A 144,179-nucleotide genomic window follows, 5' to 3' on the forward strand; every position below is an offset into this window, starting at 1 on the left:
TGTCACCGGCTTTCTCCGTAGCTTCTGTAGCTCTGTCCCAGTGCTACAGAGGCTGAGAGCGTGATTGGCTGAGCTACAGTATGCGTCTCCATGGAGACGCATAGCTCAGCCAATCAGGACTGAGCTATGCGTCTCCATGGAGACGCATACTGTAGCTCAGCCAATCACGCTCTCAGCCTCTGTAGCACTGGGACAGAGCTACAGAAGCTACGGAGAAAGCCGGTGACAGGCAACGGAGAAAGCGGTTCTCCCCGCTGCCTGTCAGTGCGGGGGGAGCCGGCTGTAAAGCAGCCAGACCAGCGCTGGATCCAGGAATGGTAAGTAACGCTGGTGTAAAAGTGAGGTGTGTGTGTGTAATAAACTTGTACTTCTCTGTGTGTGTGTTTTTTATAAACATTCTTTTTACAGGTGGACTACAAGTCCCAGCGGGCCCATTAATGCCCTGCATGCTGGGACTTGTGGTTCTCCAAGTCCCAGCATGCGGGGGAGGTCTGCTGGCACTTGTAGTTCGCCGGTAAAAAGCAATGTAATGATATGTATGATGGATTTAACCCTATCAGGCCGGCGTCCACTGGCCACGGACGCCGGTGACAGCCCCGGGCTTCAGCCCTGGACGGGTGAAGCCTGGGGGGGGGGGACCCCTTTATTGGGGGGGTCCCCACTCCTCCAGGTACCCCGTCCAAGGCTGACCAGCCACGGTGCTCATGTTTTGGCCGGGGGACCTTGTATAAAAAGTGTCCCCCGGCTGTGGCATGACACCGCGGGCTGTTGGAGCCCGGTGCTGGTTTCAAAATACGGGGGACCCCCAGATTTTTTGTCCCCCGTATTTTTGGAACCAGGACCGGTCCAAGAGTCCGGGGCTGGTTTCAGAAATACGGGGGACCCCTATGCTTTTTGTCCCCCCGTATTTTTGGAACCAGGTCCGGCTCAATGAGCCCGGGGCTGGTTATGCTTAGGAGGGGGGACCCCACGCCATTTTTTTTTTTACTTTTTTTTTTTAGCACAAAATCGCATTTATGAAAATGCGCACATTTTCATGACTGAAAATGCGCACATTTTCATGACTAAAAATCGCGGCAAAACGCGGCAAATCGCATTTTTTGCCGCTAATTCGCATCTCATTACATATGCGAATTCGCGGCAAAAAACGCGATTTTTAAAGGTGCGATTTGGTGCGATTTTTTTTTAGTCTAAAAAAACGCACCCTATTACATTTCGCCCCTGGAGATTTCTTACCAAATCTCTCACTTTCTGAATCTCTCATCCTATTAAATTTCCCTCATAGAGTCTGTTTACAATTCATATCCCACAAATGACAACAAGGGTATGCAGAAGTATAATTACTATAGAAGTATACACTGGGGTAAAGAAGTATCATTCTCAGCACTGCTTATACTGTATATTTCTGTTTTATCAGGTGCATCCAATTGATCTAGCTCACAAAAGTGACATCACATTAGTTGGATATATGGCTTAATTACTAGGTTGCACACACTGCTGTTTAAATACTGTATCTAAGGTTACAGTAACCATAGTATCCTGTAAACACCAGAGATGCATGCATCAGGACAGGGACATCATCTACATTATATACACATTCATTGAGGAAGCTGGTCTAATACCAGGTGAGTTTGCTTTGCTGATAGTTTTACATTATCTAAAACAATGTTTTATGTTTTATTAATTTGTTATCTCCAGTTAGCTGTCATAGGTAGGAATGGGTATGAATTATAGTGAGGACATTAGTGATTTAATGTAATTTAGCGAAGGAGAAAATATGTATATAAGGAGATGCTACAATGTTCAGAATCTAATATGTTAGAGAACCTCTCTACCAAACAGTGGTAGATGATGGTGAATGGATATGCTGTATTGTGAAAAGGACCGTTTCAAGTACAGTAAGTTCCTTTGGTGTAATACTGTTTGGTTCAGTAAATATGTAGATCAGAACATGATTGCAGAATACTATGAATCAACTGTCTATTCAGTAAAACCTGCTCACAATTTATATACACTTACAACTAAAGAGTTATTATGAATGGGTTGTTATGAGGAGTTCAGTAAGAGATGCTAAGATTTATGCAAGCGTAAATACTGCCGGATACATCCAGTAAAGGGCAGGTCCAAGTGCACCCTGATGATATTGTTACAAACCAAGAGTACACATAGGGATCGGGTGCACCACAGGATGTGTATAACTTTACATAGACATTTTTGTTCCGTGCACATAGGACGGGAGCATCAAACACCTGTCCAACACAGCACCAAAAAATGTTACATAAAGATGAAAAGGGAAATATGTGATAATCTATGGAAGGCATTACCTATGGGCTTCTTACCCAGAGTTCCCCTGAGAGGCATCTGATGGATCTCTTTCTGATCTCGTCGTGGTTTACACCGGCTGACTGATGCATATTTGGGGCTTGATGACTCATTGAACTGGATGTGGGCTAGGGTTAAGCACATGCCCTTTCAGAGCAAAAACACTGCAGGCAATGTAAAATGCAATACATGCCTCCCAACAAGACCTTTTCCAGGAGGGACACAATGCTCTGGTCCTGGACTTTTATCTTAGGACCTTATTCTTGTTAACCTGCAAAGCTTTGCAAGTCCACCAAACGCCACCCGCCCCCCCTTGCACGCCGCGATCTCCCGCAGGAATGTGAATGGATGTTTTACAAAATAATTCAATGGTCGCCAACCATTGAATGATTTTGCGAGCACTTGCAAATCTAATACCCCTTTCACACTGCACTTGTAAAATGGTATATTGACGTTTTTTTCACATTTCAACACGTTTAAGGCTGCAGTGGGAAAGCGCCAGAGTTGATTTACCGGTTAAAGATAACCGGTATTTCAACACGTTTAAAAAGCAGAGTCCTACACGTTTCAGAGCCGTTTTTTATGCAGTGAGAATGGCTCTGAAACGGTATTTAGCAAAAAACAACAGATTACAGACCTGTGATACGCTGTCCCCTGCATTCTGCCTTGAAACGTGTTGAGGGGATTAAAACGGGTTGACTGATGTGAATGGTATTTAAATGGTATTTAAAACGGTAATCTACTGCAATGTCAAAGCTAAGACCCGTTTTAAATACCGTTTTAAAATACCGTTTTTTAAAACGTTTAGGCAGTGTGAAAGTGGTATAAAACACCTCTGTGGTGTCTTAGATCTGCGGGCACCCTGTGCCCATCAAAGGCGCATTAACATATGAACACCCAGCATTTTCAAGGGAATGTCCATGAAATGCTGGGCGTTCCCATGGGTGCAGCCCGTCACCACCGCCCCACGCACAGATAGGTGCGAACGGGGCGGTAAACTAGCAGTTCACCGCACCCGCTCGCACCAAGCGTCTGCACATGTGCAGATGGCAAACATCGCTCCCCGTACGAATTAACTAGAATATGATTGTTCAACACAGGTGATGGTAATCATACATTAAGAAAGACGTCCAGGAACAGAGCATTGTGTCCCTGCTGGAATGGGTCATGAACACTGAACGCTTATAGCATGCACAAATGGGTTGTGTCTGTACAGGACGGTGGTGATTGGGCTGCCAGCAGTTGTAAGACCAACAGCGGCGACAAATCTGATGTAAGTAGGCTAACCCTTTTCTGCTACCCCCCTAACCCTCCTTATATGCAGCCTAACCATAAACTGCCCCCTCTGCAGCCTAACACGCACTACCCCTATTGTAACCGGCCTTGATGCCAACCCTATGGTCCTAGGAGCGTTTCATGGAGCAGCATGGGTCCACATGTTTATTAATGTTTTTCCACTCCCCACTTACCCATATCTATGTAATCTTTCACCTCTGCTCCATCATATTCTGCAAAATACCTGAATATTACATATGGCACCATTCTGCTCCTCTTTTGCAGTTGATTGAAGTTATTTTTCCTCTCACAGTACTATCATGTTTTTTTATCTGCAATTTTTATTATACATTGGGGCTTATTCAGAGTTGCATGCAAGTCATCAACACGCTCTTATACCAGCTTTACACCTGTGCAGTTGCTTCATTTGAAGTCCAGTGGATCTCTACTTGCATAGAGCGCAGCACAGCCCCCAGTCCTCACTAAACTTAGGGCTTGACTCACAGGGTAGCCGAGAGGTATGACGGGCCCCGGTAAAAAGAATTGGGGGCATGGCCTAATTGCGGGAGGGACGGCCACCTCCATGATTAGGCCACGCCCCAAAATGTTTAGGGGGTAAAACACACTTTAAAGTCAAGGGGGAGTGCTATTGTCGCCCCCCTCTAAGCAGCAGCACATACCTACAGCATGTGCTGTGCTGACAGCAGGCTCAGCATGAAGTCTCACACTGTCAGTGAGATGCTCATGCTGAGCCTGCTGTCAGCACAGCACATGCTGTACATGTGTGCTGCTGCTGCTGCCTGGGAGAGATGGAGGGGGCAGGGAGTGTTCGGACAAGGGCCGCCGCCGGGCCCCTCCAGCAAGCCTGGGCCCTGGTAATTAGTACCTGCTTCCCCTCTCTCTCAGCAGCCCTGTTGACTCAGGTTCACTCGCAAAGCACATTTGGTTTGCTAACGGACAAATCCATGTGGGGCAGATGTAACATGTGCAGAGAGAGTTAGATTTGGGTGGGGTTTGTACTTCAAACTGAGATCTATTTACCCTGCACAGAAACAAAATAACTCACCCAAATCTATCTCTCTCTGCACATATTACATCAGCCCCACCTGCAGTGCAGTGATTTTGTCCATTACCAAACCAAATGCGCTTTGTGAGTGAACCTGAATCACCCCCTTAGACTCACGTTTGCAACTAAGACTTGAACATCTCTGAATGAATGTGTTCGACTACAGAGCATGCACAGTCAGGAACATTGCAAGGGCTGTCTGCAAAATGGTCTTACATGCAACACTGCATCAGCCTTTTTTTTTATAAAAAAAAAAAAGTTTTAAAAATTTCCTGCTGATGTGTACATTTATCACCATTAGTGCAAATGCTCAGAAATGTTATCAGGTGCGCTAGTTTTCTAAGAGTACTTGATTTGTGAGTGGTCATGTACGTAAACTAGTAATTCAAATTATTTGCACCAATTGAAATTCCTCACAGGAACTATATTTTTATTTTGTTTTAGAATGAAGAAGTCATTGCTCCCAACCATAGCCGAAACACCAAATGTGGATCTACAGAATGACGATGATAAAAATGACCAAATAACTCAAATTAATGATGGATGGCTTATTTGTTCTACATGTCATCAAGGCATTGATCCGTGTTCACTTTTTAACCACAAACATCACCACAATGCAAATGCTTTAATGGGCTACAAGACAGGGGACAATCCACCAAATCTTCATGGCCTTACGGTTCAAAGACAGAAAATGATATCTCAGGCTGAGAGCGTTTCTGATTATAAAGAAAGACAACGCCAGAAAATTGATTATTCTTATGAAACACTAAAGGGCAGGTTGCTTTCTTTGTCACCATACGCTAGCAGAATGAACACACCCCATAATGATAGCTGCAACGTTTATAACATGGATATAAACAATAATCTGGTGAAAGCTATAGTCATCGCTTCTAACAGAAATCCCACCTGGAAAAGTGACATGGAAGATGGTTTTACAGTCCTTAATAACTATGGGCAACGGGAAAACACATGTTTTGCTGGTATTTTTGATGGATACCATGGCAAAGCAGCAGCATGTACCACCACACTGGAGCTTCCGATTTTATTTCTAGACCAAATTTCACATGTGGATCCATCGTATCGGTTGACTGAGGAGGAAAGGCTCTTTATTAATTCCTTACATACAGTTTTCCAAGAACATTACGAGGAAGCAGAGAATACTTTCTCTATTGAGAATAGGAAGACAGCTAGAGGGGTTGATGTTGAAGGAGTACATATAGCATATGCTAAAGCCTTCTGGCGCATGGATAGAATGTTGAAACTAGGAAGGAGGGAGAACTCAAAGTCGAGATGGAGCGGGTGCTCTGCTGTGACCTGTCTAATAGATGGACATACAAGGGCAGACCTATGTCAGAAGACAGGAACCCTACTTGAGTCAACCTATGGAAAGAAAATAAGACTTGGTATGCTACACCTAGCCAATGCTGGTAAGCATGTTCTCCATTCAGTTCCATATATTGCAGATATGATCAAATATAATAATATTTATGCATATCTACTACTCATTTCAGAAATGATTATTTTGTGAAACGTTGCTGCTTTAAGTGGATATGGTTTACAAAAATGTCTATTACGTGTTTTGTAAGCCATATCCACACATCTGTTTCTCACGCTGGTAGGGAAGGAGGATGTTGTCCAAAATAGACTTTCCCTTTAAGGGTTGGGTACAAGATCGGAATTGGAATCTGACAGTCAAGCTCCTGACAATCTTAAATAGGTATTTAAAACCTCCCTCTTGCCTCTTCCTCCCACAGCCTAACCCTAACCATCCACTCCTGTAGCCAATTACTAATCATCTCCAACCCCATAGCCTAACCCTTCCTCTAGTGCCTAACTCTTAACCCCCTTCTTACTGTCTGAATCATTTGGGATTCTGACCACAATCCAACTTTATCATTATTAGCATTTTTTATGCTTTCCTTGCATACCATTTCCCAAAACTGTTTACTTGTACTTAAGGGCCTTATTTTGGTTCATTCTTTCTGACAAAATCCTTCTTAGATGGACAAAACCATGTGCACTGCAGGGGGGGCAGATGTAACATGTGCAGAGAGAATTAGATTTGGGTGGGGTTTTACTTCAAAGTGAGATCTATATTGCAGTGTAAAAATAAAGCAGTCAGTATTTTCCCTGCACAGAAACAAAATTACTCACCCAAATCTAATTCTTTCTGCACATGTTACATCTGCCCCCCCTGCAGTGCACATGGTTTTGTCCATCTAAGAAGGATTTTGTCAGAAAGAATGAACAAAAATAAGGCCCTAAGTATTATCTAACCAATGATTTATATAATTAGATACAATGGGGGAAATTTAATAGGATGAGAGATTCAGAAAGTGAGAGATTTGGTATGAAATCTCCAGGTTTTTTAAAGCGGCAATCATTTACACTGCAAATACAGTGTAAATGATTGCCGCTTTAAAAAAACTGGAGATTTCTTACCAAATCTCTCACTTTCTAAATCTCTCATCTTATTAAATTTCGCCCGCAGTCTCTATCTATTTTAATGCATCCCATAAATGTGTTAGCTCTTAAAGCAGCTGTCTGAAACTCTTAGAGCAGTGCTGTTACTCATATTTCAGGCTCGGTATATTTGCATTCCTATAAATCCCTTTCCATCTCTGATTTCTCCAGTTGCAATGATACTACAACTTAGATGCATTACTTTATATTTATTTGTTAAAACTTATTTGTCATATCATCCACATATTTTAGTGAATAACTGTTATCTGTGTCAATAACCTTATGAATATGTTTTGCCTTGGTCTTTGTCTATCCTTAAGCTGGCCATATGTTACAAGACAATCATGTAAACCACACAACAAAACAACTGGTTTCAATGATTATTTGTTCAGAGAATGGACTTAAACTGTAATTGTTCACTAGCTCAAAATGCATGAAAATATGGTCAGGTCATTTGGGCTCGTTATCCAACCCGTCTGATCCAACCGCTGTGAATGGACATGTAGTGTGTGGAGGTGCTCTCATTGTTCTATTGCTTTTTCCCTACTTTGTGTTGTCTGGTTGTCTGCACTACTGTGCAGTCTATGGCCAGCTTTACAATACTGATATTGTCATTACCAAATCTGATTCATAAGTTTCACTCCCTGTACTAATACTTCCTTATGAGTCAACACTCATATGACCTCAAAACTGCAAGATTGCAAAATAAAAGCCCTCTCTAATGTCTGTCTCATGTCTGTTCTGGTCTCATTAGATTCAAAAGTTATTTTTACTGGTTTATGTTTGTTTGATTTGTTGTCCTTGTTTTTAAGTGTTATTGTTCTTGAGAAGATCCAGGGAAGGGAGGGCCAGTGTGCAGCCTACGGTTGTGGCTCCCCATTCTTTAACACTGTTTTTCTCCAATATACATTATAAAAGTGGGATCCACATCCACAATACAAAGCATAAGAATACAATCATGTATAATACAAAAATAAATCATTTATCTGTTCACGTTTTCACCACAAGCTCTATAGAGTCCACCTGAGACAACGCGTTTCGACACTTCCTGGGTTTCTCAAGGCAAGATGTGTCTCATGTGGATGTGGATCCCACTTGCATCTATTGTTTTATCCTTGTATTAAAACATATTAAACCATATATTATTTTTCTCTTCCCATACATGGTTCATATTGCTCTCCATGTAAGAATCTCTAGAGAAACTGGTACTTGTGTAGTTTCACGGCGCCCGATATATCGGACGCGATATCGGCCGATATATCGGATGTGATATCGGCCGATATATCGATGTTATTTTTGACCTGTTCATAACCCCACTATCCACTACGCATGAAGTTGATTTTATATAGTGTGGCGAGCATAGCGAGCCACAGAGCCCGAAGCGGGGCGAGCGGACACGAGGGGACGCGAATTACTGCTACTATATTTTATTTACAAACATTTTGACAGCTTTGTCTTCATGTCTATGAGAGAGAGAAAGAGAGAGAGAGAGAGAGAGAGAGAGAGAGAGAGAGAGAGAGAGAGAGAGAGAGATATGTCACATAAATTGCATTTCCAGTCTCCTTCCTACACTACAGTACATACAATTTCATTTGATTAGTGTGGCAGGGCCAGTCTTTCATAAAGCCATGCTGATTCTATTATCTGCTCATTTATTATAATAGAGTTCTAGATCACATCTTATTATCTATTCAGATATTTCACTCATGACTGAGGACAGGCTCAGCTGTCTGTAATTTCTTAGCTATTATTCTGTTTTCCTGTAATATATGTGTCCATGTGTACTTTGTGCTAGAGTCACTGACCCAAATTAGGTTGTCTATCACAGTATGTGAGCAAGAGCATTTCTTGCTTCTCTGTAATTGACACTAATCCACCAAACTCAAATGCTGGCTAGAAAAGAACTATGGACAACAGATGCCACAATGATCCCGGATGCTGCACAGGGGTTTGCGAAAATTGCCTTTCCCTCCTCCCTTGTCCCCTCATCTAAACAATAGTCCCACTTTCCAAATGATTGACATAAATGATGCGCAACAAACAGTACAAGAAAAAAGAATACTATGCAGGACTTTGAGGTTTTACATTTGCCAGCATTTGGAAATTAGGAATGGAGGTGAGCAATCATATATGCAGGGTCAGGTTAAGAATGGGGCAGATGGAGCTCCAGCCCCAGGCCTTCACATAAACATAAGGCCACCATCATGACAGCATGTTGCCCTCGTGGTCTGCCATAAATAGGGCCGGTGCTAGGGTGTCTGGCGCCCTCCTGCAAACCATACATTTTGCACTCTTTCACATTGCCATTGCAACAAGCTGCAGCCCGATTGTGGGAGTGTATGCAACATGCGATCCTATGGAGGATCTCGGGTGCATGTACATGTATGCATACACCATCTCAGTGCTGTGTCCGCAAAATGTTGCAGGCACTAAAGGTGCCCATACACGCTGTTAGAATCTGGGCTAGATCGCATCACACGGCATGCATGCAATGTGTGTGCGATGTGATCCGAAAGCAGTATGTGCAGCACTCGTGACTGAGGAGGGAAAGGAGAGGAGAGAAGGAGGAGATGGAAGAAGAGGGGAGGAGATAGAGGGGGCGGAGTGTTGAGGACTGGCAGAGGCACTGGCATAGCACACTGAGAAGAGGGAAGGAAGGGGAGGCGGCGCTGCTGCCTGTTCATCATTTGATTGACAGCTGACAAGTGCAGGGAGCAATGTGTAGGGGGCAGATCCGGACATGACATGTCATCCAGGCATTCACAGACAGCGCTACATGCCTCAGTGCAAGTGTCCGTGAGGAAGATGGGGCAGGTCGCAGGAGGAGGACAGTGTGTGTGCGGTGCAGGGAGCTGCTCAGCCTCTCCATACTGACAGTGAGGGCTGAGGCAGCTTTAGCAGAGCAGGGAGGGAGACAGCGCCTTTTCAGCATGGCGCCTCCCTGCTTTGCAGGAGCTGCTGAGTGGGTAGCGCCGGCCCTGGCCATAAATTAGAAAATAAATATTCAAATGGTACAGTACTTCTATTTTAGTCACAAGCTGATGCAAATGTTATACTTTTATATATTTAGGGAGGCATTATGGATGATAGTCTAGGAGTGTACACTCCCACATGGCGTTAGGCATACCAACATGGGTCCATGCCGACTCTTTGCTTGTCAGCTTGCAGCCAGCTGGGCTACAAGTATCTGGGGAGGCTGCTGCGGCTGCACTAATCCAGTCCTCCTACTGCGAGAGTGAAGGTGGGGGAATGCCCCATTGAAGATTCATTATTATTGGTCTGCGACTGATGGGGAGAACCTGTACTTCAATGGTTGTCATTCAGTGTATGGAAGCTTGTAGAGAGGTGGCACTGTACCTCTTGATGGGTGTTATTTCTTTTAAAATATATTTATTCCCTTTAATGGGTGGGTAGAGGTCCCAGTGCATTGCTTTGCACAAGGCCTACAATAAAGTTAAGATAGCCCTAGGGCCGACCCCATATACCAGTTACAATGCAGAAAAGTGTGCAGAATGCTGACAATTAAGTTTAGGTTTCACAGGGATGGTTAGGCTGTGGGGATAGGGTATGTCATTTGTGTAGGCATTATGAATGTCAACCTGGCCACTAATGGTTGGTGCTTCTGGAAAGAGGATTTAAGAGGACGTAATATTAAATGCAATCCACTCCTTACATTTAATATTAGATCTTGCAGATAGAATGGTGTCCACTTAGCAAATACACCCCAGGTAATTGATTGAAAGGAAAGCCAGCAATTATAGTTATTGTTTCTCTGCTAGTTTCCTTCCGTTTTTTTTATTGTACTTCTTTGTACTTTTAGATTTTATTATATATATTCTATACGAACTTTGAATATAAGGGATTCATAGAAAAATTTGCCAAGATACAGGGCCAAATGTAATAGGGTGTGAGAATCAGAAAGTGAGAGATTTGGGTGAGTTTTCGCATTTTTTTTAAAGCGGCAACCAATTACATGGCAAAATCAATCTGGTTTTTAAGTGTACATGATTGTCTCTTTAAAAAAAAATGACCCAAAACTTTCCCAAAATCTCTCACTTTCGGATTCTGACACCCTATTACATTTGGCCCAAAGTCCCTTTCCTAATTCTTCTGTGATGTACAGTATTGCACGAAGCTCTCACTTCTCATTCACCAGATTAAGTTGTAACAAGCAAAGTTTCCTATGTACTAAGCCTTGGAGAGACAAAGTGGATAGAGATAAAGTATCAACTAATCAGTTCCTAACTGCCATGTTACAGGTTATGCTTGAAAAATGACATTTAGAGCTGGTTAGTTGATTCGGTACTTGTTTCCTAGCACGGCGCCCATCGCATCGCATCGCGTACCATAAGGCATACAATGGTATGCGATGCGATGTTACGCGATGGCAGCCGATGTTATTTTTTTTTTTTCTCAAAACTTTTTTATTAGGACATTCTGTGCATTTTACAAAGTGCTTCTGTTTTTTACAATCAATTACATGTTCTCAGTGTTCACATATATTAATAAACATTTTTCATTTGCAATAATAAGCATTCGTGTGGTTTCTATTTCCTTTTGTTGTTATTTCCATATTCTGACATGTTATTATATTTAGTTATCAATGGTCATTCAGTGGAACCGGGGGATCTTGTGCGGCTACTCGGCCTAGGAACCATGTAGTCGACTGTAAGCTGTCATGTATCATCTTCCTGGTATTTAATGGGAGTGTCGGTATATATGAATCCCAGAGCATAAAAAACTTCTCCACTTTTTTGCCTCTATCTATTATGGCCTCTACCCAGTCCATTCTGAATATAAAGTGTAGTTTAGATCGAAATAGAGTAAATTGTGGGGGGTTGGGGTCAATCCAGCCTTGGAGAATGGTTTTCCTGCCAGCTGCACTCAAGGCCAGTAGTATTTTTTTGCATTCTTTGGTCATACGAGTGTTTGGGTCAAATATTCCCAGAATTGCCCATTCTGGGGTAAAGGGAACGAAGTTGACTAGGTTTGCCTCTGCGTATTGTTTTACCAATAGCCAGAAGTAGCGGGTAATGGGACATGCCCACAGACAATGGTAAGTGTCTGCGTTGTCTGTATGACATTTAGGGCAGGTATGGGTATCTGAGGTTCCCATATGGAAACGTCGGACAGGGGATAGGTATGAGTTGTGATAGGTATTTAGAAATAGTTCGGTGTACATACTGGCCTTGAGTGTTTGCCTGGAATATGAGAGGCCCTTTTGTAATTGTGGAATTGAAAGTGTGGGGAAGTGATCCAACCAAGTAGCCATACCCCCTTTAATCTTGGTATAGTCCAGGATTTGTCTTAGAAATGTGTAATGGATGGATATGGCTCTTGAAGTCGGAACCGCATAGGTGAGCATTGTATCTAGGGTGTTATTCCAGTCCTTATTGGAGAAATGCCTTATCACATGTAGTACATAGAAATTGGTCTGCAGAAAAGCCAGTGGATATGGACTGATCATAGGAAATTTTTCGGATAATTCCGAGAAACGCATAGCTCGCTTCTCTTCCTTCACCACTAGGGAGTCAATTGTTTTTATCCCCGTTGCCGCCCATGCGGTGTATGGGTGAGCAGCCATGCCGTCCAGGAACGCTGGGTTCTTAAGAAGGGGTAGGAACAGGGAGTGGTATTGGTTTAGTCCTGCCTTATGTCTTAATATATGCCAGATCCTTTTGGTTGACCATAGCAGAGGATTGTTTTTGATTTGTTCAGGTACCTCCTGATTGTGAAGGTGTAGGAAACTGGTAAGGTTTATGTTGTTTAAGAAGCCCTGTTCTAAGGGTGTGTTTGTGTATACTGTACTTGAGTGGAGCCAGTCTCTTAGGTGTCTAAATATGGCTGCGTGATTGTATGTTAATATGTCCGGAAAGTTGATGCCTCCATTGAAGACTGGTTGTGTTAGTTTTTTCATGGCGATGCGTGGACGGCCTCCCGCCCATATGAATTTGCGGGTGATATGAGTAATCTGTTGGGTATCTTTCTGGGTTAATAGAATTGGGAGCATTTGTAAGGGGTAAAGTAGTTTTGGGATTGCAACCATTTTTAGTAGGTTAGCCCGACCTAAGTAGGATAGTGAGAGGCGTTCCCATTTGGTTATATCATTTGAAAGGGTAGTGATGGCTTTAGTTATGTTTATGGCATATAAAGTGGATGGGTTCCGTGGGATTTGAATACCTAGATAAGGGATCTGTGTGGTTTGCCATTTTAATTTGTATTGCTGTGCCCACGGGGGGGGGGGGGGGGTGTTCTTGGTCCATATAAGGGTAGGGCTGCTGATTTATCTGTGTTTATGCTAAAGCCAGTCACCTGTCCTAGGGAGGATAATTTGTCTAAGATTATAGGTAGGGTGTGTTCGGGGTCGGCTATGTAAAGAAGTATATCATCTGCGAAAGCTGATAATTTCAATTCTTGGTTGCCTATTTTTATTCCTCTGAATTCTGGACAATTTTCTAATGTTCTTAAGATGGGGTCTAGCGCTATATTAAATAAAAGTGGCGATAAGGGGCATCCTTGTCTAGTTCCTTTTTCTAGGTAGAAGCGTGGGCCTTTTGATCCGTTTACTAATAGTGAAGCTGAGGGGTTGTGGTATATTGTCCGAATGAGTTTAATGAAGTCCGGGTCGAATGCTCTTTTCTCTAGGACATTAAACAAGTGTGGCCAAAGGATCATATCGAATGCCTTGTTCGCATCCAAACTTAGAAGCATGTTTTGGGTGTTGGGTGAGTTGTGTGATGCTATGACCGCTGCCAAGGCTGCACGCACCGCTCTGACAGAATGTCTATTTCTTACAAAGCCTGTTTGTGAAGAAGTGAGGATGTCCGGGAGGATATTTTGTAGGCGTATTGCTATTATCTTTGTCAAGATTTTATAATCTACATTTAGTAGACTTATGGGTCTATGGCCCTTATTCTGATCGGTGCGGCCCGATCAGAATATGCGGCCGCAACCGTGCAGGCGAATCCCCGCCTTCCATACGGATCGCCACCTGCCGTCCGTATGCGGATATGTGGCGATCCGCATGAAATTGTACGGGGATACGCCTCCTCCATGGTGGGAGCAGCCCCTGCATTCGATGGTCGCCGAACATCGAATGCAGGGCCGCACGCTCCACCAGGTCCCGCAACACAAGACCACACGGACACTTGTCCGTGTGAAATCATGTATGGGGGCGGGCAGCTGACATCCGGCGATGTCAGATGCCCGCCCCGTACCCACGCGTCACGGCCTCATTACCATGCATACGCCCCGCGTTTGCATGGGAACGCCCATGAAACGGGGGGCGTATGCATAGGGTAATGAGGCTAAGTAGCCCCTCACGCCCCTCTACGCCCCCTGTGCGGCGTATAAAGAATCCGTGCGGCGAAATCGCCTGCACATGCGCAGAGTGACCTCTGCACATGCGCAGACGATCAACATCGGCGGTCCGTCCGCATGCGGGAATTTCCGCACCGATCAGAATAAGGGCCTATATGAGGATGTTAGGGTAGGGTCTCTGTCTGGTTTGGGGAGTAGTGTGATGAAAGCTTCATTAAAGATAGGGGATGCGATCCCATCCTTATATATTTTTTGGTATAGTTCTAGAAGGGATGGTGTGATGTGGGTTTGTAGTATGCGATAATAGTCTCCCGTAAAGCCATCAGGCCCTGGGGACTTACCATGTGGGAGTTTGGAAATTACTGTGTTGATTTCTTCAGGAGTTATGTTTCCTGTTAGGGCTGATTGTTGCTCTGGGGTAATTGGGGGTAGAGCTTCGTTTGAAAAGGGTGTTTCTTGTGTGGTTGTACTTTCAGATGGTGAGGCAAAGAGTTTTTCAAAATATATTTGAAATTGTGAGGCGATCTCAGTTGATTTTGTTATGTTTGCTTTGGTAATTGGATGCTTTAGCATGGTAATAATATTGCGTTTTTTGGGAGGTTTTGAGATCATTGCCAATAGTTTTCCAGCTTTGCCTCCCCATCTGTAGTATCTGTGTCTGGTGTAGTCTAACGCATGTTTTGCTTGGGTAGCTAGATATGTCTCGAATAGTTGCCTCGCTGTTTTATATGTTTGAAGGGTGGTATCTGAGGGGTTAGTGGTATAGGCTTGGAACGCCTCTTTCATAGTATTATTTAATTGGTTATGTTTTAATCTGGCTTCTTTTTTCTTTTTAGAAACATGATATCCTATGATATGGCCTCGCATTACGGCCTTAGATGCATCCCAAAAGAGTTCTGGTTTATCCCAGTAGTCAAGGTTTTCGTCTATGTAATTGGTCCAGTTATAGATCAGATATGATTTGAAATCCTCAGAGGCCGACAAGTAGGATGGGAATCGCCATATATAGTCGGTTTGGTGCATAAATGCGTGGTTAAGGGCTATCATGACTGGGGCGTGATCCGATATTAAAATATCGTAAATGTCGGCCCTGGTGATCTCGGTCATTAGTTCGTCTGCTACTAGGAGTCTATCTATACGTGATGATGATCTATGGACCATTGAGAGGTGTGTGTGCGTCCTGTCCGTGGGGTTCAACAGTCTCCATGGGTCGGTGAGGCCTAAGGTAGCTCTTAGTGATATTAGGTATCTACTCTGGTAATCAGAGGTTCTAGGTGTGGTGGGAGATCTGTCTATTAGGGGGTATTCTACCATATTAAAGTCCCCTCCTATTATCAGTGGGTAATTTGTTCTAGATTGTATTAAGTGTTTCAGGTCTTGGATGTATGTGTGTGTGTTAGTGTTCGGGGCATATATGTTCACTAGTGTGTATTTGGTGTTGTATATTTCAATGTCCAGGATTATGTAGCGGCCCTCAGGATCTAGGGTTTCTGAAAGAATGGATACTGGGAGATTTTTTTGGAATAGTATCGCCACGCCTCTTGTTTTTCTGTGAAAGGAGGCTGAGTGGCATTGGCCTAGCCACGGGGCTTTTAGGGTATTTGTTTCATCTGAGGCCCAGTGTGTTTCCTGTAGGAATATCACATCTGGGTTGAGGCGTTTGAGCCGCGTTAAGACTCTTTTTCTTTTAACAGGGTTGTGTAGTCCGTTTACATTCCAGGAAATTATGGTCAGTGGTTTAGGTGGCAATTTTGGCTGGCAATCAATGGACGGCATGGCTACTCACCCACTTTGAGGATATTCCGCCGAGCCTTTTCAAAGCAATACATGCGGCTAAGGACAGATCTCGGGGTCTCTCGTTCAGATATGGAGGACCATATTCACTGAGAACACTACTACAAAAATAAGTAGAAAGATACAGTGTTAATTTTTCTTTTTGCGTTAGTATTAAACTTATATGGTAATTGCAAACGAAATGAACATTAATGCACATTGAATGTCCTAATTCAACATTTTCAAACATTTTCCAAAACCAATAAAATTCAGGTGTGGGCGCCTCCTGTTTGTGGGGGCACGCACTTGAATTCTTCCAACAATAATCTAACAACTTAATAACAATTAGAAGGAACAATGTGTGTAATAACATTATACTATTATGTCACTCCCGCCCGGGAACGTATCATTATAGTGTTTAAGTGCTTGTGGTAAGCGGATGCGTCATCTATTGGGTGACCTCCTTGGTGAGGTATCAGACATGAAGTGTCTCTTTGCTTCCTCGGGGTCTGTGAAGAATAGTGGAGTGCCGTTCTCCATTACCCGTAATTTAGATGGATATAGGAGGGCAAACCGCACTCCCTGCTTGTGCAGGTGGGTGCATATACCAGAGAACTCTTTTCTCTTTTGTGAGACCGCCACCGAGAAATCCTGAAAAATTAGGATCTTGTCATCTCCTACCCTTAGCTCCCTAGCTCGTCTGTATGCTGCCAGGATGGCCTCCTTTGCTCTATAGTCTAAGTATCGGGCTATGACCGGTCGGGCTCGAGTGGGTTGGCCGTCCCTTGCTACGCCTAACCTGTGTGCTCTCTCTATATGTGGCAATTCAATGCTTTCTAGAATACCTAGGGCTCTAGGCAGTTCCTCGCTGAGGTAGGTGAGGAGGGTTGCCCCTGTTACAGATTCAGGGATACCTACAAAGCGGAGATTATTTCTGCGTGATCTGTTTTCTAATTCTTCAAGTTTTTCCTGCAATTGCTGGATGGCCCCCTCTTGGGTGGTCGTCTCATCACAGCATTTTTGTAGTTCATCCTCTACATCACTAACCCTAGATTCCAGGGCAACAATACGGGAGGCATTAGCTTCAATTCGTGCCAGCCCTGCATCCACACTAGACTGCAGGCTACTAAATCTCTGGTCGATGAGAGGCATCATAAAGTCAGATATGTCTCTGGCCGTCAAACCAGATGGTCTGTCCTCGAGTATTTCAAGGTTATCACCTGCAACACTACTAGGGGATGAGGGGTCTGATCTTTGAGGCATGGTTTTGTTTTTCCCTGCTTTGGTGGTTGTGTTTGCGTTTTTAGGAGGCATGTTTTTCCCAATAAATTTATCCATGCCCTGTATGCATGGATTGTATGGGAATGTGGTACCTGTGTCACACTGAATGGGCTTTGTTTTACTAAGCGACAAGGGTAGGAGGTTAGCTAAGCACGGTGTAAGTTCGGGCTAGAGTGACATTAATGAGCCAGAATCATTCTCGCTTTTCCAGCATTTTAAATTCTGAGTAAAAGATGTGTGGAGTCATTGATGCGGACTATTGTAACATCATATCTGGTTAACATATGATTTTTTGCTTCTTCAGCAATTAAATTCTGAGTGAAGTTCTGAGTGTGATGTTAAATCTTGCTATTCCTTGTCTAAAAGAAACCAGTTCTTGCAATAAACTTCCTCTCCACTAGGTGTCACTCAAACCTTATAATATTGTTTAGAGCAATGTGTTGTAGCTTAGAAGTGTATGGAATATTTGCTCTAGGCATATATATGAGACAATGAACCTGAAAATAGAGCAATAAAGATTGTAACATATATAGCTACACAATGCTGAAATATGTCATGCAGTCGGCAATTATTATCCAGCTATATTACAAATATCAGGTGTGGTTCGTGGGAGAATTCACAGGCTGAAGTAGCTCTTGGATAGCAGATTATATATCCTCAGGATCCAGCCGTGTGTCAGGGGAACACAGTTGGTATGGGGGAGTGTGGTCCACAGGCGTCACCAGGGGGCAGTGTAAGTCTCTGAGTTCGTGTATCAGCCTGTTATGGATCTGTATTGCCTTAAAGATGTAAATCTTGTAGAGAAATGTCCAACACCGACGGTGTATTGAGTTTTAGATGTGTCTAGAGGTTAACTCAGTCAGTCAGATGTATTTGGGGAGCATCAGTGGGGCGGATATGTTACATGGGCTCTTCCCAGATAGAGTGGGATCAGTGTTCAGGAACTGGGCAGTTTATATCACTTGTAAAAGTTGGTGATAACAGAGAGTCTAGGAATACGCCCAGGGGGGGTGAGAGGCAGGTAGTTGTAGTTTAACCAGGGTGTGGAGGCTTGGGGTCCAAGGATGTATGCTCCAAGTAGCCTCCACGTATGTCTTTGCCTGGGGGGAGAAGGATAGCAACTGCTGGGGGGAGGGTGGGGTATGGTTTGGCGATATTCCTGGCAGGGTGGGGGCAGGAGCAGGCTTCCCCGGTGTTTTAACCCCAGGATGGGGTGGCAGTCTCACCTCAGGGCGCAGGTGTTGTCAGCCAGCCAGTCTCCCAGGGGGATCCAACTCACCGCCGGTTTGAAGCTAGGCAGGTCTCCTCACCGGATCTCCTCCGCGCTGGGCACACACCGCTTCTCCCCTGCGTCATCCCGTGTGTCCCTCTCTCAGCGCCGTCGGCGGTCGCGTAGGTCAGAAGAGCCTCTGGTCTGCGGGCGTCTTCCGAGTCTCCCTCTGCTTGGGATGTAGTTGTCTTCCCGCCTGGTCCTCTGAGCGGTCGCGCGGTCGTCACTCACCCTCTTCCGTCGTGGGCTCCGGACACCGCTGCACACGCTGTGTCTCCCGTCAAGCCGGATAGCGGGTCTCCAGCTTCGTCTCTCCGCTCTCCGTCCGCTCTGTCCTGCGGACGTCACTGTCGGCGCCGGGTTCGTTTGGGCGCTTGTTCCCGCCAATCGGCGTCTCGCCGTCTGGTGCAGCCGCGGGTCAGGTCTCCTGGACCTCCGATCCTTCGTTCACCCAGGTAGGGTCTTCTGCAGTATTGGTAGCAGGGGTAGAGGATGGATAGCCGCTGTTCAGGCTCCTTTTCCCTCTGTGTTGGTGTGGCGTCTGCTTCACGTTGGTTTGGGCGCCATGCAGGCCATCCGTGTCGATGGCCGGACCCCGGTGATATAATCTGTCCTCCGGCCCAGAAAGGTCTCAAAAGAATCCCCTTGGTGTTCTGCAGGTGGTAGATGCAATATAAGCCCTGTTTGGGGGTTGTAAATCAGTGGATGTCGTTGGATTCAGGGACCTCTGGCCGGAGCTCTGCTAAAAAGCGGCCATGCTAGATGCCCCGCCCACCGGAAGTTCGGCAGCCGATGTTATACAATTTTAAATTTACATTAAATATGCCATATACAATGGTATACGAATTAAAATTGTATAAGCACCATAATGGGTGTTTTTAAATGTGCCCCCTATAAGATAAATAATTGTAAAAAGCACCCCCACGCCACCCGTACTATCAACGCCAACCCGAAGCGGTACGCCAACCGAGGGTCGGCAGTACGCGTGCTACGACCTTTTCATACCCCCACTATCCACATCGGCGTGGAGTTGATTCTATATAGTGTGGCAAGCGCAGCGAGCCACCGAGCCCGAAGCGTGGCGAGCGCAGCGTGCCCCGCGAGGGGACGCGGAATACATGTAAAGTGATATGCGTCCCCTTGCGGGGCTCACCACGCTTTTGGGCTCGGTGGCTCGCCACACTATATAAAATCAACTCCACGCCAACGTGGATAGTGGGTGTATGAAAAGGTTGGAGGACGCGTACCGCCCCCCCTTCGCGGGCTCGCATTGCTCGCCACACTTCGGGTTAGCATTGATAGTGGGGGTGCATTTAACATTGTAAGCACCCATTAGGGTGCTTATACAATTAAAAATTGTATAGGGTGCTTATACAATTTAAAATTGCATCACATGCCGGCATATGGCACACGATGCGATGCCGTACGACTTCCGTACGACTGAATATCGTGGGGCGGTGCTAGGAAACAAGTACCGTTAATTCTTTATCTCCCTCCTCTTTGTCGATACCAAGTCTTAGTAGATAGACCCCAACATTTGTTGAAGAATGTGTCTCTGCAAAGCATAATCAGGAAGTGACAACTCTGTACCGCAGTGGATGCAAGTTCTGTTGCAGCCACTGTATGGAGATGTATAGATAGCTCTAGACTGAAGATATCACTACAGGAGTGTTCTCACTTAAGCAAAATTCAGTGTGAGCACATCGATAGTATAGTATCAAGTGGATGAATCCCAAAAAGGTAAAACACCCAACAAGAAAAAGTAAGCACTGTTATGGTGCACAGAGAACCAATGGTCCTCAGTGCACTCACAAAGGTACTTCCTTTTTCTTGTTGGGTGTTTTAGGTCAGTTTATAAGTAGTGGGTAGCACTTCCATTCGAGAATCATAGAGGAGTATGGGTCCATGCCCACTCTTTGCTTGTCAGCTTGCAGCCAGCTGGGCTACAAGTATCTGGGGAGGCTGCTGCGGCTGCACTAATCCAGTCCTCCTACTGCGAGAGTGAAGGTGGGGGAATGCCCCATTGAAGATTCATTATTATTGGTCTGTGACTGATGGGGAGAACCTGTACTTCAATGGTTGTCATTCAGTGTATGGAAGCTTGTAGAGAGGTGGCACTGTACCTCTTGATGGGTGTTATTTCTTTTAAAATGTATTTATTCCCTTTAATGGGTGGGTAGAGGCCCCAGTGCATTGCTTTGCCCAAGGCCTACAATAAAGTTAAGATAGCCCTAGGGCCGACCCCATATACCAGTTACAATGCAGAAAAGTGTGCAGAATGCTGACAATTAAGTTTAGGTTTCACAGGGATGGTTAGGCTGTGGGGATAGGGTATGTCATTTGTGTAGGCATTATGAATGTCAACCTGGCCACTAATGGCTGGTGCTTCTGGAAAGAGGATTTAAGAGGACGTAATATTAAATGCAATCCACTCCTTACATTTAATATTAGATCTTGCAGATAGAAAGGTGTCCACTTAGCAAATACACCACAGGTAATTGATTGAAAGGAAAGCCAGCAATTGTAGTTATTGTTTCTCTGCTAGTTTCCTTCTGTTTTTTTTTTATTGTACTTCTTTGTACTTTTAGATTTTATTATATATTTTCTATACGAACTTTGAATATAGGGAATTTTTTTTCTAAGGGATTCATAGAAAAATTAGCCAAGATACAGGGCCAAATGTAATAGGGTGTGATAATCAGAAAGTGAGAGATTTTGGGTGAGTTTTCGCATTTTTTTTTAAAGCGGCAACCAATTACATGGCAAAATCAATCTGGTTTTTCAGTGTACATGATTGTCTCTTTAAAAAAAAATGACCCAAAACTTTCCCAAAATCTCTCACTTTCGGATTCTGACACCCTATTACATTTGGCCCAAAGTCCCTTTCCTAATTCTTCTGTGATGTACAGTATTGCACGAAGCTCTCACTTCTCATTCACCAGATTAAGTTGTAACAAGCAAAGTTTCCTATGTACTAAGCCTTGGAGAGACAAAGTGGATAGAGATAAAGTATCAACTAATCAGTTCCTAACTGCCATGTTACAGGTTATGCTTGAAAAATGACATTTAGAGCTGGTTAGTTGATTCGGTACTTGTTTCCTAGCACGGCGCCCATCGCATCGCATTGCGTACCATAAGGCATACAATGGTATGCGATGCGATGTTACGCGATGGCAGCCGATGTTATACAATTTTAAATTTACATTAAATATGCCATATACAATGGTATACGAATTAAAATTGTATAAGCACCATAATGGGTGTTTTCAATTTTAAATGTGCCCCCTATAAGATAAATAATTGTAAAAAGCACCCCCACGCCACCCGTACTATCAACGCCAACCCGAAGCGGTACACCAACCGAGGGTCGGCAGTACGCGTCCTACGACCTTTTCATACCCCCACTATCCACATCGGCGTGGAGATGATTCTATATAGTGTGGCGAGCGCAGCGAGCCACCGAGCCCGAAGCGTGGCGTGCGCAGCGTGCGCAGCGTGCCCCGCGAGGGGACGCGGAATACATGTAAAGTGATACGCGTACCCTTGCAGGGCTCGCCACGCTTTGGGCTCGGTGGCTCGCCACACTATATAAAATCAACTCCACGCCAACGTGGATAGTGGGTGTATGAAAAGGTCGGAGGACGCGTACCGCCGCCCCTCACGGGCTCGCATCGCTCGCCACGCTTCGGGTTGGTGTTGATAGTGGGGTGCATTTAACATTGTAAGCACCCATTAGGGTACTTATACAATTAAAAATTGTATAGGGTGCTTATACAATTTAAAATTGCATCACATGCCGGCATATGGCACACGATGCGATGCCGTACGACTTCCGTACGACTGAATATCGTGGGGCGGTGCTAGGAAACAAGTACCGTTAATTCTTTATCTCCCTCCTCTTTGTCGATACCAAGTCTTAGTAGATAGACCCCAACATTTGTTGAAGAATGTGTCTCTGCAAAGCATAATCAGGAAGTGACAACTCTGTACCGCAGTGGATGCAAGTTCTGTTGCAGCCACTGTATGGAGATGTATAGATAGCTCTAGACTGAAGATATCACTACAGGAGTGTTCTCACTTAAGCAAAATTCAGTGTGAGCACATCGATAGTATAGTATCAAGTGGATGAATGCCAAAAAGGTAAAACACCCAACAAGAAAAAGTAAGCACTGTTATGGGTGCACAGAGAACCAATGGTCCTCAGTGCTCTCACAAAGGTACTTCCTTTTTCTTGTTGGGTGTTTTAGGTCAGTTTATAAGTAGTGGGTAGCACTTCCATTCGAGAATCATAGAGGAGTATTTCTTCTGAGTATATTACTGTACATAAGGTGAAGAGGGTCTTAAAATGAATATTGTGAAGCTGGTGCAGGTTAATTTTGTGAGTTTGCGGATACCAAAGAGATGTCTTACTCCTTCTCTTGGTACTGTAGCGTCCAACTTAACTATGACCCACACAGCAGCAATGATCTCCTCGGTGATTGCCGACACAGGTTGGCCAAAGAAACAGCTTGCAGATGGTCAAAACTGTCCTGCTGTTGCAGACCATTCTTGTAGTTCTAGATAAACATGGCTCTTCACTGTCCTCTTTTGAGCTTTATAGCAAAGGAACTTACTGTATATGCAGACTTGTTCAGTGTGCAGTGCTGCTTATATACAGTCAGAGCCGACCTTAGGCATAGGCAAACTAGGGGCATCAGCAGCTTCTACTGATTAAAATGATATGCAACATGCCTATATTCTGTGTGTGAGTGAGGCTGTATCTGCATATGAAATAGTGTATTCATGGAAATCACTGTAAAGTAGCATTCCGTATGCAGGTACAGCCACAGTCGCACACATAATATAGGCATGCCGCATATCATTTTAATCACTGGAAGCTCCTTGTGTGTGGTGGTCATAACAATGCAAATAAGACGAATTTTCAGCAAAAAAGGCACCCAACATTAGCAGTGGCCAGGAGCTGCATGACCTATTGAGTCAAGACCTCAATAGGTTGAATACTCAACCTATTGAGTATGAGGAAACATCTGTATCCAAGCGGAGGCAGAGGTCACAGTGTTAGCAGCTGTGCGAGTGCTGTCTGCGGGTGGGTTGGTTGTGCAATAGTGTTCGGCATATGTGTAAGGGGCATTATGTGTGTCGTGTATAAATGCATTAAAAATGTGTGACACATGTGTAACAGGCATTATGTGTGTCATGTGTATAAGGGCATTAACAATGTGCAACATATGTGTAAGGGGCATTATGTGTGTCATTATGTGTATGAAGGGCATTAATAAAGGTTGGCATAATGTGTAAGGGGCATTATGGTTATAAGGACATTAATAATGTGTGTCATGTATAAGGGGCATTACTGTGTGGTATTAATAATACCACACAGTAATGCCCCTTACACATGACACACATTATTAATGTCCTTATAACCATAATGGGCAGGGGTGCCGAGAGAAAGGGGTAGGGGGTACAAATTACCCAGGCCAAAGTCTGATGGAAGGGCCCCTTAAGTGACAGCAGCAGCTGCAGCTCTTCTCCTCCTTCACACTGCTTTGTGCTGGGTTGCAGTGTGGCCATGGAGGTGCTTAAAATACAATATTTTCTCAGGATTTTTTTCTAAGGGTATAATGTGAATAATGTGAGGCGTAATGTATATAAGGTAAAGTGGTACTACTGTGTGATGTAACGTGTATATGGGACACCATTGCATGATTAAATGTGAATAAAGTTGCACTACTGTGTGGCATAATTTGAATTCGGGGTACTATTGTGTGGCCATGCCCCTTCCCAGCAAGAACACACCCCTGTTTGGGCTGCGCACCGAATGTGTGCGCTGTTTCTATTTAAAATATTGCGGGGTAGGGGCACCGAAATGTTGACTGCTATGATGAGGGTTGATGGTGCTGGGAAAGGGGATCAGGGTCAGAGGCGGAACTAGTGGTGGTGCTAGGGGGCATCAGCCAAAATCTTGCTTAGGGTGTCATTTAGGCTAGGGCCGGCTCTGTATACAGTTCTGTGTCAGAACAACCAGTTCACAACCAGTCAGATTAAGGGCAGTATGCAATCCCGAATTCCAACTGTTGAAACATCCCGACATTTGGAATCCCAGGTCGTTTTCGCTCATCTTCACTGTAACTCGACAGCCGGAATTCAATGTTCTGGCTGTCAAGTGTTGGAAAGTGGGCGTGTCAGCAAAAACAGCTGCGGAGTGTCGAAATACGGGCGTGAATTCAACAATCCTCAGCCGTTTCCGTCAAAACAGATATAACTTGTTTTAAAGTCGGATCCGTTTTGTCAAAATCTGCCTTCAATGCTGTTGGAAACGGTAGCATTGAATTTGCCCGAGTGGAAATAGCGGTTGGAAATGAATACCCCCTCCCCCGCCCCCTATGTCTACTATACCTATGCACTGCACATCCAGAAACATATTGCACACACCCTTGTACACATATAGAAAAAAATGTATACTATAAATAATTGGGGAACGTAATGAACATGTGATTTTACTGGTTGATAGGCATTATGTAGAAATACTGAAGAAAATGGAATATAGTCTATTAGGTGGAGAGCAAGAATAATATGCTGACATATGTAAGATTATTCCATTAACTGAGTTTTCACAGTGAAGAATTTTCTAATATTCATTACTTGCAGAACTGTTCACTGGAGCCCAGGCAAATCCACATTCCATTCTCTGGAAACACTTTGATCTTGAACACTTATGATATGTTTAATGTGTGGAAAAAAAAGGCAGAGAAAACTGTTCAATGTTTTTGTACATTTTTATTTGTTTTCAATTAAGATGTGTTAAGTGTTATTTGTTTCCATTAAATAATGGTTATAAAGATAGTAATGAACAGTATATACATTTACAAATAGAAATATTAAAATGTAAGCATTCTATTTATTTATTCTTCTGTCATAACGAAGTATCTAATTAAACTAATGTGAGTTTGTTAAAAACAAACACCAAAACAAGTATTTTGTATAAAAGACCAGTTCATTTATAGGTACACCTGCAAAATTATCTTTACCATAAAATTATATTTGAATATTTCACATGGTATTTACCCACCATTTTAGGCTGGCTACCAAAAGGAGAACGCCTGCTGTGTATAGGACAAGCTGTATCTCCAATGTTACTATCTTTCTTACATATACCATCAGCTCGGTCATAATGAGTGTCACACATGCTGCAATTTCCTGGCTGATCTGCTGATATCCAGGGGACCGGACAGATTTTTTTAGCATGCATGCCCAGTATAAAAAAGCAACATTCATATTTATATTTATATATAATATATATATATATATATATATATATATATATATATATATATAAAGTCACTATTATGAAAGAAATTAAGAAAACATCAATACGGACTTTATTTATTTACATGGCAACATCCCATATTCAATATAACTTCCATCTTAGTAAACAAACCCCATAATGTGTATGCACCCTTTGTAGAAGAGACTGTAGCTCTGGGTAAGTTTGCCAAGTGGCGGCATTGCTTCTTCAGATATTTCAACAGGAAACTGAATTGGCTTTGAATAAGATTACAGTTTCCAATTTCCTGCTTAAAGATGCCGGGAACAGCGGCTTTTGGAAGCGGCCACATGGAGCCAATGCAGTTTATTTTGTGTACAAATTGTGAGTGTTTTGATTTGTGCATGCTGTAGAATTAAGTACACAACTACAGGAAATGCAGAGTTGTATATTGTAGGTAAAAGGATATACCTGAGTGGGAACAGATTTTTGGCACACAGACAATACTTATGTCAGCAGAATGACATACTGTGCAGAGTTCTGCATACACAAATTAAGTCTGCTTTCATAGTGATATTTTGCAATAAGGATGGTTGATGGTTAAAGTGCTCACTGATAATGAAACTGCTATGTACCAGGTGTGTGTGTGTACATGGGTGGTGTGACTGCACAAATACATACATACATACATATGCTGTATGATCCATTCACACAAAGCAGCTGCAAACATGGCTGACTTGTTTTCAACTTTGCTTTAGCCCAAGTTTACTTGTAAGCTTTGTCTTTTATTAATGGTTTAATAATCAGTAGTTTATACCAGCACAATGACAATGTGTATATTGTAGTGTGGACATCCATTGCTATTTAGCATATTCACCAATTAATGCACACCATGGGACAAATGTAATAGGGTGAGAGTTTCAGAAAGTGAGAGATTTTGGTTTTACCGTTTTTTTAAAGCAGCAATCAATTACATGGCAGAATCCACCTGGTTTTGCAGTGTAAGTGATAAAAAAAAAAAAAAAAAATGAAAACTCTCCCAAAATCTCTCACTTTCTGAAACTCTCATCCTATTACATTTCACCCATGGGGCTAAATGTAATAGGGTGAAAGTTTCAGAAAGTGAGAGATTTGGTAAGAAATCTCCAGGTTTTTATAAAGCACCAATCATTTACACTGCAAAACCAGTCTGATTTTGAAGTGTAAATGATTGCCGCTTTAAAAAACCTGGAGATTTCTTACCAAATCTCTCACTTTCTGAATCTCTCATTCTATTACATTTCACCCCATTTCTTTCTTCTGAGGTGGGGTGGTGTGAGGAGCAACTATAAAACAATTTTTCTCCCCATTTAACAATAATGTGGGGGAGGAGGGGTCTATATAAAAATATTCCATAAATAGACTTACCAATTGATAGACAATTGTTTAAGCCAGTGGTTCCTAAACTGCTACCAGACTACTTGCAGGGGGTGCCTTGGATTGATGGTCCAGGACCAATTCAAATTATTTATGGTCAATCTAACAGGCAAAATCAGTGTTTGTGGCTGCAAATCATAAAATATGCTGACAAACAGAAATGAATCCTGTCCATCACCACATAATTGAACCTCAGGATGATATATAAGCACAATTCACTTAATTTTATATTTTTCTCTAAATTTCTTAGTTGAAAACTGTTGGCCTAGGGGTGCTGTGATAAAAAAAGTTGTGAAACGCTAGGGCGCTGTAATTCAAAAAAGTTTGGCAACCACTGGTTTAAACTTCTAGTGCTAGCTCTTCGTTACAGAAGCCAGTAAAGAAGCTATCCGGACGGATCATAGGATGACTCAAGATAGACAGTCATATGGTCGACCGTAAAAAGGTCAAAATGTCGACAGACAATAGGTCAACAGGGGTTAAAGGTCGACAAGCAATAGATCGACAGGGTTAAAAGGTCAACATGGATAAGAGGTCGACATGCATTTTTTTACAAAATTTTCAGCCGACATGTGCCGACAGGCGGTATTTCATGCCCTACCATCCACTAGGGCGTGGAGGTAGTATAAAATAGTGTCCCAAGCCCGAAGCATGGCCAGCACAGCGAGCCATGCGAGGGGACGCGGTACACTTAGACAGTGTCCCGGTCGACAAAGACACCCTAAAAACATGTCAACCTTTTTCCATGTCGACTTTTTGAATATCGACCTTTAGACCCTGGCGACCTTGTGACTGTCAACCATTAGTGGTCGACCTTATGATTGTAGACCTAGACACTGTAGATGTTTTATACCATAACCCAGGGTTGGGCAACACCGGCCCTCCAGATGTTGGTGAACTACACATCCCAGGATGCTTTGCATTAGTTTTGCTATGTGGTCATGCTGAAACTGATGCAAGGCATGCTGGGATGTGTAGTTCATCAACATCTGGAGGGCCGGTGTTGCCCAGCCCTGCCATAACCGTTAAGAAAAGCCCGATATTTACACTGTACCAAAAGCAGCACACTAGTGCATTTATATCATTTTTGTTTAGTTAGCATTAAATAAGTGGTTATTTATGTCTGGAAACTAAAGCAAATTTGGTTAACACTTTATACTGGTCACTTTGCAGGAAACTGTAAGGCAGTCTTGTGCAGAAATGGAAAAAGTTACTGTCTCACTAAAGATCATAGCACAGCGAACTACCGCGAAAGACAACGTGTGATAGAATCCGGTGGATCAGTTGCAGCAAACGAAGGCTGTGGTTTAATTGAAGGATTCAGCAGAACAACAAGAGGACTTGGTTTCCATGGCGACCCAAAACTTAAGACTTCAGTCATCCCTGCACCTTATACCATTTCCATTTCAATATATCATACGTGCCAATTCCTTATTCTCGCTTCAAGTGGCTTGTGGGAAGTCCTGAGCACAAATGAAGTTGTTGGAATGGCCCAGGAACTATTAACATCTTTCTTAGCATGTTCCTATAATGTAAAACCAGAAGATAACAGCACACAAGACAAAACCCAAGAAAGTCATACAAACAATGTTCATTTGTTAAAATATGATAATCCAGAGACACAGTGTAATCTCGGGGAAGATGGTGCAAAGCTAGAAATGATGGAAAGCCTTACACATTATGACAATGCAGCAAAGTCTCCAAGTGCTAACCTAGACATTGCAAATGAGACGTACAGTGCTGCTGCAGCTCATGTTTGCAAGCAGATAATAAAGACAGCAATACTGGCAGGATCTCAACAAAATATTACAGTGTGCATCATACTTCTGCCTGGGTGCCACACACTTTAAATACCCGATAACCCAGAAGGTGGATTCTGTAAGCACATGTTCGGAATGTAAACGGAGATCAGATCAACTATAGTAGGACAACATTCCATGTTCTAAGCTTATTTTTTTCATACTGTACGTGGAAATTCTCTACATTATTATATTAAACGGTTTCTATACTTCTTTTATGTTTGCCCTGTTTAGTCCATTTGCAGACTACTACACAAAAATCAGTTATATTTACCTTATATCTGCTATCCAACAAAGGTGGTCCCAGTTTTCTTGCGCTGCCCAGAAACCTACTACTCTTTGTAATCACCTACTTATCATAGTACATTGTGTGACAATACTTCTGTTAGAGGGCAGCATAGAGTGGTGGTGGGTGGCAGGGTTATCGTTTAATATTTACATAAAGCTCCTTTACTGGTGGGTGGCTCTTAAAAATCAACAAATCATTGTTAGGTGCTACAATGATGCTACATTTGTGACCTTCCAATAACGTCAAACATTTATGACCGATGGACACGAGCTGCAGCTGTCAGATTTACTACCTTATACTAATGTGAGTATTCCTGTGGCTTCTTGCATAGAACCATACTGCACATTATCACATATTGTCCCTTATTCAGATCTGATCGCAGTACAAATTTGTTTGGCAAATGGGCAAAACCATGTGCACTGCAGGTGGGGCAGATGTAACATGTGCAGAGAGAGTTACATTTGGGTGGGGTGTGTTGAAACTGAAATCTAAATTGCAGTGAGAAAATAATGCAGCCAGTATTTACCCTGCACAGAAACAAAATAATTAACACAAATCTAACTCTCTCAGCACAGGTTACATCTGCCCCACCTGCAGTGCACATGGTTTTTCCTATTATCCAAACAAATTTGTACTGCGATCAGATCTGAATAAAGGCCATTATTAGTATGAGCACTTACACCTGACCTTTGCTTACTATAAATAATGCAGGCACACAGAAATCTGGTTACACACCCATGACGCTGCGAACAGATCTCTCCCTGAGATCACTTGGTAGCTTGATACCCAGTTCCACCAATCTCATGCAGACACACAAATGGTTGCACACAGAGGCTCTGATAAGTTGTGTAGACATGTGGCTGTACAGGCTAAAGGTGCGTTCACACTGGCCGATATATTGGGCGTTCAATTGAAAGGCCGATATTGGTATATTTGTGAATGGTGTCCTTCAAAGATATATCGCGTTGGCTGTGCAACACAGCCGGTGCCCAATATATCTAGAGATATACAGTATCAGTGCATTGTGCTGTGTCTACGGACAATCCCCCAACCGCCTATACAGCCACACTGGGAGCCGCTGGAGACTTACAGCTCAGTGGGTAGGCAAATGCACCCGTCCATTTGTGATGCTATTCCCAACGGATCAGGCAGCGTGTATGGAGAACATGCTGCCTGATCCATCTGTAGATATATCTGCAGATCGATTGATCTGCAGATATATCTACTAGTTTATACCCAGCTTTAGAGGTTTATTTAGAGCTGATCGCAGTCATGGGAATATGCAAGGCAATCAATTATCTAACAACTGCGCATGCGTATAGATCCTAGTGCACATGCTCAAGGCCAAACAGTGACAAAAATCAGGGATTACTTTTTGCAGCCACCTCACAACTTGACTGACAGAAACCTTGCATTTGTGGGTGGTAACCTGCAGTTTTCTGGGAGGGTCCAGATGCATACCAGTGATATTTTCGTGAACCTTCAGGCATATTGCATTGGCCCTTCAGTACAACCGACTGCATCTGGCTGTGTATATGAGCGGTCTGCACACTTGCTGCAAAGGACATCAGTGACTTATCATAACTGTGTAGGTACATAAATGCCTGCCCAGTTGAGACATAGGGCACGACACATTGGGCCAATGATCGGCAAGTGTGTATGCACTTACAATCATTGGATAGGTCAGCTGATCAGACAGACAGCCAATCCATCACCCTAGTGTGTACACCCAGCATTAGAGTCCGTTCCTTAAAATGTAATCTGTTAAAATACAAAACCAACAAAAATACAATTTAACTTAAACATACTTAAGATTGAAAAAAATACATATATACATGGTAATAAAAAAAAAAAAATCCAGGAGCTTATCAGAGTTGCAAATATAAAGGAACATTTTGTTATGGTTTCACAGGAAGTCTGACACGCAGATCATTCAAGGTAGAATAGTAGTATAGAAATCCTATATAATATAAGGCTAACACTGCTCCTCACCACTACGGAGGGAATTCAAGTGTTGTGCGCGCAGGTGGCCCCTAGATGTCGCCTGAAGGAGTAATTGTTATTCCGTCATTTTGACGGGTTGGTAAGTAGTTTTCCATAAAAGATAAAAGCATGTATAGAGATAATAAGAATGAAGGTCATTTGGATACACATTTGTAAATGTCCTAAAGATTCTTTTTATCTTTATGTTTTTAAAGTATCACATGGATAACTATGACATTACAGTAAATCTTTATAGCAGACAATGAGACATAAATACCATTAGCTTTTTAATTTTTTTTTATTTCATCATTTTAGTAACTGTACAATTTTAAACTAAATCAAACAACAGAACATATTAAACATAAATGAAGACTACAATCCAGTACCCTATTTACAATACAATTTTACCATCCAATTTTAAGAGAACTAAATGGAGTACACATAATTGTTAACCATTGTACTTGTATTGGGCAGAGAAACAAAAAATAAACCCCATAAAAGCAGATTTAATGGATACAAGAGTGTCTGGTGTTCCATAAGGGAGAATGAATTTAAGGAAAAAAAAATACATCTCAAATGAATCACCCTGAATAATATAAGCTCACAGGATTTAACATGATTTTAATGCGTTATTTGAAAAAAATAAATAAATCCCAAACAACATTGGTGTAAGCGAACCGTATTTTGTTTTCTATGTAAGAAGCAATACAATTAGTGGCCGATAAGTTATACATTAAGAAGCGAGGAATGTACACTAAATGTAGAGGAGGTGATTTGCAATGAATACTGTGACAAAGCTGAAACAAACAAGTTGTTATACTTTAGCTTTGCTTCTATTTAAAAATTTTGTTTTAGAAAAAAAAAAAAAAAGGCTAAAATTTTTGGGTTAATAATCATCATTATTATCATCATCATCATCATGATGGACCTGCGCTGCATTTCATCACAGACAAAAGTCTGACTTTTGGTGACAGTTTTTTTTTTGTCTCAGGTCTTACTGATATTATCATTATTATGAGTATCTGCTACACAAAAACAAATGTAATTGCTTTTAGAAAATAATGCATGCATGTTAAAAATCAGATGCTGCACTTAAAAGGACGCTGTATTACGAGTGAGACAACACTGAAAAGTCTCTCGCTCTTTAAAACTTTTTACTGGGCATATTATTGTAATTACTGCCAGGAGGGACTTGTAACGCATTGCGTTGAAGGGTCAGCACCGAGGCTGACAGGGTTAAACACTCAATTGTTATTTTAACAATTAGGAAGCAAGAGAATATGAATACAGTTTAAAAGTACATGAAGGCTTAGTTACTACAGCATTGACTTTTGCTAGGTTGTGCAGTTTCGGTAAGGTCTACCCCTCTTCCTCTGACAGTGTTGCCTCCACCAGTCTGTGGTTCAGTCTTGGGAAGCTTCTTGGCTTTAGGGAAATTAGGGTGGGTGGAGAGAGGGAGAAAGAAAAAGTAGGACTTATTTTTTTGAATTTGCCACTTTTGTACAATAATAAATCAAATACACATATGTAATATGACCGCGTGCTATCTGGAATACATTAAATGTAATTTGTTAAACACACATCTCATTTTTACAATACTAGTAAACCCGCTTGAAGCGAATGCTTTGAAAGCTAGTCTGCTACCTTGTGATTGCCTCTGCATTTGTGCATGTGTGTGAGAGAAAGTTGTAGTTTCACTCTGAGAGAGAGAGAGAGAGGAGAAAAAGGCTGGCACGCTGGGGACTTAGAAAACGTGCTGTATTGAATCAAGTAAACGACCAACGTTTCTGGGGTGGTCCCCCTTTGTCAAGGTGCGTGGTGATAACAACCTTGACAAAGGGGGACCACCCCAGAAACGTTGGTCGTTTACTTGATTCAATACAGCACGTTTTCTAAGTCCCCGGAGTGCCAGCCTTTTTCTTTCCTCTAAACCATTTTGCGGAAGGGCACCAGGGCAGTTGAGCAGCGGCGGAGAGTGCCGGGCCGCACAAACCTCTTTGGGGCAGATGTATTACGCCTGGTGAAGTGATCAAGTGTAAGGTGATAATGCACCAGCCAATTAGCTCTTTTTTCAAACCCAGCCTGTAACTTGACAGTTAGAAGCATTATCACATTCCACTTTAAAACCAAGCTATCACTTTACCAGGCTTTATACATCTGCCCCATTATGTGAACATGAACACAAGAGAATGAGGGGTGGATGTATGAATCAGTGATAAGGGAGGAGATGTGATAAAGTGCCTGGTACTTTATCACCGGCCAATCAGCTCCTGACTGTTAAGTTACAGGCTGGGTTTAAAAAGGGACAGTTAGTAGCAGATTGGCCGGTGATAAAGTACCACGCACTTTATCACTTCTCCTCCCTTATCAATGCTTCATACATCTACCCCTCAATCCCCGTTCAGGAGGACCACATCTAGATCCAAACATTTGTCTCCCTTCAGTGGTCCCAAAGGACCCCACACAGTTCACATTTTCCAGGTCACCCAGTAGATACTCAAGTGCAGTCATTACTCAAGATGCACGGGTGGAGTAACTTCACTTGTGATTCTGTGAGGAGACCTGCAAACATACACTGCTTGAGGTCCGGAGGAGTTTGAGAACTAGTAGTCTATAGAGTCAATCCAAAAAACATATTTCAGGCATAGAGGACTAGTTTAATTACTGGTGCAATTAAGGAAAGAGAAAGTGTGGAGGGAACTTATTTGGTTTACAGTATTTAAGTTAGCGCCTTTAAAAGAAAATATTTAAAAGCATTATGCACCAGTAAAATAAAGTTCTCGTTACTTCAAAACACTAAATGAATACTAAGTAGCCAATTTGCTATACATAGCTGTTGTCATACAGTACAACTGTATCATAATCATCATCCACTGCAACAAAGACAAATTCTCTTACTTATTACACTTACCTATTGCCATGAATATTTCATTCACATTTGCGGATGTTTTGGCAGAAGTCTCCATAAACAACAAGCTATTATCATCTGCATAAGCCTGAGCCTCCTGCAAAATAGGTTACAGCTTAGTCACTGAGAACTTGCAAATGTTATGTTTTAATGGGCTCCTAAATGTACACTATAAATAAATTAAATGAAATGCACATGGTATCATTACAAATACATATAAAAAAATGTTCTGCCATTCAAAAAAAAAAAAAATGCAACGTGGTTGCTGTAGATGCTGAACAGAGTTTTAAATAAAAGCAGGATAGATCTTATATGGAAATCTAATTTGCTAAAATCAAAGACATTATTAAAATCTAAAATTATATTATGTCATGAGTTCTGGCAACATAAAGATCAGCATTCTGTAAAGACACAACATACGAGAAAACGATCCACTAACACAGTGTATGTGGTGTCATTCAACAACATAAGGGTTAATTATAATGCCTTCAAACAAAATAAATTGCTAGTTTAACACACACATGCAATTATATCTATCCATCCGCCTCTATATCCATCCGCCTCTATATCCATCCGCCTCTATATCATATAGCTATCATACGAGAAAACAGACAGCGGCACTCGGAGGAACTTTTTCAAAGTGTATTAAAAAAATACAAATCCAATGTTTCGGGGCTAGCACGCCCCTTTGTCAAGGTGTGGGTGAACGTTGACCCACACCTTGACAAAGGGGCGTGCTAGCCCCAAAACATTGGACTTGTATTTGGGCCTTCATGGCTCAGACTTTTTTCCAGCCCATCCAAGAGATCCTCAATCGGATTGAGATCTGTGGAATTTGGAGCAATTCACCACCTTGGACTGTATCATGTTCCTCAAAATATTCCTGAACAATGTTTGTCATGTAGCAAGATGCATTATACTGCTGAAAGAGGCCACTGCTGTCAGGGAATTTGTTGAATGGGTGTACATGGTCTGCAAAAATATTTAGCTAAAACATCCTTGTGAATGGCAGGACCCAAGGTTTCCCAGCAGAACATTGACCAAAGCATCACAGATTCCGCAAACTTGCCTTATTCCCACAGTGCATTCTGTTGCCATCTCTTCATCAAGTAAGTGACACACACAAAAACACACACACACACAAACAAACATCTAGCCATCCACATGGTGTCAAAGAAATCGGGATTCATAAGACCAGGCCACCTTTTCTTCATTGCTGCATGCATGCACCAGTCATAATCAACTGTGGGCATTTTTTGTGGTGGATCCAAGGAGGCCCCACCTTGCAACTTAAAGGATCACTTCATGGTGCCAGATCAGACAGGACACCGTAAGTGGTCTTTTGGAATACTATATTACAATAGAATATGTTTCAGGGTATACAAGCCCCTTTATCAAGGTAATACGGCATCACCTTGATAAAGGGGCTTGTATGCCCGAAATGTTGGCAGATGTATCTGAGTAATTCACTAGAAGTTGGATGAATCAGTCTCAGAGTGCTGCTGCTTGTGTTATAGGGATTTTGTTATGTTATTCAGTCCAGAGTGCACCGAAGCCATGGAGACCCTGTAGAGTGCAGATCTATTCTTTGTGAATAGTTAGATAGGACACCTTACCTGAAAGTCCACTGCTCGCTTGGAAGCCAGATCTGCTTTGTTACCAGACAAAGCTATTACAATATTAGGGCTTGCTTGTCTCTGAAGCTCCTTCACCCAATTCTTTGCTCTTGCAAATGATTCCTGCAATACAGTAAATGTTATACTTTAATATACTTCATCATTTTGCCTCACATAGGTTACCTCCTAGGCCAGGGGTCAGGGAACTTTACCTTTTACCCAAAAATATATTTAGATAGACCGATGTTGCCCCCTTGATTTGAAAGGAAATCAGATATAATTGTAATACAAGAAGAAGAAAAATCGGGCGCACTATGTGGGTCTGTTAGTTGATATCTATGGACAATATCATTAACAACGGCCGATTAAATTAATTAATGTTTGTTTTAATTGTAATACACACTGTACCCCCAGATATTGATGATATGTCTAGCTAGTACAGTACACAGCCTGGCAGCAATTGATGAGGATAATGATGATTACCAGGTTTGGCTGTGTGTGGTACAAAAGGTGTGCCATACATGGTAATTATCATCATCAATGGCTGCCAGGCTGTGTGTGGTATAGGCGCTGATAATGTGACGTCCAGGCAACTATTAGTGTCAGTATTACAAGAGGACATAGTGACAGTCTGAATTTTTTCCCCCTAGACTAGAGTCAGGAGCCTAGAACCAGGCAAAGAAACTCGGTGCCGCAGCGGCAGTACAGACTGCACGCTGCTGAAATGGCGCAGCAACTAGTCGACTCTACTGAAGAGGAGGGTGGACTTAAAGGTGGGGTCTGGTGCGTCACGCAGGGAAGCATGTTATACACAAAGGCCTGATGCACTGTGTCAGGGTCCTTGTACACTACAGTACTGTAACACACACAGCAGGCCATACATAAATAATCTATATATAGATTCTATATGCAATGAAGTGAAATTCCTGGGGGTAATGGACGGTCGTGCTGCCAAGACACAGCCGGGCATGCATATAGATTCATATATTACCCCCAGGATTTTCATTTTTACCCACTTTTGGGTAATTTACCCCTGTTCCTTGACCACTGTCCTAGGCTATGCTTTTCTGATCTCATGCAAAAGCTCCACTAAACAGTATTTGTGCCAATGAGCCAATGCTTCTCCTGGTTAAAACCAGAAAAATATTAAGTGAAATAAGGTAACAAATGACCACTGCAGTTTCTTAAACTCATCTACAGATTTGAAGACTTTAATCACAATCACTATGTCTTGAAGGCAGAAAAAAAACTTGTATTTTAGGAACCATATGGATGCAATACTATTTCATTAATATATTAGTAGAAAAAAAATTAGATTAATAGCACAGGATTACTTATATTAAGCTGCCAATATTAATTTATTGCTAAAAAAATATATGTTATGATGTGGGTACCATGTATGATGCTATAAAACCATTTGTTTCATAAATACATTTTATTGGCCCTATTAGTAATTGTTTAACATCAGCACAAATACAAATAATAAGTATAACAACATTTTTATTGGCCTTATTAGCAATAATTTGTATTGAAAAACAAATATAATGTTGGTCTATTAATCTAATCACTTTGTTTCTCCCTAATATATGCATATAATTATATTGCACACCATAAAATAGTATATTGCACCACCTGCCCCCATTCACAGTCTTGCCTCTAATTTCACTACTCCACCACACATGTCTTTATCTCCCAAACCCCCCCCCCCCCAAGCGGTCACCGCTCTTGTGTAGTCAAACAGCAGCTTTTTACAGTCTGGTTTGTAATACCTTTTAGTTGAATTGGGTTTTATTATAAAATTTGGCCATCAGAAAATTGGGATCAACACCCCTCTGTGGGCAAGATGTACCAAGCTTTGAAAAATGATAAAATGGAGAGTGATAAACCAACAACCAATAAGCTCCTACCTGTCATTTTTCAAACAAAGCCTGTGACAAGGCAGTTAGGAGCTGATTGGCTGGTGGTTTATCACTCTCCAATTTATAATTTTTAAGATTCAGTACATCTGGTTCTAAGTACTCAAAAGTTTTTTTTTTTTAACAACTTTTTATTAAGTCAAAGCATCTAATCAATACAGAAGACATTACTGTATATTCAAACATGTAAATCAAGCATCAAACATTAATATATATGAAATGGGGTCACACAGTGACTATGAGGTTACATTGTTGCGTTATACGAGTACAAAATAGTGAACTTAACAAAGAAAGGGGGGAGCAGGTTAGATTATTCCAGGACTAGCGGAGGGTCATTGAGTACCATTTGTTCTTCGTACCAGCGGGTATTTTGGAAACATTGGTGTAAGGTTTGTTTAGTCGACATAGGTAAGGTTTCCATATAGCTGTTCCAGGTGGCAAAGAACTGCTTGGCACGGGAATCCTTTTGGAGAGAGGCCTCCAACCAGTCCATGTGGAAAATGAAAAACAATTTGTCCCTGAACATTGCCAAGGCTGGAGGGGAGTTTTGGATCCATACTTGGAGGATCGTTTTGCGGGCAGCGGATGATATTGCCAGCATTAACCCCTTCCCGACATTGCCTTTTATGGTAATTTTTTTTTTTTTTTTCCTCCTTGCGTTCAAATAAGCGTAACTTTTTTAATTTTCCGGCTATATAGACACATGAGGGCTTTTTTTTTGCGGGACAAGTTGTACTTTTTAATGGTACCATTTACTATACCGTATAATATTCTGGGGAATCAGGAAATAATTCAATGTGGGGTAAAAAGAAAAAAAAACGCAATTCCACAATTTTGCGCTGGTTACGTTTTTTTTGGAGTTCATAGTTCGTTTAAAATGATGGGTTATCTTTATTCTATGGGTCGTTACGATTCCGGTGATACCAAACTTATATAGTTTTCGTTACATTTTACCACTAAAAAAAAAAAATAGAAAATGTTACGGTTTTTCGAATTTGCGTCGCGTCGCCATGTTCTGCGGCTTATAACTTTTTTATTTTTCCACCTACGGACCTGGGTGAGGGCTCATTTTTTGCGGGCTGAAGTGTACTTTTTAATTAATACCATTATGGGATATGGGCGACTTTCTGATCTCTTTTAGCTATTTTTTTTTGGGTAGGCGATGCGACCAAAAAACGTAGTTTTGGCGTTGGGGATTATTTTCCGTTTACGCCTTTAACCGTGCGGGATAACTAATGTTATATTTTAATAGATCGGACTTTTAGGAACGCGGCGATACCAAATATGTTTATTTTTTTTATTTTTTATTTATTTTTATTTGGGAAATGGGGAAAGGGGGGTGATTTGAACTTTTAATATTTTTTTTTTTTTTTATTATTTTTACTTTTACTACAAGGCCCCCTAGTGTACTTGACCACTAGGGGGCGCGATCGCCTGTACTAGGTTCAGCCATAGAGCTCTATGGCTGAACGTAGTGATTTTATGCACTTCCTATTACATCCTGCCTCAGGCAGGATATGATAGGTATGCAGACACGGCCAGCACAGGGGTCTACATTAGACCCCTGGCTACCATGGCAACCGATCGGCACCCTCCGATCTCGCTGCGGGGGGCCCCGATCGGCGCCGGAGGGGGGCACCCCCCCTCCGATCAGCTATTTAAGCACTGCGGTCGCTTTGCCCGCGGTGCTTAAAGGGTTAAACGGCCACGATCGGCGAACTCGCCGCTCGTGGCCGTGAGAGCAGGGACCTGGCTGTAATATACAGCCATTACCTGCTCTCTTTCAAGCCAGCTCACTCCGTGAGCTGGCTTGATTCCCCCGCAACCGACATATGACGTAAATGTACGTCATATGTCGGGAAGGGGTTAATTTTTTAATGGGTTTGGGGGCTCTAGTCTCCTCCGGGAGGATACCAAATATGGCCCACTCTGGGGTGAGTGGAGTAAAATTTACCAGATTTTCATTGGCAAAGTCTCGGACCTCCGTCCAGAATTCCTTGACCAACGGGCAAGCCCAAAAGCAATGGTATAAGTCTGCTTGGGGATGGTCACACTTGGGGCACTTTGGAGAGTCTAGAATTTGCATCTGAAACCCTCGTGAGGGAGATATGTATGATCGGTGAAAAATATTTAAATACATTTCCGTGAATTTGGCCATTGGAAAAATAGTGGTTGATGTCTGTAAAGTTTTTAATAATATGTCTGTTGTTAAGGAGGGAAAGTGTTCCAGCCATTGGTTGAGGCCCGTTCGTTGCGATGAGTAATCTATGGGCTTTCGGAGGAATTTGTAGTAAATAGAGATCGCTTTTTTAGGCAGGGGGGGAGCTAAGAGTACGTTATCAAGGTCATTATTCCAGTCTCTTTCCGGAATAAGTTTAGAGATTTTGTCAGTGTAAGATTGGGCTTGGATAAAATTTAAGTTAAGAGTAGTTATTATTGGATAGTCCTTAGAGGCCTCTAAAAAAGTAAGTGGTTTGTGAAGTACTCAAAAGTTAAAGTAGATATCATTGTGTGCAGTAAAATGGTTTTCCTTCAGCAAAGTGACAAGCTGACTAGGGTTAGTCACAACAATCTTTTTATCTTCACATACATCACAGGTGGCTCAGTACTAGTGACACACTCCAGATTTCCCTGGGTGGTATCTTGCAGGCCTAAAAGTTAGTTTGCATAAAAAAAATGTAAAAAGAAAAAATATATACTTGTTTATGAATTAAACTAGTAGCTAAAGAAAGTAGGGTCAGTTTTTGCCTTTCCACTTTACGCAAATAAAGGACTGCACTAGAAAAGAAGACTCAATATGTACTTAGGCTTCAATCCCAGTCAGCCGAGACAGCACAGTGCAGAGTAATGGTTTACTGTAGAACTATGTACACAGTAGCAAAAAACTTGTTAAAGTGATGAACAATTACTATACTAATGTAAAAATAAGGCTGCATTAAACTACAAGTCTTGGAATTTCATATCATCCAGATACTTTTTTTTTTTTACTGACAGCCCAGCACAACACAGACCCTGCTGCCCACCAGCTCCCTGACAATATACATGCAATAAATTGCATGCGATTAATTACATGTAAATTGGCACATCAAGTGCCAAAACGTAAGTGAGCCTCCCAGGGAGCTGCTGGGGGGCTCTCAAGGGCAAACTGGTCCAAGTTGGACAAGTGTATGAGGACCTTAAGTCAGCCCAGACTGACTTAGATTTGCGAGCAAAGTAGAAATCATTCAATGTTAGCTTACCATCGAATGATTTCGGCCCCACGCGCAACCCTGCAATTGGATGTTTATGCAAAAGTCCATTTGCAAAGTGGCTAGGAGCGGGTGTTAGCCCAGCAGGCGGTGTTACAAAACTTGCTAAGCAGCGAAATATCGCTGCTTAGCGAGCCAACCAGAATGACTCCGCAATATGCTTAAAATCTAAACTTAACTACATAAATAAGTTACCTCATTATCTTTCTGCACACAGGCCCCTATTCAGATCTGATCGCAGTGCAAATTTGTTCTCAAAATGGTCAAAACCATGTGCACTGCGGATAGGGCCTGGTGTAACATGTATAGAGAGTTAGATTTGTGTGAGTTATTTGTTTCTTCTGTGCAGGGTAAATACTGGCTGCAATATTTTTACATTGCAATTTAGATTTAAGTTTTAACACACCCCACCCAAATGTAATTCTCTCTGCACATGTTACATCTGCCCCACCTGCAGTGCACATGGTTTTGCCCATTTTGAGAACAAATCTGTATTGTGATCAGATCTGAATAAGGGCCACTGTCTCTAGAATTTACTTCTTATGGGCTCTTAGACAATAATGAAGAAATTGGTCTGAGTAGTAGAGTCACATATAAAAACAAGGACTTTTTTTCATTTTGCAAAATAATAGTCTCCAACAATTATTTCAACTGAAAATCACAGAAGAAACTTACGGTACCTCGTTTGTGATGTCATATACAACTATTGCAGCTTGGGCTCCTCTGTAGTACATTGGAGCTAGGCTGTGGTATCTTTCCTGACCAGCTGTATCCCAAATTTCAAACTTCACTGTTGTATCGTCAAGGCAGACCGTCTGGGTGAGAAATGCGGCTATATACAAAAGTAGAGAAGGTTGAGAGACGGGAGATGGGTCAAGAAAGAAAAATGGAAAATTATTGAATACCAACCTAAGACGATGTAACACCTAAGAGGAGAATAACACTATTCATCAATTATGATTTTTTTTTTTGTGCAGGAAAAAAAAAGCCTTTCATATGCATCCCAGATGACTGGTCGATGGTCGAGATCCAGATGGTCAGGATACCGATGTCGAAATCCTGACTGTTCAACTGCCTAACAGACGGGATCCCGATCAACAGGGGCTATTCTTCCATGTGGGTGTCCATGACACCCTTAGAGGGAGAATAGAACCTGTGGTAAGCACAGGGAGCCACTGAGCCCGCAAGGGGTCTTTTTGCACTGTCGGAGTACTGGCAGTGGGGATTTCGATGTAGGTATACAGACCGTCAGGCAGCCATAACACACCCCTTTCATATAGCATCAACTTATGCATAAAGAAACATATCTGCCTTACACACACACATAAAGTCACATACATATTGTTTAAGATAAAACAAAAAAGGTGTTTGTGCATCAAGGCAGAATAAAAAAATATTGGTTATTCTTCAATTCCATGCAGCTTTATGTGGTGCAGATAATTATTGTGAACATCTATATAATACCAGGAAGTGAAAAAAGAAAAAGAAAAAGCACTGGTCTAGGAAAGTAAAGCCTCATACACACTAGATCAGTGGTAGCCAACCCTAGCCCTCGAGAGCTACCAACAGTTCACATTTTCTAGACAACCTAGCTGCTGCACAGCTGCACTCATTAATCACTGACACATTTGAAAAGATCCACAGATGGAGCTAATTAGCTGACTTGTGATTCTGTGAGAACTGCAAAACATGCACTCGACGACTAGGGTTGGCTACCCCAGCACTAGATGATTCGTTCCAAGAGCAATATCATCAATGATTTCCACAGATCTCGGGGGCAAATAGTGCATACACATTAAACAACATCGTTAAAGATCATTTAGTGATGTCACCCTGTTGTCGCTCCATACATGCAGTTATCAACGACATAGCAAAATTGACCAGATGACAGAGGACCTCATTAACGGCCTGTAGGAGCAGGCTTCATTAGCAATCTTCAGTACACACAATAAATGAGAATATAAATGAAATTGTTCAGAAGGGCCTAAACGAGCTATATTGTTTGCAATATCACATAGTATGTATGGAGCTTAACTTTTTTGGGTCTGTAGAAAACAGAATCTCAGCTTACACATGGTCTTTCAATTCAACCATAGCTTAACAATATCTCTTTCACACCAAACAGGGAACCTGGGTCCAGGTTTGGTGTGAAAGGGTCTATCGGGATTGTGTTACCTAGGAATCCAACCTTGGAAGCTACCAGGGTTGAACCAGGCACCAATTTAGGTGGCCTGCAGTGTGACCTGGGTCATTTGGCCCACGTCACACTTAAAGCAGAACACCAGTACTCAGGGAATAGGTCAATAACAAAGGTCCAGGCTTCGGTGTGAAAATGGTTTTGAACCACTATGACATGGCTTCGAACCGTGTTCAACCGTTGTACTGGGGTTGTTTGGTGTGAAGGGGTATAACAGTACAGTGTTAAACCAGGAATTCAAAAAAATGGCTAGGCAATGCTTCATATCACTGGAACCAAGGACAGCTGTATGTGAGGAGAACTGCTCTGAGATTCTGCATCTATTCTCTGGGGAATTACCTAGCAGCTACTGGATTTTAAAATTGCTTCAAGGACTACTCCTATTATGGGTTAACACTGTGGTCCATAAACTCTATTTAGAGGACTCAATAGGAACAGACACTCAGAGCTACTCTGAACGTTCAATCATTTGGGGGGAATATTTTATTATGCATATTTGATTAAACAGTACCGTCTTATATTTCTGACACTCTGATCAAATGTACTTAGTAATAACAGCACAGTCACGCCCTTTTCATTCTATGAATGTATGGGAGTGAATTCCCTTTATTTGAGACAGCAGCTTGGTACAAATACCTCACCCTGGAGTGCAAATTCAGTATATAATATTTTAAAATATTTTTATATCCTTTTTCCCATTTGTAGATCAAGTAAACACAAGTCCTTTATTTGAATGACATATTATACCTGAAGTAACTGTAGTGCGGTTTCGTGAATTCACAGATAACGGACAGGTTATAACTTGTCATTTGAATGTTCTTGTATTACAATAACATTTCTGTTTAAATTAAATGTAATGAGTTTGCAAACGATTTAATTTTGTAAACCGAATACCCACCTATCGTATTTCATCAACACTTGCGTAGGTGTTCGATCCGGTGCCCTGCACTAAACAGTCCCCATTGGCCAAACCATATTCTCCACCCCGACCTAGTACAAATTGCTTTCTGCACTGAGGATTTCAAAATCCCTTATGTCAGCAGAAAAATGTATGTGCGGTTTTCAAAACAATAGCAATATTTTGTCAGTAATATACCACTGTAAAATGATAAGTGCAACAGTAATGAAAATCATGTATGCATCTTTTATTTTCTAACCTCCAATTGTGCTTTCTTGGAATTCGTGAAACTGTCCCTTTACAAAACGTAGCACTAGGCTGGACTTTCCCACCGCTGACTCTCCTAGAAGGACGAGCTTGAACTGACAGATTTTATTCCCAGCGTTTGGTCCATTGGGTCTGGTGGCTCCTCCTCGATTAGCCATATTTAAATTTCAAAAGGCAAGTCTTTGTATTTATATACAACAGTCCGTGAAGCAAAGAGGTTCTGCAGTCGCTTATCTTTCTTGTAATCTATTAATAAAAAATAAAATAGAAAATACTGTAAATGTATGCTACTGTACTACAATATAGGACTATTTCTTGTTATGTATGTGAGGCCTGAGCAACTGTTTGTAAACATTTAAATGTGATCAAAAGCCAAGTTCCTGTGTAAATGTATTATCCTTTTCATGGGCTACACACAGTATTCATTTACCAACAAGGATTTCGTAATTAGCGACAGACTGTGCCAGCAGAAAATGAAATCTGCTCACTGGTGTAGGAGGACCTCACTTAATACCATTGATTTGGCCCAAGTAAAACAATTCTGCCCACACGCCAGACATTAACTGGACAATAACTGTGTTGTGCATACACATTGCTAATACTATTAAAACTATGCATGCTATTTCACATGAAAAGAAAGTGCCATGCAATAAATATTTAGTAGGAGCCAACCAGAATGTTACAATAAACATTAAGGGGGGTATGCAATGTCATTCGAGCTCCCGCAGCCGTCTCCCGACGGGGGAGATGGCTGCGGGGCCCTATTCAATGCTGTCTGCGCAGAACGAGCCCGCACAAGCTGTTGGGCTCGGTCTGCCGAGAAAAGCCGGAAATAGGCGAGCTCCCGGCCGGAGCTCGTCTATTTCCATCATCAACTCGCGGCCACGCCCCCTTCTCGCCGCTCGGGACATTGAATCCCGACTGCCGAGCTCCAGGCGAGCTGACCGAGAACGGGACAGGGGCACGGTTGTCGCGCAAGCTCGACAGCTGTGCCCCTGACATTGAATACCCCCCTTAATCACATTTCCCACTAAAAGCTTGAAAAGGTATGCCACAATGAAGTCTCGTGTTTCCCTTTGGTCAGAATTAACCTTTAAGAGCAGCAGACTTTGAACATTTCGGTGAATAAAAACCCACAACATAATCACTAGAAATTATGCAAATTTGTGGGATCTGTAAGCAAGAATTAAAACAAAGCACAATATATTTTCAATGCATCTTAACATAACCTCCTGTAAATAGAAGACGGGTGTAGAAGAATGGGAAATATTTCTTAACACATTTCTGACCATGGCCCTTATTCAGATCTGATCACAGTAAAAAAAATTTTTCAAAATGGGCAAAACCATGTGCACTTCAGTTGGGGCAGATGTAACATGTGCAGAGAGAGTTAGATTTGGGTGGGGTTTATTGAAACTGAAATCTTACTTGTAGTGTAAACATAATGCAGCCAGTATTTACCCTGCACAGAAACAAAATAACACCTCCAAATCTAACTCTCTCTGCACATGTTACATCTGCCCCACCTGCAGTGCACATGGTTTTGCCCAACAAATTTGTACTGCAATCAGATCTGAATAAGGGCCCATATCTGTCTACCTGCTGTAGTATTTCAAGTAGACCAAGACCTATGTCCTCTTACTGGTGACTGCATGCCAACACCTTTGGTCATGAACCACCCCTTCTGGTAAAGTGAAAAGCAGGATTGGAGGAAAAAAAAAAATCTCAAACTCTTTTCTTGGTTTAAACCACTTTTGTTCATTGACCTTTAATGACTAAAAAATGAATCCTGTTTGTTATAATAATACTGTGAAACATTGCTATGTATTAGAAACCTTGATCAAACATGTTTTAATTCTTTCTAGCATTAACCAATACACATTTATTAGGCTTTTATAGGATTTATTTGAAATATTTCAATAAAATGAATTTTAGACTAAACATAATTAAAACATGCAAAAGTACTATTCAGAGAAACGCACAAACACAAAAAGGCGTTAAGCATTAGCTCTGGACATGTCACAAGGTTTTGAGCTGAAGAAAGCATGAAGATATATAAATGCCAAGTGAATTTGTTGAAATAGGTGTGAAAAGTGTCAAGAAAACATTTGTATTCATCAGAACGACCTGTATTGTTTACATTATATAGGACATTTTGGTACTCTTTACCTAGCACGGCGCCCATCGCGACCATCGCATGCACTAAAAAACGGGTGCGATGCGATGCCCGCGATTTCCCATAGGGACCAATGTTAAAAATCAGATTGGTCGCGATTTTAGTGTTAAAAGTCAGATTGGTCGCGATTTTTACATAGGAATCAATGTTAAATGGGCCACAGAGCCCTAATAGTCCCCCTGAAGTGTGAAATGGCCCCCACAATTTTTAACGCCACCCCACGATCAACGTGAACCCGAAGCGTGGCGAGCGCAGCGAGCCCGCGAGGGGCGGCGGTACGCGTCCTCCGACCTTTTCATACCCCCACTATCCACGTCGGCGTGGAGTTGAGAATAGAATAGTGTGGCGAGCGCAGCGAGCCACCGAGCCCGAAGCGTGGCGAGCGCAGCGAGCCCCGCGAGGGGACGCGGATACCTTCACAGTTATACGCGTCCCCTCACGGGCTTCACAGGTGTCGGCGGCGACGCGGACACCTGTGAAGCCCGCGAGGGGACGCGTTTACCTGTGAAGGTATCCGCGTCCGCTCGCCACGCTTCGGGCTCGGTGGCTCGCTGCGCTCGCCACACTATTCTATTCTCAACTCCACGCCGACGTGGATAGTGGGGGTATGAAAAGGTCGGAGGACGCGTACCGCCGCCCCTCGCGGGCTCGCTGCGCTCGCCACGCTTCGGGTTCACGTTGATCGTGGGGTGGCGTTAAAAATTGTGGGGGCCATTTCACACTTCAGGGGGACTATTAGGGCTCTGTGGCCCATTTAACATTGTTTCCTATGTAAAAATCGCGGGCATTGAGCCAATTAACGCTAAAATCGCGACCAATCTGACTTTTAACATTGATCCCTATGGGAAAATCGCGGGCATCGCGTCGCACCCGTTTTTGATTTACCCGCGATGCCCGCGATTTTTTACCCCCGACGCCCGCGATTGTAATCGCGGGCGCCGTGCTAGGTAAAGAGTACCGACATTTTTTTTTTTTTAAACAACTTTTGTTATTTGAATTTATATACAAAGTGAGTGATGCTGGATATTTTTCACATCTCTCACAGATGTTGCCACTCAAAAGGATTTAACCATAAGGTGTTTCTCTGTGTATTGCCTGTTTATCATGTTGTTGTTTACTTTAAGATTGTGAGTGTTAACTGTGGGGTTTTTCTCCTGTCCTTTGGGAATGTTAGGGGAGAAACTTGATGCTAGGCATATTTAGCACCTCTCTTATTTGATTCACCTCCTTAGTGTACATTCTAGCACCCGCCATCTTTGAAAACCCATGCAGTTCCTGTTCCCTGCCTGGGGTGTCGCTGTCTGCTGTGGTGTTTCTAGCACAGTGTGGCGGGTGCTAGAATGAACACTATGTCCCATTGTCTTTTACGCGATAAATGGCCTTCCTGACTACTAGCACTGCCCTGCAACTTAAGGACATCGACTTCTACTTCTTATCTTGGAACATCACATCTTCCAAGTTGTCTATCCTCATCCATGTTTGTACAGTATCTGTGCACTTTATCCAGCTAGCAACTATCTGGTCTATACAGACCACACTGTGCTAGAAGCACTACAGCAGAAAGCGACACCCCAGGCAGGGAAGAGGAACTGCATGGATTTTCAAATATGGTGGGAGCTAGAATGAACACTACCTCCTCATATCTTTGTTGAGTGCATAAATTACTGCATTGGTTCAGCTTACTAACACCCCTTTCACACTGGAATGCTCTTGCAAGCCGGGTCCAAAATCCCAGCTGCGAACTTGCTTGCAAACGCTTTCACACTAGCTAGGCGGGTGATGCAATCGGGAGGTGGGGCTGGGGTGTCTTTACAGTGCAGGGATACCCGTTCACACTGCCCCTGGACCTGCGACCATCCCGAGCTCAACCCTGGTCAAGACCCAGGATGAAATCCAAGAACGTTTGATCCAGGAAAATCTTCCAGAGCCCTTTCACACTGACCAGACTGATCAATGGGCACCCATTACTTTTTAAGATTTCAAAAAGACAGGTGTTTAGCTATGAATAGCAGCTAATCCTCACCTAAAGTAGTCCCTGCAATACAAAAAGTCACACTTTTTTGGCACATTTTCTTTTTACCGCCTCTTGAATCTGCGAGCAGAAATATCGGAGCTGGTGATGCTAGCACCCAAACAGCAGAACAATTGAATTGTTGCAATTGAGTGCCACCTAGTGGCCATCACCTAAATAACTATTTAATTGCCCCATATAATGACACCTAAAACCTGCTAAAGAGTAGAGATGTTACCCATAACAATCAATTAAATCCTAGCTTGCATCTAGTACATTCTAATGGGTTGATTCAATTTAGCACGATGTGCCGACGAGCATTACAGCAATGCTCGGCTGCAAACATATTAGCCATACGTGGTAGTCTCAACATTGCAAGTTTTCACTCACATCTATATGGGAGAGCACATCATGTCCAAAATACTAAATTGAGTTCCCAATTATAAAATAATAGTTAGATGGAAGGTTTTATGCACCCCATACACCAAATAATTTATGGAGGCACATGAGAGCAGGAAACAATCTTTAGTTACCCTGAATTGATTAGTAGATTTGATGCATGAATCTCAAAAATGTGTTTGTAGATTTTAAAAACAAATAAGGAACATAAAAATGGGTACTTGTTTCCTAGCACGGCCACAATCGCATTGATCTTGTGCCCTTAATAGTGGTATGCGATGGCCCCCGACGCGATGGACCCGATTTCCCATTGAAATGCATTGAAAAGTTAAAAAATCGCGTCGGTCGCATCGCATGCGGCTAAATAAGCATTAAATGGTCCCGACGCGATGCCCCCGATTTCCCATAGGGAACAATGTTAAATGGCTCAATTTACCCAAATCAACAGGGAACAATGTTAAATGGTCCAGAAACCCCCCAAAACCCCCCTGAACAGTGAAATGGCCCCCCAAAATTAGTTAACGCCACCCCACGATCAACGTGAACCCGAAGCGTGGCGAGCGCAGCGAGCCCGCGAGGGGCGGCGGTACGCGTCCTCCGACCTTTTCATACCCCCACTATCCACGTCGGCGTGGAGTTGAGAATAGAATAGTGTGGCGAGCGCAGCGAGCCCGAAGCGTGGCGAGCGGACGCGAGCGGACGCGGATAGAATAGTGTGGCGAGCGCAGCGAGGCGAGCGCAGCGAGCCCCGCGAAGGGACGCAGATACCTTCACAGGTAAACGCGTCCCCTCGCGGGCTTCACAGGTGTCCGCGTCGCCACGGACACCTGTGAAGCCCGTGAGGGGACGCGTATAACTGTGAAGGTATCTGCGTCCCTTCGCGGGGCTCGCTGCGCTCGCCACACTATTCTATTCTCAACTCCACGCCGACGTGGATAGTGGGGGTATGAAAAGGTCGGAGTACGCGTACCGCCGCCCCTCGCGGGCTCACGTTGATCGTGGGGTGGCGTTAACTAATTTTGGGGGGCCATTTCACTGTTTTGGGGGGTTTCTGGACCATTTAACATTGTTCCCTGTTCATTTGGGTAAATTGAGGCATTTAACATTGTTCCCTATGGGAAATCGGGGGCATCGCGTCGGGACCATCGCATGCGATTTTTTAGCACGCATGCGATGCGACCGATTAGATTTTTTTACCTGCGATGCCCCAGATTAGAATCGGTGTGGCCGTGCTAGGAAACAAGTACCTAAAAATGTACTTCGCAAAACCTCTTGGGGTTGTGTTCTCTAAAATGAGGAAGCAGTTTCTGCATGTTTAAAGAAAAAAGATAAATTCCTACGAAACACCAAATGGAGTTTACCATTAACCTCCAGCGATCTAAACATACCGAAGCCGACTTGTCATTTTTCACCCCTACCCCAAAAATATATTTTCAGGCTACAACACATGATCTGAGATAAATACCTGGAAATGTGTGTTAAGGTGCCCACACACTAGAAAGATGTGCGATCATAAGATGTGCGCATAAATTAGCCTTCAAATCTTTTTTCTGTCCTGGACAAAAGATTTCAGGCAAGCGCACATATTTACCAAAGAATTTTCTTAAGATCCCGTGTGTGTTCCTATGGATCTTTAGTTAAACCTTCTGATCTTTCATTCAGCATGTAAGATCAGAACGTTTAGCAAAAGATCCACGGGAGCGCGCATCGCCGTATCGGTAAATATCGCACAATATATCAGCCGATTTATTGGAAATCGGCCAAAAAATCATTCTAGTGTGTGGGCACCTTTACTGTGTTCATGGAAAAGAAAGGTCTTATCTGTTATTTTGTTTCGGCTGTCTCCAGAAAGGCAAGCGAAAAAAAGGACCTGAAGCTTTAAGGGACGACTGAATAATCCTTAGAGAGGATCAATTTACTGCGGCTAATTGAATTCCCCAAATAAGAATTTTCAGTAATGCTTTTAAATAGTAAGTAATTTTAAAATGAAAGTAAACTGTACTACAGACTGTCAATATGTAAAACCTATCCTTTTAAGGCATAGTATTACATTTACAGTAAGGCTACCTAAAAGCCTCCTATAACTAGCAAATTTGCAGTGTGCCTATAGGCCGAATGCAGTGTCAGACAGCATCTGGCTTCACTGACACGGAGCTGTGTGGTGCCTGCAGCCCATTGGTAAGATCCGCCACTGGTCATAAACAGTCCAGTATAGTAGACAGGGGCAGAATGTAATATATAAAAATATGGCAAAAAGAGCACACTTTCTGTAATTTTGCCATGTAATTTAGATTTTTATCTTTTTCTGAATCTGCTTTTAATAAAATTGCTACTTTAAATCCTGATGCAGAAAAAAAAAAATGGCCCTATATCTACATGGTTGAGCCACAAAAGACTTTTCCCTTAACAGACATAAAGGGCTGTAATACTTTCACATTCCAGTATGTTATGTATGACCTGTTTGCACTTGGCAGGTGATATACACTGAAATACTAATAAGGGCTCGAAGAAATTCAACACCGTGTGGACACACCTCTAGCTGCCAAGGGTGATGTAACCTTCAGGCAGAATGGGGAGGTAAGCTCATACTTTACACATTTACTATACTTACAAAGAGAAAGAAATGGAGACAAGCTACAAGCAAGTCAACGCAGATTGAATATAACTATACATAACACCACAAATAATCGCAAGACACACTCCTCGTTTAGTCATTAATAAGAACTAAAGTACAATAAGATTTCAAACCACTGTACAGAAAGAATAATTGCTATGGTGTACCAGGAGAACAATGTCCCCATTTACTTTCATGACACACTAAGCTTATCACGTCTCTGGAATGCTGCAATTCCCTGGCGTTCTAAAGCATTACCCTTTTTTATGATATTCTATCAAGAACACAGATGAATTAATTACCTGAACACTCATGTGGGTAATTCATGTAACTCTATAAGCGGACAGGAGGATAAAATACAAAAGCAATTTTCACTTGCTCCCCTAATGTGGCTGATTAATTGCTTACTAGCGATCATCCCACTGACATGAGCAATTTTGAGATTAAAGAGTTTAAATCTTACTTCTATGAAAATGTATGGAGGAGCTGCACTGTGACAATACTTGGATAATAACTACTCCTGACTGTTCAGATCGCCTCTGCAAACCGGCAATATTGCCGGTTCACTGCTGTCATGTGGGGGCGCGGTGGAGCATCATTGGGGGGTTAGAGCTGGCGCTCTAGTGTGAACGGGAAACAAGTCACTCGAGCAGTTTACCCGTTCACACTGCACAGCAAAGAACCGTTAAGAACTCAGCTTTTTACCTGGTTCAGATTGCCGTGTTGGTACCGGTTAGCTGTAACAGGTAACCCCATCGCACTAACTACTGGGTTGAACCAACAAGAAACCGGCCTGTACCCGGTAATTAGGTGTGATGTGAAAGGCGACTTACTAAAGCTTCCAAAAATGAAAAGCATTGCCCATAGCAAGCAGATTTTGTCTATCATTTCCTTATTGCATCCTAGAAAATGATGGACAGAACCGGATTGGTTGCTATGGTCAACATCACCTCTTCATCTTTAGAAGCTTTTGTAAGTTTACCCCTAAAAGTCACTTCCCCCATACAACACAATCCAGTCCATTTGCATATGGTTATAAATGGTTTCTGGTTTCACTAGGTGGAGGATACCATGGGTATCCTTGAGTGGTGGGTTTTGTCCTGCCCCAGCAAAACCCACCACAGAGCGTGGGCCCCCCTGTCACCCCTCCCCCATCCGGTCATTCCCCCTCCCCTCCGGAGCTCCTGGGCCCTGCCGCAGCCCCCATTCACAACAGGTAGCAGGCTTGGGGGGGGCAGTGGCAGGGGAGCTCTAGTGTACAATCGCCGGAGAGGTGAGGAGGAGTGACAGGAGAGCGGTCACTGTGGGGGGCGCGCGGACTGGTGATGTGCCAGTGGTGAACAGCTACAGGCACCACTGGTGCACACCTTCATATTGGTGTTACGCACATACATTTTCCGGGACAGCCACTCAAGTGGTAAATATACTTTGCTGCACCCCAAAATACTGTACAGCCTTTAAACTTTATGAAAATCACTTGCTGCTTATTTCTTAGCTGCCACCATACACACTAGACAAGTTTTTAAGAGATATCGCTCAGAAGGGCCCTTCTGCTTGCGATTGTTTAAAAAAAAAACTTGTCTGGTGTGTATGCTCAATATCATCAATGATGTGGATCCCGCACATCTTTTCAACCCTCCTATCCTCTGTGAATGCAGCTGACAATATTGTCAGCGACTGCAGGCACAGCCATGGACCCAGTGACATCACTGAACGATATCGCTCCGTGTGCACACAGTATTGTGCGGCCAGGCTTACTGCCGATATCATTAACGATATCAGCAGTAGAGCCCGTCGCCTAGTGTGTACAGGGCTTTACACGGATTATATAGACAGAAGATACATTTTGTCAGGAAGAATTCAGAGATCTTGTCTTGCTAATAACATTGCAAAAATTAAACATGCATACAACCTTAGTCTTCCCTTACTCACTTTAGTGGTCATATCTATTCCATGGAGTCATTGATGGGGTTTAGGGTGTAGAATCTGAGTTTATCTTTTTCTCTGCTGTAAACATGTATTTCTTAATTCCTTATGACATAGTAATCCTTCTAAATATTTTTCAGTCCCAATATCAATATTTTTGATTAAGTTCAAGAGCAAATATAGGTCTTCAGTTTCATGCCAGCTACAAATAAATACAACTAAAGATAAGCTCTCTTGACTAATTGTAGTGTTCATTCTAACACTCGCCATCTATGAAAACCCATGCAGTTCCTATTTCCTGTCTGGGGTGTTGCTGTCTGCTGTAGCACTTCTAGCACAGTGTGGTCTGTATATCAGCACTGATATGCAAACCAGACCTGTGCTAGAAACACCACAGCAGACAGCGACAACCCAGGCAGGGAAGAGGAACTGCATGGGTTTTCAAAGATGGCGGGTGCTAGAATGAACACTATGTCCCATTGTTTTTAACGCGATAACTGGCCTTCCTGACTACTAGCACTGCCCTGCAACTTAAGGACATAAACTTCTACTTCTTATCTTGGAACATCACACCTTCCAAGTGGTCTATCCTCATCCATGCTTGTACAGTATCTGTGCACTTTATCCAGATAGCAACTATCTGGTCTAAACTAGCTGCACAATGTTGAACATGGACAAAGGAGTAGGAACTGTATAGAGCGCTTATCAAGGCTGATTTCTCAAACAGAGCAGCTGCAAGATGGACTAGTCAGGTCCGTAATAGATAACATAAAACAAAGAGAAAAGTGCAGCGCTCAATTTTTAATGATTGTACCCAATGAAATATTAAAAATAAATGTAATGAATGAATAGATAGTAATGATAAAGGTACAATAAATCACTGATTAAAAAGAAAATCGGTTAAAAACAATGTAACATGGGAGACCTGTCAATGGTAAGTGTTGTTAACCTGCTCTGGTAGTCTGTTTCCAAAAGCTCCCTTGGGGATGGGGGGGGGTTTATCCAGGGGATAACTGGATTCCAATTGATAATCCGAGGAGTTGCTGGAGGTGTCCCAGTCCTATGGTGGACTGCTGGTCTATGGGGATCCTCTTTAAAGTGCTTTATGCTTGGAAGAAATGGATGAATGCTCCAATTATTTCAGGAGTGTATTCATTATATTCTAATTTATCACATTACGCATAAACTTATTTATAGCCACGAGTATCCACATTGAGGTCCCACATCAAAGATACAAAACATTTTTTGAATTTGATTTAATCTATTGAATGGTCTGAGGATTTTGGATTTTTAACATTGGATGTACAGAGGCTGTACTCCAACATTTCCCATGATCTAGGCATACGGGCTATTGGCAAACGCTTGGAGAGAGATGGGGACCTCAGTGGGGATTACATTGATTTTTTACATAAATCCATTTTGTTTATCCTTCGGCACAATTATTTTACTTTCTCCAACACCTTTTACCTACAGCAGATGGGGACGGCCATGGGGACCAGGTATGCGCCCAGTTATGCCAGCCTCTACATTGGGGAGGTCGTGAACCTGGTCCTCTATGGCCGTTACATTGATATGATCTATTTATTATTTGGAAAGGGAATCACATTTCAGCACGTTCTTTTGTTTCTCACCTTAACACTAATTATTTTAAATTTAAAGTTCACCCATACCTACCATAAAATGAAGATCGGCTTTCTTGATATTATTTTGTCTATACAAGATAATCACATTCAAACAAGTACATTCCGTAAAGAAGTTAGTACCAACTCATATCTGAGATATGATAGTGCCCATCACCCTGCATGACTCAGGAATATTCCAAAAGGCCAAATGCTACGAATTAGACGTAATTGCTCTGATGTATCAACCTTTGACTAACAATCCTCAAAACTATCCTCTGCTTTTCACGAACGGGGCGATCCATGCTAGAACCACCACTAGGGAGGATCTTTTAAAATATACAAAAAAGAAGGGTGATAATGGACAATAATCAATCCAATGAAATCAGAAGAATAATTCAAAAATGTTTTAATATTCTGAGACAGGACCCTATTTTATACCTTTTGCCCCACAGACCATCGTTTATTTTTAGAAAAAATAAATCTCTAAAATCTTTACTAGCCCCCAGTGCTCTAAGAGAAGAACCCTGGGATATTAGCCAGACATCTCCCATCACCTGGTTCCCCCCAAAACCCAAGGTTGCTTTAGCTGTTGTCGGGGTTCTTGCATTACCTGTGAATTCATTCTGAATAGGACATTAGAGATCTCACTAGACTGTTTCTCTAAACCAATTAAAGGTTTTATAAATTGTGACACAAATTATGTCATCTACGTGTTAACCTATAATTGTGGCCTTAGATATGTAGGCTGAACCACTAGGCCCCTTCGTGTTCGGTTCCTCGAACATCGAAGGAACATTATGAAGAAAAATCCCCTACATAGTGTTTCAAGTCATTATCTAGAACACCATGAGAGTAACCCTAGAGATCTAACAGTGGTTGGCCTGGAACACATTGAGGTTACTAAACGTGGTGGTGATAGGTTCAAAATGTTAGGTCGACAGGAGATTTATTGGATTTTTAAACTAGATTGCTTTTTTCCCAGAGGTCTAAATGAATCACTTGAGTTGAATACAGTATTGCGATTTTATTTCCTTCTTTTTGTCAAATGTTTATATTCTCTCTCTACTAGTAATGGATTACCAGATGTAAGATTCTTTATGCCATCTATTTATAATTTTTTTTATGCATGTTACCCAACACTTTGCAATGTGCTCATCAATACGTTCCGGTCCTCTAGCTACACTCCCGTAACCTATGAACTACAGCCGATATACTCCCCAACCGAATTCAGTGACGGACAGTCCACACTGTTACTTCGGCGTATTGGCGGAAGTGGTGCGACATTATCCATTCCTTACCCAGGTCACGTGTAGTCAATTAAATGTCTGGATAAAATATTGCCTAGACATGAGTTTAACTAAATCACTGTTATAAAATCCCCCCGGGATCGTTATACAAACAGCGATTTTGGGCTTTAGCTGTCACTTCCGTCTTTGCGTTTCAGAGGGCGGAAGTGTCCAGCTCTGACTTTACAAGCTGAGACTTCCGCATTATGCGTTCCAATGAGTCTGCCATTTGATTGGTCGGATAACGGAGCACACTGTGAGTAATACAAAGTGACTATGTGTTTTACATTGCCTATTATCTTTAATGAGTTGATCGCTTTTGTGGCGACTAGATATTATCCCTCTCTCATATTATATGAACTTAGACCTTTATATTATCTAAACTATGTTTACTTATGTTGATCACATGACCCGGAAGTGAATACCCAATTCCGGGCACAAAGGTTAAAGTGTGGGGTACTTTTTACTTATCACGGCGCCCATCGCGGCCATTGAATGCACTAAAAAAATCGGGTGCGACGCGACCGACGCAATGCCCGCGATTTCCCATAGGGAACAATGTTAAATGTCTCAATTGACCCGATTTTCCTGTTCAATGCCTCAATTGACCCGATTTTTCCATAGGAAACAATGTTAAATGGCCCACAGAGGCCAAATAGGCACCCTGAAGTGTGAAATGGCCCCCACAATTGTTAACGCCACCCCACGATCAACGTGAACCCGAAGCGTGGCGAGCGGCGGCGGTACGCGTCCTACGACCTTTTCATACCCCCACTATCCACGACGGCGTGGAGTTGAGAATAGAATAGTGTGGCGAGCGCAGCGAGCCACCGAGCCCGAAGCGTGGCGAGCGCAGCGAGCCCCGCGAGGGGATGCGGATACCTGTGAAGCCCGCGAACGGACGCGTTTACCTGTGAAGGTATCCGCGTGCGCTCGCCACGCTTCGGGCTCGCTGCGCTCGCCACACTATTCTATTCTCAACTCCACGCCGACGTGGATAGTGGGGGTATGAAAAGGTCGTAGGTTGCATTAATCATTGTACGAAAGACCACCTCTCTTTTTCAATATGGAGTTTTCAAGAGCCACACAAATTGAAGCGAGGAAGGTCCTGGTGAAGAAAAAGGACCTTGTTTGAGAAGATCTGGACGGAGTGGTAGTCTCCACGATTGTGTCGATAATTTCAGAACGCTGGAATACCAGGATCTCTTTGACCAGTCCGGAGCAATCAGAATGACACATACCCCTTGTTCTTTCACTCTCTTGAGCACCCGTCCTATCATAGGAAACAGTGGGAACACATATGCTATCTTGAACAGCCATGGAATAGTCATGGCGTCCACTGTCCACGCTAAGGGGTCCCTGGCCCAAAATTTGGGTACCTGACAATTTTGTCTGGACACCATCAAATCCACATCCGGCATTCCCCAGCGAGATACTATTTCCTGAAACACCTCTGGATGTAAGGCCTATTCTCCTTCCAGGAGATCCTCTCTGCTGAGAAGATCCGCTTCCACATTCTTCACTCCCGGAATGAATATCGCAGACAAGGCCAGAACACTTCCGCCCACTGGAATATCTTTGCGACTTCCATTATAGCCATCCTGCTGCGAGTTCCTCCTTGATGGTTCACCGTTGTGGCATTGTCCGATTGAATGCGGATGGAAAGACCTTTCAACATATTCTTTACTTGTAACAGGGCTTTCCAAACTGCCCTTAGTTCCAGAACATTGATCTGCAGGGAAGATTACTCCCTGGACCATATGCCCTGTAACCTTGAGTTCAGGACAACCGCTCCCCAACCTCAGAGACCGGCATCGGTGGTAACCACCAGCCACTCCCACGACTGGAGAGAGCATCCCATCTGAAGGGACTCCATATCGGTCCACCACAACAATGAAGTCCTTATCTCCCTGGTCAGCAAAACATCTTCATGGTTTTGGGATTTCCTGACCAACACAGCAGAATGTGAATCCATTGGAACAGTGAGCACCCAGGGATCCTGACACGACCGTGCCCAAGCGTCCCTGTACAACAACAGGCGACCCCCCACTCGGTTTCCAGAGCAGGGAGCCTCCAGCCCGTCATGCGGAGGGCTTTTGCTCACCTTTGGAAGCGTGCTTTTTTGAAAAGGCGCCAAACCAGGATCTGGGACCTCTCCCCTTTCCAGCGGAAAATCTGCCCCTACCTGAGGCACCTCTGGTCGACGCACCTCCTCTAAAAAGGAGGAACAACAGGACTGCCGAAAGGCAGAAAACCTAGAAGAGTTCTGCTTGCTCGAAGACAATGGTAAAAGGGTACTTTTACCCCACGTGACCTGTTCATAAGATTTTCCAGTTCAGAACCAAACAGTAATTCCCCTTTAAAGGGAAGGGACTCTAAAGATTTTTTAGAATCATTATCAGCGTCCCACGCCTTAAGCCACAAGGCTCTCCTGGCTGTAACAGAAACCTTGACTCCCTCCTCTCCTGCTTCGCATGTGTACTCAGCTGCCACTCTAAATTTCTCAGCCAATGCCAATTCCTCAGAATCAGGCTGCAAAAGCGAACACAAGGTGGAGGCCCAAGCAATCATAGCTTTGACACCCAGGCTGAAACTATTACCAGTAAAGCCTACACCTTCAAAAATGGCTTTTAAACAGCCCTCCAATTTTTTGTAGCCTTAGAGAGCCTTGCTACAGGAGCATCCACCAAAGGCACAGTTTCCCACACTTTTACGTGGCCCTCTGGTAATGGATATAAAGTAAGAATTTTTTTTGGCAGAATAGGCTTTTTATCCGGAGTTTTCCATGCTCTGCATAATAATTCCTGCATACAGGGCGCCATCGCGGGGTGCCGGTTTCCCAAGACCCCCCCCCCCCATGCAGGGAGCCGGCTTCGGGGTCCCCCAGGGCAACCCCATTAGACCGGAGGTAAAAGCGCTACACAGAGAGCAGACAGCATCTCTCACTGCACAGGGAGCTGACCGGACGCGCTTCTGTCAGCTCCTGCTGCGCTGCCAGTGTGAGGATTCTTAAAGAATCTAAACTAAAGTATAAAATTAATTTAAAAAAAAAAACAAACACCCTAGCTAGCTCTCTTTGTGGCTGCTCCCGCAGCCCTTCAGCATAGCACCTGCTCCGGTGGGCACCTAAAACTAAACTGAAGATATTTGGGAAGCAGGAGGGAGGAGCCTGCCTCTCAAGTCTTTAGCATAGGTGCCTGGCTCCTTCAGACCCTCCTACATCCCAATAGTGAGCCGTTTCACCGGGATGAGTGAAGAGAAAGATAAAAATGGCAAAAAGTTCTTTGACATATGGCTACTACATGTTAAAACATTGTCCAATCAGGTTAAACATATTTTTCAAAGTTGCTAGAGCTTTAAACAAATTAAAAAGATATATACAACATGCTGAGAAAAACGAAATTACCAAACGATAATAAAGCTGAAAAAGTGACTGAGAGGCCTGCATTACTTTGTGCGATCACCAGGTACAAGCAGAAATAATAGATGCCTGTGGCGCTTCTGCCTATTGGCAAAACAATTGAATTGTAACAGAAAAGGCATCATTATTTAGAGTAGTGCCACTGTTCTCCCAAGAGATCCCCCAATGCGGATAGTTAAACAGCAGCCCACTGCGCACCATTTCCACCACCTATGCCAGCACTGGGTGGTGTAATAATAAATGCTATACATTTATAGTGTATATACATTTGCTCCATTCCTGTCGCCGCTGCTCCATCTAGGCCTTCCTGCTGCTGCACAGACAGTCCCCAGCAGTTCTGAGGCAGCTTCACCACATGGAGCCGACTGAGCTCCTTACAAGCGGCGCACAGGTGCGCGATGATGTCACCCACCGCAATGCAATCCTGGGACCGCTGCAGTTTCAGGAGTGTGTAGGCGGTCTGCATATCTGTCCTTTGTGGTCAGGAGATGGACCCCGGTCCGCCAGTTGCCTACCGCTGCTATAGAGTGTAGCTGAGGCAAACCGAGTGTACAGATATGGAAGGGTGAACAACACCACAAATAGCTGTATACTGTATGTAGTGTTCACGCTAGGCTGTTTTAGCAGGGCGCCGTACCTTGCCCGATTTTTAAAGGGCAAAACATGTCCTTCCCATTTTGCGGCGCACTGCTAAAAGAACCTAGCCTGTCCATCCCCGCTGTGGGCTTCTGCACGCCCCACAAGAGACTTCAGCGGGCAGGTCCGCCCACATTCGTGACACTGCCGGGCAGGCCCACCCATATTCGTGAAGTTGCTGGGTGGGCCTGCCCACATTTCTGCCAATCGGCGGACAGACACGCCCACATTTGTGACGTCGCCAGGCGGATTTGTGACGTCACCAGGTGGGCCCGCCCCCATTTGTGACGTCAGCGGGCCTGCCCCGCTGTGTTCAATATGCCCCTTTTCCTCTAGCACCCTGCCCTCCTGGGATGCTGGAGGGAACACTAGTATGTATATTTATGGCAAATTTGTTTTTAACTGCATTAGGCCCTGTATTTTCAGTTGTACAGTGAAACTCTTGGCTAAAAACTTTAAAACACAGTACAATATCTGTCACCTGTGTGAGTTTAGATCTTGATGGAAAATGTGAATGCCTACTTCTGAGAATGCAAACAAGACCTATCCAACTTGTAGTCTAAATGTAAATAGGTGAACTGGTCTTTTCACTCAGTCTTGCAGGGCTCAATTTACTTAAGCTTACAAAACAGTTTGGAAATACCCTGTTTGGTCTGCATCCTGAAGTGGCAATTGGTGTTTAAAGGCTCATACACACGGGGCAATTTTGCCAGGCCTACACTCTGAGTGATGCAGGTTAGGAAAATCACCTTTGAACTTCGAGCTGGCTAGATCGCCCATACATACGTAGAGATGTGTGCTAAGCAATTGTGCTAAGCTATTTAGGGTAGGCGATTTTCTGGTGTTCAAATCTCCCATGGAGAGAACATACGCATGCAGTGATGTTGCTAAGTGATTTTACTAAGCAAAAAAAAAAAAAAAGGGAGGGTAGTGGTTCAGAATGAGAGATCTCGATCACTATCTCTCATTCTGTACACACAGAGAGATTTGCAGTCACTTGCTAAGCAATTTGACTAGATTATGACTACATGCACTGACTTAGCAGGAGAATACACACAGAGAGATCTGTGCTTACTTTGTAAGCAATCTAGTCAGATTACTTCGAAAATAACCCGCTAAAACAGCCTGGTGCCGGCCCCGATGTTTTGCATGGGGAAGCCCAGCGCCGCCGTAGACAGCGATGGCGGCGCTTCACCAGCAGCTCAGCAACTTCGGCGGGGCTGGGCCCACCCCCTTTAGTGACAGCGGCGGATGGGACCGCCCCTTTTCATGACATCGTGGCCCAGGCACGCCCACAACTGTGATTACGCTATCTCCTGCTAACTAAATCTAGTCAAATTGCTTAGCAGGTGATTACAAATCTGTGTGTGTGTGTGTGTACAGAATGAGAAATACTGATTGCAATATCTACTGGGCCTTTTTGTTTTGTTTGCTGAAGCAAAATTGCCTAGCACAGGGGTTCCCAAACTTTTTTGAATCACGGCTCCCTAGAGCATCAAAATGTTTTCAAGGCACCCCTAGGTCACGTTTCAGAAATTCAGGAAAAAAATATTAAATTATGTACTGTACATTGTGTTTATGTCACAGTTATCTGGTGAGGGACAGGATTTGATCCTGTTTGTTCACATATATTATGATTGGCAGCCACAAACATTGGTTTTGCCTGGTACATTGACCATAACTAAAATGAATTGATCCTGGTCCACCAACCCAAGGCACCCCTGTAAGTGTCCTGAGGCACCCCAGGGTGCCTAGGCACACAGTTTGGGAACCACTGGCCTAGCACAAATCTCTGCATGTGTATGTGCTCCCCATGGGAGATATGGACACCATGAAATCACTTAACCTAAATAGCTTAGCACAAATCTCTACGTGTTTATGCCCTTTTAGAACACTGGCGATTTGACTAGATCTTCACTACATGTAGTCATGATATGAGTCGGCGATGGCGACGCTGTGTATCGTTATCAATTTCTGAACTTTCACCAATAAGAAGAAAGAAAAAAAAAAAAAAAGCAGCTAGGCAAGAACAAAGATCAATACTGGCCTGCTGTAAATACTGTGTTGTAATCTGCAACAGACTTAATGTATATGAAGCGCATCAATGAACTTTCTTTAACACTGCACACTATTTACACATATTTTCAGTCATCTGAAGGTATTTCAAGATAAATGTACTTTACTGCAAGTTCCTTATTCAGTAAAACATCAGCAAAAATGTACATTTTAACTCCCTATAACCCCCAAAGTTAAATATTTTGTTGCCATTACATTATTTTCTATTAAACTTATACAACTTGGCATCACTATATACATACCTTGTCCGAGGTGTTTTGCTGGATTTTGTGCGAAGGCAGCCTGACAGGTTTTGCCCACCCAGTGCCAATGTAGCAGCTATATCCCCTCCAATTAATGTACACTTTCACATCATCATCTATTGGGACTCGGAACCTGTAGCGAGCGAAGCAAACGTGTGAGATTACGCTTTTCCACTGCTGGTGGCCAAATAACATGGGAAAAAAAAAACTAGATTTAGGACAAAATAACAGCGCTTTAAGGGCATGGAACTGCAATTCTGCCCCCACTCAACATCACATCAGAGTACATTAACTGAAGGGGTATAGACAACCACAGTGCCCAGGTACCGTCGCTACCACCCAATGCCCTGGCATAGCACTATATTAGCGGAAAGTGGTGTTACAGCAAGTGTGGTATTATACAGAGATGAATGAGATGAGAGACCCCTACAATAACCACATGCAGCAACTGTGTGGCTGCTGCTGCAGCTCCTCCTATACACACACACTGTCTGCGGAGGCCTGGAGGCCCTACCCCAGCCAGCTCAAAAGCCGACAGGCTGCTCAGTGAACTGAAAGCAGGGACACCGGTGCCATGTGACGGCTGAAGCCCCCTCACCTCAGTGTACGCCTGACTGGCGACATGTAAACAACAACACGCACATCCATGTAACTCCCCTCTCCCCGTCATCCTCCACCCCACTCCCCGGCACTGACAACGTCTACTGTTACCGGAAAAACGGGTGGACGCTCACGGCAGCCGCATATCAGGCAAACGGCCTCCAGTACTGCCTCTCCCAGCTCTCTGCCAGCTTCCTGCCGGGCTGCAGCTCGGTGACTCCGGTCTGGCCCAATCACATGATCTCCATGACATCATCATCATGGGTACGGCAAGCTGCTGGGAAAAACTTATTTTACACAACGATGAGGTTGCTGCTGTGGTTGTGGTGGTTGGGTGTCTGTCACTTTGACAGTGTCACACTCTGGTTAGTGACTGTACTCGGTCAACTGACAATAATCTGCTTTTACATCTATCTGTTAACACGGTTTAAACATATAGTATAGTATTAAGCATCTGTCGTGTGTGTATACATATATATATATATATTTTATATATATATATATATATATATATATATATATATATATATATATATATATGGAGGGGCGGATTTAGGGGTGAGGGCGCCCATAGGCACAAAAATAATGGCTGTCCCCTGCCTAATTGTATTATTTGTATTGATTAGTTACAAGTCCTCATTTGATGATTGGCAATTTAATAGAATAATAAAAAAGCCACCAACTGTAACATATTTCTTATTTTAATTATGTATACATATTTACTAAGTAGGACAACTTACAGGGGCAGTATATGCATGTCCTATCCATTTACACTCTATTCAAGATGGAACCTGGTGCAGTGCAGTGGAAACATTTTGCAGTTGCTGGTACATTTCAGGCTGACAGTACTATCACAGGCATCCAAGTGCCGCCCCCAAACATGTGCCGCCCCTAGGCACGTGCGCACGTGCCTAATGGGAAATTCGGCACTGTGTATATATATATATATATATATATATATATATAAAATGATTCTCCTTTATATGGCACAAGCTATCCCCAGTGCCAATTACAGAGTACATAAATGAGTAACGAAAGTGACTAAAGGGGTGTACACACGGTGCAAATGCCTTGCTATCATATCAAATTGGGATCGAATTGCTCAGCAAGGCAAACGTATTCGATTTAGGCTATATGGTACAGACCTGGGTACTTTCTCATCTTAGCGGCCTCTGCTTACGCTACTGAACTTACATAGCACCATTGTCCCCTCGCTTCATTTGCCACAACTTTACTAGAGGCATACCTCCCAAATGACCCTCTCCAGGAGGGACACAACGCTCTGTTCCTGGACTTCCCTCTTAATGTTTGATTGCCATCACCTGTGGTAAAACACCTTTCTTATCAACAAACCTGTTTTAAACAGGTGTTGGCAATCATAATTTAAGATAGAAGTCCAGAAACAGAGCATTGTGTCCCTCCTGGAATGGGTCATGTTGGGAGGTATGCTAAAGGTAATAGAAGGCAGACACCGAAAGTCAGTTGAGACTGACTTATTTATGATGGCAGGAGAAATCATTCGATGGTCGGTGACCATTGAATGATATCTCCTGCTAGTAGATGCATGCGAGGCAATGTGTTAGCGCGGTACTGAGGGGTTTCAGCGGTGGGGGGCCGGCGTACGGGCAAGTCAAAGACTGCTTACTGAGTGGTGTTGAATCACCCCCTTTATACTTTTTGCCTGTTTAGGGGTGTAGAAAAAAAATCTCCTGTAAGTAAGTAATGACAGATAATACAAGTGCATACCTCCCAACTTTTCTGAGGAGGGACAGCTGCGCGTGCTGCAGGAGCGCACCCAAAAATAGGGGGCATGGCTTACCGGCAAGGGGCCTAAAATTGCATAATTTCTGCGAGGCAACACCCCAATTTTCTCCGCTCTGGGGGTTTGACCATCATCAGCTCTGTAAGCTACTGGCCAGCCCCGAGCCTCTCTGTTGTGGGAATAGACAATGTGCCACAGTGTCTATTCACCGGATTGCAGGGGGGGCTCCCAACTGCCCCTCCCCCCCCACTGCGGGACACTGCCGACCCAAAGAGGAACACGGCAACGTCCCCAAAAACCGGTGTAACATCCACACCGAAATTCGCAGAGTTGCGTGTGGACCAGAATAAGGTCCTACATTTCCGAAATGTTAGTAATACCCCTTTTACACCAAAAATCCCTGATCTGACCCGGCATTTGGAACACGGATCCAAGCCATGTCGGATTCGGGATTTGCATCGTTTATACTGCGGTGCCTACCTGCATGATGTTGATGTCATCTCCAAGCGCCGGGACCGCAATTACCCCAGCCGGGACCACCGATCACCATGCTGGGGGAAAGCCAAACACCAAGGTAAGCTGCTGGGCTGCCCCCAGCACCCGTGCACCCCTCCAGCGGGGGTCCGCGAGGTGAATGGATGCTGAACACAGGCATCCATTAACCTCCACCCTGCCTCCACTGCTGTCTGCAGAATACAACAGACAGCAGTGGAAGCTGTGTGCGCCCCCCGCCCAATCTCCATGTTGACCGGAGGTTGGGCTTCCCTCATTGATGAAAACGGGAGCGGGGTCGTATGACCCGGCCAACCCGTTTACACTGCCCTCTACCCAGATCCTAGCCATGTTCAACTCAGGTCAGGATCTGGGTAGAAGTCCTGTGTAAATAGACATGGGTTGACCCAGGTTTTTGCGGCAGTGTAAAAGGGGTATAACTAAGCTGTGGTCTAAGTTACTGTAGTGCATGTAAGTCCTCTATACACACACACAAAATAACTGAAAAGTAATGAGACTGCTTCTGTTTTTCTGTCCCATAGGAAGATGTGGCAACACTATGCCGACTATTGTAAAGCTCATCCATCGATGTGTCTGAACCTGTGGTTGGACTATTGTAGTCTTCTTTGTTTGGTCACAGTGAGCAGGAGATCTGCCTATGTCTTGTGATGGCGGATAAGGAAGAGGGGATGCGGTTAACAGTAGGTCAACAGGCCATAGGCCAAGACATTAAAAAGGTTGGCATACGTTAAGTCGTCATGATCAAAAGGTCAACAGAAGAAACGTGGGTACTCTTTACCTAGAACGGCGCCCACGATTGAAATCGCGGGCATCGCGGGTAAAATCGCGGTAATCGCGGGCATCGCGGGTAAATCGCGGGTACATGAAAATCGGGTACCCGCGATTACCGCGATTTTCCCATAGAGAACAATGTTAAAAAGCCTGATTGACCGCGATTTTAGCGTTAAATGCCTCAATGCCCGCGATTTTCCCATAGGAATCAATGTTAAATGGGCTACAGAGCCCAAATAGCCCCAATTAACCCTTAAATGTCCCCCCAATTTTTGTACGCCACCCCACGATCCACGCCAACCCGAAGCGTGGCGAGCGCAGCGAGCCCGCGAGGGGCGGCGGTACGCGTCCTACGACCTTTTCATGCCCTACTATCCACGTCGGCGTGGAGTTGAGAATAGAATAGTGTGGCGAGCGCAGCGAGCCACCGAGCCCGAAGCGTGGCGAGCGCAGCGAGCCCCGCGAGGGGACGCGGATACCTTCACAGTTATACGCGTCCCCTCGCGGGCTTCACAGGTGTCCGCGTGGCCACGGACACCTGTGAAGCCCGCGAGGGGACGCGCTTACCTGTGAAGGTATCCGCGTCCCCTCGCGGGGCTCGCTGCGCTCGCCACGCTTCGGGCTCGGTGGCTCGCTGCGCTCGCCACACTATTCTATTCTCAACTCCACGCCGACGTGGATAGTAGGGCATGAAAAGGTCGTAGGACGCGTACCGCCGCCCCTCGCGGGCTCGCTGCGCTCGCCACGCTTCGGGTTGGCGTGGATCGTGGGGTGGCGTACAAAAATTGGGGGGACATTTAAGGGTTAATGGGCTCTGTGGCCCATTTAACATTGATTTCTATGGCCAAATCGGGTGGATTGAGGCATTTAACACTAAAATCGGGTCCATCGCGGCTTTTAACATTGCTTCCTATGGGAAATCGGGAGCATCGCGTCGCGGGCATCGCGGGTACATTTATGGCCGGCCGCGACGCGACCGACGCGATTTTTCAGGTTTAACATGGTTTTCAATGGGAAAATCGCGGGCATCGCGTCGGTCGCGTCGCGGGCAGGCATAAATGTACCCGCGATGCCCGCGACGGGCGCCGTTCTAGGTAAAGAGTACCGAAACGTGGAAAAGGTTGACTTGGGTTTTTTTACGTTTAAAAAAAGAAAATGTTTATTTAATACTTTACCATCCAAGTGGACATAGATTTAGACTATAACGTGACGCACCGTGCTGTAAGCATGACGAGCAAAGCAATACACTTATGCGGTGTCCATGTCGACATAGACACCAAAAAAGTGAGAAAAAATACCATGTCAACATATTGCTTGTGTCGACATTTTGCCCATGTCAAAATTTTTCATGTGTCCACCTATGGCCTGTCCACCAATAGTCGACCTATTGACTGTCGACCTTGTTACTGTTGACCCTATGATAAGGACCTGAGGGAGACGTGTCTGTGATCGTGTGATTGAATTTTGGGTACTTGTTTCCTAGCACGGCCACAATCGTGGGGATCGTGTACCTTTAAGTTAAGGTACACGATCCCCACGATGGACCCGATTTCCTTTGAAATCAGGTCCATTTTGCCGGCAAAGGTACAAAATCGGGGGCATCGCGTCGGTCGGGACCATTAACATTGGTCCCGACGCGACCGACGCGATGCCCCCGATTTTGCTATAGGCTTCAATGTTAAAATATTTTTTAACATTGAAATCGTGAGCATCGCGTCGGTCTAGTGCCATTATAATGGCACAAGATGAGATGGACTTGATTAAGTCCATCTCACATTGAAAAAAATGTGAAAAATGTGAAATGGGCCAATATGACCCATTTCACATTATATATGGCCCCGTCGTCAGCCCACGATAGACGCCAACCCGAAGCGTGGCGAGCGCAGCGAGCCCGCGAGGGGCGGCGGTGCGTGTCCTCCGACCTTTTCATTCCCCTACTATCCATGTCGGCGTGGAGTTGAGAATATATAGTGTGGCGAGCGCAGCGAGCCACCGAGCCTGAAGCGTGGCGAGCGGACGCGTATACCTGTGAAGTTATATGCATCCGCTCGCCACGCTTCGGGCGCGGTGGCTCACTGCGCTCGCCACACTATATATTCTCAACTCCACGCCGACGTGGATAGTAGGGGAATGAAAAGGTCGGAGGACGTGCACCGCCGCCCCTCGCGGGCTCGCTGCGCTCGCCACGCTTCTGGTTGGCGTCTATCGTGGGGTGGGGTTTACGTAGTTAAATTTGGGGGTCTAGGGAATATTTTACATTGAATCCAATGTAAAATCGGGTCCCAGGGACCCGATTTACATTTGATTCAATCAAAAAATCGGGTCGGTCGCGTCGATCGCATCGCATGCGACCAAATCGCATGCGATGCGATCGACGCGATTTTTCCGACACGACCACCCCGATGTAAATCGGTGTGGCCGTGCTAGGAAACAAGTACCGAATTTTGTGTTAAAATTGGGAAAATCAGCCTACAGTGGGGACACAAATAGCTGTGCGACTAATTTGCAAATCCGTATAATTTGCAAATCCGTGTAGAAAAGGTTATCCTCCAATCACATTTCATTATGCCAGTGGCGTAACTATTAAATATGCCCCCCCTGCCGCAAATTTTGGCAGCGCCCCCGACCCCCCCCCCCTCCTTCCCCAACCCCGGTACCTGCCGCATCTGTCTGCGGTCCCGGCTCTCCCTACTCCTGCTAATGAAAAGTGACACTCAGAAAATGGCCTCCCCCATACAGCAGACCGTTTTTCAGGCTGCTAGAGGAGGCCTCCTCCTTCTCTAGCATCTTCAAAAACTGTCTACAGTATGGGGGCAGCCACAATTTTTTATTGGCAGCAAGTGCCGGGAGAGCCGGAACTCCAGACTGATGCACCGCTGGCAGGTCCTGGGCAGATGGCAGCGGGTAACAATAGCCCCGCAGCCCCCCTGGTGCCCTCAGTTTCTAAGCGCCTCCCCGCCACTGCGGGGGCTGCCCGTCTATAGTTACGCCACTGCATTATGCTAAATCTACAACTTTGTACTTTTGTCACGCTAATTCCTGTGAATGTACTGTAGAGGCAATTTACTTTTAACAAGTGGAGTGCCGGACCATATTTACTGCATATTATATCATTTGTTTTCTTCCTTACTAAATGTGCTCTAAGGTCCTTATTCTAATTGAATCGCGACCGATGTTTTGCGCCTGCGCAGGCGCATTTCTGCACATGTACAAATGCAACGTGCAAGCATGCACCGTGAACTACATGTTCGCCGCCCCACTCACAACTAGCAGTGCAGCCAGGGGGCATGGGGCGGCAGAAGGGGCATAGCCCATGGGAACGCCCAGCATTTCATGGGCATTCCCGGTGACGTGGGTGTGGGGGGCAAGCAGCTGACATCAGTGGATGCCAGCTGCCCGCCTGCTTTCCGCACAGGGAACTCACAGATCAGAGACACCATAGAGGTGTCTCTGATCTGCAAGCACTGAAGAAATCATTCGATGGTCACTGACAATGGATGGTTGTTGCAAATGGATGATTATGCAAATCATCCATTCACAGCAGTGCAGGGGATCACGGCATGCGAGAGGGGGGGCAGCGGGCGGCATTTGGGCCCCCAGCCTCTCTGCTGTGGGAATAGAAGCTGTGCGCACAGTGTCTATTCACCGGATTGCAGGAGGGACTCCCAACTGCCGGCCCCAGAAGGAACACGGGAACATCCCCAAAAACCAGCGTAACATCCACACCGAAATTCACATGAATGTCAGACCATCACTGTTCTCTTTCTCAGTTACCCTTTATATGATGAATCATTTATACTTTGTTACTATTTTGAGTTGAGTACCCAGAGGCATACAGTACTTTGGAGACTGAAAAACCTCTTATAGCTAAGCATTGTAAAGTATCTTCTGTATAAAAAAATGGAAGTTATGTATTATTTAATTCAAATTCGCATTAACATTCAACTGGTACAAAACACATCACAGACCACTGTTCTTCAAGTAGCAACTTCAAACTGATTTTCACAGCGCACTATGTATAAATATAGACACTATTTCCACTTTATATAAAACATCAACAGTTACTTTAACAAATATCACTTGATGTTTTATTAGATTGTTTTAAACCATCATCAATTTTGCAGTGCTTTTCTAAGTAAATTAGAAATGATGTGGTTATGTGTTGCTTCTAGTTTGCTTCCCCTACCATTGATTTAAGATCTTTGTGATATTGCACATTTTTACAATCTGGGACAACCAACCTTTTTTTGACAATAAGTTGCTATAGTGACATCAAGTAGGTATCTCCAATAGTGTGTGTGCGTGTGTGTGTGCAGGGCTGCCACTAGATATTGTTTTTTAAATAAAAATCCCGGGTCTTTGATATACTTGGACGGGTGTCCTCGGCTGGCTGGTGTCCTCGGCTGGCTGGTGTCCTCCGGCTCCCCGTCCTCGAGCGGCGTGACATCATCACGTCATGTCGCAATTGTCAGGGCTTCCTGAGGGGGTTCCTGGTTGTCCTGCTGCCCACCGCACTGCTTGGTTTAACATCTGAGGCAGGCAGCGGGCGGCATGCGCGGCCAGGGTGGCTGATGTGCTTTGCGGCAGGGCTGCAGATAAAGCGCGGCCCGCCGATGGGGATTGGAGGCCGCCTGCCAGAGGGTAGGGCCCGGCTGCGGCCGTCAGCAGTGTAGTGAGGAGGCAGGGGGTTGCTGCGGGCCCTCTCCTCTTGACGGAGCGGCCGGGCCCAGGACACTTGTCCCCATAGACCCCCCTGTCGGCGGCCCTGTGTGTGTGTGTGTCCCCGACACAGCCTGAGGATTCTCAAGGCAGGGCTACAATTCCTGGTGCTCTTGGCCCCACCCCATTGTCAGGTAAGACCTATGTCTGCCACTAACACTGGCCACGCTACTCAACCTCTACATCGCTTCAAGTGATGTGTGAACTTTGTTTATGACAAATTATTCTTTATAAACTCCAGTCTTGGGCCCCCTTTTTGTCTGGGCCTGGGACTGGAGTCCCAGCATTCTCCCCTGATGGCTGCCCTGGTGAGTAATATTGTGCCACACTATCTATGCTCAAGAATGTAATTAGATTAGCGATCAAGACATTATTATCACCATCATGACCTCATAAAATGTAAGTGTTCAAGAAAAAATGTTAATGTTCTAGTGATTTGTTTGTTTGTTTCTGTCATCTGACACCAAGTAGCAATGAGATAGCATAGATCTTTCTACACCGATATACATTTTATGATTGGAAAATTATTCAGAATTGTTCAAAAGATAGTATACATTATTTTGTAAGTGAACTTCTCTGCTGCTTGGTTTTATCTTGTTGGAAGCTATAATTATTAATTCCATATGGAATTTTACCATTATCAGTCTTTCCTTCATTCTACTAAATCATTTGTTTTAAACCTCTTACATTTTCTGATTTCCCTCCTATTACACATTGCCTCTTCACTCATATATATGTATTTTTGCTATCTACTCCATATCTTCATTTACAGTATATTTTACATAAAATGTATTATAAACTACACCTTAGGCCTGATTCAGCTTTGTTAGCAAAGCAAAAAATCTAGAAACTGGGCAAATACATGTTGCACTGCAGGTGGGGCAGATGTAACACATGTAGAGAGAGTTAGATTTGAGTGGGGTGTGTTCAAACTGAAATCTAAATTGCAGTGTAAAAATAAAGCTGTCTAACATTTGTGAGCTAGATACAAAAGCAGCCAGTATTAACCCTGCACAGAAAAAAATATTAATTTATTTGATTCCTTTGCATGGCAACATGGTTTGTCCGTGACACAAATGTATTTGCTTTACTGAATCTGGCCCTTATTTCTGCAGGGACAGTTCCAATTTGAGGGCTTTGTCCATCCATGACTCATCTTTCTAGCCTTAATTAAATTTAGCTGAAAGTTCAGTGGCAAACGCAGGATTTTCAGAAGGGGGTTTCCAGAGGGGTGGAGCAAAGCACGGAGACGGACACTTAGGTGACCCAGTATATGCCGGGTCAGTTAAAGTATTATAGATAGACCAAATGTATTGTCACAACTGAAGGGCTGGATGAAGTCGTGTGGTGTGTAGCAACCGGAGACGGACCAGAGGAGGAAGGATTAAATCGTGCAGGTTTAATAATAGAATTCATAAATGGAACAATACACACTTGAATACTTTCTTTAAGTGGCAGTTAGTGGTAATAAGAATTGAGCCAGCATGGCACTTTGAAAGAAGAAAAAGTTCATTTAAACAATGACAGTTCAAGCACTGCGGACGGCAGGCTGGGGTCTTGAGAAATGAAGAAATCCGGAAAGAGAATGTACTTGATGGTAATGAGGGATCCTTGAAGACTGAAAGAAGATGGATGATGACCGAAGAATGGGAAGTTGCTTGGAAGCAGACGGCTTGAAGAGCTTAGGCCAGGAAGCTCAGGGATGCAGGCAGAGACCAGACTGTGGAGAGAACTGGCAGCGATGGAGTTAAGCTGAATCGAGACCAACACAGAGCACTGAAGCAAGGCACCAAGTCAGGAGAGCCGGAGTCAGCTGGGAGCTGGGAACGCCTCTGGAGACTCTTTGTACTGACACTGAACAGGCCTAGGCATATAGGCAGATCCCCTATATCCCTAGAGGGCGGCTGCCATTGGCTGTCAGGTCAGTATGGGCGGAAACCTTAGACAAGGACCAATCTGCTATTTGCCCTTAACCAAGATGGCGGCGCCGGCCTCCCGGCGCCCCTACAGCACATACCGCTACACTTGCCGGCGTCCCATGCTGCCTGCTGCCCACCAGACTGCCGCTGCCTGCTGCCGCTGACCTGGAGACCACTACACTCTAGCCGACGGCGGGCGCGAACGGGTGAGTAGTAAGCCCGCCGCGGCTGCGTGTGACATGTATAATAATAATAATAAGAATAATAATATACATACATACATATATATACATACAGGGGCGTCAACAGCAGTGTAGACCCCTGGGCATAGCAATGTATTGGGGCCCCTACCGATCCTCCAGCGGTAGGGGTGGGGGAAGATTTGATGTCCCGCGGGTGTTACGGGGTATTATATCAACCGCTCAGCATGTAGGGCCTGGATCAGTAATTTCCACTAATTACCCCTTTACTGCACAGATGGTGGGAGATGGGGTGGGAGAAGGGGGCATTGGGCTGAATGAAGGGGCCCTGATACATAACTTCCAGGGTGGTAGAGGATGTTTAATATGCAGAGGAGGGGTGTATAGTGGAGTGGGCTCATTATTCATAATTTTCTGGTGGGAGGACAGCTTGCTTGATTGCAGATATCTCCAGTTCCCAGAAATAGATTTCTTAGATTTTAATGGAACAAGTATTTAAAACTACATACCAGGTGTGTGGAGCTGGAGCAGTAACCAGCTGCTGGAAGGCTGATATCTCTGGTTCTGGGTATAGTAGAGACAAGCTACTGGTGTCCCTCAAAGGGGGAGAGTCCCAGCTTTTGAAATATAGGGGGAAATTTACCAATATGAAAAACCTAGTTTTTCGTATTGGTATTTTCCCTACGACTGCATACGACTGTTTAAGTCGTATGCAAAGTCGTGTTCCGGAGGGGGATTTACAAAGCAGTCATATACGACTGCTTTGTAACCCTCCGATGGTGTAACAATTCGTATTAGCGGCCGTATATACGGCTGCTAATACGAATTATTTCTAGCAGTCTGCACGGATCAGTCAGATCCGTGCAGGCTGCAATGTGTAAAAAAAAATAGAAAAATAAATAAATAAAAAAAAAAACGGCGTGGGGTCCCCCCCACAGCCGAAACCAGCACCAGGCTGACAGAGGCTGGAGCCGGTAATTAAAAATCAGGGAACCCGACAAATAGGGGTTCCCTGATTTTTAACAACCAGCCCCAGGCTCCTGCTCTGGGGCTGGTTCCCAAAATACGGGGGACAAAATGACTAGGGGTCCCCCGTATTTTAAGAACCAGCCCCAGGCAAAACCAGCCGGCAGGCTAATGCCACAGCCGGGGGGAGACTTTTTATGCAAGTCCCCCCGGCCAAAGCATTAACCCTACCGACCAGTCAGCCTGGCCAGGGGCCCTGGGGGAGTGGGGACCCCCCCAATAAAGGGGTCCCCCCCTCCAGGACTTACCTGACCAGGCTGAAGCCTGGTGCTGTCCCCGGTGACCCTGGGCTGTGGTCACCGGGCTGATCTTGGTGTCAAAAATAGAATAAAAACCATTGTCTTTTACTGGTGAACTATGAGTCCCAGCAAGCCTCCCCCGCAAGCTGGGACTTGGAGAACCACAAGTCCCAGCCTGCGGGGCATTAAAGGGCCCGCTGGGTCTTGTAGTGCCACAGTAAAAGAAAGAGTTAAATAAACACACTGACACACGTGAAAAATAAAAGTTTAATACATACATAACACATACATACTGATACTTACCTTTCTTGATCCCGTAGGTAGCCCTGGTCCTGATGTCCTGTGTCGTCCATGTCGGCTGTCTGCGTCGTCCTCCAGGTCCATGTCGACGGTCCGTGTCGTCCTCCAGGTCCATGGCGGTGTCCGGGTCCGAAGAAATCCATGTTGGAGCTGTGGAAGGAAATCCTACTCACCTGTTCCTGCGCTGAAGAAGTCTTCTCTTGATCCGACGTAGTCCAGGTAATCTTCCTGCTGTCGGCGCTCCCCGCTGTCTGCGCTGTCTCTGCATCGCGCTGAGGAGAGATGCTGATGTTTCATATTCGGCGCCTCTCCTCAGACTGAATTCTATTGGCCGCCTAGCGGGCCAATCAGGAGCCGAGAAAGTCGGCTCCTGATTGGCCTGCTAGGCGGCCAATAGAATTCAGTCTGAGGAGAGGCGCCGAATATGAAACTTCAGCATCTCTCCTCAGCGCGATGCAGAGACAGCGCAGACAGCGGGGACCGGCGACAGCAGGAAGATTACCTGGATTACGTCGGATCAAGAGAAGACTTCTTCAGCGCAGGAACAGGTGAGTAGGATTTCCTTCCACAGCTCCAACATGGATTTCTTCGGACCCGGACACCGCCATGGACCTGGAGGACGACACGGACCGTCGACATGGACCTGGAGGACGACGCAGACAGCCGACATGGACGACACAGGACATCAGGACCAGGGCTACCTACGGGATCAAGAAAGGTAAGTATCAGTATGTATGTGTTATGTATGTATTAAACTTTTATTTTTCACGTGTGTCAGTGTGTTTATTTAACTCTTTCTTTTACTGTGGCACTACAAGACCCAGCGGGCCCTTTAATGCCCCGCAGGCTGGGACTTGTGGTTCTCCAAGTCCCAGCTTGCGGGGGAGGCTTGCTGGGACTCATAGTTCACCAGTAAAAGACAATGGTTTTTATTCTATTTTTGACACCAAGATCAGCCCGGTGACCACAGCCCAGGGTCACCGGGGACAGCACCAGGCTTCAGCCTGGTCAGGTAAGTCCTGGAGGGGGGGGACCCCTTTATTGGGGGGGTCCCCACTCCCCCAGGGCCCCTGGCCAGGCTGACTGGTCGGTAGGGTTAATGCTTTGGCCGGGGGGACTTGCATAAAAAGTCTCCCCCCGGCTGTGGCATTAGCCTGCCGGCTGGTTTTGCCTGGGGCTGGTTCTTAAAATACGGGGGACCCCTAGTCATTTTGTCCCCCGTATTTTGGGAACCAGCCCCAGAGCAGGAGCCTGGGGCTGGTTGTTAAAAATCAGGGAGCCCCTATTTGTCGGGTTCCCTGATTTTTAATTACCGGCTCCAGCCTCTGTCAGCCTGGTGATGGTTTCGGCTGTGGGGGGGACCCCACGCCGGTTTTTTTTTTATTTATTTAATTTTTCTATTTTTTTACACTGTAGCCTGCACGGATCTGACTGATCCGTGCAGGCTAAAACGCAAATACGACATGAAAATGGTGTTCTATTTTCCTGTCGTATTTGCGTGGGTGTTTTACACCACTAAGCAGCCGTATTATCAGTACGGCTGCTTAGTAAATCAGAAACCACCATTCTTTTGAATGGTGATTTCTGTCGTATTCTATCGATGGTGTAGACATTCGTATTTGTAAATACAAATACGAATGTTCCATCTTTAGGAATACGAATTGTTGTATTTTTGGGATTGTAAATCCCGAAAATACAAATTCGTAAAAAAAAGGTGTATTTCTCCCTACGAATACACCTTTTTTCTACGAATCCATTTTGGTAAATGTCCCCCATAACCTCCAAAAAACTCTAAGTCAGAGAGAACCTGAAATATCTGACTGGGAATAACAATTAACAGGCTAGGATGGGAACCACTGCTTTGAAGTCAGATATCTCTGGTTCCCAAGGGCCGATTTTTACAATTCTTGTATCAATGGAAAGAGGGGACCCTCAGCTTTCATCTGAGGGCCCTTGGACTCCTGGGGGGGTTTCTGGGTACTCAGAAACCCCCCCTGCGTGCGCTACTGAAGTTTATTCTAAATATCTATATATCAATACATCAATCCGGAAATCACAACCCACTAGACTTTTGTCATCCCATCCTCTCATCTTTCCCTTCCTCTATTTTCTCAATCCATTTTGCACACTGTGACTTCCTTCTCCCCAGTATCGCCAAATGAAGTCATGGCCCTAATCCAGTAATCGCACCCTTCCGTTCCATCTCCACCTTTATCCTAGCCCCTCCAGTCTTCTGTATAAATGTTCTACCATATCTTTTTCCCATTTAGCCTATATCTTCAGTCTTTCCCTTTCATCAGGCACTGTCCCAACTGAATTTAAGCATGCCTTTGTCTCCGCCATCCTTAAAAACCCACACTGGATTCTGACACTCTTTAACTATTACCCAATCTCTATTCTCCTTACCTACAAACACCTTGAACTATTGTCTACAACCCCCTCACAACTTTTCTTTTCTTCCTATTCCCTGCTTGACCAATTCAGCTTGGTCTATATTTTCTGTTCTCCATGGAATCTGTTCTTGTTAAAAATCGGCAATGACCTTCTTGCTGGCCAATCACTACTTTCTTCTCATTTTCATTGGCCTCTTTGCTGAATTTGACATTTTGAACCACCTTTTCCTCCTGCAAAACTCCTGTGGTTTGCATGATTTAGCCCATTCCTGATTGTCCTCTTACCTCTCTGCATGTTCTTTTTGTTTCTCCTCTCGTGATACCAATTTTCCCCCACTTTCACTACCTGTAGGTGTTCCTCAAGGTTCTTTACTTAGATATCTTCTGTTATCCCTTTATACATTCTCTTTAGGTGAGCTCATTAGCTCCTTTGGTCTCGAATATCATCTTTATGCTGATGACACTAAGATCTAGATTTCCTCCCCTAAACTTTCCCTCTCTCTCCTCATTCGGATCTCCAGTATTCTCTCTGCTGTTGCTTCTAGGATGTCCAAGTACTTTCTTAAATGTATTGTTACGATCCATACTACATCCATATTATTTTGTGGCTTAGCTCTGTCATCGGTCCTATATCTCAGGAGTTTTATGTTCTCTGGCTTTATCTCTGTTCTCCAGTATCATGCGTTCCTGTCAGTCGAGTTCACTATCTGAGAGTTCTTCTCTGCATGCTAACTGCAGTCTGTGCTGAATGTCCTGTGTTCAGAAACCAGTCTTTTGTTCTCGCACCAGGGCCGGTGCAAGGCACCGGAGTGCCCCAGGCGAGTCGGGGTGGAGGCGCCCCGGTGCCGGGGGGAGGGAGGGGGGGGTGCCTGTGTAAAAAAATTGCTGCCCCGGCGTCCCTGCAGTGCTGGGGCGGTCAGGGGTGTCCGTGCCGTAGGGGTACCTGCGGCGCCGTCATGTGTATAAAGCTGGCTGCGGCCGGCGGGGTCCCTGTAGTGAATAGCAAATAACTAGCGCTTCCCACGCCGCCGCGCACATAGCGCTAGTTATTTGCTATTCACTACAGGGACCCCGCCGGCCGCAGCCAGCTTTATACACATGACGTCGCCGCAGGTACCCCTACGGCACGGACACCTCTGACCGCCCCAGCACTGCAGGGACGCCGGGGCAGCAATTTTTTGACACAGTTCGCTGGGGGAGAGGGGCGAACCGGCGCCCTAGGCAAATGCCTAGAGCTGCCTAGTGGTGGCGCCGGCCCTGTCTCGCACAATGACTTCTGCATATTGTGGATGATTTGAAGTGTGATTCTCTGCAGCCCCCCATCAATATCCAGATTTCCCTCCAGAGCCCAGACACTTCCAGGTTGGACACGCCCATCTGACTCTCCTGAAACACTCAGGGCACTGTTCCTGGATCCCCTGACTGCAGTGACCAAGTAGCTAATATCCAGCAGTATAAACTCCATTTCCTGAATGCCTTAAATCACACCAGTGCATTGTATCACAGCCTGAGCTGCATGCCGTATCTGAGCTCCTGGAACCTTCCATAGGAGGATGCTCTGTAAGTGTTCCAGATTAAAGTTATTTGGGGTTATTCCTATGGTTCTGACAATTTCTTCAAGCAGCCTATTTAAAAACATTTTGTATCCCAATTGCATACTGAGTGAGAAATATCTACACAATAATCAGATAATACAGAGATCTTGGTTGCATATATCTGCAGATATAGGGCTAAGCCCCCAGGCCGTACGTCAAGGCGTCTCTGTGTCACTGGGGGTCCCTAATACTGGGTAGGGGTCTGGGGTGTGGGCCCCCATCATGCCGGCAAAGGTCGACCACTCCAGGGCAGCACACAAATGAAAATTAGTAGGGGTAAGATAATAAGAAGCACATAAGTGCTATGTAAGGAAGCGACGGTGTGATTAAAATAATACAAAATATATACAATGTGATAGGAAAAACATAAGTGTTAATAAAGTGTTAGGGTGTGCTAACCTGGAGCAGCCCAGCCATACCAACACAGGGGGCACCACATCCCCAAACCCATCCCATAAACAGTAACAAATATGTCTGGGTCTAATAGCCCAGTGTAAGGCCACATGATAATGGCTTACAACATCTGAGAGCCAGCTTACCTGGAGATACCCCTGGCTTCTCCAACGGCACTCAGGTGTCAGCAATCCCTCCTAATGCTGACCCATCTTTGCCTTTCTCAACTACACAACACATTTATTGGCAAGCTGCTCAATCAGATTGTTGTGATGTCACACAGGTGCTAAAAAGGGAGGGGTAATTCTGGTTAAGAAACAATTTTTTGTATCCAAATTGCACACTGAGTGAGAAATATCTACATAATAATCAGATAATAGAGTGATCTTGGTTGCATATATCTGTAGATATACTGTAGGGCTAAGCCCCCAGGCCATACGTCAAGGCGACTCTGTGTCACTGGGGGGCCCTAATACTGGGTATGGGTCTCGGGTGTGGGCCCCCATCATGCCAACACAGGCTGTCCACTCCAGGGCAGCACACAAATGAAAATTAGTAGGGGTTAGTAGGAAGCACATAAGTGCTATGTAAGGAAGTGAAGGTGTGATTCAAATAATACAAAATATATACAATGTGATAGGGAAAACATAAGTGTTAATAAAGTGAGGGTGTGCTAACCTGGAGCAGCCCAGCCATACCAACACAGGGGGCACCACACCCCCAAACCCATCCCATAAACAGTAACAAATATGTCTGGGTCTAATAGCCCAGTGTAAGGCCACATAATAATGGCTTACAACATCTGAGAGCCAGCTTACCTGGCGATACCCCTGGCATCTCCAATGGCGCTCTGGAGTCAGCAATCCCTCCTAATGCTGACCCATCTATGCTTATCTCAACTACACAACACATTTGTTCGCAAGCTGCTCAATCAGAGGTAATGTCATTCAGGTGCCAACAGGGAGGGGTAAATCTGGTTAGGAAAAAAAACATTTTGTATCCCAACTGCACACTGAGTTAGAAATACGTATCTACATAATAATCAGATAATACAGAAATCTTGGTCGCATATATCTGCAGCTATAGGGTAAAGCCCCCAGGCCGTACGTCAAGGCGTCTCTGTGTCACTGGGGGTACCTCTGTTTTTCCAAGAAACAAACCAACCAGCCAAGTTAATCCATGGTCCCTCATCACCAAGTTACTAACACATTTGTAGCGTAAGAATGCATAATTTGATTCCATGATCTGGAACCTGACTAGAGAAGGAGTTGTGGCCCTAAGGCTTTAATGCCCACCAGGGATTTTCCTACGACATACCAGTGGGCCAGCCCAACCATGTTTGTATTTGTACTTTTGTACATTGTAATCCGGCGTGGTGGAAAAGTTGTGTCCATTTTTAACTATTTTAAGTCATATTTTGCCAATGCAGGTTCAGCTTAAAAATAAAAGTGAAACTGCATAATAAAAATGTGACTATAAAATGGCCAAAAATGGCCACAATTGAATAGTGAAGTCTATCTTTTTTTGGCTAGCTGAAAAAAACACACCTTAATTGAATACCCCTCATAAAGTAATACTTTGACCCCCATGATGTCATCAGGGTATTACAGGGACTAACATGGAATTATGGGTATTTAATGGTGTGCTGTGTACAGCAGTAGCGAAGTGAGGCTCCTGGCTCGCAGCATGGCAAGCGAAGCATGCAATGGTACACGTTACACTGCTTGGGTGTTCACGTGGTGAGGTGTTGACATTGACACTAAAGAAACATGAAAATCGTATGTCGACTTTTTCATGTGCCAACCTTTGTCAATGTCAACCTTTTGACTGTCTTCCTAGACATTGTCTGTAAGCTATACCACACTCATATAATAGATGTGTTTTCAAGAACTTCTAGATTGTCATTATTTATTAGATATGGACATTGTGCTTGTACCACCTGCCTCCCACTTTCTCTTCCTGTCACCCACTGCTCTACATAACCCTCTGCATGGCCTTGCTTTTTGTTATATGTAAACCTCTCCCTGCAATATGCTGTCACCATCTGCCTCTCCCTATCACTCAGTGCCCCTTTGCTTCCCTGCCTTTGGCTGTCACCCTTTGCCTCTCCCTGTCATACACTGGTTCCCCCTCCCTTTTTACACTACCATGTTCCACTGTCACCCTCTGCCTTATACTGTCACCCTCTGCCTCTCCTTGTCACCCACTGCTGTATAGAATGTTATGAACTATCGATAGAGTGGAGGAGGGAGGGGCCCAAATTATATTTTTGCTTCTGGGCCAACAACACACAGGTTTCGTCACTGCCCTGTACATCCAAGTAGACTGTAAATTGTATTTTTACTTATGGCTTATGAATAAGCCAGACTTTAGTGTGTAATATCACATTACAGTTTAAACCATATTCTATAACATCAATGAATTTTGTTTCATACCTTCAATGCAAATTACAAAGCACCCCAATGTCCTAGGTATCACCTGCTGGGATGCATGAAGTTTTGACTCTGAGCAGAGGTACAAAGTTGAAATTATAGTAAAAGATACTTTTATAACCTTGTATGTTTTCATTTTTTCTCTGCTTGATTCCTTTCTTGTGATTTTACAGAATTCACACATAAAACAGAGCTAGAGTAATAATAGTATCCACTATTTTTTCCCAATATTGGAAAGATATTTAAAGATCAGTTTTGATAACTGTATGGTGGAGTAAATTGGGTAATACATTTTTGCAATTTGTATTTAAATAATTTTCTACATTTTAAGAAAGGCATCTGCACACAATAAAATATAAGTAGTAAAAAGTAATCATTCATTTCAAAAATTGTCCCCTACCTGTCACGTTACAGGCTGTGGAGCCTATATACAAAGCTCTGGAGATATATAAACTGGACAGAGATAAACTACCAGCCAATCAACTCCTAACTACCATTTTTCAAACATAGCCTGTAACGAGATGCCATTATGATGGCATTCAAAGGACCTGTGCCAAAATCCTGACTGGCAGCCACAACACTGGCACCAGAATACCTGTTGGGTAATGGTTCAGTGGGATGCTGCTGTCACTCTTCTGGCCATCGGCATCCCATCTGCTGATCAAGCTTACTGAATCCGATGTAACATAGCAGTTAGGAGCTGATTGACTGGAGCTTTACCTCCGTCCACCTTATCTCTCTCCAGGGCTTATTAAATAGATCCTAAATAGATCCTGGGGTCTTTTTATGCAGCACAACTGCAACTTTATGGTAATGCCAGAGCTGCAGGATTTCTAACAGGGATGCCAACCAGCTGCATAGAAAGTCGCACACCTGTTGTATAACTGAGCATTAGAGCAGTCCTGCAGTTTCTCAGAATGTCGGTCTGAATAAGGCCAGTGGTGCAAGTGTGTAATTGGAAACACCCACAACAGGAATACCCTGTAATCACACTGTGCACCCCAGTGGAAATCCTTGGGATGGATGAGCAGTGTGACTAATTTCAGTAAATGTGATTTAATTATGGTGATCCTTTCACCATGAGGTTTTCCTCCATACTACAATGATGGCTGTTACTTCTTCTGAACCAAGCTCCTTGATAAAGGTCTGTGGTTTAAGGACTGAACCGTCGGGGCATATGGAAGGATATATGAAAATTGCATTAAGTATCTCAGCATAATCTGATTAACCACTGGAATAAAAGAAACATTATTGAATCTGATAACAAAGTTTGTATACTGGGAACCCTGGGACTATATATATACGACGCCCACTGACGAAGTCTTGTGATGAAACGCGTCAGGGTGTGGCCTACGTCGCTCCTGTTACTGCTCCCCAGACGTGTTCTCCAGAGGGAGGACACACATCCCCATGGACTGTCTGTTATGCGGGTGACTGGCAGGTAGGACTTACAGTACAATAGGAAGGGGATATGGTCGGTTGGTCGACCTAAAGATGGTCGACAGTCATTAGGTCGACACAGTTGGGTCGACATACTGCAAGGTCGACAGGTGTCTAGGGAGACAGGTGCTTAGGTCGACACAAGCGTTAGACCATGTCGTCCTAACGCTTGTGTCGACAGGTGCATAAATCGACACAAGCGTTAGGTCGACATGGTCTGGGTCGACAGTCAAAAGGTCAACACTGTTTTGTGAGCCGACATCTGCTGACAGGCAGTATTTCATGACCTACCATCCACTAGGGCGTGGTGGGAGAATAAAATAGTGTGCCAAGCGTAGCAAGGTACCGTGCCCGAAGCATGGCAAGCGCAACGAGCCATGCAAGGGGACGCGGTGCATTTTCATCTGTGTACATGTTGACTGTGTCGACATTCGGGTAAAAAACGCTTGTGTCGACCTTAGCACCTGTCGACCTTGTCCCATGTCGACCTAGACACCTGTCGACCTTGCAGTATGTCGACCCAATGGTGTCGACCTAATGACTGTTGACCATCTTTAGTTCGACCAACCCATCCAAACCCATAGGAAGTCACTGCCAGTCACAGTGAAGCCAGTGCAGTCTAACGGGCTACAGCTGGCTTCGCTAACACTGAGCACAGTGACGGATTTTATCTGGGGGGGGGGGGCTGCAGTCCTGCAGACCATAGGTAAAAACGCCCACTGCTTGTTTGATTTGCTAATACTAAGCAAAGGTGTGGGGATTAATATATTGGCAGTTTTCACCAGAATTATGACGAGTATTTGAGCTTTTATATACTGTATGCATGATATCAGGGGCGCCGATTTACATTTTTTTCTGGTGGGTGCTCTCCCCCCCCTAACCCCCAGACTGAAGAGATTATCGCCCACCCACCCCCACCCCCCCGGGACTCACCCGCTACTCGCGTAGGGGATCCTGGCAACGCCGCAGCGGGGTCCCAGCAGCGGATATGTTGTAAGCAGCAGGGTCCCTGCGGAAGATGGGAACTAGCAGTGGTATTAATACTGCTACTAGTTCCCATCCGCCGCAGGGACCCCTGCTACTTTCCGTGGGTGCTCGGGCCCCGGAGCATCCACGGTTTCGGCGCCTATGCATGATATGCAGGTTGCAGGTCTTTGACTAGGTTTTTCTTGTATGTGACTGGAGGATTCAGGAGAAACTGAAGGCAGACACAAAGAATGGTTGGGATGTAACAGCCACTGCACCTGACATTCTTGATTTCTTTATCCAAAGTCGTTGGAAAAAACATACCTCATCAAGTGACTGGGCTGGTCCCTTGAGTTCATTTAATTCAAATGATTTTTAGTTAGCAAGCCCATATTTTTTATAGCCAGTAATTGTTAGTGAACACCCCCCCCCGCATGCAATGCACTAGAACAGGGGTGTCAAACTCAAATTCATCGGGGGCCGCATCAGCAGTTTGGTCACCCTCAAAGGGCCGCTGTATAATAATAATGCAATGACACCACAGGCTGCTCCCGCTGTATAATAATAATGCAATGACACCACAGGCTGCTCCCGCTGTATAATAATAATGCAATGACAGCACAGGCTGCTCCCGCTGTATAATATAACAATAGTAATGCCATGACACAAATTATTATACAGGGGGAGCAGCCTGTGGTGTCATTGCATTATTATTATACAAAGGGAGCAGCCTGTGGTGTCATGGCATTACTTTTATATTATACAGGGGGAGCAGCCTGTGGTGTCATGGCATAATGCCATGACACCACAGGCTGCTCTCCCTGCACAATAATAATGACACCACAGGCTGCTCCCCCTGAATAATATAAAAGTAATGCCATGACACCACCACCAGATATATTGTTTTTTTTATGTAACTTACTGTATTTTATCCCTCAGGCTCCTTTACTGCTGCTGCTGCTGCAGCTCCAGTAATTTCAATTCCACTCTCTGCGCCACGGCCTGTCCTGCTGCGGCCCCCCGACTCGGCCTGCCTTCCTTCCTCTCTGCAGACGCGTTGGTGGGAGGCGTCATCGTCATGACGTCCCCACCCAGCGTCTGCCACTGCCTCGAAAAGAGGGAACAGGCTGCCGGGCCCTCCTCCACGTAACCGTGGAGGCCGGCGGCCATGTTCCTGTAGCCGCAGACATCTTAAAAGACCACAGGAACATGGCCGCCGGCAGTGCAAAAAAAACTTCTCAAAAAAGATCTAAAAAAAGAGAATAAAAGGTGAAGGCTGGCGGCGGCTGCGTGGGCCACATGACGAGGTCTGTCGGGCCGGATTTGGCCCGCGGGCCTTGTGTTTGACACCCGTGCACTAGAAGGCTCAGACTCTAATGCGCATGTGCAGTTTGTAAAAATGTTTGCAGTCATTCTTCCACCAACTTCTACAATGCTGATGGACTACAGAGGGGTAAGTATTAAACAAATGTGTTGTGCGTTGTGGGCCCCCTGGATTTAGGGGCCCGTGTGCACTGCACGCACCGCACCTGTTAGAAATAAGCTACTGGTGGGAGGTGAGATGCTGTGGTTGGAGGAAGAGCAGCCCCCTTGCCCTATGCCCATTTTTTATCAAATTATTTTGTACATTTGTATTTAAAATAAATAAAAATAAAATAAAACATTCTCATTCATAAAGACTACATAATAATAATAGGGACATTACTTTAAAAATAGGAACTCATTAGAAACCACAATAAATTATTAATATTAAATATTAACAGAACAAATATTTTACTAGTTCTGACAAACAGATTATATGGTAAATATGATAATTCAGCTGAGATTGTGTCATTCAGCTCAGGTTGTTGTTGAAAGATCACAGATAAATCAACTCTATGAAATGTGGCAAGTTTCCAGAACACGGGTTATGAATATGTTTCATATGTACAATTCTGCCCATAGTTCATGACAGCGATACTGATACTACTAAATACAGTATAAAACTACACTGAAAGTTCCTGCTCAGCGATCCGCTCTCACGCGTCTGGTTGCCAGGCAACAAGGAGGTAAGATAAATAGCGGCGGTTGCCGGGCGCCTGGCAGAGTGTACACTGTCTGCGGGGCTGGGGGATCGGTCTGAACTTTCCATGTGAGTCCCGGGGATGGCGAGCTACGAGGCTCCTATCTACAGCGGGAGATTTACAGACCGCTCCCCGCATATCCGCACGGTAAGTAATTAGCTACCATGTGAGCTCGTACTGTTTGTTATTATAGATAATATGCCGGTGTCACACCGTATGACTGTGTTGTTGTCACAATGTACAAGTTCCAGGGTTACAGAGCATAAAATATGTAGTTACATATCACATTACTGCTGGCTGGCTCACTACCTCAGGCCAGAGTTGTGATGTTATTTTCATCTTCATTGTGACAGCATATACAGTACTGTGGGCCTCATTCAGACCTGCTTGCTAGGCTGCATGTTTTCACAGCCTAACGAGCAGGTTAATGCCGCCCCCACTGAACGCATTCCCCTTCCACTGCATGAGTCCCTGTACAGGGATGCGAACAGATGTGTACGTGTACACATTCCTTCGCATGCGGCCGCAGAAAGGAGAAATAATTCCATGGTTATCCTCGAAAGATTTCTTCTCCTCTGCCCGGCGCTCACAGCCACCGCCGCTGCCGCGTGACCCAAGAGTAATGAAGCGGCCCCTGTATACAGCATAATGCCCCTTTTATTGTGTCACGTCATTATCATCACCCTCATCTGAAATGTAGCACTCCTTTGCCAGTCATGATGCACAAGTTTTAAGATGATAAAATTATTTGGTTGAAATATTTATTTGACCTATTCTCATTTGCTTGGGTGTAGTATAGCTCACAGGTAATGTCTAGGGCAGGGGTCTTCAACCTTTAAGACAGTGTGGGCCACATTAAAAAAAATCCAATGAAGCCCGAGGGCCACTAAGCTACAGATGGAGCCATGCTCATTCATGCAGCACTTGGCGTGCCACGGCATGAATGGGGCGCGCATGCATGCGATGCTCGCGTGCCCCATTCATGGCAAAATATGCGCAAGAGTGTGAGATGATAACGTGTCTCTGTCCTGGTGATCGGAGCACCGAGACAGGTCATCTTGGGCGCCGGCGCTACAGATGAGCGTGGCTTCATCTGTATACTGCGGTATTTAGCACAGCACCCATAGACATCACAGCTACCCTATAAGGACAGCACAGCCCCCATAAAGCATGCACAGCTCTTCATAGATAGACAGCACAGGCCCCATAGACCTCACAGCCCCCCATAAAGCAAAGCCCTTCATAGATAGACAGCACAGGCCCCATAGACCTCACAGCCCCCCATAAAGCAAAGCCCTTCATAGATAGACAGCACAGGCCCCATAGACCTCACAGCCCCCCATAAAGCAAAGCCATTCATAGATAGACAGCATAGCCCCCTCATAGATATTCACCACAGACCCCCATACTCTGCACATAACCCCCACACCCCCAATAGATTGTCAGCACAGACCCCATACTCAGAACATAACCCCCTTACCCCCAATAGATTTTTAGCACAGCCCCCATACTCAGCACATAACACCCCACCCCTCCATAGACAGTCAGCACAGCCCCCTCCATAGGTAGTCAGCACAGCCACCCCACCTCCATAGGTAATCAGCGCTGCATAGCCAGCCCCCCCCAATAGATTGTTAGCACAGCCAGCCCCCCATAGATAGGCAGCACTGCACAGCCAGCCCCTGTAAATAGTCAGCATCGCATTGCCAGCCGCCCATAGATAGCACAGCCAGCCCTGCCACAGCCCTGCCACAGATAGTCAGCACCGCACAGCCAGCCCCCCCATAGATAGTCAGCGTCGCACAGCCAGCCACCAATAGATAGCACTGCATAGCCAGCCCTACCACAAATAGTCAGCACCGCACAGCCAGCCCCCCCCCATAGATAGTCAACGTCGCACAGCCAGCGCCAGCCCCCCAAAGAGAGTCAACGCCGCACAGCCAGCCCCACTATAGATAGTCAGCACAGCACAGCCAGCCCCTCCCCCCCCCCATAGATAGTCAGCCCCACCGCCCCCTGTAGAGAACTTGCCTGCACAATGTCTTGTGCCGGCTCCGTCTCTCTGGCCAGGTCATCGTTGAAAGGGCCGACCTGCCCCCCCCCCCCCTCCTCCAGCCATCTGCATTTCCTTTTACTTAAAAAAAAAGAAAAGAATATATATATTAAATTATAACAGCTCAGCAGGCCTATCGTGGCCCGCGGGACACGGGTTGAAGACCCCTGGTCTAAGGTGACATGCACAAAGTCAACATGCACAAGGTCGACATTGACAACAGGTTGAAGTTGCATTGTCGGCCCAATCAAAAGGTCAACACGGAAAAGGTGGAGACACAAAAAAGGTTGATTTTTTTCCTCTGTTTTTTTTTTTTTTTAATATCAATGTTAACACCTTAGCACGTGGACCCCCATTTAGTGTACGGCAGGCATCCCCTCACATGGTATGCTTCATTCCTAAAAAATTGATAAACCTGTGTCAACCCTTTAAATATTTAAGTCTTTTCCATGTCGACCCATTGCTTGTGTTGATCTTTTTCAATTCCAACCTTGTACATGTTGACCTTTTGGCTGTCAACCTAGATATGGAGTATACAGTTTGAATGTTATAATCTGCATATCCCATATTTAACAAAGACAGTAGCTGTGATACAGTACAGTATGGTGATAGGCTTGAGCCATACATTTTAGCCAGATCCATTTTGCAGGACGGGGTCTGCAGGAAAGAGATTGCACATGGTCTTCTAAGTGGCCCTCTACACATATGCGGTGGTGCCCCACCCACCAGATCTCACTGCAGCAAAAACGCTATGGCCCTTATTCTTGTTGAATCGGTCGGAAGCGTATTTTTGGACAGGACCCAAGTGTTCTTTGCCCCGCCTTTCGTACGGATCGCTCACATCGTACGAATGCGGTAAGACGCCGACCGAACGCACCGCAAGTGGATTTTTCATGTGAACACCTCCTCCATCTGTGGGAACCTCCCCCATCATTCGATGGTTGCCGACCATCGAATGATGGACCGAGTGGTCAGGCAGCACCGAGTGCTCCAGACCACTCGGGCATTTCTCCATGCAAAAGCAGGGATATGGGCGGGCAGCTGACATCCGGCTATGTCAGCTGTCTGCCCCCCACACGTGCATCACGGCCAAATTACCATACGCACACCCAACGTTTTCATGGGAACGCCCATGAAACACGGGGCGTATGCATATGGTAATGAGCCCAAACAGCCCTTCACGCCCCTCTCCACCCCCCGTTCGTTTTCTGTAAAGAATTCACGCCCTATTCGGACGTGCGCGGCGTTCGCACATGCGCAGATACACCTCTGCACATGCGCATTCGGAGCCATCCGACTCAATCAGAATAAGGGCCAATGTGTGGTCCTAGCCAGATTGGGGCTTAGTAAAGCAAAACAAATGCTTAATTACTTAACTATTTTTTAATAATTTATATTATCTAAAATGTTTGGTGGTATGATATTCATTTAGGATTTTATTCAAGGTAATAGTTAATGTTACACGGCATTACAGGTGTATACTGGTTAAGTCACCAGGACAAACCAGTTTTGTGTGAAGCCAAATGATAATCCAGCCGGATAAAATCTACTCGTGTAAGGCAGGAACTATATAAACCTTAACAGTAAATTGTTACTCAAGTAGGAGTGAGCTTACATTTAAAAAAAGGCTATTCACCACTGAATATGGATTGCATATAATAAAACTGAGTAGTATTATGACATAGCTGTGATATGTCTGCATACAATATTATGATGGTGTGGTCTCTAACCCCTAAACCCAGCTTTAGTCATGTAGCAAGGCAATTTTGAAGGTACAGAAACAGTTTTGATGCATTTTGCTAAGTTTAACATAACTTTATAAATGTATATATTTACCTCGGTTGGATGAAATAATATTGTAGAGCAGAGTGAGCAGATAACAAAATACCAAACAGTTTGACATTTGCAAGTCATGATATACACAGTACGTTACTTTTTTCTGTTGTAGGCTGGGAAGCTATTTTCTAGTGGAGAGAGAGCTTCAAGCTGTGTTGCGGAAGTCCCCCCCACGGTAAGTCATTTACCATTTGAACCGCTTCTTTACGGGTTTAAACAAGAATAAAAATGACTTCTTGTTTTGTTATAAAGGCATTGTATTTATGCAGTTTTTTTTTTTTTTTAAATCCATCTATTCACTTTATAAATATTTTTATATTTTATCTATTTGGTGCACCATACAGAGACGATAAACAAAACCATCATTTTAGGCAAATGGGTTTAACCAAGCAGAATAGGTGCTTATTATACCAAGAAGATGTGAAATCTGGACCCCTTTTAGAACCAATAAGGTGGTCAGGGGTAAAGTTACCAGATAGACATTTATTTAAAGTGAAAATAAAATACATAAAGGGGGGAATTCTGGTCCGCACGCAATGCTGTGAAATTTTGGCAAAACATCCGTTCGCAGCTTATGGGCTGACCATCGAATGATGTGGAAGGTACAAGAATATCTAAGTGACTCTCAGGTCCCTTAGATATGCATGCACCCTCAACAGGATCAGGGCGGGCAGCTGAGATCCGGTGACGTCAGTTGCCAGCCCCCCGAACCCGCGTCACTGGGTGATTTGCACGTCGCTGGGCGAGTGCCTGACCCTAAACCCCAAACCCTGTACTTACTGGATGTGTTGGGATTCTGATTGTGGGGCTCCCCTAAAAATATCAGATTTAAAAACTTTCTGCATATCCCGCTATTACTAAATTCACAGTGGTGTTTCTAAGAATCCGTATTTCATTATCCTCCTCTCTTTACTTCCTTTTACAGCCTACTACCCCACCTGTTGTACAAAAATTTCTTAATACGAGGCGGCCAAATCCAGGTGTTCAAACTGTGTTCTATGGCAAAGCAAATGATCCTGACGTTGCAAGTTCCATGACTCATGGTGTGAGCTCACGCCCTATGCTAAGTGTAAGTGCAAGCAGTTAATTGTGCAGTACATACAGAAGTTCATTCTCAACGTTGTATAAAAATGTTATTGTTATTTTGAATTGCAGTTAAAATTTGTGCATGAGTGTCTTGTTTCTTAGCAGCGACAGCACTGTATTGTGTTAGCTCATCTGCATTTCAGCTTTTATTATCCAGTATGGATCTTGTGTTATCACTTTGTAATAAGTTTTACGATTTTAAAGTTTTGCTCCCTTTTTTCCCAAACTAGGCTGCCTCATTAATTAATGTACCATCAAATACTTTGTTTCGGCAAAAGCTAATTGAGAGGAGAGAATCCTTATATTCTAGTCACAGACAAGCTCCCCTGGGGAAATCATGTGATCCAACAGGGGCATTGCCGGCTACCATGGATCTCCGAGAAACTACATTTGGGAGAAAATATCAAAGTGGTTAGTAAATGATGGTTTTATTATTTCAGTTGTGTATTAACAGAAAATCTCTAACCACTTTATAATGAGCATGATTTTATTCATAATAAATGATGTTTTCATTTTAGGACTATGGGCCTGATTCAAGCCATAAATGCCACCCGCCGCCTGGTCGAATGCCCACCCCCCACTGCCCCCTCGGTACCATGGGAGGGGATGTGCACATGAACACATCCCCTCGCATGCTGCTGAAGGGAAGAGAAATCAGTCGATGGTCACTGACTATCAAATGATTTCGATAATAAAAGTCAGTCTATACTGACTTTTATTTCCAACACTGTGACGTCAGCCATCTGCCCCAAACACCACCATAACATATAGCTTAAATATACAATTTTAAAGTGCACAATGCAGAAGCAGCAAAATATCCATAGCAATGTAGTGCTCATCCAACATGCATGGTAAAAGCATGGGCTTGTGTAGTAATACTCTGCATGCTCAGAGTGACGTCGGCGTCCATGGGGCATGCTGGGAGGGATCCCACACAGCGCTGCCGAGAGAAGCCTATAGGGGTCAATTCAATTATGTGTGAGTTAGGTCATGTGAGCCAATCTCTTTGGGAACAGATTGCGATTTTTACAGTTTTTCGCAAAAAACGACCAAATTCGCACATTTTCTGAAAATCTTAGGATGTGAATTGATCTAAAATTCACATTTTGCCACGAAAATCGCACATTTTAACCTGACGATTTTGAGCCCCGGGCTCAAAGAGTTGGTCCTGAAAAATCACGGGGTAAATTAAATAGGGGTCCCCTGGATTTGTTAAAACCAGCACCAGGATCAAGGGCCGGTCCTGGTTCCTAAAATACGGGGGACAAAATGAGTGGGGGTCCGCCGTATTTCAAGAACCAGCACCGGGCCCAACCAGCGAGCAACCTCCAATCCCTCCAGGTAGCAGCCGCCTCCAACAACCGCACCCCTCTCCATCCGCAGACAGAGCTGGATCTGCTCTCCAATCACAGCAGCCCCTGTCTATGAAGCACCTCTAGAAGTGCCACTTTTGGCATTGTTTTTAATGGGCTTTTTTATGGCATTGTTTTTAATGGGCTAAGCCCAGGGTTTAGCCTCGCCCCCAATCCCACCCCCTTGGCGCTTCATACCCTTGCAGTTGTTAGTGGGGTATATTCTTTGTATTATTTTAACAGAATGATGGGGAAGCACTGCCCCCCCTGACTGCTATTGACACCACACCTGCGCCTTTGTACACAGCAGTGATGCAAAAATATGGATACGAAACTGGAGGTTATTGTATAAAGATGCCAACTGCAAGCTTTTATGATCAGCTGCTGCGTCTAAGGATACAGCGTCAGATCAACTTCATGAACATTGGTCATCTGAGTTACTCATGAGCCAGGGAAGATGCAACCCCTGGAGTAGTTACTGAATATGGCCCGGTGTCTGATCAGTGCCTGGTTCCTAGTTACGGATCCGTCAAACTGTTTTCAGACAGACTAGGTAGAAGCATCTTAAATCTGTTTTAACATTAATGCCATTATGAAGTCAGAATTTATCTGCTATACTTATTTAACAACTATTGTTTAACTGTCATAGTATTAAAATCTAAATTAATGAAAGAAAATCTTCCTCTTGTTTTGCATTTAGGTTTATCAGCTTCTGATCTTATTAATCCTCCTAAATCCTTGCAAGAAATATGTGAAGATTCATGCCAAGGACACAAGAATTACATTATTTCACATAATGATTACGATGTTGGTGAGTATGTTATATATTTTGCAACTAGGTTATTCAAGAAAGTAAATCCAACAGAAGATTATTTATTTCTGTATTGGTATAATTACAATGAATTTTGAAAATATTTATATTATATTTTAGTGAATAGGAAAACTTCAGGTTACCAAATAAAATTGTTTTACCTATTCATGCTTTCAATATAGTTATATTATCAGACATTTATATATATTTTTAATCTATTGTTTAATTTAGTGCATGGGAACAAATACACATTCTGTATACTAAAAGGCTAATGCTGCTCCTCACCTCAATGTGGGGAATTCAACAATTTTATTACATAAGGAATACGAATGCATTTAATAAGTTAATTTAATATTCTACCATATTAAATAACCCCCCCCCCCCAAAAAAAAAAAAATATTGGAAATCAAGACCAATTCTGAAAATTCTCCCTCCTCCTCCTCAAAAAGAAAAGTACCAAAAATTAGTCCTCGTATATGTAGGGTAACCCGGTCAAATGACTCAACATCCCTTAGAGCTATTTCACACACTCCGGCTCCTGCTGGGTGGCGAAATCCCGCGCGGCCAAAAGCCGTGCCGTGCACAGTAATTGTTAATGGATACTATTGTGTCCATTCACACGGGACGGCCACGGCCCGGCCGCTCGGTTGCAGCCGGATCCCACCACTGGAGGGGACGGCTGCCGGGCTGTGGCCATCCCCTCCATTCTAAACTGCTGTGTGCTGCACGGCTTCCTGGCCGTACGGGTTTTCACCGGCCGGCAGGACCCGGAGCATGTGAAATAGCCCTTAGGCTTCTTATGTCTTTTGCTGCCTCCTTTACTCTGGTGGATAGCTCCTGCCTTCTGCTGTGAGGAGAGATCTCACCCCTGTGATTGGTGGATGTCCAGAGCCTTCCAATAATCAGCTACATAGCAGCACATCCAGGATAATGCTATGTGTATATGCCTGCTCTGTCAGGAACACTGGCAGAAGATGCTGATGGGTTATGATGATTTTGTGTGCATCAGAGCAGCCAGGGAACATTCTCTGCATGTCACCTAGCCTTCAAACGTGTATGCAGCATACACCATCAGGCAGCTAGCAGCAAAACTGCTCCAAATGGTACCACCAGGAGCGGAAGCCCTCCCAGCCTTCCACTTAAAATTGAATAAGAAACCTAAAGAATAGTCTGTAAAGGCCTGTGATATTTCTTTAATTACACATAATACTACAGTATATTGATTTCTGGATGGTTTTAGTGGGTCATAAGCAGTCTGTAAAGAAAGCCTACAGTCTGCGTCATTTTTCTCCTTTACTTGCTGTCCTCATTCCAGATATCAACAGTGATATTATATCCTCACCCAGTGATGCCAAACTCTGTAGTCTGGTGATGCCTCAAACATAAAAATTAATTTACATTTAGCTACTAATATTTCCAATAGACAAATATTAAGGTGAATGAAAGTTAAATAAGCATAGTGTACTTTCCTTAGACTTAAAGGCCCATACACACTGGGCGACTTTGAGCTCAAAACAGCAGGTTTGGGTGGCTTTCAGCTCAAAGCCGCCCAGTGTGTATGCCCCGGCAATGAGCGGTGACCGCTGCTGCGCGCTCCCGCATAATCCCCGGGAAAGCCGCTCATCTGCTGGTAATACTAGCAGATGAGTGTCTTTGAGGACAGCTTTGCATAGCTCTGCACTATGCATGCCGTCCTTTCCCCGCTGTCAAGGGGAAAGCTGCTCAATGTTTATGCTCTGAGCTGCTTCCCTCCCAGCGATGAACGTGATCATCGCTGTCCATACCCGCTCTGCATAGTCGCCTAGTGTGTATGGACCTTTACTCACTTTATGAAGCATTTGTGTCACTCAAAGAAAGGGTAGAAAGTGTGAAAGTTCTTAAATTATATATACATCAGATTATTCAAAGAGGTAACAACAACTCTTATGTGTGCTACCCAAAATGAAATGGATAATTTCTCCTTATTTGTTCTAGTTAAGCGTTTTTTTTTTTCCCACTTTTAACTTGCTAACTGATTGCTTAAATCTTAGGTGAAATAAAAGACAGAAAGTATGATTGGTCAAATATAAAGAAGGACAGAAGGTTTGGAATGGAAACTCCCCATTTCAATGATGGCAGAAATGTTCAACGAACTTTAAGATGTCTTCATGAAACTAAAATGTAGGTTTCTTCTGTATCATTGCATTAAGTACATTGCAGCAACTGAGGTTGGGGTTATATACATTATTATTATTATTTTATTTTTGTAATATAAATTGTAAGAGATTTTAAGTATTATAATATACCAAATTGCTAAATAAACCACTGTACACTGCAAAACATTCTTTTTGGGGTATATATATTAGTAATCGAAAAGCCTCAGGTTTATGGAACAAAATAGTGATGGTTGTGTATGGGTTGACAGCTACAGTACTTGCAACTGGTAACCAGAACCAGGTCCGAACATGATTAACGCCCAGGTCAACTAATTTGTGTGGGCCCCTATCAATAAAACTACCCATTATGCACTTTATATCACATGACTCCCCCCCACATGAATACTATGCCACACAGTGCATAGTGTGCAGTGCTTGTATGTCCACACCCCAGAATACCACCCAGTGCTCACAGTATGCCACACTGTGCCCTCCTTATTACTATTATTACACTCAATGCTTTCCACGGTATTCCCCTCAAAGGGAGAAATTTACTAACAGGAATAATGTAAACAAACATTCTGTGCTCTACCAGTTAGTGGGAAAGGGATAGAAGCGATATGTTGTTTTTTTTCTTCTCGTGGATGCTACAGGGAAGGAAGCAGTCTGGTCCACCCCTTATGGACTCAGTGGCGTCACTAGGCAGGTGCGGGCCACACCTGGTGTCACCAGTCTCTAGGGTGACACCTGCAGAGGAGATGGAGCTGTGTCCCCAGCGGGACGCAGCTCCAGATAGCGCTGGGATCAAAGAACCGATCCCAGCGCTGACAGTCCGAGCGGGGGGGCGATGCTGCGGAGGAGAGAGGCGGCAATTTGAAATTGGCGCCTTTGTGGCCGCCAATGGAAAACGCCGCCCACGGTATTTAAACACTGGCGCCATTTGGGAGCCAATCACGGCTCCCTAATGGCAAGCCAATAGGAAACGGCTGCGGTGAGCCAATCAGAGCTCGCCGCGCCGTACTCTGCCCCGCCCCCGGCATCTGACGTCAGGAGGAAGCACCCACGCCGGCTGAAGATATAAGGCGGAGCTGGAGGAAGAGGACGGCGGCGACTGAGAGAAGAGCTCCGGCAGCCGCTGAAGAGGCCAGAAGACGCCGGGTTCAAGCCAGAAGATCTCCGACGCCTCCTGGAGGAAGAAAGGAAGCGGCGCCACCGTTGGCCAGGACAGGCCAGCGGCAGAAGAAAGAAGATGGCGGCCATCACCGGAGAGGCCAGCAGGGGTGGAAAGCAGAAGAGCTGACGAAGCTCCCCCCTGTGGCCTTTCCCAACCCCAGGTAGGCGGCCCTTGGGCCACCTACCCCTACCCTAGACCACCGGGTGTCGGGCACTACGCCCATGGGTACTTTCAGGCCCCTCTGGCCTGTGGGCGTTATAGTCGGGCCCTCTTGGCCTGGGGGCATATAATTGTTGGGCCCTCCTGGCCCTTTGTTTATCTGGTTGGGTCCTCCTGGCCCAAGGACTCCCCGGTGGCCCCACTAGGTCAGGCATTAGGCCCGTGGCTCCAATTAGCCAGGCACTAGGCCTGTGGCACCACAGCCGGGCGCTAGGCCCGAGGCCCCATAATTGGCATCACTGTGTGTGGCGTAATGGGCATCATGGTGTGCAGTGTAATAGGCATCACAGTGTGCAGTGTAATGGGCATCACAGTGTGTGGCGTATTGTGTAATTGGCATCACGGTGTGTTGTAATGGGCATCATGGTGCGCAGTGTAATTGGCATCACGGTGTACGGCATAATGGGCATCATGGTGTGTGGTGTAATGGGCATCACAGTGTGCGGCGTATTGTGTAATTGGCATCACAGTGTATGGTGTAATGGGCATCACGGTGTGTGGCGTTTTGTGTCATTGGCATCACGGTGTGTGGCGTTATCATGGGCATCATGGTGTGCGGCATATTGTGTAATTGGTGTGCGGTGTAATGGGCATCACAGTGTGCAGCGTATTGTGTCATTGGCATCACGGCGTGTGGCGTAATTAGGGGCATCATGGTGTGCAGTGTAATGGGCATCACGGTGTGCAGCGTATTGTCTAATTGACATTAAGGTGTGTAGCTTAATGGGCATCATGGTGTGCGGTGTGATGGGCATCACGGTGTGCGGCTTATTGTGTAATTGGCATCACTGTGTGCGGCATAATGTGTAATTGGCATTACGGATAAACAGTGTTTAATGATTTAAGTAGCCTGTAAAAATGCAGGGACTGATCTATCAATCAATTTATACAGCACTGCTATAATACTGGAAGATTGGAATAGGTGTGCTGACTCAATCTGCAAGCACACAGTACAATCACGGTACAGACCACGCCCCCTGCTGATAGGCCACGCCCCCTATTTTGTTTATTGAAAAAAAAATTGGGAGGGGGTGACACCATGAGTTACTACACCGGGTGACACCAACCCGAGTGACGCCACTGTATGGACTTACTACTGGAGAAGGGGACCAATGCCTACTGTACGTGTCAAGATACTCTAGGTAAGTATCACTATGTATGGGGTGTGTGTATGTAATAAAGTTATACTTTTCATGTGTGTGTGAATTTATTTGGCTATTGGTCCTGCTGTTGAACTAAGAGTCCCAGTGTGCCCATTAATGGTTGCGATTCTCCAAGTCCCAGTATGCGGCCCAGGCTTGCTGGAACTCATAGTTCCACAGCAAAACCCAATGGTTCATAAATCCTATTTTTACACTATGGCCCTGGGACATTGGGGACAGCCCCAGGCTTCAGCCTGGGCAGGGTTAATCCTGGAGGGGGGACCCCCTCATTGGGGGGGGGGGGGGGGGTTCCCACTCCCCCAGGGTCCTTGCATGGGCTGACTGGTCAGGGGGTTAATGCTTCGGCCTTGGGACCTTACATAATAACCCGGCATTGGTGGTATTTTAGGACCTTAGTAAATTTCACCCATAGCCTCCTGTTGTATTAATATTATGCTGCACAATACCCCCCAGTATGCCACACAATGCCCCCAGTATTAATGTTTTGTCACACAGTGCCCACACTATGCCACACAGTGTCTCCAGTATTGCTGCTTTAAAAAAAATGTCAGAGTTCGGATGGGAATCAGCGCCTCTGGCCAACTAGGGAATCATTACATCTGGCCAATATTCTTAAATTCCTACTAATACTGTTGGTCTATGGATTCCTCACACATGGCAGGATCAGGAAAATAAAGCAGAAATATATAATCAAGGCTTGAGCAACACTTTGCACACTTTAATACCTAATTTAGCTAATCAGCTACACAAGTGCCTAATAAAAATGTAATGATTTGTACAAAAAAAATGAAAATAAAAGTATATAAAAATGCTATTTTGCAGGAGGGAAGGAAGTAACATAGTTTCAAAGAGGTTTGATGACTTCCATGAACGAACACATTATCAACTTGGAAAAGTTCTGCACCCGTAAGTGCCGTCTAAGTTTAGTATCATGCTACAAATGAGGCTTAAATAAATGTAAGTTGGCTTCAGAAAGCTTATAGGTAAAAGTATATAATAGTATTTTTGTTAAATAAAGGGTACTTGTTTCCTGGCAGGGCGCCCAGTATGCATTTAGCGTACTGGGCTATTCTCCGTAGTGAAATCGCATCGCATCGGATCGCACAGCGTGTATAGTGCTGTGCTATGTGATACGATATCCATATTAAGTGCACATGAGTGCTTATACAATGAAATATCGCATCGGATCAGAGGGCACCATTGACAAGATGCCAGTGGCGTAAGTTCATACCAGGTGCCCGGAGGCGACAAAGATTTTAGTGCCCCCCCCCACACACACACACACACACACATACACCCAACTACACATACATAGCAATTGACCCCCAGATCTACAGACAGTACCTGCGACCCATAGATAGCATTGGTTACCCCCCCCCCCCCCCCCATACACTACAGATAGTATTGATGGCTCCCAGATCCTACAGAGAGCACCTGTGACCCCCAGACACTACAGATAGCATTACAGTCACACACATGCATGCATGCATGCATACATACATACATACATCTATGCATAATTAACTCACATATATAAATAGTCAAACACATGTATGCATACATATACAGTCACACCTACAGTATGCACACATTTATACAGTATAATAGTTACACACACACACACACACACACAGATATATACATAGATACAGTTACACTCACCATGCTGCCGAAGGTCCTTCCGTTTAGCCCCGCCCCCTTTTCGGACTGCTGCTCTGGAGCCTGCTAAGGGCTGTTTTAGAAAACTCTTGGGAGGCTGGGGAAGGGGCTGAGCTAAGATAACCAGCTCCAGCTCCTTCCTGATCTGGCTGCTGTAGAAAGTAGAAACTAAAGTAAACGGAGCTTCCAGCAGCAAGGGCTGCTAGGAGCTGTACGAGTTTACTTTCAGTTTCATCTCCTGCAGTCACAGTGTAGTGTGTCACCATGACCCGGCTGCTGCTGCTGCTGCAGGTCAGATTACTTGTCCTGTCATCCAATAGTTGTGGGCAGCGCTGGCTCCTTCTCTCCTCTCCTGTGACAACTGCAGCAGCGGGTGGTTACCGCTCACTGCAGAAGTCAGTCACAGGCTCTTGGTGTCGGCTCCTCTGTGCCCCCCCTAGTGGCTAACGCCCGGCGGCCAATGTCTCCATTGCCTCCGGGAGTTACGCCACTGCAAGATGCGATGCAATTAAATATTTCATAGTAGAAGCACCCATGCAATGAGATGTGATGTGTGCTTACTATGAGATGTCATTGGATGAGATGTGATGTGTGCTTAGTATGACATGTGATGGGTGCTTACAATTAAAAGCACCTATGCCATTGTTTAGCGTCACCTCCAGAAGCATGGTAAGCGCAGCGAGCCCCGCGAGAGGACGCAGATTACTTTACAGCATAGTACATATATAAAAAAAAAATTGTTGTGCAAAAAGCATTCTATTTTTAATCTAACAGAGCAATCAAATTTTTATACAAAAAATCCCTCTGAAAGTCCGTAGTGACGAAACGCGTTGGGGCATGGCCTGGCGTTGGTCGAGTTCAGTGAGTGTAACTGCCCCAAGAAGTGCTGTTTGTTACAGACATTGGGGCAGATGTATTAAGCTTTAACAAGAGATAAATCCAAGGGTGATAAGGATAGATAAATGTCCAGCCAATCACCTGCTAACTGCCATGTTACAGGCAGTGTTTAAAAAAGTCAGTAAGGAGCTGATTGGCTGGACGTTTATCTCTCCTTATCACCCTTGCATTTATCTCTTGTTACAGCTTATGCAGGGTCGGCGCCACTACTAGGCAGCTCTAGGCATTTGCCTAGGGCGCCGGCCACTGGAGGACGGCACTTGGGACGGAGCAGGTCACAGAGTGTACCCCCTTCCCACCCTGCTGGACCAAGGTGGCTATCCCCGGCGGCTTTGTGCAGGAACTCTCCCAGGCGGTGATTGACAGCGGGGGATCAGGAAGCGCTGCTGTGCTATGATGGTGCCATCGCACACACAGCGCGTGGGGACACTAAACTTGCGCTGTCTCACCATCATAGCAGAGCAGCACTTCCTGAGCCCCCGCTGTCAATTGCCGCCCAGGAGAATCTCTCCCCCTGGAGTGACCCGGCAGCGGCGGAGGACGCATCACCCCCCCCCCCCGGTGGGTGGGGGGCGGGTTAGTGTCGGAGCGCCTCCCCCCCCCCCCCACCTGGGGCATTGTGGTAGCTAGCACTGGCCCTGGGCTTATGACATCTGCCCCAATATTGCCTGTGCTGATATCATCTGCGGTTGTGTGAACCGCTACATGCGGTACGTTACATCCACTCCTGTATTCCAGCTTAGATTTTTAAAGATTAAACTGTTTTATCAAGTGATTATTGCACCATGGCGCGCTTATTTTTTCTGTTGTTCTAGATATATATATATATATATATATATATATATATATATAAAATAAAGAAAACGGGCACTTAATAGTGCAGATATCATAAAAAGTTGTTTAATCACATATAACACGCATACAGGTAATGGATCACTTTACCGATATTGGCGGCTCCAAGTGTCGCACATTAAAAGCATAAATGGTCAGTACACGGCGTCTGACAAGATGGAGATGGTTACACTCCTCGGGACTCCGACTTCCTTGACTGACGCTGAGCCACACCCCTTTTAATGTGCGGCACTGGAAGCCGCCAATCTCGGTAAAGTGATCCATTACCTGTATGCGTCTTTTATGTGATTAAACAACTTTTTATGATATCTGCACCATGAAGCGCTCATTTTCTTTATTTGCATAGATTTCTACCCTGATGGATTCAGGTACCTTAGGGGCTTGGAACAGAGCTGCCGGGTTCACTACACCTGAGCGCATACACAGAGCTTGTGTGAAAACAGCTGACTGGTATTTTGGGACTTGTAGTTCCATGGACTTCCATGTAGTTCCACCCTGGTACTATTCAGGCCCAAACACTGCTTAGCTTCCAAGTTCAGTCGAGATTAGGCAATCCCAGTGTGGTTTGACTGTAGTTATGTGAATGATGAGCTGTGAGACATAGTTTGTGACTTGTGCAAATATCTTTATTAGAACATAATTACAATAAGGAATAACACGTGAAGAAGTAAGTTAAAGGGGGTTACAGCTCAGCTTATAAAAATGGGGTGATCTAGTAGTTTTCATTGAATCCCAGAGGATGCGTGTTCTGCAACTGGTAAATCCAGAACATTTCCCTTCTTGAAAGTGAATTTGCTAGGTCAGAGGCAGAACTCTGGGAGGCAATGGAGTCATCTGCCGCCGGGCTCCTGCTCCCAAGGGGGCACCTCTCCTCCCCTGGAAGTTTAAATCAGTTATTTAAAAGCCAACAATATTGCTTCTGTGGCTGAGTTCTGAAATATATATGTGTTATCTATCTATCTATATTTCTGAACAGAAATATATATTTTATATAAGGTTATATAGGTATGTGTGTGTTGGGGGGGGGGGGGGGGGGGCACCACTATATATCTTGCCTCCGGGCAACTGGAACAAACTTATGCCACTGTGCTAGGTCCCCTCCTCCTTCTCCCAATTTGGAAAGTTCTATAGCCTTGAAAATGAGTTAATCAGGATTTGAATTGTGATGTGTGTTAAAATATTTTGGAACCACATGGTTGTCTATTTTATTTCTAATGCTGTGGACATGTTCTGGATTTATGTTCTTGGATTCTCAGTTTTTAGAATGATGTCCATAAGTAGTATATCCCGGTGAGTGTTAAATGACTTTCTTATGGATTCTTCATGTTTGTTTTATGTTGTGATGAATGGACTTTTTGTTTTTTGGTTTTCTTGTTCTTTATATATAAGTAGGTCTTCCCTGTCATGTTTCTTGTTCTCTCTGTGCTGGTATACTTCTTAATTCTTTTTCTGCACACTCTTCAGCCCTTGTGGTAAATTACCACTGCTAATAGTATATACCCCTAAATCTACAACATAACAAAATAACCCAGCTTCCACTTCATCCTAGTACTTCTCAAACAGCTTCAGACTTTGCCTCTGTTATTGAAATTAAACAAACAAATTTTCTCAATACACTTTATATAAATCACCTCTATATTCAATAACAACTTATTTTTAAATTAATGTTTGAATTATCCAGACTAATAATACACATCACAATTTAAAATGTATGACATTTAAAATGATCAGGTTCTTTCTGAATATTATGCAATATTTTATTTTACATTTAATCTTTTGGAAACATTATAATGCAGATTATCTTTAAAGTTGTTTAAACACTAATTGTATGATTATCTCTCACAGGATCCCAGCTTCAGTGAAAGCTCCCCATGATCATAACTTTGGAAATTAGCACCAGCCTGAAATATGTATTAAAATGTGGTAATGATAAAATTAAAATGTGTATTATATTTCTTTGGGGAATGGGATCCATAGGATTACTATGGCGACAAAACCTAATCAGTATGGTATAAATAACCTGTGCCATAAAGTGTTCCCGGTACTTGTGTAGTTTCACGGCGCCGCCGCGCGCACAGTCTGTCTAAGAAACTTGGCAGCTTGCCAGACGCTCTGTTTAACTGTGCGCGTGCCGCTCTAGCTGTTCTCAGCGCAGCGCGTGGCTGCTTTCCATATGTAAGCTACTTTATCAGCGACAGTGACAGGTCACTGTGGTACTTGTAGTTCCACAGTGAAATAGGCAGTCCTGCGCACCGCTGACAACAGGGGCATGTAAAGTGGACACCCCGGCACACCGCTGATGTGCCGGGGCTTCCAAACTAGACACCCCAGCACACCGCTATCAAAGGGGGTGTCCCACATGTTAAGAAGGGGGACATCTAAATTTAGACGCTAAAGCGTCTGAATCTAGACTCCCTGCAAGCCGCTAAGAAGGGGGACATCTAAATTTAGACGCTAAAGCGTCTGAATCTAGACTCCCTGCAAGCCGCTAAGAAGGGGGGCATCTAAATTTAGACGCTAAAGCGTCTGAATTTAATTGGGTCTAGGGGAACATCTAAATTTAGACGCTAAAGCATCTAAATTTAGTTGGGTCTAGGGGTACACTATTAAACCTGTTCACAATGGCACTAGTCGACGCAACAGCTGTCGACCTTGTAAATTCCACTATCCACGGCAACCCGAAGTGCGGCGAGCGCAGCGAGCCCCGCGAGGGTCGTCAGTACGCGTCCTACGACCTTTTCATAACCTCACCATCCACGTCGGCGTGGAGTTGAGCGTCGGCGTGGGCCACCGAGCCCAAATGTGGCAAGCGCAGCGAGCCCTGCGAGGGGACGCGGATTACTTCACAGGTAATCCGTGTCCGCTCGCCACGCTTCGGGCTCGGTGGCTCGCTGCGCTCGCCACACTATATAAATTCAACTCCAGGCCGACGTGGATAGTGGGGGTATGAAAAGGTTGTAGGACGCGTACCGCTGCCCCGTGCGGGGCTCGCTGCGCTTGCCACGCTTCGGGTTGGCGTGGATAGTGGGGTTGTTTCAGGAACACATTCACACCTGCAAACTCATACACCTGAGACAGTAATGACAATTTTTTTTTTAACTATTAACTGGTTTTTAGTAAAATATAACCAAGAATACTGAGGTAAAAATCATTCAAGAACAATAGATAATCAAAGTAAAGAACAGTAAAATTTAGGGAAAAGTCATGATTCAGAAGAGGAAGCTACTGCTGCATCATCACCGCCACCACTTGCAGAGGAATCAGCTGCTGACGTGGATGCTGTCGGCTCTGCGTCGTCATCATCCTTGTCAAGTAGGGGGAGCAAGATCAGTGCATACAGGATGCGCTTGAAGGGGTCCTGTGCGCCTAAACTCTGCCTCCACATAAACTTGTGGAGGTACGAGTCCAGGTGATGGCGTGCGGTCCCCCTTTGGCGCTTATTGCGCCACTTGCAACTGCCCCACAAGCGTTCAATGTTCTGGGTGTGGACCCCAGTGTCAGGATCCACAAAGTGGTACTTATGGTTGACCTTTGCATGCTGGTACCCGGCCTGCTCCAACTGCTGCGTTTTATACGCCCTCCAGCAGTCGCTGTAGACTGTGGTACCCGGTTCCACGTGGGCCTCAATGGTAGCCATTAGGGTGCTCGCATCCCGCCGCTCCACTGCAGTGATGAAACACTGGCCTGTCTCCCTCTAGATGCCCCCGAACACCCACTGCTGGGGCAGCATCCGTCCCACGTTACTTTTCCTCTTAACGTAGAGGCTTTCATCTACCTCCACGATGGTACCTGGCCCTCCAATGCGCTGCTGAGGCTGCGCTAGCAGGTCCACTATGCAGGCCTCCCTCATGAGATTATTATAGAGGACTGCTGTGTTTTGGGAGATGTTCAGCTGGCGGTCGCAGAATTTGATGCTGGTCAGCTCTTCCGCCCAGTAATACACGAAGCGTGTCAGGGTGACGAAGCTCAGATGAGACCCCCTGAACCACTGTGCTGACCTGACGCTTAATTTCTTGCGGCAGCTGCGAATATGACAGCGCCACATGCGCTCCTTCACACTCAGCCTCATGGGGTGCCCATTGGGGCAGGTCTGGGTCTGTGGCAGGAATTGGTGGGCCTACAGGAATGCCACGCCTCCTCCTCTGTCTGCGGCAGACTGAAAAGAGTCAGGTTCTCCATCGCCATAGTCAGGTTCGCCACTGCCATCATACACCTCCGTCTCTCACACAATGCTACTGCTGACTGACTACGCTACCTGCGTACCACTCTGACTGACTACGTTACGCTGTCCGCATGGTACTAAACACAGACTGTGCGCGCAAAGTGCAGGGAGTGTGAATTTAGACGCTAAAGCGTCTGAAATTTTAGCGTCTACATTGGGGACACCACCTTTGATACCGGTGTGCCGGGGTGTCTACTTTAGAAGCCCCGTTTGTGTGCCGGGGAGTCGCTACATTACATTACATTATAGCTAGAGTGGCACGTGCAGCGTCTGGCAAGCTGCCAAGTTTCTTAGACAGACTGTGCACGCGGCGGCGCCGTGAAACTACACAAGTACCGTGTTCCCTCTAAGCTGTGTGCGCGCGCACACAACTCCCCGAGCATGTGCACAGACATTACAACAGAGCGCACAAAGGCTGCCCGCCCACCTTGATAACGCTAATATAGCAAAAACCTGCCTGATGGATCCTGGTAATTAACCCCTTCCCGACATTTGACGTACATGTACGTCATGGTCGGGAAGTACTTCCCGACATTTGACGTACATGTACGTCATGGCTTCTAACTGTCACTGCGTCTAGAGACGCAGTGACAGTTAGGTGATGTCTGCTGTCCCTGACAGCAGACATCCCCCCTCGTCGCCCAGGGGGGGCAGGGGTGCCCCCCCCGGTCGGCGATCGCTGTGATTGGCTGTTCAAATGTGAACAGCCAATCACAGCTATTTCTGTGTTACCGGCGGCTATGCCGCTCGGTAACACAGAAATCGGTGGTGATCGGTGCAGCACCGATCACCACCGATCCGCAGACACCCCCTCCCACCCCCCCGGCAGCTCACCGTCCAGGGCAGCAGCACCCGGCAGTTGCAGCCGGAGCGCACGCAGCGTGCGCTCCCCCCGCCCACCCCCGTACCCACAGCAGCAGCAGCAGCAGCAGCATGAGCTGCTAAAAATAAAAATAAATGAAATCAGCTGAATTTTATATATATATATATATATATATATATATATATATATATACACATGTGTGTATGTGTGTGTGTATATATATGTGTGTGTATACATATATATATATATATATATATATATATATATACACACACATATATATATATATGTGTGTATATATATATATATATATATATACATATATATATACACACATATATACACATATATACATATACATACACACACACACACACACATATATATACATAGATATTCCCGACATATGACGTATATATACGTCATGGTCGGGAGGTACTTCCCGACCGAAGACGTATATATACGTCATGGTTTTACTGTCACCGCGTCTATAGACGCGGTGACAGTTTGGAGATGTCTGCTGTCCCTGACAGCAGACATCCCCCCTCGCGGCGATCGCTGCGATTGGCTGTTCAAATGTGAACAGCCAATTGCAGCGTTTTCTGTGTTACCGGCGGCTAAGCCGCTCGGTAACACAGTGATCGGTGCTGTACAGCACCGATCACCACCGATCGCCAGCCCCCCCCCCCCCTCCCACCCGGCAGCCCCCCTCCCTCCCACCCACCCGGCTGCCGCAGCGCCAGCACCGCTCCCACCCCCCCGCCAGCCGCAGCGCCAGCCCCCATCCCAAAGCTGGTGACCAAAATGGGGTCACTTGTGGGGGGGTTCCACTGTATTGGTGCTTCGGGGGTCTTGCTAATGCGACATAGCACCCACCATTCATTCCACCACCAAAAATCACTCCTTCCCTTCTGAGTCCTGCCATGCACCCAACTGGTATTTTTTGGTCACATGTGAGGCATTGCCGTACTCGGGAGAAATTGGGGCACAGATTTTGGGGTGCTTTGTCTCCTTCATTCCTTGTGAAAATTAAAAATTTTGAGCCAGAACTGCATTTTTCTGTAAAAAATTACATTTTTTTACAGAAAAATGCAGTTCTGGCTCAAAATTTTGAATTTTCACAAGGTATGAAGGAGAAAAAGCACCCCAAAATCTGTGCCCCAATTTCTCCCGAGTACGGCAATGCCTCACATGTGACCAAAAAATACCAGTTGGGTGCATGGCAGGACTCAGAAGGGAAGGAGTGATTTTTGGATTTTGCAGCACAGATTCTGGTTGAATGACCCCCGAAACACCCATACAGTGGAACCCCCCCACAAGTGACCCCATTTTGCAAACTACACCCTTCAGGGAATTCATCAAGGGGTATAGTGTACATTTCAAACCCCCCGGGGTTTCACCAATTTTGATACAACTGAGCTGTGAAAATGAAAAATTTATTTTTTTCATTTTCACTGCCCAGTTGTACCACAATTGGTGAAACCCCTGGGGGTTTGAAATGTACACTATACCCCTTGATGAATTCCCTGAAGGGTGTAGTTTGCAAAATGGGGTCACTTGTGGGGGGGTACCTAACTTTTAGCATTTTATGGTGCCTAGAAACCTACATGGTGCCTAAAAAATAATCTCATAAAAAGGAGGCTCCAAAATCAAGTAGGTGCTCCTTCTATTATGAAGCCTGTGGTTTGGTCACCGTGCATACTAGGGCCACATATAGGATATTTATGAAAACCAAAGAATTGGGGGAATCAATTTTTAGTCACATTTCTCTAGTAAAATCTACTGTGTTCCTTAGAAAAATGTATTAAAATTGAAAATCCGAAAAAAAAATGAAATTTTGAAATTTCACCTACACTTTGTTTTAATTCCTGTGAAACACCTAAAGGGTTAACAAACTTCCAAAATGCTGTTTTGAATACTGTGAGGGGTGCAGTTTTTGAAATGGCATCATTTATGGGGGTGTCTCACATACAAGTCCCTCAAAGTCACATCATAACTGACCTGGTCCCTAAAAAAATCAGTGTTTGAAATTTTCTTGAAAATTTGAGAATTTGCTATTCATATTTTAAGCCTCCTAGTGTCCAAAAAAATGAAAATGAGGTTGAAATAATGATGGAAACATAAAGTAGACATATGGTCTATGTTAGTTATTCACTATTTTGAGTGGTAAGATTATTTGTCTCACAAGCAGAAAATTTAACATTTTGCAAATCGCAAAATTTTCCATTTTTTCACGATATTTTGGTATTTTTCACAAAAAAACACAGACTGTATCGACGAAAATTTACCACTAACTTGAAGTACAATGTGTCACGAAAAAACAATCTCAAAATCACTGGGATAAGTAAAAGCAAAAAAAAGTTATCCCCACTTAAGTGAGACATGTCAGAATTGAAAAAAAGGGCTTTGTCAGGAAGGCAAAAACAGGCTCTGTCAGGAAGGGGTTAAGACTCTTACAGCAAGTCTGGAGAGACTGTTAACAGCAGTGGACCCCTTTTGGCAGTTGTGGACTCAGATGATGTGTGTTTCACCTATTAACTACATTGTGTGCTGTGTTTTGAATGTTTAAATGTTTTGAATGTTTAATATCATTTTGAAGTAAAGTTAACACAAATGCTGAACTTTGTTTTCCAGTTATTTATATATATATATATATATATATATATATATATATATATATATATAGGTAATCGGGTAGATCCGGCACTCCACGTTGCATACAGTCGGCAGCTTGCCCCGGTGCCTTCCACAAACCAATCGGTCCTCAATACGTGCAGAAGCAAGGTGGCACTCGGAGACAGTGATTCAATCAAAAATACTGCTTTATTGCAGAAATGGGTGTAAGCTTACACCCATTTCTGCAATAAAGCAGTATTTTTGATTGAATCACTGTCTCCGAGTGCCACCTTGCTTCTGCACGTATATATATATATATATATATATATATATATATATTAAGTGACGCACACACAAGTGACGCACACATTTTTTTATTTCCTTCCAAAGTTGCACAGCCAATATATTTTGCCGTACACAGCCTTCGTAAAATTAGAGGGAACATTAGCCATAAAGGTTTAATCCCAGCTCACAATCCCTATTAGAAGGTGAACAGTCCGATGCTTGGTGATTCCAGTTTCACGATGATAGGAAGAGCCCTGGCAATTGCTGCTCCCACATGTGAGGGCTGATGACAGTAGTGCAGTGGTTCCCAAACTTTTTTGCATCACGGCACCCTATAGTATCAGAATCATATCCACGGCCCCCCTAGGCCAAAAGTTTCTTATTGGGAAATTAAGACAAAAATATTTATTAAATAAATTATGTTTAAATGTCATCTTTAGGTTTAAATAAGTAGTGAGTAACAAGATTAGTTGTTTATCCACATATTTTATGACTGGCAACCACAAGCACTGGTTATATTGATCATAAATTATTTAAATTAGTCCTGGACTACCAAGTCGAGGCACTCCTGCAAGGGTCCCAAGGCACCCCAGGGCGCCACGGCACACAGTTTGGGAACCACTGCAGTAGTGCATCTACAGTAGGTCTCGAACTTGAAAAGTTCAATGGTGACTCATTGCTGTGACAATATAAGAAAATGAGCCATAGGTGGAAATGTTCATCAAATATTTATTTGTTTTGTGACTTTGAAATGGTCAGAAAATACAGGCAGTTTTATCAGTGTAGAGGAAGTTACCATTAGTAAACTAAAGCCCTGTACACGCTATACGATATTGGCAGCCACATGGAACCAGCGGGAGGTGTCGGTATCGGCAAGTGCATACACACTTGACAATGCTGATGGGAGGGGGGGGGGGGTAGTGCACAGACATGCACAGAAAACAGAGGGGTTCATTAACAACCCACAGGAGCGCATGTCGTTTGTCATTGGAGGCATCCACACTGGCCAATGTAATGAACGATATCGCTCAGAATTGCTAAAGAGAGCGATATATCATTATATTGTTTAGTGAGTGCAAGGCTTCCTTTCATTTACTGCTTGTTCTACTTACAATTAATCCCAGACCTTTGAGGATGAGTCCCAAACAAACATTAATGCCCCAGAATCTAGGGATACCTGGCCCAAAACAAAGCAGCAATGGGCCATCCTGTTACCCCTCACCAGTGGGTGCCATGGAAATAAAAAAAGACTAGTGCCCAGATGACCTAATTAATAAATATTATTGTCCCAGTATGAATAATAATAATAATAATAATAATAATAAGCATGTTACATCTGCCCCACCTGCAGTGTACATGTTTTTTTTCCATTCGGGAAAAATTTAGCTTTTGCCATCAACTCTGAATCAGTTCCTTTGTAAGCATCTAAATAATTAAAAAGAGGTTCTAAAAATTCACAGATAATCCAACTAACTGAGTTTACATTTAACAACAATAACTTACATAGGAATCCAGGAAGAAATACAGACAACAATACACATTTGGGAAATTACCCTAATAAACAATACATCAACTCTGGACAAAATAATTAAAGGATCAAGCTAGGTCAAATTACTCAAGATGCCCACTGAGAAAAATAAATAACTTAGATCGATCACTAATAAATTAGTGGAGGAAAAGTAACAGATATTCTAGTGAAGTCAGTAATCATTATGAATATTGGCCAAATGGTAGGATGCTGACCACCCTCAATTTGGTTTTGCCTTTTAAATGATTACCGCGTAAAAAAAACAAATCTGAGATGGTCCAGCACTCAGGAAAAGAGGGTTAATAGACAAACATTGTGATGAGGAGACTGATGAAGAGGCCTCTCAAATTGTATAAAAAGATGTTTTCAGTCTCTGTAGTATGTGCATTAATAAGACACTCCTAAAACTTTTGAATAATGCCTACAAAATTCAATCTGATCCATTCAATATATTTATTCATCTCTACAAGTTTTTCAGAAATTGACACTTCAGGTTTGTTTCTTAAAGATTGGCAAACATGTTAAATTGGTCTTTCTCTGACATGGTCGCATCTGGTTTGGCCAGTCATAAATGCCCACTGGCAGCTGCTGTAAAATAATCACCCAGCAGTCATCTCGTTAGGTTTTACAAATATTGATCTCACCAATTGTTTGAAGCATGAACTGAATAACCTTTTAATTGATCACTCATGGCTGCATAGGGTGTCACAGGGGTTAATGATGCCCAGGATTATGCATTAATAAGTATGTGAAAACTATTGCAAAGTAATGTGTTACCTTTAAAACAAGTTGAGTTAAGAAAATTACATTTATTCTGACTCATAAATGTTTAAAAAATGTTCCTGCCTGCAGGTTACAGGCATAAGGACCAACTTTGCTGCTAGTTATACTAACCTATTTGTAAAGAGCTGGGAATTAAATACATAGGTGATAGGGCAGACTTGGCCATATTAATTTGAAATCAGCATGTATCAGCTGAATTTATCAATTGCATCTTTTATACAAATAGTGAAAATGCATTCTCCAAACATTATCAGAGATTTAGTCAATTTTACTATTAAGAAAGAAGTTATTTGTATGACTTTTACCAAAAGTATGGGCTTACCCACTGCATCCAGGGAACCTCATCATCTGGTGAGTCTAATATTCTAAAGGTACAAGTCTAGGTCATGGGGCAACACCGAGCCAGCCCAACAAAACCACCCCAATGCACCACACTAGTGAGATATAGCAAGTACAGTGTTAAAGAGTGTTACATTATTGAGTACAGCTACTATAAGTTTTACAAGGGTGAGATATAATAAGTGTGAAAAGTGTGACATTGTTTAAAAACAAATACAGTGCTATGAAGTGCTAAAATAAGTGTTACATTTTCATGCCCTAAAGCAGCCAAGACAAATCAATTCAGGGTGCCCCATGCCACAATACTTTTCCCATAACTGACATACTACATAGATTTACTGTATTTATGTCTTACCTATGATAGTGTGATGTTGAATGTGCAATCAGCAAATGCAAGGGTTCAGCCATACGGAACAAGTTTGTGGCTACTTATACGATATATAAGTATTGATTTAAAAGAGCAACAATGTATCACCTGCAATTATCAATGACATATTTTTGAAGTTGAGACGTGTTTGAGTGACCTTACAATTTACATCGTAGCAAATTCTTTCAAAACTGTGAAAAAAATTTTTTTACCCTCAAGGACAGTTGTGTGAATTATCCAATTTTAAATGATCAAGTGAAAGTTATGAAGAATGGACATTGCAACATACAAGACATTGGCCCGTATTCAGATCTGATCGCAGTACAAATTTGTTCTCATAATGGGCAAAACCATGTGCACTGCAGGTGGGGCAGATGTGCAGAGAGAGTTAAATTTGGGTGGGGTGTGTTGAAACTGAAATCTAAATTGCAGTGTAAAAATAATGCAGCCAGTATTTACCCTGCACAGAAACAAAATAACTCACACAAATCTAACTCTCTCTATACATGTTACATCTGCCCCACCTGCAGTGCACATGGTTTTGCTCATCTTGAGAACAAAAATGTTTACTGCGATCAGATCTGAATAAGGGCCATTGATTGTTGTGTTAAAAACAGTGAACTAGGCCAAAAGACAATGTACTGAACCAATCTAAACCAAAGAATATTAAGTAATATAATGCGGTTATGCCTCCATCATTCATTATAGACCAAACCCCCTTTGGCATGTGGGGTGCTGAACTAGGTGTCACTAACACCTCTGATGGCAGCCAAATCATAACAAAATAAAGAATTAACCCCTTACCGACGCAGCCTGTTTTTGCCTTCCTGACAGAGCCCTTTTTTTCAAATCTGACATGTATCACTTAAGTGGGGATAACTTTTTTTTGCTTTTACTTATCCCAGTGATTTTGAGATTGTTTTCTCGTGACACATTGTACTTTAAGTTAGTGGTAAATTTTGGTCGATACAGTTTTTTTTTTTTGTGAAAAATACCAAAATGTCGTAAAAAAATTGAACATTTTGCAATTTGCAAAATGTTAAATTTTCTGCTTGTGAGACAAATAATTATACCACTCAAAATAGTTAATAACTAACATAGACCATATGTATACTTTATTATTACATCATTATTTCAACCTCCTTTAATTTTTTTGGACACTAGGGGGCAGCAGAGTCAAAATTTTACACATAACACAGTAAACGCTGCTTTTGGCTGTTCACGTTTGAACAGCCAATCGCAGCGATCGCCGATGGCGGGGGGCATCGCTGCCCCCTAGGCAATGAGGGAAGATGTCTGCTGTCAGGGACAGCAGACATCGTCCCTCTGTCACCGCGTCTATAGACGCGGTGACAGTTTAAAAACATGACGTACATTTATGCCATGTGTCGGGAAGTACATCCCGACCATGACGTAAATGTACGTCAAATGTCGGGAAGGGGTTAATTTGTGCTTTAACTTATGTTTTAAAAAAATGTATGCATGATTTAAGAATGTTTTATTATTACAGCAACTGTTACAGATTTTTTGTCGTTCTTTAAACCCATGTGTTTGCAACTTATAGCAATGTATAATTAAGGTCACTTTACTACACATTATTATAAGACTTTATTAATGATGATGGCTCAACAGTTCATATAATCTAAGTAACCACAAAATGTAAAACAGATCTCATTTATAGATGACATATTAGGTGCTTTTTTCTTAAAATGAGAACATGCTATCTTAATCGTCATTTAAGAATCATATCAGACTCTCTACCCCATGTTTAAATTTGATTGGCTCAAAATTTATTTAGCAGCTTGACAATTATCCCAAACAGTCAATATCATTAACAACTATTTCAGAAAAGGGAGTCTTGGAAGTGTTGATATGGCATGCTGATCACCACTTTATTGAGTCTGTCTGGGATTACATGAAGAGATAGAAGAATTTGAGCAAGCCTACATCGACAGAAGATCCGTAGTCCGTTCTCCAACAACCTCCCTGCCGAGTCCTTTCCTACAGTTTATACAAGTGTATCTAGATAAATCTATGCTGTTTTAAAGGCAAAGGGGGGTCACACCAAATATTCGTTTGATTTACATTTCTATTCATCCATTTTACAAATTGATAAAACAAACTATTAACACTTATATTTTTTTAAATCATTCTTAATTTGCAGTATTTTTTCCACACCTGCCTATAACATTTGTACAGTACTGTACATATGCCCTTTAAATTGTAGAAATGTGGATTTTTCAGCCAAATTACCCAATTTGTTAACAAAATAATAATGTAGAAGTGCCAGATGCACAAGAAAAAAGTCTTCTCAGAAGATAATAATATTACTAATATTAATGATATTTACATAGCACTTTTTCCTAATAGGACTCAACATGCTTTACTTTGACCTTTACAGCAAAAAATACAAAACAAGCTTAACAGTGCAGTGGATATAGTGAAATGTTTGAGTCTATTTTTGAAGGATTCTAGAGTGGAGGCTTCTCAAACTGTATTGGGAAGATAGTTCCACTGATTCCAAACCATAAAGCTGAAATCTTAACCCTCAGATGAATTCAGGGAGATTCTAGGTACTGTTAATATTGGTCCTTCATCAACAGATCACAGTAATTAAGATGCTGCTTCAAATATGATGGGCATGTAGGGCTTTGAAAGTGAATGAGCTTTAAAATGATTTGCCATCTTACAGGTAGCCAGTGAAAGGAGTAGAGCATGGGTGTTATGGGGCTGGGTGGTTAGAAGCTTTGCAGCTGCATTTTGTATCATCCACGAGCAGTGCAATTCTTTTTTCTGGGAGACAGAGGTAGAGGGCATTGCAGTAGTCTAGGTGTGCTGATACAAATGCCTCTATGACTTTAGGCAGATCCTCTGAAGGAGATAATTGCTTGATACTGGCTATGTTCCTTAGATGAAAGAATTAGGTTTTTATTGTGGCTGATACCTGTTTAAGTGTCAAGCTGCTATCCAGGACAATATAAAGATTCTGCACATGATCAATGTTTTGTATTTTCGAACCCAAAAGTGTGAATCCTGTTGCTTGGCAATGCTGCAGCCTTGTCCTATGACCTATCATGAGACCTACTGTTTTATCAGGGTTCAGTCGCAGCCAACTGGCACTCATTCGCTACTGGATCTCAGCTATTTAGAATTGTTATTGGGTTCTCAGTACCTGTAACTAGGAAAAGGTACAGTTCAAAATTCAATTAGGGGAGCCACACCCACTTCCACCAACTGTCATTCCAGACTGACTCACTGGCAGTTGGCGTTTCTCCCCTATTTAAATTTTGAACTGTGCTACTGCCCCACCTCTGGAGCTGCCACTGTTGAGTATCATCTGCATAGCAGTGGTAAACAATCCCATGGTCCATGGTGTCAAATACTGCAGAGATATCCTGTATCAGTAGTAAGACTGAGCAGTCGTCCCTATCTCTTTCCATTAGACGAACATTAAGCACACATACTGAAGCTGATTCAGTGTTATGTCTTTTCCTGATTCCTGACTGGAATGGATCATAAATATCATGGCTTAGCAGGTGGACTTTTAGTTGATTTGCATCCACTTTCTCAATAGCCTTTGATAGAGAAAGGTTTGATACTGGTCAGTAGTTGTTCATGCAGTCGGGGTCTAAATAAATTTTTTTTTTAAGAAATGTTCTCACAAATGCTTCCTTTAGTGGTTCAGGAAAAATGCCTATCTGCAAAAAGCATTGAACTATTTTTGCAAATACAAGGTCAGTTGTGACCATACACCCTATTACAACATTGTTGAGGCAGGGTCCAGATCACAGATTATGGAATGTAAAATACAGGTAAATACAGTTATGTCTTTTACATCCATTTGTCCAAATCTGTTAGATGAAGACAGGGGCTTACACTGGAAGGCTTGATAGATCAGTACTAATTTAGTGGCACTGTATTACAAGCCACAGTGGCTGGCGTTCACCACAGGTGCCTGTCGTTGCTAGGTGACTGGGGCATCAGCGGGTAGGTGTTCCCTGCGTTTACAATCCCCAGGGCATATCGAGTGTATACCTTTATTTGTTATGTATATCCAGGGCTATTTTTCAGCAGGCTCCAGCAGGAACTGAGGCCCTTATTCTAGTTCACTCTTTCTGACAAAATATTTCGTAGATGGACAAAACCATGTGCACTGCAGGTGAGGCAGGTGTTACTTGTGCAGAGATAATTAGATTTGGGTGGGGTTTTACACCTGCCTCACCTGCAGTGCACATTGTCTTGTCCATCTACAAAATATTTTGTCAGAAAGAGTGAACTAGAATAAGGGCCTCAGTTCCTACTGGAGCCTGCTGAAAAATAGCCCTGTGCATAACTGTACTGTCACTGTTTAACTGTTACCTAAACGGCTGTTGCACAGCAATCCAAATCAAATTCCTAGTATACACAAGTATACTTGGCCAATAAAGCTGATTCTGATTTCCACCCAGCAGCTTCCCTGAGGTTTTGGTAAGCCAGGAATTCTGGAATGCAGATGATGAAATGTGCAGCACTCCATCTCTATGAGTTTGGTAATCAATGGGGGCTTGGCTCTGACCTTTAGCTACAGTAATACTAGAACATTGAAACAGTACAAATGTAAAAGAAAAATTTCAAATGTAATAGAATTTTTTTTTTCACATGTGCGCAATGATGTCACTTCCTGGTTCTCAAAGTGGTTGGTCATGAGTCATTTTTCTTGTGCCCCCATTGAACTTGTTTCCTGTTTAGTAGGACCAGACATCTGCAGTTCTATGGTGTATGTGGACAATAAGTTCCACTACTTCTTTGGATTGGATTATGTTAAGTCATTAAGATAGTATTTAAAAGTAACAAATGTGAGTGCTGAATGAAGGCCTTTGTAGTGTATACGTACATACATATATAAAAATCCATTTATGTGTATCAAAACTAACAGCATGGATACTGCTCACAGGCCAAGTGATAACAGATTTGTATTTCCCCTTTTAAATCTGCCTTTGGAGTAGTGAGAAGGGTTTGATATTTCTGTTACATCTGTGTCTTAAGAGTGAAATCTATTTGGCAATTCTTTGTGAATAACACAGGACTCAGTTACTGACAGCTGTTACCTTAACGCTTCTCATAATCTTCATGGAGAGCCAACCTAGGGTATAAACCATGCAAGATAAATTGGCATTGACTTTTTTCAAAATGTTTATACATCAAGGAGAAAACAAATCTGAGCAGACCTTTTCTATTTTGTCGTTTCGATTTTGTATACCGCTGTTTATAATTGTGTGAAGCTCATTCATCTATAAGCACATTGGCACATCAATTTATTTTCCTTCAGCCAAAATTTTCTACCCAATTCCACTGCTGGGAAAAATAACATTGTACAGACAGTTTTGTCTGCAAAATCAAAATGAGGACTAAATAAAAAAAGCTTCCTCCCTTTTGCCATTTTGTTGTTGCTGAGTGAATAGCAGTTCCCTGTTGAAGTCAGATTTGAAGTGAACTTGAATCAATGCTTCTGCAGCCTTTTCATCTTTCTAAAACCCATTATTGGGAAGTCTCAGAACAGGCTATTGAATTCTGTCTTGCTTTCACTCACAATATGCTCTAAACAGTTCTGTAAAAATGCAATCACTCCAACACACAGATAAGGGCATTGTTGAAATATAACAGACTTTCTGAAATGGAAGCACTGTAAGAATTCTGGAATAAATGATGTATGCATAATAATTGGAACACTAAACTAATTTGTCATAAGCCGTACGCTTTGCATTTTCAAAACTAGGGAAATTATCTAATATCAGGAACTCAGAAGACTGAATAAATAGTTTTAAAATGATAGAGTACATTCTGGAATATTTCAATCTAATCTAGTCTTACATTCAATACAAATAGAAAAAAAAACATAGCCACTAATTACAGATGGAGCTGCTCTCGTCTAGCCTGGCTATGGCATTTGTCCCGCCAACCTGCCACAGCCTGCCTAATTGCAAGGCAGCGCAATAAGCTTGGCATTTGGCGAATGACAGTACCGGATGAGTGCAATACCAGCGATCATCCACCAGATGTCGCTTAAAATCTCCACTGCGCATGCATGAGATGTGTAATGCAAAGCAACAGTGAAATAATCCGGATTGTGTGTGCGTGAAGTGACTATTGAAATGCACTGTAGTTCAGGAACTACTTTGGTACTACTGTATTGTTCAGTAAGTTAGATAGACACTTTTATTACCGAAATACAATTGCATGGACGTGCATCTCATTACACTATTTTATAACTGGCTATGGGGACAAGCGAATACTGAGCATACAATATAAATACCGTACAGTATAATACTTTGTTGCGAATATGGCGCCCCTGTGTGTGAGGCACTCATGTGTCCCATTCCCAGCAAACGGCGAACCAAGTCGGGTAGGATACGTCGTGAAAAATAACCTACTGTACAGTACGAAGCTACAGTATAGTACGTGTAGCATCGGTATAGGATCCACAGATATACAGTATGCTACAGCAGGAATTACATACTGTCAGGGGTGGATTTAGGGGGGGGGCACCCGGGCATGTGCCCCCCCCCCCCCCTGTCATTTCTGTAACTTTTTTTTCTTTTAAAAACCTCTCTTAATGCTGCTGGCGCCGGGGCTTGATGCCATGCTCTATTGACTGCCCTGGCACGAGAGAGGAGGAGGTGATTATGTGACCCGCTGCTGCCCAGCCAGAACTCCCTCCACGTGACGCGTCCAAATCACCCAGGTCCATGGGACCGGCTGCTGCAGGCTCCTCTGCGGGAAGTGCTTCTGCAACCTTCTCCGCTGCCTCAGCCTCCACAAATAGACCCACCACCGCAGCCTCCTCTGTATGATCTACCATTTCAGCCACCATGGGACCTGCTGCTTCGGACTCCAGGAGATCGCCCTGCCGCAACGTCTGCCATGGGACCCCTGCCGCTGCTGACTCCTTGGCACCCGTGGTTTCCTGGCACTGACTGTCGGAAACCTTGCTGCCACCCTGCTGCCTTAGGTACACTTGTGCTTGTAGTGAAGAAGGGAAGGGTGCAGGGTTCAGCACAACAAGCATGGGTGGGGGACACACATACCTGTCTCAACCCTCTCCTCTCCCTTCCCCCCCTCTTTCTCTCTTCTCCTTCTTTCTCCTCATTCTCTCTCTGCACTCTCTCTCTTTGCACTCTACTTCTCTGTCTTTGCACTCTCCTTCTCTTTCTCTCTCTGCACTCTCCTCTTTCTCTCTCTGCACTCTCCCTCTCTTTCTGCACTCACCTCTCTTTCTGCACTCTCCTCTCTCTCTGCACTCTCCTCTCTCTCTCACGCTGCACTCTCCTTCTCTCTCTGAACTCTCAACTGTGTCTTTACACTCTCCTCTCTCTCGCTGCACTCTCCTTCTCTCTCTGAACTCTCAACTGTGTCTTTACACTCTCCTCTCTCCCTTTCTCTGCACTCTCCTTTTCGCTCTCTCTGAACTCTCATCTCTATCTCTGAACTCTCATCTCTCTCTGAACTCTCATCTCTCTCTCTGAACTCTCATCTCTCTCTGAACGCTTGCTCTCTCTGCACTCTCCTTCTCGCTCTCTCTGCACTCTCCTTTTTGCTCTCTCTGCACTCTCCTTTTCACTCTCTCTGCACTCTCCTTTTCGCTCTCTCTGCACTCTCCTTCTCGCTCTTTTTGCACTCTCCTTGCTCTCTTGCTGCACTCTCCTTCTCTATCTCTCTTTGTACTCTCCTCTCTTTCTCTTTGCACTCTCCTCTCTCTTTTTGCACTCTCCCTCTCTGCACTCTGCTCTCTCACTCTCTCTGCACAATCTTTCTCTCTGCACTCTCCTCACTCTCTGCACTCCTTCTCTCACTCTGCACTCTCCTTCTCTCTCTACATTCTCCTCTTTCTCTGCACTCTCCTTCTCTCTCTCTTACTACCTTCTCCTCCTCTCTCTCTGCATTCTCCTCCTCCTCTCTCTCTCTCTCTATGTTCTCCTCCTCTATCTCTGCATTCTCCTCTCTCTCTCTCTGCGCTCTCCTTGCTTCTTCTCTCTCTCCATCTGCTCTTTCTCTGTCTCAACTCTCTCTGTCTCTGCTCTTCTCTTTGCTCTCCTCTATGCTGCCCTCCATCTCTCTCTGCTCTCCTTCTCTGTCTCTCTCTCTGCTCTCCTTCTCTCTGTCTCTCTCTCGCGCCTGTTTCTTGCTTTGCTCTCCTCTGTGCTGCCCTCAATCTCTTTCTCTCTACTCTCCTTTTCTCTCTCTCTTCTGCTCTCCATCTCTCTCTGCCCTCCATCTCTCTCTCTGCTCTCCTTCTTTCTCTCTCTACTCCCCTTCTCTCTCTATCTCCTTTCTCTCTTTGCTCTCCCTCTCTCTCTATTCTTTGAGAGAGTATGCAACCCCCCCCCCCCTGTTCAATCCCATCCACTATAATGGTGCCCCCCCTATCATTTACTGCTGGATCCGGCCCTGCATACTCTGCAGTACAGTACAATCAAGACAGACTCAAGCACAGAGGGGGGTATTAACAAAATGGCTCCAGTGCATCTCATTTTCACTATGTCTGCATCTGAATTGAAGCACTGTTTACATATAATCAGGAGCACTGGTCCCTATCACCAATTGTCGTAGGCTAATGGAGGAGCGCGCCGCTCTGTATGTTGTAGGCCCGAGTTTGATTTTTCTCTTATTTTATGAACACATTTAGGTAAGTTATATTTAATATAACTAGGCACACAAAATCCTGCTTTCCTATAAAGCTTTCCGTGTGTCTCCATGCAGTGCTCATGCTTTCTCTACTATAATGTATGGTGTATTAAAAAGTTAACCTTTAAGTTACATTGTAGTTGTCATATTTGTTTTATACATATTTTAGAGGAGTATTTTGATGAATATACTGTAGCATGAGTTTTATTAAGAGAACCTTGTTAACCCCTTGGGTGGTATGCCCGGAAATTTTCCTACCACCCACTCACCCCTTCTGCTCTGGCGATCGTACGCTGGAGTTCCCCTGCCGCCAGCCGCCATTTGCATAAGTGACGTAGGCGGCAGGCTCAGGGGTGGTCGGCGAGGCTCAGGGGGACTCGGGAGAGTTCAGACGCCCGTGTCCTGCCGAGCCGCAGCGAAACATTCCTGAGCCTGTCGCTGTGATGACTGACAGGCGGCAGGGAGAAGCGGTGGCAGGGGAGCTGGAGTGGAGGGGAGCGGAGCAGAGGTGTGTGTGTGGGGGGGAACGGTGGCTTCTCTAAGGTTCTGTGGTGAGTTTTGCTGGGGCAGGACAAATCCACCACTCAAGGGGTTAATGTTTTCTTCCATTATACTTCCAACATTTTAGACATTGATTTATTAAAAAAGAATATAAGAAAAACACTTTTGGTTGCACTTCTCATTTACATATTATATATATATTTAATGGGTACCAGAAATAAGGTAATATTGGCTGCATCTCTTAGGTAGCAACAGAACAAATCAAACAATAAATCAAGGTAGCACTCCAACAGACACTTGAGAGTGTCTCTCCTGATAAATCCACAATAGTAGCCCTAGTTGGATATATAAAAAAATGGGGCCCAGTCAGAGAATGCTAAGAGAAGTAACAAAGACTATAGTATTCATGTAAATGTCTATTTTTTATACAGTCAAATGGTGTATACACAAGGTGCGATTTTGACTATGGACAATTTTGACTATGTGACTTCCCTTGATCATTCAATATAGTCAATATAGGCTTGCCTGCACAGTCTATTTTTTTATTTGATGCTGGTCCTGTCACGCTAGCAGTAGCACCAGCTGGAGTGTAATGGAGGCTAGGTGCCTTGATGTAAGGTTTTTGCATAGACGACAGAAGGGAGGGATGCAATTGGATAAAAGAAAACCAGTTTTAATAAAGATACTGCGATACAGAAGATGAACTGTGGCACAAAGGTAATACTGAAGATATGAAATAACCAAAGTCAATGATATATAAAACCTATTGTAAAGTTCATAGTGCATGGATAACGAGGTTGAAAACGGAAGATGACTTGATGTGTAGATTTGAAGAATAAACGTAAACTTGAATAGTTGATTTGAAGGATTTACTTGAAGAGATGATTGAATTGAAGATTGAATGATTGAATGAAAGATTGAATGATTGAATGGTTGAACGATTGGATGATTGGGTGATTGGATGATTGGACGATTGGAAGATTGGATGGTTGATAGGATGAATCCGGGAAGTATTGCAGCAGGCCTGAGTAGCTGTGACCAGGGAGAGTTGCAGTGGAAGTAACCGTCAGGTGAGGAAAGGGTGATCCCCTTTGGGGGGCTAACCTTGTCCGGACCGTAGAGGCGGCAGCAGGGTTCTGCAGGTGGATGGTCTTCACAGCAGGTGAGCAGGAGTGGATTCAGTCTGGAGATAGCTGACAGGCAGCAGCACTTTCAGCAGGAGTGGGAGTCAGATGCCTAGGGAAAGGACATCATTGTACTGACTGACTGTTTGGCCCAGCTGGTCAGTATTTAAAAGGAGAGCTGCACTGTAATTGGCTGAAGATGGCCACCGCCAGGGAAGGCGACAGGTTTCAGAACCAGGTAGTGTGTGCAGTACACTCCAGGCAGCGTGTCCAGCAAGGCCCAGGCACAGTTCACAGCATCATGGCGCCTCAGTGTGTGAGGCATGGGTGCCAGACATGGTGGTCGTGACAGCTCCCATCCGGATGTATACTTACTGTGTGATTTGTGATAACTTTTCTTCCGATTTTGACCATACAGTCACAGAAAATTGCACTGTGTATATGCACCCTTAGAATCCTTACACTGAACTAACAATAGATTCAAAGGCTTTTACATATTTATTTAAACATCTTTATAAAATAAATTTCAAAACATTATTATCATCATTGTTACGTGCACTATTAACCAGAGGTCTTTTTCCACTGTGACTGTTGATGGAAGTGCCATTGATTATATTGTCATAGAGGCAGTTTTTATAAAAGTCTGTGGGCAAAATTTACTAAGAATACGACTATGTCTCAGACGTATTCGTATTTTGTATATGACTGAATACGACTGTTATCGGTGGAGTACTTATTTTATTTATTTATTAACAGGCTCTTATATAGCGCACACAAATTCCGCAGCGCTTTACAGAGAATAGTTATGATCAAAAACACATAACGAATTACAGCACAAGACAGTTTAGGACATGGTAAATACGGATAGTTGCATCAGGGGACAGGACACTGAAGCAATCATCAGGGTGGCAGTGGTTTATATATTCTAAGAAAGGCACATGAGGAGAGAGTGCCCTGCTCGTGAGAGCTTACATTCTAAAGGGGAGGGTTAGACAGACAGGAGTGACACAGAAGGGGTAGAAGTGGGCATAAACAGAAGTTTAGGATGAGAGATGGTCAGGTTTTATGCAGGAGGGTGGGATTTTTTACACATTCGTATTCTGGAGCATAATTTACAAAGGTGACGTATTTTTGAGATGTCGTATCGAGTCATATTTTTTTACAACTTGTACTAGAATACACCTAGTATACACATTTTTAAAATCTGATTTTGTGAAATACACCTGCAAATTAAGGTGTATTTTTTTGGAGTATTTTTTACAGCTTGTAGAGTACGTTCGTATTTTGAAATATGACTTGATAGTAAATTTCAAAATTACATTGGAGTAATGTAAAATTCAAGGAATATTCTTTCGAGGGCGTATTAATTCGTATTTTTGTAAAAATACTAATACGACAGGTTGTTAAGGTAGTAAAATACAAAATAATTTTGTTATTTCACATTAGTGAATTACAAAAATAAGAATACGTGCCCGAATACGACTGAATACCTACCGTATTTTGCTTAGTAAATTTCCACCAATGTCTTCTTAGGCTTCTAATAATATACTTCTTTGAAGAATAACGATGACAACAACTTCTTAGACTTTAAATAGTATGGCAGTCTATGAAATACTTGGACTTAGAACTATAACCATAATTGCTTGGAGAAAAAACAAGAAATAATGAGTCTCTAAAATACTTGAACTTTGAAATAACTATGATATCTTAATAGCTGAATCCTGATGGCTTGAAAAAAGATGCAGGGGGAGGAGCCAAAAAGTACAGAGGTGGCACTGGGTTGTCCACTTGTGCAGATGGTACTACACCAACAGGAGTAAAGATGTCATCAGCAGGTTTGCCAGAATTAGTCCTCATGAAAGACGCTGTGGCAGGCTGATCAGAGTGACCAGCATAGGCCTAGGGAAGCTCCTGGTAGTGCACAGATGAAGAGAAATTTTGGACTGACAGCTCTCTGGTCAAGTATGGCCAGGTTATATACTAAGCACTAACCTCCCATAGGCTGAGAGTGAGGAAGCAAAGGAAAGGAGTGCAGACTGGCCAATGACACTTTTGCCCATATCCAAGATGGCATCACTGGCCTCCCGATGCTGCCCTGAAACCAAACCACACAACTCCTGCAGGCCGCTGCAACTGGACCCCTGCCAAGACCACCAACCTCCAGCATGATGTTAGACCCCCATCCAGCACAAGGAGAGCCACCGCCATGAATTGCGCACCTGCTGGCTGTGGAGACGAGTGACCATGATAGTACCGCCTCCTTTCCAGGTGACCTCCGGCCTCTAGCTGGACTTTGAGGATGTAACCTATGGAATTGATGAATCAATCTTGGTGCAGGGACATCAGATACATAGACCCAAATTTTTTCTTCAGGAACAAAACCACTCCATTCGACTAAATACTGCAGACAAGACCTAAAATGAGAGTCTAAAATCTTCTTAATCTCAAATTCTTCACCCCCCTCAGAGTTTATTACTGGGGTCTTGGGAAGTATCTTCTGAACATGGGTTAGGCATAGTGGTTTTAGGAGAGAAATATGGAATGTATTGGAGATTCTTAGAGCCGATGGAAGTTTTCATTTACAGGCAACAGAATTAATAACTTGGATGATAGGATAAGGGCCAATAAAATAGGGAGCTAGTTTCATGGAGGGGTGTAGTAGACGTAGATTCTTGGTAGACAACCAAATCTGATCACCCACTCTTAGTGGAGGCATTGCTCTTTGTTTTCTGTCTGCAGTCTTCTTAGTGAACAGATGACTTTGTGATAGCAGAATAAACTTCAGACTAGACTTTGTGGAAATGCTGTAATGAGATATTGACTGCGAGTAAATTTGTAGCAGGAAGATTATGGAATTTTGGGAATGGTGGATGCCTTTCATAAACAGTAGAAAATGGTGTAGATCCAGTGGAGGAATGGTATGATTTATTGTGAGCAAATTCTGCTATCCAGTCATCTTGGGACGGAGATGTATAGATGTAAGAATGATTCTAGATCTTGGTTTACTCGCTCCGTCTGTCCATTTGATTGGGAGTGATAGATGGAGGAGAATTTTAACTGGATCTGGATGGACCAATAGAGTGATTTTCAAAAATTGGCTATGAACTGTGTAAGTCAGGGGTGGGGAACCTTTTTTCTACCGAGGGCCATTTGGAAAATTGTAAAAACCCTTCGGGGGCCATATAAAAATTATCAACTCAAAAATTACACATGGGCAGCGGCATATACATGTGGGCATTATACACACGGGAAGCAGCATATACATGTGGGCATTATACACACGGGTAGCGGAATATATATATGGGCATTATATACACGGAAAGCAGCATATACACGTGGGCAGAGACACCAGGGCTGGCTAATTAATGCATCAGCCGCCCGCCTATATTACCGCTTAATCATTAATAGTGGTGCAAGTCGAAAAAATGTCTTAGTGGTAATGTCTAATGGGCATGGTCAGGGGCGTGGTCATATGACACAAGCGGGAGTGGCTACATGACAAAACTTTATACCCCCAGTGCCAGATATGCCCCCCACAGTGCTAGGTATGCCCCAGTACCCCACATATATGCCCCGCAGTGTCAGATATGCCCCCACAGTGCCACACATATGCCAGATATGCCCCCACAGTGCCACACATATGCCCCCACAGTGCTAGTTATGCCCCCAATGCCAGATATGCCCCAATAATGCCACACATATGCCCCACAGTGCTAGTTATGCCCCCAATGCCAGATATGCCCCAATAATGCCACACATATGCCCCCCCACTGCGCTAGTTATGCCCCCACAATGCCACACATATGCCCCCCACAGTGCTAGTTATGCCCCCACAATGCCACACATATGCCCCCTCAGCGCTAGTTATACCCCCAGTGCCAGATATGCCCCCAGTGCCAGATATTCCCACACAGATATGCCCCCATAGTGCCACACATATGCCCCACAGTCCACAGTGCCAGAAGCCAGCAGCAGCACAAGTAACTCACCGTTATGGTGTCCGGGTCTCCTCTCCTCCCCCGCTGCTGCTGCTTCTTCTTCGGGGGCGGGGGGCCCAGTTTCCTCTTCGGGGGATGGGGGAGGGAGACGGTGGACGGGAGACGGTGGATGGGGGGGCGGGAGACGGTGGACGGGGGTAGGGGGTCGGGAGACGCATCGCACGTCTCTCCTTCCCGGCTTTTCTGTGTCCGGGCCACCAGCCAATCATACCTCGCGGGCTGGCTCCTGATTGGCTGTCAGCCCGCGAGCTATGATTGGCTGAGAGCCCAGTAACAGTGACACAGGGAGGGGAAGGGGAAGGAGAGATGCATGATGCGCTCCCTTCCCCTTGGCTCCAGTAGTACTGTGGGGCTGGCGGCTGATTAAATTAATATGGGCAGCTGGGCGGGTGGGCGGCGAGCCACACAAACAGGGTGCGGGGGCCGTATCCGGCCCGCGGGCCGGAGGTTCCCCACCCCTGGTGTAAGTCATGTAACTTGAAGATAGGAGACATAAAAAGCGGAGTTAATGGAGATGCTGAGTGTATTCCTTTTAATGGGAGAAAATTTGCCATTTTGGAAAATCTATTTACGACTACCAAAATTACTGTATAACCCTTACTGGGAGGAAGTTCAACAACAAAGTCCATTGAAATATGTTTCCATGGTCCTGTTGGTATGGACATGGGATGAAGAGACCCCGCTGGAGCTTGGTGTGAGACTTTGTGGTGAGCAAATTGCACAGGGGAAGCCACAAATAACATTAAATCCTTGTGTATGGATGGCCACCAGTAAGAGCATTGTATAACAGTCTTTAATGCCCCAGAATGACCTGGAAGAATGAGCCCAAGTTGGTTCCGGAGGTTCTCTGGCACAAAAGGTTCCCCTCAGGGGATACTGTGTTTGCACTGAGTTGACCAAAAATTATGGGATTCAAGATGGGTTGCTCTTTGGGAAGCTCCTCTCCTTCCTTGGAAGTCTCAAAGGAGTGAGACAAGGCATCTGCTTTGTTATTCAAAGCTCCTGGATGGAAAATAATTTTAAAATTGAATGTCTCAAAAGACATGGACCAAAAAGCTTGGTGGGAAGAAAGACCATGAATATTCTTCATGAATAATACCTTTTTATGATCTGAAAAACTGTGATTGGGTGTTTGGCTCCCTCTACTAGATATCTTTACTACTCCAATCCAAAATACCTTCAAGGATGTAATATAGGGCCTTATTCTGGTCGATGCGTAATTTTCCGAATTCTTTCGAATGGCATTTTTTAGCCGTCTGCGCATGCGTGGGCAATGCTATGCGCATGTGCCACGCACAGTCTCCGTACTCGTTCTCACTAATACCGTACAGATAAGTGCACCGCATTCACTCGGCAGATATGGGCGTAATATGGGCGTCATTCGGACCTGCACAGGGGCGTAGTTTCAAAGTGGGCTAAACTGGGCGTAAACATGGGCGTACACGAGGGAGTGCACTAATTCTGGTAGGCATGCATTCGGACAGAACACCGACTGCAAACGAACCAAAAGGCAGAAAATATGCGGTCTCCATAAGCAAGTATTGCTTTGCGGACACCACTCGGTCATGCGCTAGGCATTCGGAACGCCCAATTAGTACGGACGCACCTGAACCAATGTCAGCTGAACACAATACAATCCACTCCTCTACTCATTACTCATTAATTACACTCTTGTCATTGCTTCAATTGGAACCTTTGCAGCTTAAATGGGCCATTACAAAACACACAAATCTATGCTGAAAGCACGGCTGCATTTTTTACACACATTTACACTGCAAGCAATGGATGCATCGGTGCGTACGGGCAGGTTCCCGTCCGTTCTGAGACGGTAAGACCGTGCAGATGCTGTAAGACCGTGCAGAATATGTGTGTGTCCACCGCACACGCATGGTTTGGATGTTGTCCGTAAACACGCCCTCTTCTTAAAGTGTGAGTCCGCCCGAATGCGGAGGACCGGTGGGTGTTTCTTCGTACGATGTCCGCACAGCGTGGCGTGCGGTCCATTTTGAAAGAATTCGGAAATTTACGCACCAACCAGAATAACCTCTATAGAGTCTTTGTCCTTTTGTGATAGAATGGCTCCTACCCCCTCTGCTGATGCATCTACCTACAAGAAAAAAAGGTTTGCTCAAGTCTGGCTTTTGTAAGATGGGTGCAGAGATAAAAGCTGTTTTTAGTCTTGTGAAAGTGGCCTTCACTTCAGATGACCATTGAGAAGGATCATCTCCCTTATTAGTCATGGCAGTGAGAGGAGCTGCGAAGGGATGAGAAGTCACGTATGAAGCGTCGATAATAAGTTGAGAATCCAAAAAAAAACATTGAATTCCTTAGAGCATGGTAGGAGGTGCCCAATCTATGTTGATTTGACTGTTAGGCGGCGACTTGGCCGCCACCTTCTGCCTGTTTCCCCAAGCTTCAGAATTGATGGCAGCGCTGCAGGCTTAGGGATGGAGGTGGGCGGCGGCCATTCTCTTCTTGCCAGACCCTCTGCTGGGAAGCATCAGGGATGTTGCTAGGCGACGCCCCAAGCCTCTGTCTTCTCCTACAGCAGGGCACGCAGTGGTGGGCGGCTGACATCACACGCTGGCGGGGGTTTTAAATAAATTCCGGCCAGACCAGCTGTCTGATACCAGTTATAGCATTCAGCGTCCTGAGCCCAAGCCTTTGTTGGTTTATCAGCTAGCGTGTTCCTGGTCCCTTCCTGATCCCTGTGCCAGAATTCCAGGTTCCTGCCATTCTGCTGTGCAATCATCCTATTGTGGTCTGCCATTCCATCTCTCAGATAAGTCAGGCGATATCTGCTGTAGCTTTCTGTGTTTATTCTGGTGTCATCTTTTGCATTGTTGCATCCCATTAATTTTTATAATTATTACTGAAGATTCATCCCTTCATTCTCGGACATAATTGCACCCATCATAGCTTTGACTAAGAAAGGGGCAGATTCCTATTGTTGGCCTGACTCTGCTGTGGAAGCATTTAAGAAATTAAAGGTAGCTTTCATTTCTGAAAACATTTCTGAAAACATTTTATGCCTTCCAAACCCTCATCTTCCATTCATCCTGGAAGTGGATGCTTTGGATATTGGCATAGGGGCTGTTCTTTCTCAAGTAGAGTAGATGCACTTTCTTTTCAAGAAAATTTTCTGCGGCTGTGTGTAATTATGATGTTGGTAACAGGGAACTTCTTGCCATTAATTCAGCTCTTAAGCAGTGGAGACATTGATTTGAGGGAGCGAAGTTTCAAGTAACTATTTTTACTGGCCACAAAAATCTTTCGCATTTACAGTTAGCTTAAAGGGTTAATGCCAGGCAAGCCAGATGGACATTATTTTTTGCCCATTTTTATTTCACTTTCAAGCCTGGCTCCAAGAATATTTTAGCTGACGCTCTTTCTAGGAGTTTTTCTCCAGTCCAGGATTCTTGTTCTTTCCAGGAACCCATCATTTCCTCTTCTCGTATTGTGGTGAGGTTCATGCAGGGTCTTCTGGATCAGGTTCTTTTTGCTCATTCCTCGGCACCTAAGTCCATTCCTTCAGGTAGACTTTTTTATACCCTTAAAGCTCTGACCATCACAAGAGACAGTGTACCTTTAAGACTGGAGATTGTTTGTGGTTATCCACAAAGAATATCAAGCTCCATCAAAATAGAAGTTGGGTCCTCATATGGAATTATATAAAATTGTTAAAAAGATCAATGCAGTAGCATTCACACTTCTTCTCCCTAAGACGCTCAAGATCAATCATTCCTTTTATTGTTTCTTACTCAAGCCTCCGTTTCAGCCTAAGCTCCAGAGACCAGCACCAGTTATGGTACAGGGCCATAAGGAGTTCATTGTTGATAGGATCTTGGACTCCAAGATTGTTCATAATCAATAATTTTTTTCTCGTCCATTGGAAAGGGTATGGACCCAAAGAGAGGTCTTGGGTACCTGCCAAGAGGCTTCATGCTTCTTCTTTGAAAAATATATTTTTTTGAGGAATTCCTGGATAAACCATGTCTTAGGGGTCAATGGTTGGTTTACCATTTGCTGGGGGGGGGAGGGGAGCGGTGACGGGGGGCTCACCACTCACCTGCTGTTGCTGCTGCTGGAAGGAACGGGAGCTGGGAGCCTGGGAGGTGCTGCGCGCGCATGCGCAGCAGCCCTCCCGTGGCCATTTTGGATTCTGGCAAAGTGCCAGCCAGCCAAGGGGGGAGCGACCAACCTCAGTCCATTTCTATTTCTATGTAAGGACTTACCTAAAGAGTTTAACATTTTATTACCTAATGTTTATTCCCATGGTGTTGGGATTCGGAGTTTGGATTGATATGCATATGTCGACATCCAATAGGTCGACCACTATTGGTCGATATGCACTAGGTTGACATGGACAATATGCTGACACAAGCAGAAGGATGATAAGGTAATGGGTAACGCATGAAAGGTCTACATGATTTTTATTTTTTTTATTTTTGGGGGGAACTTTACCATACATGTGGACTGTATATTATATGCTAGCGCTATATTACACACAAAACCTGTGTATGTGTGAAGGGGGGTGTGTCTGGAAGCAATTAACACATAATGTCCGGTAAAGAGGAGCACGCTGTTTGCTTCCCTCCCCGCCTGTACACATGGCATTGCCTTGGCCGAGCTGATCTCCCCACACCATTGATGTTAAACAGACTTAACAACACAAACACCTGTGTACATTTTCTTTTATTATTATTACATTTTATTTATAAGGAGGTTCACAACACTGTTCATAGGGCACACATTAGAACAATACAGGGTACACGGAACTAAACATAACAGCAACTTAAATACTAAAAGAGAGTGCAGCTAACAATTAGGACCACAATTCTCATTACACAATACAGCGGAGATGTAGGGAAGTAAGGAGATGTCCGCATACTACCAGGGGCAGGTCGTCGTTGTTGGTAGTAGATATTAATGAAGAGATGCAGGTATTGATGGTAGCTAAGTAAGAGAGATGTAATTGAAGTGTGAAAAAAGAGGGAAGAGGGTCCTGCTCCGAAGAGCTTACAATCCACAAATCATACAGGTTTATTTACAGTCATACAGTAGCTCTGAACCTTTAGTGAGACACATGCCGAAGTAACCATTTCTTAGACCAGTGTATTCAGACTTTGAAACTATTTCATAACTTGATAAGAAGTATTTCCATCTGATGCAGTAAGTGACGTCTGCTGCAAGGTGAAAATAGCTACAGCAACAACCTCTGTACTCAACTCATCTCATACACAGCATTTACTATATTAGGTGCAGTCTTCCACTAGTATGGGGATAAGGTGTTGCACAGAGATTCATTTTCTCACAGCCATACTTGTGCTGGATGCTCTCAATGTATTGCGTAAAAGCCTCTGGTTTATTATGTACACAATGTGGTTTCAATGCAGTGTGGTTACTTACATGTGAAAACATTTGTAAGAAAAATTGCAACTTTGATTCCTTTGACGACCATGCAAAAGGCAAAATGCTAGTTCCTACCTGTTTGTAAGTGAAAGAATTACATGCTAAAAATGAATATGCTCTTATACTGTAGTTTGTCTTTATGGCCCATACAGCACCAACAATCCCACAATTTCCATTGGTGCAAATAGATATAGCTGTGCCATGAACTACACCCTGCACATCCGAAGAACCAATTATTTTTGTCATCGAGTCTCTACAAACTGAAATCATATACTTATATTTCTCTAGAGAATTATGTCCTACCTAATCACATCTGGCTACTTTTTCTAGAACCAGCTGGATGCTTTAATAGGCATGGTCGAAGTATTACACAATTGTGAGCATGTTGGCTCTCTCTTGTTTCTAAGCAATATCTGCAGCCAATTTAATTTAATGAATGGAAGTTGTAAAATGCTTCAGTGAATCTATATAACTATGGGTCCTACTCCCCTTACATAAATGCTAGGTCATGCTCTCAGACTGATGTATTATTCTCATATGGACTTCAAATAACTGGCCATGAATTGGATTATTCTTCCAACACATTTTTTATGCTCATTTTCACATTCTTCCTCATTCACTTTAATTGTAACTTTGTGTGTCTTTAGTGCATACTGTACAGTATGGCTGACCACAGAGATAATAGAAGTCAGAGAGCATTTTATACAGTACTCTAAACGTAGCTTTCATGATCATTCATATATCATAAAATATTGGAGCATAGCGAAAAACTTCAATAGGTATTAAACCTTAATCCCTCTGATGAAGTCCACGTGACGAAACGCATAGGAGCGTGGCCTGGCACTGATCGTTCCTGGACGTTTGAGTGTAACCTCTCCTACCCTGCCGCCTGAGGCTTAAGTGAGATACATCTGCGGTATGTGATAACCGCCCGCTGTGGTACGTGATTCATTTTATTTGCACGTGAAAATTCTACCACTTTTTATCCAAACAATAAAAACATTACTTGCACTATGGAGCGCTCCGCCTTTGTCTTTTTTCTAGAGGTATTAAACCTCATTCAACACACATTGGGTAAGAATATAGGACTGTACTTAAAACCAATACTTTTCTTTCTTCAGGATAATTTATTCAAATAAAAACAATGGTGAAGACATTTCTTATCTCTTGAGTAGTCATTTCTGGATCACAACAATTGACGTATTTGGTAATGATGACACCAAAATACCCAATGCGTTTTATCTCAAAGAGACTTCCTTAGGTTTAAAAACTTATATATGAATTAATAGGAATCTTTGCTCAAAATACATTAAAGGCTGTATGAAGTAGAAAGCCTTTAGGAAATATACCCATGTCCATTGAAAAGTATACTAACATTCACTTCAATAAATCCAAGAAAACACACCATCAGAGTGATCAGTGATATGTGTGTTCTCTAGGAGAGCTGTGTGGATGAGCTCTCCTAGAGGACATATATCACTGATATTAAGTCCTTTAATATATTTTGAGCAATAATTCTTATTGACTTATATAAAAGGTTTTACCCCTGATGAAGTCTCTGAGATGAAACGCATTGGGTATTTTTGTGTTATCAACACCAAATATGACAATTGTTGTGATCCAGAAATCACTACTCAGATATATGAAATGTCTTTGCCATTTTTATTACAAATTTACTTTTTTTTTTAATACATTCTCTTGAAGAAAGAAAAGTATTGGTTTTAAGTACAGTCCTATAATCTTATCAATGTGTGTTGAATAAGGTTTTATACCTGGGGCGCTTTTTGCTATTGCTACACTTACATTTTCTTTGGCTCCTACCAACTGGGAGCTTAGTGAATACAGCAGCCCATTATAAATCACTGTAATTCTAGCCCAACATTGGGTATTGCTATATTTATATATCATAAAATATGCTCAGCTATTCTAATTATAGCAATTATAAATATATTTATTCAAGGCTTGATCCAATTGTAAGGTTTAGAAAGATAGGTATCAATTCTTGCTTTCACTTTAACACCTGACATACAGCCAAGGGTTGAGAGGTTAAAGGGCTTTAGCAAAACTATGTTGCGTGTGTGTGCAATTCCAACATTTCTGTATCTCTATATGGATTGAGGGACCATCTTTGACGCAGCAAGTTATATGCAACACTTGATACCTTCTTATTCACACACATTGTAACCTGTTTGTAGCTGAGCAAGAAAGAAAGTTAAAGGGATCAATGTTGCTTAACTCCATTGCACCACAGTCATTTAATTGTAGTGTGACAAAGTTAAGCGACTGATCACTTTCCAACATTTGTTTGTTTATGACTCTCTGGGCCATACAGTATGTACTAAGCTTGAAAAGTGATAAAACACCAACCAATCAACTCCTACCTGTCATTTTTCAAACACAGCCTGAAACATGGCAGTTAGGAGGTGATTGGTTGGAGAGTTTATCACTCTCCAAACTTAGTATATCAGGCCCTCTCTATCGAAGCACATTTTCTATCCTGTCTGATATCTGATTGACCATTGATCATTTAGAATAAGATCATGATAATGTTCTGGAAAAGTTGAAAGAAAAATACCAAATTTACCACAAAATAAAACTGCATACATGAGCAGAAAAGCATCAGAAAGCATGCCTTAAAGAATTCCTTAATTAAAAGATTGTGTGTGACAAATTAGGGAGACCAATAGTCACCACCAGATCTGACCAGCCATGTTGTGAATTAATTTTGACCCCAACGCTCACTTGGTTGGCTACACAACCTCTCTGCTAGAGAAATGATGACTGATATCTGAGAAATTCAGGTTCTGGGGGATTTGCTTAAAGAAGCAGCTGAAAAAAGCACCATAAATCAGAAAGTGGCTCTTTTTAAATAATTGTTACTTTGAGGCCTTGTACTCAGCTCACTATGTTGATAAATGTTTCCTGTCTAATGTGTTTAACCTGAAAATGGGAAGCTCTACCAATTTGCCAGAAGGGGGCACCAAAGGATCAGCATGATTATTTTTAAAAATACAAAGCATACCTAAATTGGCTAATGCAAAAGTGAAACATTATACAGTATTAATGAATTGTAAAGCATTGTATCCACTGTAGTAAATTGAGAAACAGTTTTTGCTGCAATTCTGATAAAAAAAAATTCTTCCTTCTTACATTTACTAGAAATGGGTACTTTTAGCACTACACTGAACCATTATTATTTTATCAGATGTTCGAAAAATAAATAGTGGATTATGCTTTTTTACACTCTTTAGAAGTAATAGTGGAACACCATGCATCTATCTTAGAATGTCCTTGTAAACTTAATCAGTTTAAACATTGAACTACATTTTTTTTCCTCTTGTCAACACCAACTAAATGCAGACACCTATTAAACCTTATCTGTAATAAAACATAATACATTTATTCATGGATTGCTCATTTTTATTTAAATAAAATACATGTACCGCCAGCTGTACTAACATTGCTCTGTCGGTGCTGAGGTCATCAGTAACATGACATTTATTTAGCTAAAAATATTACTAGGTAAAAAAATCGTTTTTGTTTTCCTTAAAACAAATAAAAAAAAATAAAACCACAAAATAACAGGATTTAAAAAAATATTGACTTTACTGTTAAACCCACACAAGCCGCACTTGCTAACTTCACTTAGTTTTTCCTGTTTTATTTAAAAAGCTGGAAAGTTTCAGAACCTTTAAGGTGATGTATAATACATTGGATGGAAATAAATTATTGAATTATTTCTTGAAAGCAAGTTAGTAGAAATAAATTTGCAAATATGTATTACACCTGAGTGGATGGATTAACCGTGTTTTACCGTTTTTAAAATGCTTTGTGTAAAGCTTTAATGCACATTTCCGCAGTATGGGTTAACGCATAAATATGCAGCACAGCACATGGGATTTATGCGACCTATATATGAGGATAATTTGTGGCTCAGTGCATTGGGCTGAATACATTGCATGAGATATAATAGCCATTAGATTAGTTATTTTGTTTTATTTTGCTCTTTCCAGAATATTTTATTTTAATTGAAACTTTTCACTGAAAAATATTTATAACCGTCTTGTATAATAAATGTCCTCATAGAAAAATACATAACTGCATTTCTGTCCATGAAAACCATTGAAGGTTCAGAAAACTATATTGTGTAAAACAGTGGTTCGCAAAGTCGGACCTCAGGACCCCACACAGTTCATATTTTCCAGGTCACCCGACAGGTGCACTCATTACTCACGGACACATTTTAAAAGATCCACAGGTGGTTATTATTTTGCTTGATTCTGTGAGACCTGCAAAACATGCACTGGGCAGTATTCAATGATAAATTACGCGATGTGCAGCGAATCCTGTTTAGGATGGCGGCAGGCAGGGAGATGGAAGCCTCCCTGCCTGCCCCAGAACGTGCTGGGGGAAGGAGGGCACCCGGTGACACAGGCAGCAGAAGCTGCCCCCCCCCCCCCGGGAGAGCTGGCAGGGGACACGGGTAGGGAGTCGCTGCACTGCTCCCGCTCATGCATATGTAATGAGCGGGAGCAGTGTGAAGTGAATATATGAAGGGCAGTAGTGAGCCTGCATTCGCCCAGGTATTTATCTGGGGGAGTGGCCTAATTACAGGAGATATGGCCGTGCTCCCTTAAAATAAAGTACTGAAGAGTCTGCGCATGGGCATTCCCATGCTAGTGTGCCTGTGAAGTGGGTGCAGAGGGCACAGCTGCACAGGGTGCTTGTAGGTGTAAGACACCAGAGAGCTGTCTTATGTCTGTGAGCACTGTAGAAATCTTTCGATGGTCAGCGACCATCGTATGATTTCCTCCCTGCATGCAAGCTTTGAATGAATGTTTATGCTAAACATCCATTCTCACGCATGCTGGGTGACTCAGCGTGTGAGGGTGGGTTGGCCATTAGGGTGGGGTGGCCATTTGTGCAGGTGACGGGCAGCATTTACACCACACGCCAAAGCTGCGAAATTCACAGCTTTGCGTGTGGCCCAGAATAAGGTCCTAAGTACCTCCCTGGCCACACTGCATCCCAGCATACAGCAGCATGTGCTGGCTTGAGGAGAAGAGCAGCTGCAGCTTCTCATTCCAGGTAATGGGGGTAGGACCAAGGCCCCAACTGGGCCCCTCCATGGGACCTGGTCCCATGTAATAAGTACACCCCTCTTGGCGCCCCCTGGCTACAAAAATAAATCTATTTATAACCCCTCCCAGCACCATGCTGATCTCTGCATTGGTGCAGGCAGCAGTTATAGATGGATCTATCAGTGGGGTCTGGAGAGCCATTGTCCATTGTCAGTGGCTGTCTGGTCCAATAAAGTTTTTTCTTTATTATTACATGACACTACACAGCACTGCTGACAGAGCAGATGCAGAATGAAGCGGAACAACTGCCCAGTTAATACTGAGAAAGGTAAGTGTCTGTTGGTGGCAGTGGGAGGGATCAGGGACTGGACCTGGAGTGACACAAGGAGGCAGGCCATTGAGTTTAATAGGAAAAGCTCTGTTTATGCAAAAAGGACGTGATTTCCACAGAGATTATTTTTGTTCTATATGCAACTTTGAGAAATCAGTGATTGTAATGAAGTTTCACTTTATGGTGATTTGTAGTGAGCTGGGGGTTAGAGAACTAGCAAATAAAGGTTGACTTATCTTTAATGGTTATGGCAACTGGCAAATCACAGTGTAAACTTCTAGTAAAAAAAACATTTTTTTTTTTACAAATTGATGGGTCAAATATTAGTAGCATAAACTAAAAATTTTTTCTATTTCTCTATACAGTTTACGGATATGCACACATAATGGATATTGAGAACTTTTGGTCAATATCTTTTGCCAAGACTGAACGATCAGAAAATCAAAGTCAAGTGTTTCTGGACATTTTTGGACTGTTTTATTAGTCTTTGCTCCAAATGCTCATGTCGCTATGCAACACACAGTAAACACATTTTTGGGTACTCATTGTGTGTACACTCAGTGTGTGGCTAGCATGACATGCATTAGTATTTGGCGCAAACCAAAGTTGCCAGAAAATTGGGAGGAGTACACGAATTGTGTGAAACCTCCCGAATGCTCCCGAATTAGCCATCAGAATCCTCACATATGGCATGCAGCATGCCCTTAAGTGACATGGGTACTTGTTATGGCAATTGTTAAGCTACAGGTTCTAGCATTCACAAACATTTTAGGACTAGGCCTGGGCCTGTTGAAGAGGCTCAGTGGACGGGTGTGGTACAGGGATCCCAACAGTCATTAGGCCGACGTCGGGATCCTGACTGGCCTGACTGGCCGGACTCTCTGCGCTCGCCACTTTGCGCTCCCCACGCTGCAGGGCACGGTGGCTCGCTACGCGAGCCACCTATTCTATTCTCCCTCTATGGGGGTCGTGGCCATCGGGAACCGCCGGTCAGTGTTTTGACAGTCGGGATCCTGGCGTCGGGCAAATGCCTGTTGGGATCCTGACTGTCGGGATCCCGTCCGGCACCCTCAGTGGACACCCCTGTCCACAAACCCATAAGCTGCATAGACATTTGGGCACGGAGAGAGAAGAAACACTGCTGCTGCTGCATATGCTGATGTCAGTCCTCTCTTCATGCATTATGGTGGTGGATGAGGGAATGAAGGGGGAGTCAAGATAACACTTGCTTGACTTTCACCCTGGATCTATCCCGCTGACTAGTATTAATAATCACCTTTTACAGCTGCAGTTCCTTAAAAATCTTGTGTAGAAAATAAAAGGGACATAGCACTAGAAAAAGGGATAACGCTTATTAATTTACCAATAAAAAAACAAATGTCAAATCTTACAATAACCGTCCGGTACACATAATTATCTATTAAGCACATTTCAATAAAATTCCCTAATAACCAGAAACATATATTTCACAGATCCCCAAGGTGGTTGTCTTCTTATAAGTATATAATGCACTGTCACTTTAAAATGGTCTTTTGTGTATATAATCCACAATTATTTTAACATGTTAGCAAACGAAGCACCTGGTCACACCTCCCTGAGTTCACTGCACCGCCTCCAAATCTCATCTTTAGCATTGCATTGCAGTGCTGTTGGAAAGTATTTAACATACTGTACTTAATAAGCCTCTATGATTACTTACAGAAGGCATTCCCAACCACGGTCCTCAAGGCACACCAACAGTGCAGTATTTTTTTTATATCCAGGCTTGAGCACAGGTGACAAGAGATTTTTTCCACAGGGGAAGAAATCAGGCGCTGTGGCAGTAGCTGTGATTCCAAAATAAGCAGCTGCTCAAAAGTGGGGGGGTAGTCAATCCCCGCCTAGAGAAGGAAATACACAAACAAACATGCACAAGGCATGTGAGCAGCGCTTAATAAATATAAACAAATGAATAAATGTTAAATGATTTTACTATAATAAAACAAGTACATAGACAATAAATAAATGAATGCACATAACAATACACAATAAAATGGAATAAAATTCAAGCCACAGGAATTGGGAAATGTGAAATGGCCCAGGAGGACACAGAAATGAACAATGGGGTGCAGTGGGTCACTGGTAAGTGCACTTTAACATGTTAGCAAACGAAGCACCTGGTCACACCTCCCTGAGTTCACCGCACCGCCTCCAAGTCTTATCTTTAGCATTGCAGTGCTGTTGGAAAGTATTTAACATACTCTACTTAATAAGCCTCTATGATTACTTACAGCAGGCATTCCCAACCACGGTCCTCAAGGCACACCAACAGTGCAGTATTTTTTATATATCCAGGCTTGAGCACAGGTGACTTAATTAGTATCTGAGGGATTCTGATTAAGATTAAACCATCTGTACTGATGTCTGGATATCACCAAAACCTGCACTGTTGGTGTGCCTTGAGGACCATAGTTGGGAATGCCTGACTTACAGTATTACCAGCGGAGAGTTAGACAATAATGATGTAATATTTCTGGACTGTGATGATGTCACAAATGGAGAGGATTTATTTCTGATCTACAGAAAATAAGTTTAGACCTAAAGTAGTCTATTTCTCCTTATCTTGGAACCTGCAAGCCACTGCTCTGCAGACATTGCTTGAAAGAGGTATTCCTCTTGTTAAGCACTGTAACCCACATATAAGTTGGGAGAAGACAGACATGAAGGAGATGTGGGAGGAGAGAGATATAAACAGTCTAGCCGTCCAAGTGTTCCATTATTCTAGCTTTCAGTAAAACATGGGAAGGGCAGAGGCATATTATATTATCCAAACCACCAAGGCACTAAGGAAATGCGATTCAAAAATACCCAGAGGCAGTACAAAACACACACTTGTCCTGCAAACAATCATACCGCCCAACATGACCCATTCCTGGAGGGACACAATGCTCTGTTCCTGGACTTCCCTCTTAATGTATAATTGCTATCCCCTGTTTTGAACAGGCTAATTGTTCACAAAGGTGTTTCATCACAAGTGATGGAAATCATAAATTAAGAGGAAAGTTCAGCAATAGAGCATTCTATCCCTCCTGGATAGGGTCATGTTGGGAGGTATGAACAATGTTATATGATGCCATTGGTGTAGACGGGAATCCCTTCTGCACCTGTGCACTAACATCTGTTTTACCTCTGGATCTTTCAGCTCTGGCTGACAGCAGCTAAAACTTGCAATCCAAGCCAGCAGTGCAAAGAACAGGCTTTTAAAAGAGCAGGCCTTGATCAGAACATAAATGACTTACATATTAGTCCTCTGATGGCCATTACCCTACAAGTGAGAAAATTTATTGAATGAATGAAAACAATTAGCACAAAGCCTGCACAGATATCCATAATAGATAATAGACACAATAAAAACTGTAAAGGTGCCCATACACGGTTCGATGATCGCACCCGTTATGGGCTGGATCACATCGCATTGCATCGCATTTTGTACTGTGTGATGAGATGCCCGCAGCAGCGCACATCGCATCGTACGGTCAAAACGCACCGTGTATGGGCACCTTAAGCTTAGAAAGAACATCAAGAAATAGTAAATACTGTATGGCAGACTCATTAAATGCTATAATGTATATTGGAGAACATAGTAGAGACTAGTATAAGAATATTGTAAGGAAAGAGAAAGTATGGTAAGTGTGGTGGCGGTCTACAGAGAAAGATAAAGGAAGTGAGAGAAGAGAAGGTGGTTTGAGTGGATTGGGCTGAGCCTAATATATATACATTGGAGTTATGTAAGGGTGGCAATAACCAAGGGCCTTATTTTAGTTCACTCTTTCTGACAAAATCCTTCTTAGATGGGCAAAACCATGTGCACTGCAGGTGGGGCAGATGGAACTTGTGCAGATATAATTAGATTTGGGTGGGGTTTTACTTCAAAGTGAGATCTATATTGCAGTGTAAAAATAAAGCAGACAGTATTTACCCTGCACAGAAACAAAATAACTCACCCAAATCTAATTCTCTCTGCACATGTTACATCTGCCCCCCTGCACTGCACATGGTTTTGTCCATCTAAGAAGGATTTTGTCAGAAAGAGTAAACCAAAATAAGGCCCTAAGTGACATTTCTGAACACTTTTTTATGCATAGAAAATATACTTTATAATGCTGATACCAGCTGGGTTATTTTAGCTAATATATTCGTATTGCCTTTTACAGTACTGTCTAGTGTTTCATATTGTTTCATTCTTTTTAGATTTTATAATAAGTGTCTAATAACTAGCACTTCCAGTTTTTTGTTATTTAACCTGAGATTTGCAGTGTCCATGACTGCCGGGGAGCGTACAGCACTGTTACCAGATCAAAGGTTTATGTAAAGGCGTACCTCTGCTCACTGCCTTTCAACCTGGCAGACTGTGAATATCTATGTTTACTTAATACCTGCAGCTGCTCAGAGCTGGAATTAAGTCTATTGTGTGTAGAGAGACTATGGATTTAGATAACAGTTGACAGTTAACTACAAAGGAGACTAATAACTATATTTATACAAAATGCCCAGACCTTAAGGGCCTACACACGGAGATGTCGCTGAGTGATCTGATCTGAGCAATGTAGATCGCTCAGGATCACTCATCAAGATAACTCAGCATACAGCACTGCACAGCGATGTGCGCTAAGCACTCTGTCAGGGCCAGTGTTCTCCAGGCGATAGCGACACACTGGCCCATGCATTGCTATTGCTATGGCCCCTACACACAGAGTGATGTAGGGGCATTTCCTAAGTGATTTAGTGAGATCTAGAAAATGCCCTGAAATCACCCCATGTGTAGGCACCATTGCAGAAGGCTGGTTACTATAACCTCATTGATAAACCCTCAAAGATAAACTTGGCTATGCAATACCCTTGGTCGGTGGGGACCAGGGGTGGTTGCTTCCCTTGGGCTGCAGAGCAAATCAAAATTAGCAGCAGTAGCCAGATACAACATCAAGATCAAAATATTATACTGTATATACAGTGAACAGCAAACAACCATTATTTTAGTTTTATTGTGAAAACGAGCCATTTGTTTTAAATCACACATCGTTTGCAATTCATTTAGCTGAAAAACATAAGGAGATAAATATAATAGCCCTTGAGAAGCCAGAGGACGAGAATGACATATCTTTAAAGCGACAATCATTTACAGCGGAAAAACCTCCGGCTTCTTGCTGGATATTACATTTAGTACTTAAGGTGCCCATAGACGGTACAATTGCCAGATGCGATGAGATGCGTGTTCCCGTGCACATCCCACCGCACAGCTCAGAAAGTATTTGCTGCACATACTTTTTGTACTAGATTGCATTACATTGCATCTCATTGCATTGCAAAACGTATGCAATGTGATGCGATGCAATGCGAGGCAATCTAGTCCAAATTGCATACAATAATTGTACCGTGTATGGGCACCTTTCAGTGCTTTGGGTAAAGAAATCACATCAGATTATGCTGATTTTCAAGTCACATACACAGCTGCCAATTTGTAAATATCAGACTTGGGCTTGATCTAACACTGTTGTTTTAAGTGCAAGAAGCTTGTTCTGAAAGACTTTGACATTTGCAATAATTAATGCCACTACTCTTGTTTGTTAAAATAAGCTTAGAAAAGCCTGTGTATAGAATTGTTACAAGAGGTCCATGGTACCATACAGTGTCTGTCATATGTCTCTTTATCAAGTTGCAAGGTCACTTTGTGCTCATGGATTTTCTCTTAAATTCAATTGCACTCTAAGAATCTGACATTTAGCAATTTTGAGATTATACTTTCAGACATAATAAAATAGGCTTTGAAGAAAAAAATAAAATCAAACAATGAACTGTGGATTCTCAGTTAGCTTTTAAGTACACAGTAGCAAAACAATATTATACCTTTGTAGGCTTAATATAAATAAATAAAAAGATGGTTCTGCAAAAGTAAAAACATTGAAAAGTACAAGTCTTTCTACATACATCATTTTTGTAATGCGCTCCCCCATTTCCAGCGGCAACTCATTGGTCAAATCCCATTGGTTTCACAATGGAATGAAAATCTGAAACCAATAATGACACAAAAGAGTGCTGACATACCCACTGTTACCTGGGTTTAAATGTTCTATTTATGAAGTTACCAGTGATTTGGACGTAACTATCAACATATAAAATAATTTTTAGCTTCGTAGCTCTTCCAACACACCCATCCATGAGGCTGTCCACTGTCATATTTGTTTATGGAGTGTTACCAGTAGCCTTGATCGGATTTTTGTTCAGATTTATAATTACTTTGCGAAATTGGTTTGAATTTGTCCTTTGTGTTATCAATGTTGCTATTCCAAGGCTTTTGGGTACACAACATTTTTGCCTTCCGTCCCCATTTCTGTCAGTTATTTGAGTTTAATAGTTTAAGGTTAGTTCAATCAGTCATTTCAGGTAATTCAATTGTGGTTATTTCTGTCAGTTATACAATAAATTAAAATTTTCATCCTAATCCATCCAGTGGAAGAACCAGCACAGCGAAGTTTAAACTTGGCTGGCTACAAACCTACATGGGTGTATTTTTTAGAAAAAAA

At 43.8% G+C, this 144,179-nt stretch overlaps 3 protein-coding genes across 7 annotated transcripts; 2 read left to right on the top strand and 1 right to left on the bottom strand.

The window, feature by feature from the left end:
- Positions 1–1,423: 1,423 nt before the first annotated feature.
- Positions 1,424–29,444, top strand: PP2D1 (protein phosphatase 2C like domain containing 1). The gene is made up of 3 exons (XM_083186347.1): positions 1,424–1,625; positions 5,108–6,090; positions 28,624–29,444. The coding sequence occupies exons 2-3, from the start codon at positions 5,109–5,111 to the stop codon at positions 29,298–29,300; spliced, it is 1,659 nt and encodes a 552-aa protein (XP_083042473.1). The 5' UTR covers positions 1,424–1,625; position 5,108; the 3' UTR covers positions 29,301–29,444.
- Positions 29,445–31,800: 2,356 nt separating this feature from the next.
- On the bottom strand, positions 31,801–63,850 carry RAB5A (RAB5A, member RAS oncogene family). Of its 2 annotated transcripts, XM_083188764.1 has the most exons (7): positions 63,692–63,843; positions 62,981–63,113; positions 44,564–44,817; positions 41,890–42,041; positions 36,046–36,168; positions 34,433–34,526; positions 31,801–32,946 (listed from the first exon to the last, which is right to left on the bottom strand). In XM_083188764.1, the coding sequence occupies exons 3-7, from the start codon at positions 44,727–44,729 to the stop codon at positions 32,831–32,833; spliced, it is 651 nt and encodes a 216-aa protein (XP_083044890.1). In that variant the 5' UTR covers positions 44,730–44,817; positions 62,981–63,113; positions 63,692–63,843; the 3' UTR covers positions 31,801–32,830. The 2 variants fall into 2 exon arrangements, with proteins under 2 accessions (XP_083044890.1, XP_083044889.1); XM_083188763.1 differs by lacking the exon at positions 62,981–63,113 and having other exon boundaries at positions 63,692–63,850.
- On the top strand, positions 63,690–103,489 carry EFHB (EF-hand domain family member B). 4 transcript variants are annotated; one of them, XM_083188762.1, is made up of 9 exons: positions 63,690–63,844; positions 66,377–66,571; positions 90,313–90,375; positions 91,126–91,269; positions 91,517–91,697; positions 93,339–93,449; positions 95,480–95,609; positions 98,963–99,097; positions 103,394–103,489. In XM_083188762.1, the coding sequence occupies exons 2-8, from the start codon at positions 66,503–66,505 to the stop codon at positions 99,048–99,050; spliced, it is 786 nt and encodes a 261-aa protein (XP_083044888.1). In that variant the 5' UTR covers positions 63,690–63,844; positions 66,377–66,502; the 3' UTR covers positions 99,051–99,097; positions 103,394–103,489. The 4 variants fall into 4 exon arrangements, with proteins under 4 accessions (XP_083044888.1, XP_083044885.1, XP_083044887.1 ...); XM_083188759.1 differs by having other exon boundaries at positions 98,963–99,046; XM_083188761.1 differs by having other exon boundaries at positions 66,377–66,535; positions 98,963–99,046.
- The last annotated feature ends 40,690 nt before the right edge of the window (positions 103,490–144,179 follow it).

The sequence above is a fragment of the Crinia signifera genome, chromosome 5 (genome assembly GCF_055691185.1).
Source record: "Crinia signifera chromosome 5, ASM5569118v1, whole genome shotgun sequence".
In the NCBI taxonomy this organism is placed as follows: domain Eukaryota; kingdom Metazoa; phylum Chordata; class Amphibia; order Anura; family Myobatrachidae; genus Crinia; species Crinia signifera.

Coding starts and splice junctions, on each gene's coding strand:
- PP2D1 (XM_083186347.1), top strand. CDS start 5,109: ATGAAGAAGTCATTGCTCCCAACCATAGCCGAAACACCAAATGTGGAT. Junction 6,091..28,623: donor GCTACACCTAGCCAATGCTG/GTAAGCATGTTC, acceptor GTCACTTTGCAG/GAAACTGTAAGGCAGTCTTG.
- RAB5A (XM_083188763.1), bottom strand. CDS start 44,729: ATGGCTAATCGAGGAGGAGCCACCAGACCCAATGGACCAAACGCTGGG. Junction 36,169..41,889: donor TATATGACATCACAAACGAG/GTACCGTAAGTT, acceptor ACTGTATTGCAG/GAATCATTTGCAAGAGCAAA. Junction 32,947..34,432: donor TGAAATATTCATGGCAATAG/GTAAGTGTAATA, acceptor ATTTCCCTAAAG/CCAAGAAGCTTCCCAAGACT.
- EFHB (XM_083188759.1), top strand. CDS start 66,503: ATGGCGGATAAGGAAGAGGGGATGCGGTTAACAGTAGGTCAACAGGCC. Junction 66,572..90,312: donor TAGGCCAAGACATTAAAAAG/GTTGGCATACGT, acceptor TTTCTGTTGTAG/GCTGGGAAGCTATTTTCTAG. Junction 90,376..91,125: donor TTGCGGAAGTCCCCCCCACG/GTAAGTCATTTA, acceptor TTCCTTTTACAG/CCTACTACCCCACCTGTTGT.